We start from the raw sequence: 123,477 nt of genomic DNA, 5'->3' as shown, positions 1-123,477 counted from the left end.
GAAGTAAGAAGAAAAGAGAAGTGGACTAAAAATATGTAGCCAAGTGCAGCATGAGCTTTTAAAAGCTCTTGGAAGAAATATGGTGAGTATTATTATTTTAACATATATCTATAGCTAATTATTATATTAGTGGACTATTAGATTAGCTATAGATATTGTGACAATTTTTATAGCTTCTACTTAGCTATACTAGTGACATTGTCATGAGAGAGATCAGATATAATTGATTATTGCATGGTCCAATCAGTGGTTGACACAAATTGTGTTCCTTTTTTTCATTGAGTTGTCACTGTTTTTCACTATATCTTATTATTCAATGGTTTTGTACCTTTTTCCAAAATATAAGAATACATAGGTTGTTTCGTAAGGATTAAGGTTGAGAAAAAACAACAATACTATTTAATAAATAAGGAATTTATGTGACTAAAAGGGTAATTGGATAAATGGAATGGACTTTGAATAAATGATAATTGTGTAACACGATAGTACTATGATAATATCATATATATTTAGAGAAAAATCTAAAAATACTTCTATTCATAACAGACAGAGTATATCACGTCTGTATGCTAGTTTTATGTGTTTGCAGATATTACACTGACATATCAACCAGTGGCCAGCTCCCAGCCGACCTGTGGGTCAAAGCTTTATGCGTTTGGTTTCGTCATACCGGCTGGCTTCTGATAGGTGTGTTTAACTCTATTTCGATCTTCATCCTACAATTTAATCTTTGCTTTTGGAAGCATCCCGGGTGCACTTTGTACCACACACACACACACAAAACCACTTTCGGATTCCGGCGTAGCGCGGCCTCAAACCATATATAGCAAGAGAATCTCATGGGCTACGTACGCAACAGTGAGTTAATTGCTAGCTATCGTGCGATCAACATTGAAATATGAAAAGAAATTGAGATAGGTAACGTAACATCATGTAAGACCACACAAAAAAAAGTTCTACACACATGTATATACACAGGGAACAAAAACGGATTCAGACCCTATATATATACTGCACAAATTAATCATACATGTTGCACATCGTTGGTATTCACAGAATACTTTGTTTTATTATATCTCCAAGTATATATTGAATTTCGAGGTGAAGTACTTTGTCGACAAATGTCGTGTGACACATTATCGTGGTGTGCATCTTAATTTATTTCCCTATACTTTTAGTGCACTATGCACATTTAAGTATACTTTGGTACATTTTTCCATTTCGGCAAACCCTCTAACAGCGTTGCCTGTTTTAATCTAATTATTGGTTGGTGGAGCTATATACCGTTTGAAGCTTTTTTGAGGGGTGGGGTGAGGGGAAGGGGAGAATATATGGATGAACACTCAGAGCGAGTACGATAAGAAATAATATATCTGTGCTATAAAAATTGGATATATTATAGTTTTGATCTCTTAGGTAGAGCAAAGAGAAGAAAGGGATATAAGAATTGACACACTACAATATACATGGACTTTGCCGAGCTGTGTGTAAGAGAGATTGGTTATGTATTAAATATTAATGCACTAATTTAGCTAAATATTGTATAAATGATGTAGAAATGTGCTAGATAATATGTTACGCTATTTGACCCTTTTTTAAGAAGTAAATATGAAAATGGAGTTGCTCCAAAACTTATATAAAAGATAGATCATTTTGCTCCGCCTCTCCCTTGAATAGATAGAGGTCCTTCATCTCCGGGCCAGGGTTTAGTGAAAACCTGGCTGACTAAGTATGGTCTATTCAGGAGACAATAACTCAGTGTCAATCCTATGACACGGAGAGAAATGATCCCGTGCTGTTTAGAGGTCGTGCAGAATAAACGGATTATTTTTTAAAATAAATTTACAATCTATTTTTATAATATGTTCTCGAAAAAGATCAAATACCGTAAAAATCGGATATATTTATGCACCACCCTACCCTGGTTGGTGAAAGGAACACCACTGGAAACCACTTTGTTTGTAGCTGTTACTCTGTTAGCCTATGTCAGGATCAGAAACTCAGAATGCTTTATTCTCAGCTAGGGGATGCTGAAGCACATTAATTAAATCACTATTTACAACAGTTTCGATACCATAAAAAACAGTGTCCTGTCAAGTCTGAAGTCTCAGCTAATCGGCCCATCCAACTATTATTACAGGCCGCACCATCGCGATCATTTTTAAACGGAAAAGGTCCACTCTATTGCCTCTGCTAGGCCAAGTGGTCATAAAATCAGATAAATTATTACATCCTTAATCTTCTAGTATCAGTGAATACCAGTGTACATACAGTACGTCTCAGGGCATTACCGAGGACAATTTTTTACTGATATGGCACCTATCTTGTATATTCTCTCTTCGTTCTATATGGAGGTTACATGACAATCTAATCAGAATAAGTGACATAAAAGAATAATAATAATCATGAAATTATATGTCAATGACATATGAGCCCATATGTCAGGCGTTCTCTTTCTTCTTTCTCTGACTCTTTACTTCACCTATTTTCACCTAATGACCAATAACAAGAGGCTCAAACTGGCAATGGCACATAGAGAGTAAGGCAACGACAGTCATTGGCAAGCACTGCACTAGCTTGAGCCCACTAGATCGGTGGCAATGCAAAGGAAGGCGACGGCGATGACAGACAACATGGAGAACCATCATATTGGTGATGACTCGGCCTCCTTGACCACCAACATGTTGTAGGAAGAGGAGAGACGAGATTGGTTGGGTGTAACCAGTCGTCGTGTCCTCTCTCTGAGAGGCGCAAGGAGTCAACGATAAGGTAGGTGACGATGAACCTTAATGCTATGATGGTCATCATCACCTTCACTCGTGGATCTCCTACTAGCTTACCACCATCGTCGGTCGAGTTCACTAGTGGGTAGCACTGGAGGGGTCTCTTATGGGGGATTGGAGATATGAGTGGCTGAGGCCCAAGAGCTCCTTGAGATCTGACTTTAGGCTCGCTCGTGCCACCTTTTCCACCATATCATCCTCAAGCTCGAGCTCTGTAATGTTGCCACCACTCTGCTCCTCACTTACCTGCCATTGCCCCTCTCCTCGCTGGCTATTGTCCTAGATATCAGGAGGAAGTGAGGGCCCCTAACATGTGGGCCCCACGTGGGTCCTATATTTTTTATTTTTTATCACTAACATGTGGGCCCATTATAACTTAAAAATTGCACATTTAGGTCTTTAAATTTAAGAGCGGATGTTATTTAGGTATGTAAACTTAAAAGTTGCACATCTAGTTTCAACGTTTTGGTTTAACGAATCATAGCTACTCCAAATCTCATTTAACTAAAGTTGATCTCAGACGGAGTTATTTGCAAATGTAGTACTTATGTGGAATGCCACGTTCACAGTCAGCTTCAGTCAAATAAGGTTTGGACGAACTATGATTCATTAAATATATATGTAATTTAAAAGTTTACAGATCTAAATAATATTCGTTCTCAAGTTTAAGGATCTAGATGTATAATTTTTAAATTTATGAACCTAGATAACATTTATTTGTAAATTTAAGAACCGGCCATATATTTTACTTTCTGTGAAAATTAGATCACACAAATAGGTGGCACGTACTGGCAGTAACGTTCCGGACCAAACCATATGAGCCGGACGCACGTCGCTATCACGTTCCGGGCAACTTATACGGGCCTCACGTTCGTGGCAGCTAGCCACATTTCGGCCCAAATTATATGGGCCTCATGTACATCCGGCCCACGTAAAGGTGGAGAACAGATATACGAAAGCAGGGTGAGGACGACGAAAGCCGGAGACACTGCGACACGGCGGAGGTGGGAGTGAGCACTAAGATGTGATGCCCCGCTCCGGCCGGCGGGCGGCGGCCGCTCTTCGCTTCCTCCGCCGCGGGATCGATCAGGGAGCAACCTGACCGCCGGCCGGCCAGCGCGCCGTTGCGCCCGGGGGGGGGGGGGGGGGGACGAATAAGCTGAACTGGCCGGCCGACCAGGTGGTGGCAGTGGCACGCCGCCGGCGAAGCGAAGAATTTGCTGGCGAGACGCCTGCATCATTTCGCGTCATATATAGACCGAGACAGGTCCGACACGAACGGAAGAACATATATAAATTGGACGCCACTTTATTCCATTATTTTTCTGCATGCAGGTACATATGTGATTAAGAAGAAATTAAGCAGCAGCATGCATGGCAGCATGGGCGTGGCGTTCGTGTGGACTGTCCATGCATTGAAGCTTAGCCGACGACGGGGGTTTTGGCGACGAGGCCGTTGTTGTCGATGAAGACGCGGACGCGCTTGTCGTTGACGTCCGGCGTGAGGAGCGCGCCCGGCGGGAGCACCTCCACGGCGACGTCCGGCCTGTCCCTGCTGATCTGCGTCGCCGCCAGCGTCGCCAGGACGCCCACCAGCTCCGGCCACGACGTCTTCTGGTTCTGGCTCATCTCTCTCGCGCGATCCTTTCTCTCTCTTAATTAGCTAACAAGTTATAAAAATCTCTGCAGCCAGAGCGATCGATCGATCGATTATCGATGGTACGTGCTGCTGCGGCTATATCAGCGAATTTATAGGAGGACATCTCCGTACGTATCAGACACACGCGCGAAAGCGATCCACGAAGAGAAAATAGAGAGAGCCAAATCTTAGAATTTTTTTAGAAATAAATTATTTTAATAGAAAATCGTAAGATTAGAGACCATCCATAAAAAATCGCAATTTTAGAGGGCTGTCGAACTGCCGTAGTTTGATAGGTGAGTGTGTTCGATAGGGCCTATCGAACTGGTGGTGTTCGACACGTCCTTCACATGCGCTTGTCGAACACCACCATCGTTTGACTAGGGCGATGTGGGGTTTGTCAACCTTCAGCAGTTCGACAGGCCCCTCAGTGCTAGGTGGTGGGCCATGTCGAACTGTGGGTGTTCGATTTAGCCCAACAGAACACTCACTATTTGACAGGGTGTTAAAATTGTGATTTTTCACGGATGATCTCTAATCTTATGATTTTCTATTAAAATGATGTTATTTCTCAAAAAAAAATCCAAATCTTGCAAGTTTGCATTAATTAACAGAATCCTAGATACAACGTTGTTTTGGTCAGCAGGTTTTCTTGTTTTGCTGATGCGTGCAGAGAGCTACCAGTACGTACTGTACGTCCTCGAGACAGTCGAGCTGTTTGGGTTCATCGATCGGACGAACAACCGATCCTGCTCGCTGATCCCTAGGGCTTCACGTCCGCCCAACAACACGATGATACATACGATGTTTGAGGTAAACCAGGTGATTAAACGAACCGCGAAAAATTAATAAAATAAACTAACAAATTGGGCGGCTGATCCGAATGAACCGAAATCTGATGTGCAATGTTGGCCGTCCATTCTACGTCCTCACAGTTTATTTGGGCCACTCTTCACGGAGAATTCGGCCTAGCACAGCGCGTGAGCCCATGTAACTGATGCAAAATTGGATCCAATTCGTTTACACTAGGCCGACATTTGCTGCATCACCATATTCATGGGCTTTAAACGTAGTACTCGCATCGAAGGAATATCAAGTCAATCTATCCTCTAAACGTGAGACGGGGTAATTGTTTGGGTTTTCGTGGAAAAAACTAAACGGTATATTTGTAAATAATAAATAATTTATAAATAAATTTTTATATACATGTTCTGAGAGATACAAAAACCAATGTTATGTTGAAAATTTAAAGTTTTGCTTAATAAAAGTTTTATTAATAAATTACTATTAATTACAAGAATACCTTAATAAGCATAAATATAAGTGAAAACATTAACACCGAGGCATAAAAATCTACGCTCATCACACGTCTCCGTTGATTACTTGTTTTAACTTCTATGATCAATCTTGCATGATCTAGTCAAAAAAAGATTCATGATCAACTGTAGCTAAAAAACAGATAGAGTTTCCCAAGTATTACGCTCATATAATGCTTCATGTAGGTTTGGATTATTTGCCATTCTGCCTATCTGAATGTCATGTACCCCCAAGCTCTTTTTACACCTGCCATGGCCCAAAACTGGCTAGCAACAGTAGGCTACCAATCCATCATCCACATTATCATGTTAATGCATCTTCCTATTTGCACCGGATGCGTCAGTGCCGTCCTCCACCACTCCGATAATTCCACTGCAAGATTATTCCATTATTCCATATCCTCGCTGATAAAATGTCTATGCGTTGCAACGAGATTTCTTTTAAAAAAATACATCATATACATTTAAAGCTCCAAATGGGAAATAAAAAAATGCATCATGCACGTCAAAACATTTCCATTCTCTAAATAATCACATTATGCATGTTTTGGAAAGAAGAAAAAAAACAAAAATTATAGAGTTAATTTCAGAAAACCTTAGGTTTTGGAGCCTTTGTAACACATAACCACAGATTCTAATTACTTTTTCACATAACACCATGTATACGGTCTAATTAACAAAAAATCATAGGTTTAAAAGAGGTGACGTGACATGCAGATAGTGAGATGGCATCATTTCTCCATGTCATTTTGGGCCTTGCTAGGTTGAAGTGCAGCCTATTAGGGCCAACACATGCTAGAGATGGGGACTGCCTGCACCTGTTGTCGTGCAATTGACTTTGCACCAAAAATATGGTCTATTGATGGGAAATCAAATGTCAGCACCGTCACAAAGACAAATACAACAAGAATTGCTTTATGCAATGCCCTAATTAAGATCTCCTAATCTGAATTTTTTTCAGCATTAATTTGATGACACAGCAAGCAGAACAAACAAAATAATCCATTTATTCCCCGTAAAAACCCATGAATTAGAGTGTGCTAGCAAATCCCAAACCTGATCATTCTTAGTTTCTATTCAGATGATCATCTCGAGAAAAAGGTTGATTCTTACCTGCTAGAAATATTGATTGCATCCATCTCACTGGTCTTCGCACACCGTGACTCCCCTTCCTCTACTCCTCCTCCAGCTAGGTTAATTGTACTATTGTTGTTGGAGGCCATCACACAAGGGAGGACAAAGATCAAGGAACTTGTGTACGAAGATGAGTGAAGATTCTCGCATGCACAACAGCGAAGGATGCGGGAGTCAATTATAGGCTGCACTTTAACCTGGCAAGGCCCAAAGTGACGTGGAGAAAGGATGACATGTCACTGCCTGCATGTCACGTCACCTCTTAAACCTGTGGTTTTTTGTTAATTAGACTGTATACATGATGTTATGTGAGAAAGTAATTAGAACCTGTGCTTATGTGTTACATAGGCTCCTAAACTTGGGGTTTTCTGAAATTAACTCAAAATTATATTTATCACTACCTTGTCCTCTTATAGAAGTTATCATCTTCTCCCACTACATCCCTCTTCCAACTCTAACACCGCATTCCTCTCTCTCCAACTCTTCACTGTCAGAGTAATGGTGACAGATTCAGGCCGCGTTCGGCTGTGGAAAGGTGAGGATTAGTTATCTGGCATGAAAAACATAGTAATAGATTAGTACATAAGTAATTAATTATAAAAAAATATAAAATAAATTAATATGATTTTTAAAGTGACTTTCCTATAGAAAATTTTCGTAAAAAATAAACCATTTAGCAGTTTAAAAAACATGTGTGCCGAAAATGAGGAATCTAGGGTTAGGAAGCTGTGAGCCGAACGCGGCCTCACTCCTACCATCACTACCGAGAAAATTTATGACATGCCACTCTATACATGGCAGTCGTTAAAATGTCATTCTCAATCTAACATTCTTCATAGTATGTCATTATGATGTATTTGAAGCTATTTTGTTTTATTTTAGCAATCAAATGACATGTGAAAGAGCTAAAATGCCCCTGCTCTATTTTGTAAACAAAACAGACAGCTGCCAGCTCGGGGGAAGCGGCCTCGGCCAGAGAGGCCGTGGAGGCCGCGGCGGCCGGGGGTGGCGGCGCGCTAGCCGGGGGTGGTGGTGGCGGGGGGAGGAGCTGGGGCAGTGGGCGAGGTGGGGGGAGGCCACGGTGGCCGGAGCGGAGATGGCGAGGCCGGGGGCGGCCGCGCCGGTTGGGGGTTGTGGTGGCAGCCAGGAGGTCGGAGAGTCGGCGAGGTGGGGGGAGGCCATGGCGGCTGAAGATGGCGAGGCCGGGGGAGGCACAACGTCTAGAGAGGGGGAAGTCGTGGCAGCCGGAGTTGGCGACGGTCGGGAGAGGACGCCGGTGACCGTGGGAGGCGAGGTGGTGACGGTAGAAGCTCGGTCTCGAACTCTCGTCTCATTTTGTATCTGCCTGATTTGTTCTGGATCTATCCAAAATAGGACAGGGGCACAAAGGACATTTTGCGTACCGGTTAGATTAAAGAAAAATTCAAAAACAACTGAAATTATCCGAGGTGGTAATTTTTGGAAAATGTTAGATTGAGAGTGGCATTTTAATGAGTGTCAAGTAAAAAGTGATATTTTATAGATGACACATGTATGAAGTGGCATATCATAAATTTTCTCCACCGCTACCACTATTTGAAGTGGTTTAGATATTTGCCACATAATCAAGCAGGGTTATGCAGCCCTGGAACACCAAGTGAAGTCATCACCTGTCAGAGTGTGCTCAACGTCACAGTCCCATGGTAGGTGAAAGCAAGGCACCGTGGAGATGACGACACATGCATGGACCCAAAGTACAATAATTGAACAGTGTCTCATCAATGGGAATCGATATTTGATTAGGAAAATTAACCAAGATTCAATCTGTTAGCCTATTAGAAGGAGACACCAATTGATAATCCTTTTTAAAAGAACATGATGTTTCCTCCCAAAAAAAATCCCTTTCTGGATAGAACATGAGATGCACCTATGATTATACGTTCAGGCCGTGTGTTCAGTGCATGAATCAGGGGTTGTCTTCTAGGAAACAGTGTTCATGTCTCTTATCTGCTTTTAAAAAATGACATTATTGCAGATTGGTGCATCTCATTTTGTCTGAAGAAAGGTTCGCCATTTGTTTTGTTTTGCAAGGTGATACAGTGTCACCAGTAAGAGAGAATTATAATTCTTGACGCAATTAGCTAGCTGGCCACATGTGCTGAGTTAAGACTACTAGACGTTTTCTCTTATATGTATGTCATTTCATTCTGACCTGATTCTGTCCGTCCCTGTCATGTAGAGATCGATTCAATAATACAAGCAATAATACAAGTTAAATATGTCCATTCATAGAACAAGAGAAACATTCAGACATATGCAACCAAAGGAAAAAATCATGCATTTTCAGGCACCTCGCTGCCACTAGTTATCTTGCAACATAGAAGGATTGTCTGCCCAGAAAAAGAACCAGCAAGGGGCTGCTATGCCTGAGCAAAAGTTGTCGGGTTGATTGTTGGGATTTTTACTGTATATTTACAAACGAAAAACAATTTATAAATAAATTATATATATATATTATATCTAAAAACCAAAGCTAAGAAATAAACTACGGTGAAAAAACCTCAAAATTAACTTTAAATTTAAGATTAATAGTTTAAATTTTAGGTTATAAACATAACCGAAAACAAAAGGACGAGGTGATCTTCACAAAAAATTTCAGAGCTCCACAAACAAGTATGCTAAATCTTTGTTTGCATGTATCCGAGCTAGTCGTTTTACCCTGTCTATTCCTTGTTTAAGGTTGTGTGTACTTCCTAAGCCTGATTCATTTGATAGATTCAGACCAATTAATAGAACAACAAAATCGATCTGGATGGGGGTAACAGCTAACATCATGCAGTGATAAGGTTAGCCGCGCGCATTCTGGAGCTTATCTTATTTTTGTGGCAGAAAACAGATCAAGAAATGAAGGGTTATCAGTGAGCACAGGACACTAGTGGACAGGAATAGGGGATTGCCCGGCAGAAGAATCAGGTTTGGAGATACCCTGACAAGCATGTTTCTTGAACATGCCCAGCCGCATGCACGCTCACTCCAGCAACAATGTACTGGCTTCATATCTCGATTAATCTGTTGTTTAACTGTGCTCTAGTTTTTTTTATTTGTCATCTGCAAACTGTCTGATCGCAGATTCACAGAGTAAGAAAGAGGTTCGCCGTTGCACATGCCTCTCGAGTCTCAGCATCTCCCACCTCCGAGGAGTTACAGTCTGAGAATGAAGGGTGCAATACCTACCATCTTTTTCAATGGCCAAGTGTTCTGCTAGCACTGTGGCGGCGTTTGGCGCTGCGCGAAAAAGTACTAATAGATTAATATATAATTAATTAATTATTAATTATAAGAATATAAAATAATTAATATGATTTTTTAAAATAACTTTTCTATAGAAAATTTTAATAAAAAATACACAGTTTAGCAATTTGGGAAGCGTACGTATAGAAAATGAGAAAATATGGATAACCTCCGTTTGGTAATAACAACTAAGGCTGCGTTCTTTCCACATGATAACTAAATCAGATTCATTCGTTTTCAGCGCGCACAATTCTCAGACTGCTAAATGACATATATTAATATTTCATATGAAAGTTGCTTTAGAAAATCGCATCAATCTATTTTTGATTTTTTTTTTTACAAACGTCTACAGATTAGGGGGCAGTTCAATTGACGGCAGGTATTCAACTTGAAGCTGGCAAGTCCCAGAAGAAAGATGATTCATCTCAAACCTCAAACTGAAAAAGAAAAGATGATTGTACTTGGGGACAGGTCCTAGAGACATCGGCTTGGAAGAATCCAAGCTGCCTTATTATCCCACGTGCAAAACGTGGAACTGCATAAAGCATGCCAGCTGATGTGAAGAGTCAGTCACAAGAGGCGCTGATGGGAAGAGTAACAGCCTAACAGGAGGAGCTTGCTCTGAACAAGTTCAAAGCAATCACTTCGTTAGATATTTACTAGCATGCTACATAAAGAGATGATGATGTAGACAGAAGAACGTTCTGTGTACAGCGTGAATCAGTTGTTAATTGTATACGTCTATGCGACGCTTCAGAGAAATCTACTAATTAAGCCGATGATTGTGCAGAAACTAAATTTGATGCATATTTCGCTGATGATTGTGCAGAAACTAAACTTGATGCATATTTCTTTTCGTCAGGTGCAGTATTAGTGTATTTCTCTTTTCTTTCAAAGAAAGAGAAGGGAAACTTGTGTCCTCGCGCTAACTAGCGGAAAGAAAATTGGTTTCTCTGAAGCTCAAATTTCGGTTTCATATTTCGTCATTATTTTCGTTTCGGTTTTACCCCCATAAGAATGAAATTGATAAAGCTGTGAAACATATTTACTGTCGAGCTGATCTTTTTGGTGAGGAGACCCTATTTGGTTCAAAAAAGTTTTTCCCAAAACATAACATCGAATTTTTAAACATCTAAATAGAGCATTAAATATATATGGACATCTAAATGAAGCATTAAATATACATGAATATTAAAACTAATTATACCTAATTAGCACGTGATTAGCCATAAGTGTTACAGTAACCTACATGTGCTAATGACGGATTAATTAGGCTCAAAAAATTCGTCCCACGGTTTTATAACAGAATCTAATATGTATTCGTATAACCGATTTGATGTTTTTTTAAAAAAATTTGCAGACTGAACGAGGGCTGCATTGCACGGAGTCTGAATATATAAACAGCAATAATGCAGCATTGCACGGAGTCTGAATATATAAACAGCAATAATGCAGCAAATAATGCAGCAGAGAAAAAAAATGCAGCAGAGATGTCCCAGAGAAGACGCGGAATATTCAGATGTAAGCAAAGAACATCACAAAAACAATGCAATTATGCAAAAAGGCTGCATCGAGGCAGAGATACAGATTCTTGTTGTCACTGCCCCACCAAACAGCGATACTAGTTCATGGACGTCGCAATCGAATCAAGAACAGGTGGACGAAGAACAGCATCGTCTACTGTGACAGAAATGGAACTTTTGGACTCCTAACAATGGTATTAACATGGAAGCACGGACTCCTAACAATGGTGTTACTACGATGGAAGCACGAAAGAATGCGAGCGCATTGGGCGATGGCATCAGACGGCGGCGGTGCCCGGGGGGTCGGTGGCGGCCCAGACGATGTCCTGGAGCGCCGGCCGGAGCTGCTCGCTGCAGAAGGAGCGGTACTCGAGTGTGTCGCCCCCGTCCTTCTTGACGTCGACGACGAGCACCGAGGGGGCCACGCTGAAGATGTCGGCCGCCACGGCGAGCCGGCCCTTGGTCCCGCGGGACTCCGAGCCCTCGAGGCGCACGCCGCGGGCGCCGCTCTTGGTCACCCGCATCCCGCCGCCGCCGCGCGCCGCCGCCGCCTCGAGGCGGGAGATCACGCCGCTCGCCGGCTCCCGCGTCGCGAACAGCATGCCGCCCTCCCGCCTCCCATTGGCTGAGTCCCCCTCGAACAGCGGCGACAGGTCGAACCCCTCGGAGAGTGATATCAGGTGGAACGCGTTCAGCGTCTCCGGCTCGTCCTTCTCGCCCTCCTCCTGCGCCGCGCATGCCGGTGCCGGAGCAGGATCGGCCGCCGGAGGCTCTATGCTGATAGGCTTGGAGATGGACGTCTTCGTGAACCACGGCGTCTCGACAAGCTGCGGGACGGTGATGCGGGTGCTGGGGTTGGGGTCGAGCAGCCTAGGGATGAGGCGGCGCGCATCGGTGGACAACCACGTCGGGCACCGGTAGTCTCCGCGCTGGACCTTCCTGTACATGGTGACGATGTTGTCGTCCGCGAACGGGAGGGATCCGGCGAGCAGCACGTAGAGGATGACGCCGCAGGACCAGAGGTCAGCCTTGGCGCCGTCGTAGCCCTTGTCGCGGAGCACCTCGGGGGCGGTGTAGCCCGGCGTGCCGCAGAGGGTGTGGAGGAGGCCGTCGGCGCGTGCGTGGTCGGCGAGAGCGCTGAGGCCGAAGTCGACCACCTTGAGGTTGCCCGCCTCGTCGAGCAGCAGGTTCTCCGGCTTGAGATCGCGGTGGTAGACGCCGCGGGAGTGGCAGAAGTCGACGGCGGAGATGAGCTGGCGGAAGTAGTGCCGCGCGACGTCCTCCCTGACGCGCCCCAGCCTGACGATCCGGCCGAAGAGCTCCCCGCCGCGGACGAGCTCGAGCGCGAGGTAGATCTTGGTGCGCGTGGCCATCACCTCGTGGAGCTCCACGATGTTTGGGTGGGAGACCCGCTTCATGACGCCGATCTCTCGCATGATCTGCTCCACCATCCCGGCGCGCACCACCTTCTCCTTCGTCACCACCTTCATCGCCACGCTCTTCCCCGTCCTGAGGTCCCGCGCCACGTGCACCCGCCCGAAGTTCCCGCGCCCCAGCACCCGCCCAATCTCGTACCTTCCCTGCAGCACCACGCCGCCCTTCTTCTCCCCCTCCACCGCCTCCATCCTCTCCTCCCTCCTCCTCCTCCTTCTCCTCCTAATCTGACCTCCTCCTAGCAATCAATCTACTCTACCACTAAGAATCTAAGATCGACGAGAGGATCCAGCGGCTACCCGTCCTCGACGTGCTTGCGGTGGCAGGTGCGGCCGCCGCGCAGCTTGCGCTGCCCGGTGACGTCAGAGCCTCGTCTCCACCTCATCGCTCCGCATTCCCTTGGGCCCGGACCGTCTCCGGCGTCTCCCTCCTCCTCGCCGCCGCCGCCTCCGCCTCGATCGAGCCGATGCGGAAACCCGAGATCGGCAGATGCGAGAACTCAGCGCGGTCTCGCGGTGCGCCGCGCGTGCGTGTGGTGTGGCTCGCCTCTCTCCCCTCTCCTTGTTGCGATCTCGTCTACCGGTCTGCCTTATATGAGGTGAGGAGGTGCGCGGCGGCGTGGAGGGGCTAGACGACTCTAGGGCGGCGGCGCCCGCCCTAGGACGGCCTCCGCCCACCTCTGGACCGTCGGATGCGGATCGCACGGCGGATGGGGCAAGTGTCGCGACGCGCGTCGGGGAGCCCGGGGGCTCTATGATTGAGGGGGTTAGGGAAGGGTGGACCGTCTGACGCGAGATGGACGGCCCGATTTGGATCTAGTGCGCGCCCTCGTGGGGCGGATGGACACGGGTACTAGCAGTACCGGTGTGGTTTTTTGGGGGCATACGGGAAAACTGTGGTCCGGTGATGCAACGGTTGAGCGGGATAAGCGCAGGCAGTTGGCCTATTGTTTGGTATTGTCTCGAGGTCTGGAGAATTGTTTTACAGGCGATCTATGATTATAAGGAGAGTATATTATAAATATATATTTATTAACGAGGAAAATTCAATTATCGTTATCTTTTAAAGAACTATCGTCCTTTTTGCTATTTTTTCTAGGCTACGTGATTGTTTGTCAATTTTAGCCTAAGATAGATTGTTCTATCTTATTTTTAAAGTTATTATTTTACGGAACCACGAGAACACAACATACAGCATACTAAAACCATGTCCACGCAACCATACCCTCTTACCCCTGTAGCGTTGTAGCTTGTCGAAGTTGCCAATGCCAACGTTGACGGTTTCGGCTCGTGCCGCGCGCCTCCACGCGCCATACCTCGTTGGCACAACGTCATCATCATCCATTCACGGTTCATGCTCGTTATCGTGCCCTCTGCGTGAGATACCTCGTCACAGCGCCAGTTTCGCTGATGATATCTTACCGTTGCCATTATTTCTTGCTTGGTATTGCGCACAATACCTTGCTGCCGCGGCACTGTCCACAGTTCCTACTCGATATTGTGCGTCTCCGTGTGCGATACCTTGCCGACCCATGCCAGCTTTGCCGACGATACCTTGTCACCACCATTAGTTCCTCCTCGGCATAGCTTCCGTTCCCAAATTGAGTTTGCAGTTCCACTTCCAAAAATTTTGTCAAAAAAACTAGTATCAAACATATGTTTGTGATGCACCTGACAAGTGTCTTCTATATTGCCATTTGTGTAAAACTAAATTCCTTATGTGTTTTTCCTTATTCTACTATTTTACCATTTCGATGTCTAAGGTATCTTGACTGATACATGATACCTGATACCAGATATGCATCATGGGGTCACTAAGCTAGATGTCTTGTTGTCTTGATATACTAAATGTATCATGATTGATACTTGATGAGTATCACTCTATTAGCATGTGGGTTTTGGTACCTAAGTAATTCTGATACCTAAAGTATCAAGGTATCAAAACCGGTTATCAAGGTGTCAGGATTTTTGATACCTAAGGAACGACGCCAATACAGTAAGGATGTCACCGAGACGAGCGCTGCATCGCTGGTGCGGGGGATTCGCCCACCACCGAAACGTCATCGATGTTCCTAACTGAACTATTGCGTGGGGCGGTGTGCGCGAGCGTGTTGGGAGAGGGAGGTTGTGTACAAAGATGTGAGTTTCTGTTATATTAAAAACATCCTTTAGCTATCCCGTGCTGTGGACCTTGGACGGAACGCCATCCTACATATTTTCTGATTTTTAAGCTATTGATGTCTCATTTCATTCCTATTAAATCGCTCTTTCTATCATCATCATCATTATAAGATAAGAGATCATCCCGCCGATGAGGTATACACACAATGCTTCTTTTTTGTTAATGAAGTCGTAGGCTCTTGCACATGTAAGCCTGCCGTTGGATGCCTGCTAACAATGATCACTCATGCACACAAACGATGCCATCCTTGTATGTAGGAGTGGATGCACCATGATTTGCTTATAAGTCTCTGATCACTGTTATCATTTCAATGGTTGAAAGTGAAGATTCTAGCTAAGATTGAACTTAGAGACACTTTACTTCATCACCCTCATAAATCATCTTACTTATCTATAGAAGAAAATAGGGGAAAGTAAGTTTGCTAATGGGCACCCACAAAAATACGATGTATGAAAAAAATAAGGCGGCAAACCAACCATTTTTCAACCTTGTGCTGAGATGGTTTTGTCTTAAAAACAGAATTCGTTCATAGTAGAAAACTTATAACTTAAGACATGTATGGGAGCATTTTTTTAGTTAATAAAATTCTGTGTTATATAAATCTAAACGAATTATGAGTTGGTTCTTATGCCCCGTGTTAAATAATTGTTACAACCAATTTCAGCTTTATTTTTTATATCTATAAATTGATGGAGAATTCAACTGACATTTTCTCTCTAGCATAAGAGCAATTTTACCATTCCTGATAAGGTACCAAAAAGTACAATTATTTTCTATGTAAAATTTTGTACCTTAGATACTACTATCTATTTTATATTGTAAGACTTTTTAACATTATCTAAATTCATCAAATGATGAAGGTATATAATTTATATATATGTCTAGATTCATTAGCATTCATATGAATCTAGACAAGGCTAGAAAGTCTTACGTCGTGAAACGAAGGGAGTAGAACATAATTTTACAGAGAAAATAGCAGTACCTCATATTATCTCTTTTAAGGATGGGAAAAATGCTCCTATCATAATGATCGAGTAGGAATGCAGGATAATACGATTCGGCACATCTGTCTTGTTTGAGCTAATAAATCAATCGATCCCGCTCACACATCAACGTGAATTGCATGGCTACATGCCTAGTAGCTAGGCGTGAGCTGGTACGCTTTCGCATCAGTAAAATTATGAACGTTAGTCCGTAGTCAAATGTGGATCCGGTTTCTGTAAACTTGTTATTATTACTACAAGTTAGGAAGCCAAATTTGCATGGTAAGATATAAAATAAAGTGTGAGGATGAATATCAACACCGTAGCAAGAAATACTGGAGCAGACACATACTGTGCGGCTGGTACACCAGTGATTATATTAAACCCATGCCTGCTCCATTCTATATATTATTTGACTTTTTAGATTTATTTAGATTCATCTATGTATCCATGTATATGTTTACTAGCAAAATACTTATGCTTTGCTATAGAAATGTATTACAAAATATTATCGAAATTTTTTATCATCTATACTAATATCACTTGTTTAAACCAAATATAAACTATTCCATAATATCAGAAAATACCATGAACTAAATTACAAAAGAACTATAGATAGGAATGGAGTGACAGATTTACTGCCACCATCACTAGACATTTAAAGTAGTATATATATATATATATACGTCTAGATTAATTAGCATATAAATGAATTTAGCTAAGTTTAAAAAGTCTTATAATATGAAACGGAGAGAATAGCTCACAAAATGGATAGCACTGATCCATCGAATGCGCATGCATAGGAAGTTGCTTATAAAGAGGTGACAAATGACAATAACGAAGTGCTAATTTTCACCGTGTTTTACGCGTGTTACATGCCTTCGTCACACCGCGAAAACGAAACGGCTTTCGCTGCCCTGGCGTGACACTCTCCAGCTACATCAATTACTCCAATGATTGCTAGCTGGCCGGCTACTAATAAGCAATAATGGAGCCGTGAAAATGAAATAACGAGAGAGATATATATCGTCTTATTATTGGTATACTATTTACTACTACCACTCTACTATTCTAGTAGACAGCGAGAGCGAGCCGGCCAGCAATTAGGCAGAGGTTAGCACTCATCAACGAGGATTTGATCACCGGGCGATACGAGGCGATAGCCGTGTAGTTTGTACAGTTGTACTACACGGCGCGCGGCACCACAGTTGACAGCGTAAGGTGACAAAATCACAACAGTATAGATCATCTAGAAAAAATCATAAATTTAGAGGTCTATCGAATGGTGGATGTTCGACTGGGACTATCGAACGGAGAGGTTCGATAGGGCCCATCACCCGTTCGACTGCTAAGCCAGCCGAGCCTATCGGCAATTCGATAGAGGAGTCTATCAAACTGCCGCAGTTCGATAGGGGGCCTATCAAACAGGGGTAGGTCGATAGTCCCCTGTCGAACAGGGGCAGTTCGACAGGCCCTGTCAAATTGTAGCACTGGCGATCTAGTCCGATCTCCTCCCCAGTCGACTGCTGGCCATTCGATAGAAGTCCTATCTTATTACGACAGTTCGACAGGACCCTAAATTTGTGATTGACCTTTAATTTTATAATTTTTATCAAAATAATATTAATTTTTTTAAAAAAATCGACAAACGGCCCAACGGCCCCCTCCCTAACCGAGCTGGACGAGACGACGTCGGCAACCTTGTCACGCGCGGGTAAACGTCGCGTCGCGTCGCGTGCGGCCCACAGGCACCGTTGAAACGGTTCGGTTTTCCCACGACGACATATAGAGCTGCGCTGGCGACAAGTGTCAAGGCGCTCGCTTGTCGCCTCTCACTCTCTCTGTACGGTCAGCGTCGAGCCGTCGATCGATCGGGCTCGGGCGCCGCTGCACGTCTTTGTACGTCGGGGGTCCACGGAAGGAGCCGCGGATTCGCGTGCGATCGATGGTATGGTCGCCACGACGCGCGCGTGCGGGGCCGCGCACCACGGGTCCGGGTAGGCGATCGACGTCGTACCCCGGTGCAGTCGTGCGCGCGCACGGCCTTTTCGCCGTCCCTGTCTTGTCGCCACCCCGCCGGCCTACCACGTTGCACACTTGGCACGCTCGCACCGTCGCCCATCGGCTATTTGGCCGCGAATCGCCGCCCGTGACAAATATACACAACTATTTGCCATTCTTATAAGTGATCTTAACTTTTTGCCACTCACATATGGGTCCGGACCCATCTGTCATAGACACATAAGATTAAGATCACTCGTAAGAGTGACAAATGATTAAATTTCCCACCATCGGCCCATTGCGCCGCGGGTCCGGCTCTGCAGGCAACGGGAGAGAGGGCCGCCAATATTTGGGCCTGAACCGGCCGCCGGTTGGGCTGTGACCTGTCTGGCCTGGTTTGGACTGTTGGTATTGGATTGGCCCGTGTAGATGGGAAATGGTCTCGTTAGCCGGCGGCGCGCATGTGTCGTCTTCCAGATCCATTCACCGCCGCGGGGTCGGTACAGCGCTCCCGCCACCACAAGTAGGCGGCGGCCCACCAACCACCGCGAGCTGCGGCGCGCGCGGCTGCTTACAGCCACCCATCCCAGCTTACCCCCCCCCCCCCGTCCCGTCCAACCAAGCCGCCGCCGTCGTCTCCCACGCTCCCTCCCTCTCCGCCTCGCCTCGCCCCGCCCCGCAGCCCGCCGCCACTGGAGGGGATGGCGACGGCGAGCGGCGCCTCCACTCCCCTGCAGCTCTCCTCCGCACGGCGGGTGGGCAGCTGCCCTGGCAATTCGGTATACGCCCTTCTTCTCTGTGCGCCTCCTGTCCTGTCGCAATGCGCACCAGCTGTTTGTTCGAATGCGTGTGGAGTGGTGTCATTTATCCGTGGTTATTGATGCACAGGCGCCGGCAAAGAGGCTGTTCCCGCGGAGAGCAGTCGCTGGTGCCCCGGCAGGTACGGCCCTGTTCCTGTAGCAGGTCATGCTGGTGTCCCCTGGTGGTGTGCCGTGTTCTTTGTTCGAGGGGTGGGGGCTTTTCGAGAGGTGTAGAGAAGAATAGTTATTTCAGTCATTCATCAGACGAGCTCTGGATTCTGAGTGGTATTGTCTTGGGGTAGAAGCTAGAAGTTCATGATGCGGCAGTTCCTGAAATGTGAATGCCACAATGTGCGGTTGCATGCCCTTCCTCTTTGCTATGATAGCATGAACCATCGCCATTGGATGATTTCTTATGGAACTGTGGAATATTAAAGATGCTATATCAATTTTGTATTTGTAAATTGATAATAGAACATATGACTACCCAATTACTACTTAGTAGTGTGTTCGATGGTGTATATACAAATGAAAAGGGGAAATGCTACGTGACATTCCCATCAAAATGTACTAAGCAACATTGTGTATGGCCTGTCGTGCAGTCACACAAGACCCTTTATTTTTTTTATTTTTTGTAAAGATTCTTTTTTTTATATTTTTTAATAATTATTATCAATAGTGTATCAGTTAGTACCAACCGATTATTAGTTGATACCGCCTAGTATCAGTTGGTATCAACTAGGTATCAATTTTTACTATGGAGAATCAGTTATTATCAATGTGATATCAGATCTGATACTGGTGAGATATCATATTTGGTACCTCATCAAAATCATCTCGTTCCAAAACGGGATACCGTACAACAGCAGTCTCCTTTCAAAAGTATTGACTAAATTACTATCATGCTTATTTTGCAATACTGTTGAGCTGTCTACAGGTTACATTCTCGTGTTTAACCAGGTACAATTTTTGTCAAGAGAGATTTTGTATATAAAGGACAGAGTTGTCATCAATTTTTACCATTGAAACAAAGAGGAAGGTTGCAGGCAGCAGTTCTGCCTGTCAATTCACCTTTGTTAGATGATGAAGAAATAAGGAAGCAAATGTCTGAAGATTATGGATTCAAACAAATTGGAGCACAGTTGCCAGATAATGTTACTCTTAAAGATGTAATGGATAGTCTGCCTAAAGAGGTATGAGCTACCAACACCAGCTATGCTGTTATTGCTTCCTATTCACAAATTCCTCTAATGAGAAATTTCTTGTTGGCTAGGTATTTGAAATCGATGATGTAAAAGCTTGGACCTCTGTTTTAATATCAGTCACTTCTTATGCTCTTGGTATTTTCTTGATATCAAAAGCTCCCTGGTATCTTCTTGCCTTAGCCTGGGCGTGGACTGGTACAGCAGTAACAGGGGTAAGAACCCTCCTCTCCATTTATAAGCTTATATGTTTGTGTTCCTTCATGTCTTACATACTTGCTTGTGTGTTTGGTTTATTGTCCATAATTTAAGTGATGCCTTTGTAAAGTTCTTTGTCATAGGTCATGATTGTGCCCACAAATCATTTTCGAGGAATAAGCTGGTGGAAGATATTGTTGGAACTCTAGCCTTCTTGCCATTGATATACCCCTATGAACCTTGGAGATTTAAGCATGACAAACATCATGCCAAGACAAACATGTATGTACATACCACCTGTTTTTTCATCTTCAATGTTCTCCAAGTCTCAGACAATGCTCTTCCCAGTGTGCTCATGCATTACACTGTTAGAACATCCATGGACTTTGTCATGCTTAAATGCATATGGGATACCAAAACACATTTATACCTGCCTTTTTTAATTATAGTTCACACTTCAAGTTCTTAAGATCTCAAAAGTGCTGAAACAATTGTCCAAATAAAACAAACATAACAACATGGGCAACTTATTTTTGCTATCTGCATGTCTGTGTGCATATGGATTATGAGCCATTTTATAATCTGAAAGACTTAAACGTTTCCAACCAGGTTGTACTTTGGTCATTCAAATCCTTACCTCCTGCATGACCTCCAGGTTGATAGAAGACACTGCATGGCAACCTATTTCTCCAAAGGAGATAAAAAAATCCTCCTTTCTGAGGAAGGCGATAATATTTGGTTATGGCCCTATCAGGCCTTGGATGTCTATTTCTCACTGGTATTTCTTTTTTCACACCTTTTCATATATCATGAACGTTTTCTTTATGAACTATTTTCCTTCAACTTCTCCAAGCAATATCATTGCTGTTCACTATGGTTGCTTGTCAGGTTAATTTGGCACTTTGATCTAAAAAAATTCAGACCAAATGAACTCCCAAGGGTGAAAATAAGCTTAGCATCTGTGTTTGCATTCATGGCAATTGGATGGCCACTGATTATTCTCAAATCAGGAATAGTTGGATGGTTCAAGTTCTGGTTCATGCCATGGGTGGTTTATCACTTTTGGGTAATATTTCTGATTTTTTGTCACCATCATTTCCTGCAAATCTTTATATGGTCCACATTCATGGATACGTTTAGCTATTAAAGCATATTTATGTTATTTTTGCCCAGTTTTAACTTGCAAGTAGAAACTCATGGTAATTGGATAATTGCTACTTAAATATAATATATCTCTGACCATGGAACCAACCACTGTGACACTTATTTTCCACCCCTGTGGCATGTTGTACTGTCACCGTTGTTTCTTAGCTCCAAAGTTAGGTACATATATTTAGATCTTATTATGTTCCTTTCCAGTGTTCACAAACTAGGAACAGACAGGATCTTGTACCGCACCGATTTACTAGTACACGCTGGTTTATGAATTTGTCTCAAGAATCCATGGCTTTGATCAGAAGCATCCATATGTCAGTACTAACATGGGATAAACTCTCTTTAATTCACAGTTTAAACTAGCCATAATTTGATATACTGGCTCCGCCAGTTTGGCAGAGCAAGGGAACAACCTAAACATATAATAATTTTGTGTTCAAATTACTTCTTGCATAATTTGCATTGTTGATTAGATTGTATAATACAAGTCATTTTATTTACCTGTAAGCTGTTCTCCTCAGATGAGCACCTTTACGATGGTACATCACACTGCTCCTCATATACCATTCAAGACATCAAAAGAGTGGAATGCTGCACAGGCACAATTAAATGGCACAGTTCACTGTGACTATCCTCGGTGGTACGCATTTCATTTTCTTTTGCTTTTTTTTTGTTTTATTACATAGTATGAATATTTGTTACCAAGTTGGTATGTAGCAAGATATGTTTAGTATATTTTAAACAAGATAGTCTCCGTATTAAAACTGGACGATCGATTATATTATTAAAACAAGTTAAAAATCAAAACAGATTTCGTTGTTTTAATGGTATAGATTTATTGGATATTAGAACACTATTGAAACTGCATGAGAAATAAATTATATAGCAAATACATTGTACTTTCACTAGACTATAACCCCAGGAAAAAACTGGGCTAGTTAATATTACATGATAAAATATTGACTTTGCAAATAAAATGCCAGCAATAATTCATACATTATTTATTTGTATCTTTAAGATTAAGAAAACTTTTCCCTCATGTGGTTGCACTATTTTTCTAGATTGAACATAGGCTTTACATCTTGTAGAATGTGTCACAGTTGCATATAAACCTTGTTTTATTTCTTTGAGCAATTTTACAATCCTTGAAAAGGTATCAGGAGGTACTAGTTCTTAAGATACTAAATTTTACAGTAAAATTTTGGTACCTCTCAATATCTACTAAAGTACTATAAAATTGCTCTATTTCTTTAATAGCTCAATTGGGTAAGTTCTACTCCCAATTTAGCACTAGCATAGGATAAATATTTCAGTAAAGTGCATGTGGTAAATATGAGATATCATGTGAATATTTTTTCATAAAAGGGTTCATACGGCTGGCAACATTTGTACAACTGGAGCAAGCTGAACCAATCTCTTGATTTGCTAAAATTATCTCCGGAACATGATTCCTTAGAGTTGAATTATATCCGACTAATGAATTTTACAGGGTAGAGATACTTTGCCATGACATAAATGTACATGTTCCGCACCATATTTCTCCAAGAATTCCAAGCTATAACCTTCGTGCTGCCTATGATTCCATAAAACAGAACTGGGGCGAGGTACTTCACTCACTCACTCTCTCTCTCCCTGATAATCTCACTGGTTCTTTTGATAGCATTATTTCATTTATCCTCCCCTGACACCTTGATACTTTCTACGTGCAGTACATCAATGAAGCCAGCTGGAATTGGCGGTTGATGAAAACAATAATGACTAAATGCCATGTTTACGACAAGGATAGATACTATGTTCCCTTTGATGAGTTTGTGCCTGAGGAATCTCACCCAATCAAATTCCTCAAGAAGGTCATGCCAGATTATGCATGATGCAAGCGATAATGTTGGCTAGTTGCCTAGTTGAAAGTATTGTTTGCATAGAGAAACGATCAATATTCCTTAGCGAAGTAACGTTCTAAGTTCTAACTGCAACGGCGCACGCCCGAAATTTCGATTGCAAATTGCTCTGTTGAATTGTGTTACACGGCTTCAGAGTGGTTGCCAAAAGTTATTTTAGAGAAGAAAGGCTGTTGAAAGTTAATCTACAAAGAGTACATCATCTTTTATTACCAACTTTCACTTTAGATCATCCTTATGTCTATATTTTTTTATTTTGGATCTGGTATTTACCATTGTTACAGTTTAGATTGCACCGAATAACTTCTATAGCCATATCTAACATCCATTTTGGCAAGTTACAGGGTGTACCGGAGGGTGGATCCCGTGTGTTTAAGGTCATTGAGGTGTACTTAAAAATTGTTCGGGTTGGTCGAACTGTAATAATGATAAATTTAACCTATCCAAAGTAAAAGGATAGGTTTAAGGATGATCCATAGTGAATCATGTGGGCTAAAGGCTAATTTACTCATTTACAGATTTACTTCGCTACACTACATGTTAAAAATAGTGCGCTTTCAAAGCAAGCGCCTGTTGTCAGTTGTTCGGTACATCAAATGTGTATATAAACCTTGGAGACTTGGAATATAAATATGCTATTCCTAGTAGTGCAACTTCCATTTGCTGGTGATGTACCAGCAACCATTGGTTTGTACCTTGATTAATTCATTACCATGGCCCAAATCTGTCGTCCTCTTACAATTTCTGCTTGACTTAACCATTGGTTCTTACAAGTTCAGTATGCACATACAGTAATTTATTGAAGAACAGCCGACCTTTACCTCTTATGGCGGGTTGCACGATACTTCACTGTGCTTTGTTTAATGCTTATTCTCTGAAAGATATTCACTGGGGGAAGCAAACCAGAAAACTCGTACTTCAACATGCTTTATTCTTTATTGTAAAGGAGCCAACAACATACAGGGAGAACTGTAGTGCAAATAGCGTACAAATGTCACGTGGTTACAAAAACATTTGAATTCTCTACATTTTACTCGTGTGAAATCTGATTCATCTACATGACCACCTCAGCCCATGGTGTAGGATGGAGATGGTAGGTTTATGACGGTGCTCTTCACCTTGGTCATCATGTTTATGCTGTTAGTTATCCCCTGGGATCCAATTCCACTGTCCTTCAGGCCCTGTATTTCAAACCCCAGAGGAAACACCAAATCAGAAACAACTGCAGAAAGCAAGAGTTAATTGAACGGAACGTTGCCAAACCGAGTTAATGGCATGGTAACAATAGTACCTGGAAGGGGAAATGGTCAGGTCCTCGAGCCGGTGCAGAGTTGATCTGCACGGTTCCGGTCTCCATCGCATCGCTGATCATGATTGCTTTGTTGATATCCTTGGTGAACACACATCCCTGAAATGGCGTAATGCACAGATGGATAAGCTGTACAATGGTATTCATGTTGCAACATGACATCAAGATTCATCAGTATCCATTTTAATGTATGTGAGTGTGCACCTGCAGCCCAAAATTGCTGGCGTTGCAATGGTGGATGCCTTCCTCAACCGAGTTGATCCTAATCACAGGCAAGACAGGGCCAAATGGCTCCTCCCAAGCAATCCTCATGTCAGGCCGGACGTGATCCAGTAGCAACGGCCAGATAAGGTTGCCTTCTCTCCTATACTCCTGACAAAAGGTTGCTCCTTTCTCCTTTGCATCAATGACCAAACCCTCAATAAAATTAGCTGAGGATTCTGTTACAACTGGGGTGATATCAGAATCAGCCTCAGGTGGGCCAACTGTCAGTTTTGCCAACTTGGCCTTGACCTTCTCTACCACGATATCAGCAACAGATTCCATGATCAGCACGACTTTTACAGCAGTACACCTCTGGCCACTATGTTGCAATAAGATATCAGTACAATTCAGATAAGATTTGGTGCAAATCAGTAAGAATTTTGGCAATGTATGGAGAATAATAGAAACCAAGAACAAAATAATAAACTGGCACAAAGACAAAATATGAGAGTATAGAACTATCTAAAATAATATTATGGTACAATGATGGAAGCAAGTAAAAGAATATGTGCATATGGCAACACTATCTTTTGTTTTTCCGGGGAATATGACAACACTATCTTGTGTACATGACACAACTTGGAAGCGACATGTCATCTTCTGTTAGATAAAACTTATCTGAAAGCTTTTATGACTTCCAGTGGTTGCTTTCTTTCACTTTTCTAAGGAATTGTGGTGGCCATATTTGAATTGTCGTGGAAGCGATAAATCTGGTCTGTTCAAGCCGCAAGATGATTAGTTGCTAGCTTGTACTCTTGGTTTGGTGGGTATTGGTAGTTTAACTCCACTATTTGGCAGTCTTCCGCTGATGTAAAAGTTCCCTTATGTACTAAGCACTATGTAAAACTAACTATAAATTCTTAATGCAATTCGTCGGGCTCCTCCTTAGGTCAACCCGGCCAAAAATATTTGGATTGTGATACCTAAGACAAATTTTGTTCTAACCTGTAGATTGGTCAATCGAATTCATTATTTTGTACCTGTAAGAGAAGCCTCCTTTTACTATATTTGCTGCCACTAAATCCAGGTCTGCATCCTCTAACACAATGCAAGCATCTTTTCCTCCAAGCTCCATCTGAAGTGGGACCATTCCAGCCTTCTTTGAAATGGCTATACCAGTATCTCCTCCCGTAAAGCTACATGGCACAAGTGTTTTACTGTTTAGAAACAGGAGCAGGTGTCTCATGAAATCTGAGGATGCTAGAAACAGGAGCAGGTGATACCTTATGCAGTTGACTCCGGGATGCATTGTAAGAAAATCGCCAATTTCAGAACCTTTCCCAGTGACGCAATTTATCAAGCCTTTTGGGAAACCAGCAAGGTGGAAACAGTGCACCATATGTAGTGCAGCGACTGCTCCCTGTTTGAACAGAAGTACACCATTTTCGTATGTTTTACTTCAAAATGTATCTGCTTTAAACACGGGCAGATCTTTTATATATACCTGAGTTGGAGGCTTGAGAACAAGAGCATTGCCAGCAATTAGTGCTGGGCCAATCTTGGAGACTGCTAAGTTGACAGGATAATTAAATGGTGGGATTGCCAACACTACTCCAAGAGGAACCTACATGAATATGATGCTGTATTAGATCCTGAAGGAAACATAACGATGGATCAGCAATTTCAGGATTTCAAGTACAGCTCAATGGACCATTGACAGTCAATGTATCAACCTTACTCTGACGACTCATGAAAAAATTGCTTGAACATACAATCTAGAACATGCAGAAGAATACATGATACTAAATTTCAACAATCCGGTATCTTCTTGAGATAAGAAAAGATTATTGAAAAAACACAATCTTTGGAATTGAGTTCCTCGCACAAACCATATAATTATAAGTCTTAAGCAATTGAGGAAATATATGTGATCTATTCAAATTTCAAAACCATCAAGGTATTGATAGTTATTACTAAGGAATAACATCTTTGAAACTATGTTTTGTTTAATGTGCAAAGTCAGATGATCAAAGAACTAATGAACACGGCACTGTAACAATCTCTCTGAAAAGAAACCAAGAGCAACAACCATAGCTGAACGTTTTCCCGTCATCTACTGGCAACACTTTGCTTCTATGGGAAGTATCTAATTTCACAACCCCAACAATAATGGTCAAATGGGTCAAGAAAGTTCGTTTAGAAAGTACCAGTTACACTCCAAACTCAATAATTTGTTCAAGTTCGCCACAAGATTATAACTCAACTAAATGAACAAAATGAAAGTGGGGATAACTACCGTATACCGATCACAGAGAATCAAAGGTTTGCATCATAGTAGACTACATTTTATTTTTTATGCTTCGGCAAATTGGTGGAAAATACAATAATTCAACAGAGGAAGCTCTTCAATAAGTTCAGTTCAGAGTTCAGATACCCAATTTAGGACATTATCAAATGCAGAATGGTTTCGTTCCAAGCTTGTCTGAGCTGTGGTCGGGTCTGGATTACAGCCATTTTTCCTTAGTTATGGATAGACACATTGATACCTGCCTAATTTTGTCTAACTTTGGCCAAGTGAGCACATGTATTAGAAGCACATAAATTCGGAAGCACTTCTTTTATGTTTGAAGTCCAAAATGTAAACAGATAGAGGAGAAAAGATCAACAAGGGACATACAGGCTCAGGGATCTGGTTTTGCTGCAGTTGGTAGTGTAACTACACTATGACTGCCAGATCAGACGAGATTCACCCGGGTACTGTAGACTAATGTATCGTAGCTTACTGTTGTAGTGTTACTGTAACTGATAATCTCGACCCTTCTCATACAGATGGATGAATGGGATAGCATGCAGTTCCACTACAGCCAATCCTGGTCCCAGACTTAGGGAGAAGTCCTAATTTCAGAGGTCACCCCATGACGATGAAACAAACCAGAATGACATGGGCTATTAGTATTAGCATCCAAGGAATATTCCATAATACCATATTACTTTATAGGTGTGTCAATGAGTTTCATAATTTATATCAACCTCATTTTATATATAATACATGTACTACATATTAAAACATGATTTTGACAGGTGCCCCGTGCCCCTAAGCCTCAACTTTGTCAATCCGCTCTCCATTAGTCAATAGTTGAACGACATGCTTATTTCTTTCATCGCTATTTATAGTCAAATCGGAGACAGAAACAACATGGAAAACAGACTTAACCGAAGTCGTCTGAAACTAACACACATACCTTGGAGCTCAAACAGTACTTGTTCCGTTCGTTGCCGGGGAAGCTATCAGACACCAGCAGCTTGCCTTCTCCCAGTATCCGAACACCCTCCTCAGCTGTGTATGACACCAAATCCCCGGACCTCACCACCTACCAAACCCAACAAAACCATCTTTGTCTGTTAGCCTGAAGAATGGGCACCAGTGAGTGACCACCAAGTAAGTACAAACGGCCACTGACCTCAGAAACTGCATCCTTAGCCGGCTTGGCGATCTCCTTGACGAGGCACTCTGCAATCGGGGCCTTGTGCTCCTTCAGGATGGCGGCCGCCTTGTGCAGGAGCTCCGCGCGCTTCCACAGCGGGGTGCGCGCCCACGCCTTCTGCGCAACCTTCGCCACCTCCATCACCTTGTTCACCTCCTCCTGGGTGCATGCTGCACACAAAGGACCCGAATTCCTCAGCTAATTGTGACAGTAAGCTCAAAGTCAACTCCCTTTTGCAATTCTCAGCAACGCTCAAACTGTAGTACCAGCAGCAAGCATGAAACCAGCGATGAATCCGAGGTAGTATATGTTATTGCGCCGAAAAAAAAAGTAAATTCGTGGTCGACAAATCGGGGAGCAATTGGGAATCGAAAGGGAAACCAATCAAGTAAAGGGAGCTATCAGAATTAAAGGTGAGCGCGCACTCAGTTACTAGCGGCGCCGATCAACTAAGCTGTGATGAACTTCGTAAATATCGACGTCAATCAATCAATCAATAATCCAGTCGGCGGCGGCCAAGGAGCAATCGGCCACACAGCTCCTCCCAAACCAGCGGAGACGAAGACAGTAGTAGCACCATGCTCAGAGCAAAAGGCTCGCATGCACGCACGCCCACCCACCTTGCACCCTGTACTGCGTCTGGCGCGTGGTCGGGTTGACGATGGCGACGGACTTCCCGGAGGCCGAGGCGCGCCACTCCCCGTCGGCGTAGTACCTGTAGACCTCGCCCTCGAGGATCTCCGCGAACACCCCCGTACCCGCCACCGCCATACCTCCCTCCCTCCGGCTTGAAGCGCGGGAAAGAAAAAATGCGTGGCCGTCGTCCGGGACAGCAACGGCGCGCGACCACGGGGCAGCTGCCTGCAGCTCCCAGCCGCTAGGCCAGTGGCGGCGATGGGTGGGTGAGGGGGTGATGGGGGCGCGAGTGGTGGAGGGAGGAGGAGGAGGCGCGGTGGCGGAGGGGTTTAGTAGAGGAGGAGGAGGAGTGATCGGGCGGGGACGCGTGGGGAGGTGAGGTGGGGCCCACCGATTCGGAGGAGCACGGAAAGAGACGAGAGGGGAGGAGGTTTTGGGGCTGGGTCCTTGGGTGCTCCTATTTTTTATTTTTTTCTCTATAATAATTAATTAATTAAAGGTTATATCGCTGTATGGGCTGGTCTCTTCGCTTGTGTGGGTGGGTGTGGTTTTGGGACCGTGGGTTGGACTGATAGTTGCTGCTGCTAGAGCTGCCTGCTGCGGCGGACCACGGCCGTGTGGCTGGCCGCTGGAGTTGGGACTACACGGCGGAGCGGAGAGGAGAGCAGTGGCAGATACAGCCGCCGTATCCGTCCGGTTTTAAGGCACCTCGTGGGAGTTGGATTCATGTCAACAGCAGCTCGATACTTTATCGTCTTTTTTTCATGTTTTAACATTTTTAGATTTATATAAATACTAATTTATGAATAAAAAATTTATATATGTGTTTTTAGAGATCTAAAAATAAATGCTGAAAAATAAACTATGATAAACAATCCTACAAAATCAACTATAAATTTAATATTGAAAATTCAATTTTTTTATTATAAGTAAAAACAGAAGTAAAAGATTAGGTTGTAGTCATTTCTGCATTGATTCTCGTGATTTTAATCATTCCAATGGGTTCAGAGCTAAAAGAAAATATATTTAAGTCAAAATTCAAAATTGATCATCGAAATGACTAAGAGGATTTTTTTTATATCTTCATAATTTATACTAAACAACCTAGAAATTAGAAATGATTATATCTTACAATAGAGGGTATATAAAACATACTAATAAATCCATCAATGAATCTAGATAGAATTAAATCAACTTGTAACATGAAACACATACTAATGAATCCATTGATAAATCTGGATAGAATTAAACCATCTTGTAACATGAAATGGAGTGAGTTGTAATCAGGTCTACCAACAACACTCCCTATTAGTCTCTTTAGTTGCTTTTAAACAAAAGACTTCTACGTATATAAATTATGTTTATATTTTAGAATAGAGGTATTATATAAAATATATTTATTAATCCATTAATAAATATAGGTAGAACTAAAATACTCTATTCGTTTCACAATGTAAGACTTTTTAACATTGCCTAGATTTATATGGATATTAATAAATCTAGACACATATATAGATTATATACATTTATCAATAAATGAATTTAGGCAAGCGTATAAAGTCTTATAATATAAAACGGATGTAGTATCTTATAATATCAAACGGATAAAATATTAATCATGTGTACTCACGAGTCCCCTATTACTCTATTTACGCCCAGATCAATTTGCAATTTTTTTTCAAAAACATCACATCGAATATATGGACATATATTTGAAGTATTAAACATAGTTTAATTATAAAACAAATTACAGATTCCGCCAAGAAACTGCGGGACAAATTTTTTGAGTCTAATTAATCCGTCATTAGCACATACTAGTTACTGTAGCACTTATGACTAATCACGTACTAATTAGGCTCAAAAGATTCGTCTCACAATTTCTCTGTGTAATTAGTTTTAATGTTCCTGTACATTTAATGCTCTATTTAGATATCCAAAAATTTGATGTGAAGTTTTTGGAAAATTTTTTTGAGAACTTGAAGACTTCTACGTATGTATACCGTGCTGGTTAATGTTGCTCCTGCTAATAAAGTATAAACTCTTTTTCCTAATTCAGCCTGGCAATTAAACTCTAACACATCAAAATCAGATGAAAATGGTGTGATGTCTATAGATATATAATTCGAGCTTAGTTCTTCAAGTTAAATTATCCATTTAAATCCTAGAAAGACGAAAGGACAAGCAAGCAAACAAAATCAAAGTATCATTTGGCATAAAGACATCAACAATATCCCCTCATGGCTCCCTAATCCGAGTGTACCCTTGACAGTTGACATCATGCCAATCACGTTGAGAAAAAAAATCTCGTGAAAGAAGCGTTAATCGCACTGTTTGAGCAACATGTTTGCTTGTTTGCGGCACATTCGAAAAGACATGGATCAACAAAATGATTCAGCGATTGAAACATAATCTTCAAATGAGTAAGCAATATAAATCAAATCAAGGCTGTTTACCGTTTTATTTTTTTTATATGGACGCCAAATATTTTCTTTTTGCTTGTGATAGACCTTAAGCATAAGGTGCATCATAAGCTAATGTTATATATGACTTACTTTATAAGTACAATTATTGTATTAAGGCAACCTTTTTTACAAACACCGTGTTTGCCATAAAGCAAACATGCTCTTATCTCTATTGCAGCTCTGAAACGGGTGGATTCGACGTATACGTGACACAACGACCACAAACCGTACATCTCAGTGCTTAGTGCTTTGGGACCATGCTGCGAGAACAACGCTACAACCTCTAAGCATATTTCTCTCTCTCCTACGAACGCGCGCATGCACACACACATTGAAAAGAGAAATCGGATATCATGCCACTTTGAAAAGTTGGTTTCGTCTGAATGCCACTCCACGAAATCGCTTAGTTAAAATATCACTTTCAACTGATTGATAATATTTATTTGTCATTTTTTCATTCGGATCAATTTATGCCCCATCTCACCACACGCCGAAAGAAATTGCCCTTGGGCTGAGAGCGGTTGCACTCTTGCCTCGACTCCAGGAGGAGAGGCCGCGAGCGACGGAGGGGTTGCGGCGTGGACAGGAGCGACGCGGCATGAGGACAGGAGTGGTGGAGGCAACAACACTCGCGGTGGAGGGGCTGTGGCATAGGCAGGAGCGGCGTGGGCAAGGCCGAGAGCGGCGGAGGTGATGACGCTTGGGGCGGAGACCGGTTGGAAGTGGTATTTTAACGAGTATTCCGGCGAACCAATTTTTGAAAGTGGTGTAAGAGAAGTACTGAACCTACCCAACAACAGCAATGAAGACGGGTTTCACTTTTGTCTTGTACAGGACAGGACCAACAACCCAATTAGCGATGTTGCGAGTCTGGTGGTAACTAGCCACAGGTTTGGGGTAGCACGTACGGCGTACGTGAGGGCAGCCCAACCAACCGGGAGCACCCCACGGGCCCACCCCTCATGGCGCCCGCGGCATCCACGTCGTCTCGAGCTCGAGTGGCAGCCGGCGGAATGCACGGCGTCCCGGCAGCGAACCACCCACGATCACGGCGTGCATCTATCCGATTGGAGTGTTAATAGTAGGCGGTGTAGTCGAATGTTTAGATGTTTATTATAAATAGTAAACGTAAACTATTAATAAAACTTATTTATAATCTTAGACTAATTCGCAAAACGAATCTATTAAGCGTAATTAATCCATGATTAGCCTATGTGATGCTACAGTAAATATGCTCTAATTATAGATTAATTAGGTTTAAAATATTCATTTCAAGGATTACCACTCATTTAGTTTTTTATTAGTCTATATTTAATGTTTTAAATTAGTATCAAACATCTAATATAACATAGAACTAAAAAAGTTTAGTCCCATCCATAAACCGTATTAATGTCGCTGCTAGCTGCCTAGCTGGGCCAAGCTGCAGGTCGCGTGACCAACCCGACAATGGGACTCCGGCATTTCAGTGCGCAGTCGCATCGGCAGCCGGTCGGGCAACCAGCCGGCGGTTGTGAAACGATCAAGGTCATTTACTCATTTGCCCTCGTCTTTTAGCTTCTTTGTAAACTAAAACTTTTAATTTTCAATTTTAAAGTTAGAGTTTATTTTAGAGGTTTTTTATTTTAATGTATTTTCTAATATTTGTTTTTAGATCACTAAAAATAAATATATAAAAATTTTATTTATAAATTATTTTTCGTTTATAAATATATTGTTTGGCCTTTTCCACGCTAACTGTCGTGGCAATTTTTTTCTTCACAAACCGAAGGCACCTACCCAATGTATTGGCTGCAGAGGCAGGTGTCCGAATGAATTAAACATATTATTACTCCACTTTACTATTGGCACCAGAATCGCTAGTGTGCAGTGACAGGCTGATTGCTCGATCGGGCACTTTGCAGTAGTACAAGTGTAGGCACGGCCATGAGGATACGTTGGTGCGTCTGCTACGTACTCTGCTGCTGTGTAATCGTGTGTGATCTGTGTGCTGGGTTTCTGATGCTTTATGGATCTTGGACTCGTCGGCATGTTCAGCACGCTGGAAAGGGAAGCAGCCAAGCAAAGTCTGCCGGTGGTCTGTCTGTGGATCATCGAGCCGTGTTTGACCATTGATCTCGATTCTTAAATGTTCCTCCTTGTGGATTTTTAAACGTACTTTGCCCAGTGTTTGACTGGTTGGTGCCCAAACAACAGTAATACTCCTTCCACTTCAAAAACTAACTGTTTCTATTTACGTATCTAGACGTATCTCTGCCCAGATACGTAACTATAGATGAACAACATTTTTTTTCTACTTTGAGGGAAGCAGATTTTCTTACGGTGTGTAGAGCCTCTTGTTTCCATAGCTTCCTCTTTCTCTTTGTATTGGGCTAGCCCATTACGTTCCAAGAAAGAATGTCACAAGCACAAAAAGGCCCGGCCCATTAACGGGTGCGAACCCATGACCGGCGCTGGATCCGGGCCGCCCATCGTGCATCCTACGGTCCGTGCACCAAGCCATGACGTCTCACGGACACGTGTCGCCCCTCCATTCGCCCGCTACACGTGTAGGCCTCGGGGCCCCAATCGCCAGTGACCCAAGCGCGTATTGCTTCTCCACGGAGACGACGGCGACTTCCCCCCACGACACGGCAAAATCCCAAGCTCTCCCAACGGCCGCCGCACCAGCACCGGAACGCCGGAGATCAACCGCCACCGTGAGCGCGCGCGCGCCTCGCGCGTCCCCGCCCGCGGCCACGGCACCACCGTCCTCCACCGCCGCCGCCGCCGCCGCCAAGAGGAGAGGCACAGCCGCCTCCACGCCTTCCCCGTCGCAGCCGCAGCCGCAGCCGCGACAGAAGACACGTCGCACGGCAGCCGTCGCGATGGCCGCGTCCTTCCTCGCGCTCGCAGTCGCGCTCGTCCTGGGTGCCAGCGGCTATGGGGTCTACAGGGGCGGCGCCGAGGCCGCCTCCGCGGCGGTAGAGGGCGGCGAGGTTTGCGGCTTCCTCCCCCGATCTCGAGATCTGCGACGAGGATTGTTTTTTTTGTGAGGGGCTCGGGTGTGATCTGGATCTGATTGGCGTGGTGCGGCGTTGCAGGTGACGTATGGGAGCACCCTGAAGCTGATGCACGAGAAGACGAAGCACCGGTTGCACTCGCACGACGTGCCGTACGGCTCAGGCAGCGGCCAGCAGTCCGTCACTGGCTTCCCTGAAGTTGATGATTCCAATAGCTACTGGGTGCGTCTCGATCTGTAGATCCGTAATTTGATCGGTTTCCGTCGTTGATGTAATAATAGGGCTCTTGATTTTATCCCTACCTATTTTTACAAGCCAACATTTGATTAAAACAACCAAAATTTATAATCACATTAATTGATTTTTTGTTGTACAATACACGCTAATTGAGTTCAGTGTGCAAATATGCTTTGGGAGTTGTTACTGTTAAAAAATGAGCTCAATAGTATTGAAGGTGTAGAATCCTGGTGGCAAATCCAAATATCTATTAAACACCAATTATCAAATTGAGGATATCTTAGCGATGCCACTTATATTGTTTAAATTATATAAATTCAACTCCAAAGACCTAAAATTTATTAAATGCTGTCTGAAGAGTTCAGTTACATTTTGAAATGAATATGATTGCTATTCAAGCAGTCCAATCAGAGACAAGCGGCTCTGATGCTATTGAAGATCTAGGCTTGATTACTTGTCAATCTGCAGATCGTGCGGCCCGCTCAGGATTCATCATCTAAACAGGGTGATGCCATTGAAACTGGTAGCATCATCAGATTGCAACACATGAGGACACGGAGATGGTTACATAGCCACTTGCATGCTTCACCATTATCTGGTAACCTAGAGGTTAGTTAAACAAGAATATCCCATGTGATATATTTGGCATCATTTAATTCTGAAATTTTATAGGCCCGGCAATTGATATTTTCTGAAAGTTGTTTTCTCCAAAAACTCGAGTGCTCTTAAACTGATTGAGCTCTATTCAAAATGAATATCACAAGTTGCACATGGGATTAGAAGATTTACTACTTCCCTATATAGGGACATATTCTGTCTACCTTATTTCATACAAACATCAGGAGAAAAATGACACAGCATATCACGCAACATTGATTTATATTTTGTCACAAAGCAAGAAGCAACTATTGTACATCATTCAGGACATCCATTGTCTGGCTTGTAATGTTCATGAATCATGTGGCCAACAATGTCTAGAATTGCTTGCAATTAATGAGGCCAAAGCTACCATCAGGCTTATTTCCAGGATAGTTGCCTTGTTACCTTGAATACCCAGTAGTTGTTGCTGACTTGCTGTCCTTTTTTTAGAGCTAATTTTGCCCTGCAGTTTGAGTATTCCTGATTTGGAAACATTGTAATTTGCAATGGTCACACCATGTTACATGTTATGTATGATTATGTCAGGCTTAAGTATGTTAAAATATATATCGGTTTATATTACCGTGAAGAAATTACCATACTTATTACTAGTTCACTACTAAATTTATGATAAAATTGCAAGTTCAATGTCTTGCTCATGTTTCTTTTGCATTATCTTTTAAAATTAAATACCATACCTGACGTTTGGATGTGTAATTTTACAGGTTAGCTGTTTTGGTGGGGATGGACAATCGGATACTGGTGACTACTGGAGGTGCAATTACTTAAGGCTCACAATATGAATGTTTCTTGGTTGCTTAGCTCTAATTGTCTTAGTGCCTTTTTCTTAGTTCTAATTGTCTTAGTGTCTTTTTGTTTTTGTGTCCTGCAGGCTGGAGATTGAGGGAAGTGGAAAGGTATGGAAACGGGATCAGAAAGTAAGACTCCGACATGTTGATACTGGAGGCTATCTGCACAGTCACAACAAGAAGTACAACAGGCTTGGTGGTGGGCAGCAAGAGGTGAGTTTAGAAATTGGTTTAATTCCTGCCTCCAGATTTTGAATTTAGAGTGTTAGATAGTGGTTGGAGTTAGTGGACAATATATAACCTCATGAGTAAATATGACTGACCGATGCAAGCTTTGGAATCTCCAGCTGGTTCATGTTACGAAAATTTGAACCACAAATGCTTTCGATTATTGCATGCTTAAATATTATATTTGTTTTGATAAATTCTGCTCATAAATTGATAGCAACTAGTGACCTTAAGAAATTGGGAAATTTTATACAGCAGCATAGCTTCAAAATTTTGAGGGATTTTTTCACTTCCAGAATGAAAAGATGCTCCCATTAGTACTCCACAATCTAGTTACCAGGAACTAGCTAATCCTATTCCACAAGTTAATTAGCAGAAACGAACTAATCCTAGATTGTAGTACAAGTTTGGTATTTCAGATATTTGAGTGGGCTTGTGGGTGTGGATTTTTACATAATGACTGGTATGCACTTTTAGTTAATGCAATGCACGTTGTTTCTATCGCATCTTTTTATCAGTTACTATCTATTGTATGTAATAGTTGGAACAAAGTAAAAAAGAAATATTCATGGAGGTTTGCTGCCTTATGCAAAAACAATTTTTTTTCTGTCCCAAGTAGATTTGGTCGAAAGTTTGTTTTCTAAGTTGAAGCATTCTTCTTGCAGGTCTGTGGGGTTCGAGAGAAGAGAGCTGAAAATATTTGGTTGGCAGCAGAGGGTGTCTATCTCCCCGTTAACGAAAGCAAGTGAACTCAACATTCCCACATGTGTTCGTCCAAGTTTAACTAGCCTGAGAATTTTGCTGACATTTTGTTCTGCTAATGCATTTGATTTAAACTAGAGACCTAAGCCCCGAGCCCTGAGTATGTTGGTTATAGTCGACGATGTGCAGAAAATGAGAAATATACAAACGTTTCATGTAGCCAATTTAGATGATAATATTCAGCGAACAGCTGATGTTTAAGTGTATGTTCTCTTGACACTGCCGCTGCGATGGCAAACAAACTGTCTATTTTTCCTCTTTAAGATAAGTGCGATCTCTTCCACCATGTGCAGTCTGTGATCCAAAAATATTTTACCACCCGTAATCGGTATGACATTGATGAACCTGGAATCTGGAGCTCAAATGCTAGTAGATTTTGCTGGAATCTGCCGAGCGATGAGCAGTTATGCGTCAGCCCTAAATAATCAGGTGCCATCACAGCGTTAATAGCAAATATAATTGTACAGCGATGAGGAGTGACTGATCGAGAGCCCATAAATACACAGGCCGCATTGAAAAACCACACAAACATGTCACGAGCTCCATCGTAAGAACGAATAGGGTAACAATGGGAGATCAGGGGCCTTGGCCTTGGCAGCCAGGTTGGCTGCCGTCCCGTGGCTGATGACGTGAAGAAGATGAGAGAATAGAGAACAAGATGAGAGAAATAGAGATAAATTCGTCGCTGTTTTATTGTCTAATCTGTGCCCCTTTAAATAGGCTTACATCTCTACGTATCGCTAACAAACTCTAAATATTAATGGAAAATTAACTAAACTAACTTGTAATCTAATCCTAACAAACTCTGCTAATTCGAGTTGGACTCCACAAGGTGTCCGACCTGGACTCCCTCATGCGCCCTCAAGGAGTCTGATCTGGACTCCTCTTGCTATACGTGATGCCAACCATGACATCTCTCCCGTCCTTCGGAAATAGCTCATCCTCGAGCTAGAGCTAGGGAAAGCGGCGTCGAATGTCTTCCTCTGACTCCCATGTGGCATCCGCTGGTGGTTTGCCGTCCCACTGAATAAGAACTTCGCGAATCCCACGTGCTAGTCGACCACGAATGGCTTTTACCGGTATCGGCAAAACGCGACCATGTTCCAATGGCGGTATAGCAGGTACCTGTTCTGGCGGCCAACCATGGTATGGTTTAAGAACCCCGACATGGAAGACGTCGTGAATGCGAGCCGACGCCGGGAGCTGCAGACGGTAGGCCACGTCTCCGATGCGTGCCGTGATCTTGTAGGGGCCGTAGAACCTTGGCAACAGTTTACCCCGGCTGAAGCCTGGGAGCGACGCAGCTTGCCGATGAAGTAGACGCACCCACACCCAATCGCCGATGTCGAATGCCACATCGCGGTGGTTGTCGTCATAATACAGTTTGGCGTAGTCTTGAGCCTGGAGTAGCCGTTCCCTGATCTCAATGAGGAATGCATCCCTGTCACGCAGAGCTTGCTCCACAGCGGGAACACGCGTAGATCTCGGTCAAAGGCATGGAGTGCAGGGAGTGCACGACCATAAACCACTTCGAACGGCGTCGACTTGAGGGAGCTCTGGAAAGTCGTGTTGAAGCAATATTCGGCCCAAGGGAGCCACTGCAGCCACTGTCATGGTCGGTCGCCAGTGAGACACCGTAAGTACATGCCAATGAGTCTGTTGGCGGCTTCCGACTGTCCATCACTTTGGGGGTTGAAAGCCGAACTTAGATTGAGCTTCACGCCGGATAACCGAAACAGCTCAGTCCAAAAGGCGCCGGTGAACACCGTGTCACGGTCACTAACAATAGAGCAAGGGATACCGTTGCTGTGTATGGGTGCCCCAAGGGAATGAAATGGGCGTACTTGGACAGCTGGTCAATAACAGTGAGGATGACAGACTTGCCATGGACGCGGGGCAGGCCTTCGATGAAGTCCATGGAGATATCTTCCCACATGCGGACCGGCACAGGAAGGGGTTGGAGCAGGCCGACTGGGTGCAAATGTTCCGTCTTGTTGCACTGACATACAGGGCATGTGCGGACAAATTCCTGCACCACTTGTTTTGCTCCGGGAACAGCAAAGTCGGCACGAAGTCGATGTAGAGTACGCTCCACCCCTTCGTGTCCAGTGTGGGCAACGTCGAGTAGTACTGGTAACGTGGGCGAGGTTGCTGACACGAACACCCTATCCTTCTTGATGATGAGACCGTCCTTGAAGGACCATGATGGGCCGTGCTCGCCGGCCACCACCTTGTCACGGAGAGACGACAGCTCCGGTGTTGCCGTGATTTTGGCGTGTAGGTCATCGAACACCTTGAAGATGGGTCCCATGATGGCGAGTAAGGCGGTTGGCGCGTCGTCCTCGCGACGCGAGAGTGCGTCGGCCACCACATTGGTGCGGCCTGGTCGAAACTCGACGGTGAAGTCGAACCCCATGAGCTTGCTTACCCACCGATGTTGTGGGATGGTGGACAAGCGTTGGTCCAGCAAGAATTTCAAGCTATAGTGGTCCGTGCGCACGAGAAACGGTCTGCCCCACAGGTATGCGCGCCAGTGCCGAATCGCCTGGGCCAAGCCGATGAGTTCACACTCGTAGGCTGCGAGGCCGGCATGGCGTGGAGCGAGCGGTCGGCTAAAGAATGCTAGGGGGCCAGCACCTTGGTGTAGAACAGTGCTGATACCAGACCCAGATGCGTCGCATTCCACCGTGAAGGGCTTGGTGAAGTCTGGCAGCTGGAGCACCGGTGCCGAGGATAGTGCTGTCTTGAGGACGGCAAACGTCGCATCAGCCTCGAGCGTCCACCGAAAAGCTTCGTGTTTGAGTAGGGCCGTGAGCGGAGCAGCGATGGCACCATAGTTGCGGATGAACTTGCGGTAGTAGCCGGCCAGCCCGAGGAAGCCGCGCACTTGGCGAACCGAGCAGGGTGTCGGCCAATCCCACACTGCGTGTACCTTCTGTTCGTCCATCGCGACGCCGTCGGCGGAGACCACGTGTCCCAAGTAGTGCACTTGGCGTTCGCCGAAGTGGCACTTGGAACGCTTGAGGACGAGATTGTTGGCTCGGATCGTGCTCAAGACGGCGTGGACATGCTGTAGGTGCTCAGACCATGTGCGGCTGTAAATCAGGATGTCATCGAAAAAAAACAAGCACGAAACGACGAAGAAATGGCACGAGGATGGTGTTCATGAGTGCTTGGAACGTTGCCGGGGCGTTGGTGAGACCAAACAGCATGACGAGGAACTCGAAGTGCCCTTGGTGTGTGCGGAACGCAGTCTTGTATATGTCGTCTTTGTGCGTCCGAACTTGATGGTAGCCGGATCGCAGGTCCAACTTGGAGAAGAAGCGTGCACCACGGAGTTCATCAAGGAGTTCATCGACGATGGGGATCGGTAATTTATCCTTGGCTGTGGCTGTGTTGAGTGCCCAGTAGTCGACGCAGAAGCACCATGACCCGTCCTGTTTGCGCACCAGGAGTACCGGTGACGAAAAAGGTGAAGTACTTGGCCGAATAATGCCTTGATGAAGCATTGCAGCGCACTGTCGTTCCAGCTCGTCCTTCTGTAGCTGTGGGTATCGATATGGTCGGACAGCGATGGGTGCAGTGTCCGGCTTGAGGTGTATGCGGTGGTCGATTGATCGAGCCGGGGGCAGGCCGCTAGGCTCGGTGAAAAGACCATCAAATTCCGCCAAGAGGTGTGTCATGAAGTCGTTGGTGTCGATCGTAGCGCATCGGGGTGCCCCACTGTTGGCGAGGCCATAGAACGTCACCTTGCGCGTGCCGCGCTAGATCACCATGCGCATGTTCTGGAAATCCCAGAGCACCGGTCCCAGCGACTGCAGCCACTCCGTGCCAAGGATGAGATCCACGGCGTACAGGTCGAGTGCGAAGCAGTTGATACGGAAGCTTTCACCATCAATCGACAAAGGCAGATTGCGGCAACTCCCTAGGCTGGCTATGCGGTCGCCATTTGAGACCACCACACGCAGGCCCTCATGCACTAGTTCTATGGGAAGGTTCAGACGGTGCGCTAGCTCAGAGTGGATGAAGTTGTGGGTGGAGCCGGAATCAACCAGTGCGACGACGCGGATGCCATTAATGGTAACCGACAAGTGCATGGTACTACCGCCGCCAACGCCCGAGAGTGCGTGAAGGGACACACATGGGTCGTTGTCGTTGGTGGTGTCGCCGACCGCGTCATCGTCAGATACCGAGTCATCATATTCAATGTAAAACAAGCGCGCGCACTTGTGGCCCCGTACGAACTTCTCGTCGCAATTGTAGCATAATCCTTGGCAACGACGTTCTGCCAATTCCGTAGGTGACAAGCGACGAAATTGACGCTGACCATTGTCGCTGGGCGGATTCGGTGTCGGAGTTGCTGTAGCTGGTGTAGACATGTTGGTTGTGCCGCCCCGGAAATACGCGTAGCCCGCCGCCCTGGTTATGCCTCTAGTTCGAGCTGCTTTGCGCTCGTAGGCGCGAGCAAGGCTCATGGCTTCTTGTAAATCCTCCGGTTTGTTGAGCTCGACGTCGATCGCTAAGTCCTCGCGTAAGCTGGCCATGAAGAGCTGTACGAGCTAGTTCTCGGATAAAAGTTCTGTGGTGCGGCTGGTCAATGTGAGGAATTTAGCTTGATAGGCCGCCACCGTTGACGTCTGTGTGAATCGTTTAATTTCACCGAGGGGATTACTTCGAATGGGTGGACCAAACTGAATGTGGCATAATTCCTTGAAAGCGTCCCAATCAGGGGGCCCCTGATGTTTCTCATAGTGAAAATACCAATCCTTAGCTTCGCCCGTGAGATGGTAAGTTGCCAGCCATACGCGATCGCCAGCATCAGTTTTCTGCCCTCTGAAGAACTGTTCACAGTGATTGAGCCAATTGAGGGGGTCCTCCTTGCCATCGAATTTAGAAAATTCGAGTTTGTAGAAACGGGGGATGCCTCCTCCTCTTGTTATCGGACCTGTGAAGTCATGTTGTTGTCTAGCACCCTGCTGCCGAAGCGCAGCTATTGGCTGGGATCCCAGAATTCCGCTTCCGCCGAGGCGTGGAGCTGCTCCCGACGTTGCTGATGACGATGAGGCCAGCTGTTCGAGCGATGTAATGCGTGAGGTAGCCACCGCAACAGAGCGGCTGAGGTCTGCCAAGTCTGATTTGGATGCCAATCCGAGATGCCATTGAGGACATCCGCCATGGTCTCCTGCAGCTTGGCGAGTGGATCGGTCGGCTCCTGGAGCGGTTGAATATTTGTTGTGTTATCTGCCATGTGCTCTGATACCAAGTTGTCACGAGCTCCGGCGTAAGAACGAATATGGTAACGATGGGAGATCGGGGGCCTCGGCCTTGGCAGCCGGGTTGGTTGCCATCCCGTGGCTGACAACGTGAAGAAGATGAGAGAACAGAGAACAAGATGAGAGAAATAGAGATAAATTCGTCGCTGCTTTATTGTCTAATCTGTGCCCCTTTAAATAGGCTTACATCTCTACGTATCGCTAACAAACTCTAGATATTAATGGAAAATTAACTAAACTAACTTGTAATCTAATCCTAACAAACTCTACTAATTCGAGTTGGACTCCACAAGGAGTCCGACCTGGACTCCCTCATGCGCCCTCAAGGAGTCTGATCTGGACTCCTCCTGTGCCTCCTCCTGCTATACGTGATGCCAACCATGACAAAACAACAATTATATACCTAAAATAGAAATCCAAAAGAAAAACACAAGAAAAAAAAGCAAGAGCACGGTCCGATAAACATAGGCCCACAGCTAAAAAACCGACCTCCTATAAATGGCCTACAAGACAACACATAAGAGCATGCACTATGCTCCAACGTGGCGGGTGGCTCAAGCCCATCACGTCAGAGCGAGGCAGCCACGTCCCTATGAACCACACCCCCACAGAGGCTCTCGGAGCTTGCAGAGGACGCGAGTAGTTCTGTCAGAGTCGAGAAAATACAGCAGAAAAAGAAAGAGAGGAGCCGAAAAAAGTGAGAGATGGGGAGAAAGTCGCCGGCGTCCGCCCGCCGCCAACCACCGCCGGCGCCCCTGACCCGTCACCGCCAACCACCACCACCCGCCCGCCGCCGGCAGATCTAGGCCGGGGACGCGCCGGTCGCTGCCAGATCTGGGTTCGCAGTCACCGAACTGGTTCCGTCGTAGATCTGCGGCCGTCGACATCCACCCGCCGCCGCCGAGGTCGGTGCACCGCCGCGACTGCCTGTCGCCGTCGAGGTTCGCCTGCCCCTGCCGTGGTCCGTGTGTGGCCGCCGAGGTCAACGCGCCACCGTGACCGTCCGTCCCTGTCGAGGTCCGCCGGTCACCGAGGTCGCCCGAGGAGGCCCGTCGCCCCCTAGATCCGCCAAGCTCGCTCGCCGCCACTCCCCCAGATCTACCGCCGTCGGCCTCCCTCGATCCGCTCGCCGGTGTCGCCCGACGTTCCTCCGTCACCGCCGAGACCACGCTCGGCCGATCTCAGCTGTTGGGCGCGCGTGCCAAGCTTACCACCGCCCTCCCTCAATCCGCTCGATCCGGCGCCGCCCCGTGTTCCTCCATCACCGCCGAGACCGTGCTCGACCGATCTCTGCCGTCGGGCGCGAGCGCCGATTTCGCCGGGTCTGCTTCGTCGACAAGGGAGAGGCTGGAGAGAGAGCGTCGGAGAGAAGAGATGTGAGAGGGAGGGTAAAGTGATAAAGTAATATTTTGTGGGACCCACGTTAAGAACTAGCATTGTGGAAGGAGTGGCTTCATCCTACGTGGCACTTGCTTTTTTTTTTGCTAGAACCACTTGAACGAGGAGCCTGAGCATGCACTATGCTCCGACGTGGTGGGTGGCTCAAGCCCACCACGTCGGAGCAAGGCAGGCACGTCCTGTGAACCGCACCCCCGCAGAGGCTCTCGGAGCTTGCAAAGGACGCGAGTAGCTCTGTCAGAGTCGTGAAAAATGCAGCAGAAAAAGAGAGAGAAGGAGCCAGAAAAAGTGAGAGAGGGGGAGAAAGTCGCCGACGCCCGCCTGTCGCCAACCACCGCCGACGCCCCCGACCCGTCGCCGCCAACCACCGCCGGCAGATCTAGGCCGGGGATGCGTCGGCCGCCGCCAGATTTGGATTCACCGTCGCCGAGCTGGCTCCGTCGTAGATCTGCGGCCGTCGAGGTCTGCCCGCCGCCGCCGAGGTCGGTGCATCGCCGCGACCGCCCGTCCTCGCTGTGGTCCACCCGCCGCTGCCTCGGTCCGCCCACCGCCGCCGAGGTCATCGCGCCACCGTGATCGCCTGTCCCTGTCGAGGTCCGCCCGCCCCCGCCGTGGTCCGCGCGTCGGCGCGCCGTCGTGACCGCCCGTCCCCACCGAGGTCCGCCTGTCGCCGCTGAGGTCGCCCGAGAAGGCCCGCCGTCTCCCAGGTCCGCCGAGGTCACTCGCCACCGCTCCCCCAGATCTACCGCTGTCGGCCTCCCTCGATCCGCTTGATCCAGTGCCGCCCGGTGTTCCTCTATCGCCGCCGAGACCACGCTTGGCCGATCTCCGCCGCCGGGTGACGCGCCGAGCTTGCAGTCGTCGGGTCTGCTTCGTCGATGAGGGTGAGGCTAGAGAGAGAGCGCGCGTAGAGGTGAGAGAGCGTCGGAGAGAAGAGAGGGTAAAGTGATAAAGTAATATTTTGTAGGACCTACGTTAAGAAGCACTGTGGAAGAAGTGGCTTCATCCTACATGGCACTTGCTTTTTTGCTAAAACCACTCGAACTAGGAGCATGCCCTAAGAAACCACGGCCCAAAGGAAAGGCGAATCAATAGAACAGCCCAAAGAAGCTGAGGCTTGTATGAATCGAAGCCCAACAAGTCTCACATAATCTGATCGATAGAGAGATATAGCCCACAACATGGCCCATGAAGAAATTGACCGCAATAAGAAATTCACTCCAATCCTTTCGTTCAACAGATTCGGCCCACTTCTAAACTAGTACGAACGAATTAGTCCCATGTCCAAATAGTGGGCAGATAATTTCAAGCTTAAAAAATGTTTTCAAATAAAGTGGTGACTTATGAGCATTAATGCCTGTAAAGCATTCGACATTTGACCTCAATTACTTTAGGGTAGAGCTACACTACACTGATTAACCAGTAATCATTATCTAAAACAGCAATAAAAAAAATCCATTTTGATTTTCGATTCCGTGCAGAAAAACAAACAGTAGGCTTCTGAGTGCTGAAAATAGCTAAGCAGGTGGCAAGCATCATAAGCAGAAACAAATAGTTTAGGTAGGAAACAAAACGAACTTAGTACAAACACCAAACAATTTGGTGTGCTGATCCTACTAGACCGTTTGCAACATCTCAACTCAATTACTTTAGGCAGAGCTACACTGATCAGTCAGTAAACATTTTCGATTCCAATAGCTAAACTATTGTCTGCATTATCAACAACTCCATTTTCGATTCCAGTAGTCAAACAAAGAGTAAACTTCTGAAAACAGCTAGCAGATAAGAATCTGGCATTTACCACAAGGTGAGAGAAAAAAGCAACTTTCATCATTATTACTTCGTCCAAACACCAAACAATTTTGTTTGCTGATACTATAAGATCATCAGCACTAGTCGGCAATTTAGTTCTAGATACACATGTGATGCAGGCAAGATCGCAGCTCTTGCGTAGGAATCAATTATCAGGCCACAGCAGAGCAGCTCAGATGCTACAGTAGAAGAAATGAGCACAACTCAAACTTCTCTGTTGGGAAGCTCTCAAATAAGTGTTGTTTTGTTAATGGAAAACAAACATTCTGCGATGTGTTCTGAAATGTTGCTATTGGCAAAATACACCCATAACCAATATATTGAACTTCAGAAACCAAACCAGTTCCTTACCATAATCCTTTAAAGTTTTAAAAAAGAATCATACTAATGCAACACAAGTATAAAACCTCTCTTCTTTTTAGAGAAACGTTTTAAGTAATTACCATTTCTACACAGGTTTTGCTGAAGCAACAGGAAGAAAAACACCAAACAAGAGTAGCTCTACTGGATTACCATTAGGGTGGAAAGTTACTCCCAAGTAAATATGGCGCATAAGATTTTCCAGTCAACAATTGCACCTAGGGATAAAAGCAAACGAAACAGCCTTACAGTGTATGATTCAGATAAAGGTACACATGCAGAAACAGATCAACAAAAAATAAAACATGAGACATTAAAAATCTAGTATAAGGAATAGAAGTTATCATCATCATCAACATTCAGTAAAGAAACTTTAGGCTTGATAGCAAGTTCAGTCAAGCACTTGCAATAGAGCAATGCCTTGTTAAATTCAAATTGAAGAAGACGTTACCAAATCACCCAACCCAGGTGAAGCATTCGTTAAAGCTCAGCAATGTTGAAATGGTGCCATTTGTGACCAATAAAAAACATATGAAAACTGGAATACTAAAAGTCATGTTACGCATCTAAAACAAGCTATCTAGGAAACCAACCTATATTTACTCATGAATCAGATCAAGTTAATATTTCCAGTTCTCAGTTTTCCTTACAGATATGCAGAACATCTGTTAGAAGTTAACAATAAGGTGCTAGCTATGGACATACAAAAACTATTCTGAACAAACATACTTCTACCAGTCTAGCTCGCAACCATTTAGGTTTCACATTTAATCAGCATAACTTAGCGCAGCAATATGAAGAATTAATCATTACACATTGCAAAACGTATGATAAGCACCATACAAACAGTGAAGGCATGTCAACATTAAAGTGGCATGCTGCAAGTATTGTACCTTCAGAACACCATAACAAACTGCCAAATTGCACAGACAAACAACAGCATAAAAAAGAAAGATCAAATGATAAACACATACTTCTGTATTTCTAGTGCTTGAGAGAGAAGCAACCGCTCATTTGCAGTAAATTTACCAACACCCTAAAAAGTCATGTTACACAGCTAAAACAAGCTAGTTTGTAAAACAATCTATGTTCATTCCTAAACATAAACCAGATCATGTTGATATTTCCAGTTCCTGCATGTTACAGATATGCAGAATGCCCATTGAATGATTAGTGTACTAGACACCAGGGCATGCAAACAATGATACATAATAGACATTAAAAAAACATAACTATACTTCTAGTCTACATAGCGACCACTTAGATTTCATATTTAATCAGCATATTACAAGCACTGATATAATGGGTTTTTCTCGTTGAAAAACAAATGACAATCACCACACAAATAGTGAAGACATGTCAACATCAAAATGACATGCTAAATATTGTACCTTCAGAACACCACAACGAACTGCCAAATTGCACAGGCAGACAACACATCAAAAAGAAAGATCAGATAATGAACACATACCTTTGTATGGATGATACTCGAGAGAGAAGTAATCACAGATTTGCAGTAAATTTAACCAGACAAACAGCCCTAGGCATCTAATGCAATAGCTTCAAAACATAAGTTGAACTATCCTACTGATTAGTACTGAAGATGAAAGTTAGCTTTCACAGCTATTCAACATGAAAAGAAGTTGCTGCTTAAACTAAAAAATGCAGTCAGCAATAAAAATTGGGCAAAGAATTGAAGATAAATTGCACAACACAAAGAAAGAACTAAAGCAACACAACGACAAACAGCAATAATAGGCACAAGAAACTACCATGGAAACCACAAGAAAATCATGAGATCAGATCAGACAACATATATCCATCACGAAAGTTTCTCTCTTTTTTTTTTCAATTTCAGAAGCTTGTTTTATTTAACTATCCATAATCATTCATTGGGTTGAGTTGGTGGTCTGTTCACCCCATCCTCAATAACAAGCCCATACAACACACCGGCATGCTTCTCGGTCGATCCCTTGAAGTATACCTCCTTAATCTTGTTGTAGCACCCTAGGGTCAAGAGCGAGTCGGAGCCAGCCTGGTGGCAGATCCCAACACGTTTGATCTCAAGAAGCTCACCAAGCTTGCTCAGACCGCCATGGAGGCTGCCGCAGAACTTCATGAGATGCTTGATGTCGTACACCACCGGGAAGAAGATTCTGATGAGATCAAAGAACGCGGTCATGGTGCCCGGCAGGTTCTGACCGGTGAGCAGCCTGAGCAGGTAACCGAAGTCGTAACCGCTATGGAAGGTAATCCACTGCACGTCGGAGTTGAGCACGACGCCCGACGACATGAGCAGCTCCGCGAAGCGGATCGGGTCGGCCCCCTCGGCCGCGAATCGGTCGAAGTTGATGCCGGAGTTGAGGAGCAACTGGATGGACTCGCCGTTGGAGGGGTCGCTCCGGGGGTCGAAGCCGCGGAAGTTGAACTGCCAGATGCAGGGGCGGCCGCCCGTGCCCCGCCGGGGGAGCTCGCCGTTCTCGTCGGAGAGGGTGAGGCCGAGCTGGATGAGCTTGAGCATGTTGACGTTGGCCCGGAGGTTGGCGTAGTTGTACTCGTCGGCGGTGCGGAAGTTGCCGAGCGGGCGGCACACGACGCCCGGGAACTCCGTGTCCATCGCCACGAAGCGGTACCGGTCGACCTCGTCGCGGATCGCGGCCATCTCCGCCTCCAGATTCCCCGCCCACACCTCGCGGATCTCCACGCCCTCGTCGGGGCCCTCTACTCCGGCGGCGGGCGGCTCGGCCATCGCAGGCTCCGGCGCATCCAGCGGCTCCCTCGGCGCGCGGCGGCTAGGGTTAGGGCTCCGGCGACGACGGGGAGGCGGCAGGGGCGGGTCCCACGCGTGAGCGGTGGCGTGGGAGGCCCCCTTGCGCGAGGGAGGCGGGGGGCGGCCAGAAACCGAGAAGAGGGGAGGAGATCCAGAAATGGGAGAGGGGGGCGGGTTGAAGAAGAAGGAGAGAGGAGGAGGAGGAGGAGGAGGAGAAGGCGAGGGGAAAGCGGGGCGGTTCGGGCGAGCCGGCGGAACCGGGTCGGGCCCACGGCCCAGACGTGTACGGGTGTTCTTCCGCACGCTGAATGTGGGGCCCGCAACTCGTTTGGCTTGGCCCCAGCGTTGAGCATCCAAAGTTATTTTGCGGCTGCGACCTAGAGTTGACACATTTGTGATGGTTAAACCGGCGTATGCTTTAGTAATGTTTTAGTGAGTTACCTAACACTATTCTAACGGTATAGGTGTATAGTTGACGTAATTATCATGAATAGACTAATCTACGGTTTACTGGCGGTAAGACTTAGATTGTGTTCTTTGCATAAATGAAAGATAAAAAATTAAAGGTTTATTTGAATTTTGATAGTTATTTAGCCCACCGTTGAGTTGAGCATCCAACGTCATTCTTGCGGTAGAGGAGCAGAGTTGACACAATTGTGACGACTAGACTATTCTACGGTTTACTAGTAGTAATACTTTTTAGCGAGTCCTTTGACATTATTCCGATGGTACAAGTGGAGACTTGACACAATTACAATGAGTAGACTAACTTACGATTTAATAGCAGTAGTGTTTTCAGTGAGCGAGACTTAGACCGTGTTGTTTACTTAAATAAAAGATTATTTAAATTTTGATAGTTATTTAATGTTATAAGGATAAAATTAAATACTACAAAGTAGAATATCTACTTTAGAAATGTAATATGATAAACTTCTACATAGAAACATTTTACAAAAAATACATTATTTAGCGGTTCGAAAGCATGTGTGTAAAAGTTGAGGAATAATCTGGTGAAAAGAACTTAGCCCTACAATTCTTTGTTGTACGATTTGGACCAAAAAGGTTCATATTTTGATGAATTTCACTTATTTCGGTTAGACCTAAGATAATATTTTGCTCCTAGTTTGTTTGAATTCAGTTCAAATTTCATTTTAAGATTCATCCATTTCCGCAATCAAATCATAAAACATATTCTCATAGCTGTTACTCTATTTTTTAGGGTTTTTCGGTGTCCTTTTTACTCCACTATTCAGATACTCCAAATTACTTCATCACGTCATTTAACATGCCATACGTATTTCCTAGCTATATATGTATGATATTGTCTAACGTTACTACGAAACGAAAATAGAGGGAGAGATCCAGAGTCTACGGAGGCGTAGAGAAGAATGTGAGGTTAAAGCAAATGGTATGTATCGTCATGGGAATAACATTTTGTCACTCTTAGAAATGGTGCTAACATATTTGCCACTAGACTCACATCGGGTGACAAATATATTATGTGTCATTTCTTAAAAATGACAAAAAGTTAAATGGCACAAGTATCTTACTTGTTTGGTCTCCACCGCTTCATTGTAGTCGTACGTCCAAAGTTATTCAAGTGTCACAGTTGGCAATGGTTTATTAGCATTTATTGAGCAAGAATTTTTTATATCTTGGAGACACTCTTAGCTATTATAGTTTTATATATTTTTGCAGGTTTTTTTTGTGCCTTTCAATTAATCGAGTACCTAGGATTACTTCATCACATCATTTGACTGGTCTATGGTGCATAGTTTTCATCGTATTTATGCAGCCTTGTCTGTGATCACCCAAGAACCCAAACAAGAAGAAAAAAAAATCGATGAATGGAGCCTATAAAAGGATAAGAAAGAAGACGGGAGAAAAGTAAGGGTTAGTAGGGGTAGTAAGCGAGTGAAACTAATTAAGTTGGATGAAGATATATATAAATGTTTTTTCCCTGAGAAGCATAAGCCCCTTACTTATTTGGTCTTACTGTTAGAACCATAGTTCTTTGTTAAAATTAAGCATAAGTAAAACAACTTATTAACGATTAAAAAACTATAGATAAAATTTTTATATACGTGTTCTCTACGATCTAAAAGCAAACGATGAAAAAAATTTAAATCAACTCAAAATTTAGTTTTAAAATTTAAATTTTGGCTTATAAGTATAAGTGTTATGGTTTTAGTGTTTTTTCCATTCAAATAGTCGGTTGACTGGTATTATTTCATCCCTCCACTTGTTCAATGTCTATTTTCTAGCATTTTTGGGGGGGCATTCTCTAAGGTTATGCCATCGAGTGGTTGGTGATATTGTGTAACTCCATTTAAAAGACAATATTTTCCTTTTAATTACAGATAGCTTTTTGTTGAATTGGCTGGTGAGTTGTATGGCTATTACAAGTGCTTGTTTGAGTACATCACAGCGACCGTGTACATACACGTCTAATGTGTTATTGCTATACCATGAATTGTATCCAACCACCATCACATCTTCTCTATTTCCCGCTTTGATGTATTATGAACTTTATGCATTACTCCCCTGGGTGTGCTTGAGTTCAATGGGACCTCAAGCATTTGTTTGGTCTGATGCCATTTTAAAGCCTACCAATGGCAAGATTTGGCTGTTTGGTGCTAAATTATGACTAGTGCTCGAGCTGTTGTTTTCTTTTCCTGCCAAAAGTTTAATGCCATTTTTTTCTTTTTTACAAACCAAGTACCATCCAATTATATTGATTGTGCCATTTTTGTAGCACGGCATGTTTGGGCATCAATGCATCATAACAAACAAACCTAAATAGTGCAATTGGTAAGAGGAAATGTACTCTTCACCTTGTCTATCGAGGTTGATGGTTTAATATGGCTACAATAATTGATGGGGCACAACAGAGAGATACATTTATACTTAAAAATGACAATGTAAGCATGTTCCCTACTAGTAGTTTGAAAAATATTGTACTTGCAGGGATTACAAAAACATCATATGTACAATGACAGATACAACGTGGACGCTAGGAGAGCTCAAGCTCACTGTCCGCTGGATCCCCGTAGAAAATAGGAGATATACATGTAAAAAGAAAGAAAGAAAGGGAGTAGAGAAGGCTAAAAAAAGGAAGCCCTCCTTTTCACCGGCTAGATTCGTCCCCCTGCGTATGTGAGGCATAGACGATGGTATTTTCAACCTCACGAATTTTGTGATGGCATCAAGCAAATTGGATCTACGTAAATACATACGGTTGCCATTAAGAAGATCGACTGTCAAATAGAGAAAAACAACCGTTTCAGCATCTATAAATCAGACTTCGTATAACATCAATAATATAAAGTAAAGAACGAGAAAGAATACAGATCTAGTTTCTTTTTGAAGTGCTCATGCTCAGAAAGCACAAATGTTTCTTCTTCAGACCGATGCTTAAACAGACAAAAGGTCCACTAATTTGCCTTCTATCCCATCAGATTTGGACTACAACAATACTATGCCATTTTAACTAGTCTGTTGATTTGATTGGTTTACGAGAGCACTGCTAGGCAAGATTAAAGCATACTGTTCCCACTGCAAATGTCTCGATATATTGTCGATGTAGTGTGTCGAAAGAAGACTTTCGCATTGCTTGCATTCACGGTGCTGTTCTACAGGCCAGGAGTCGCCATGTGGTTAGGCAGGAGCACGATGGCATGCGTTCACAATTCTGTGACTGACTTTACGGCTAGGTTCCCGTGCAATCCCACCTGAGTACCAGACTTTGAGGATACCATACGTGCTGCAACTGGCAAGTTGTCGTAGAAGAATCCTGCGTTGCTCTCAAGGCCAGAGAAGACCATTATGGATCAATCATTTGGGATGAGAATATGGTGAGGTCGTCCTCGTGTGGGCATCGAGTCCGTATAACTGATTTCCCCTTCAGGTCAGCAAGTGGTCCATCAAATGAAGCAATGACCAACTGATTGTGTACTAGGATGCCCTTCACTTCAGAATGCCTGGTGTTGCTGTGCAAGCTGAACAAGAGAAGAGAAACTTGGGTGAGCTGCTGTTATGACAAAATCTAGCAATGCCATGTCAGGTGGGGAGTAAAAGATCCATTGCGCTGAAAACATTATCACCGTTCCACATGATTGCACCACGAATAGAAGCACCTTACCCATGTATGGTTGGTCAAGTAACATAATCATCACCCAAGTCATGTTCACATAGGATGATGCCTTAGCTTCATCGAAGATTCCAGCAATGCTGACTGGTTGTGGTTGATCAGAGTATCAAACCTGGAAGAGAAAATCTAAGAGATGTCATTGACAAGCATTCAATTCCAAAAAATGTTATTGACAAGTGCGAGTTACATGAAATACCATTGCCATAAGGATCTTGTTAGCAGCCCTCTGTTAAGTGTTGTAAGATAGACAATGCATTTAATAGCGCAAGATGGACGGAACCATAATGACGACAACATTTTTGGGACAGTTGTATGTAAGATGACATTTCATGAAACTCGTACTCGTTGATGATATTTCTTAGACTTGGGGCGTTTGCCAATAGCATTTCTTGGAATTACTCAACCTGGAAACTCTCACTAATCTGAGACGAAAAATCTAGGTGTTATGTGATGTTTTAGCATTCCAGATACTCCTTTAGATCTAGCATCAGTGAAGTATTCCAGTATATCTCAGAAGTTCCATACCCAGATAGCGTTGAAGTAGACGGCTCGGATGAAACACCATCTAGAGCCTCAGCTAAATCTGAATCCCAAAGCCCTAACCTGCAAACCTTCCTGTAGACTTCAAATCCTGCAGCTTTCAGTCCTTCTGAAAAGAAATTATTCAGAGAGGGGCTTTCTGAGTTTATTTCTCTTAGTAATTCCATTGCCATATCAGAGCTGCGGAATATCAAAGCTGAGCATGAGTTATCCAATAATTTGAGCTCAAAATCTTTTGAGAAGGTATGATGCAAGCTTGCAAGGCGAGATCTCAGTTCTTTGACAGATGTCTCTCTAAACCCCCATAAAAGAACAACATTGTCAGTTCTCATTGATCTGGTGGTATCTGACTCATTAGCAAACTTAACATCTTCAGAATCTTCATCCATACAACTCGGATAAAATATGTAAGAATATTCCTCAACTGTGTGACACTTCTGGCCAGAGTGAGATTGACCATTGGGACTGATTTTCAGTAAATAACTTAGCTTAGCAAACAACTTTGTTATTCTCAGAACATTTTCCCCACTTTTTGTGATACAGTTGTTACTATCTGTGCAAAGGAGAACAAAAAAATGAGAGCTCAATACAAAATTCTAGCAAGAAAGCTTGATGAAGAATTGAAGATTTAGGCATCAATTTCATACCCACATCAGTTACCAATAATTCATTTAATTTGGTTTCCAAAACACAACTGAAAAGGAAATACTCCATTGTTCATGAAGAAACATGGCATGTCAATCATACAAGCTGATACTATACCTTGCTGAGGAATTTCTACATCCATTGGCACAAAGTACTGTCTCTGCAAGTAACTCAGAGCAGCTTGTATATTCTTTGCTTTTCTCAATGGGCCAATTTCCCTCCACATGTGACTGATGTCAATAACGTTAGAGAATACCATCCTCAAGGAACACATGAATTCATGCAAGTTTGGTGGAAGAGGTCCAACAAATTTAGAGTGTATCATTGTGAAATCTGGGAAAGGAAGATGCTTTAGTAAGACTAAAAAGGTTAACATCTTATAAATTGTGTAGGTTTTCATGCATCAACATACCGTTCAAGCAATTATAAGATATAATTGGTTTCTGTGAAGATGAAAGTAGATCGATAACTTCTCGAAAACCACGGAACTTCAAATTATGTTCATCCTCCATTTTTTCTATATCCATCTGAAAATGATTTTCATAGGAACAGATCATGGATATGTTGACAGCTTCCTTTTATTTTATAGAAGTATATGCTACCAATGTGAGGGAATACAAACCAGGAGAAGGTTCTTATCTTCTGTAGAACTAGTAAAGATCACACGCACTGCCCTAGCTGCCCCAGCTTTGTCCGGAACAACAAGAGCTACAAGGTCATCAGATATATGATTTACTGCCTGCATCATAGCTCAAAACAATCAAATATTACACAAGTAAACAGGATCATAACTTTACAGCTCACATGTCGTGATGTAACAGATGGAACAACCCATTTTGGTCATTACATTTTCTTTATTTATACTATAAGAATGCAAATCATCTGTTTTAAATCAGTAAATTCATTTCATATATCAGTACTCAAAACCAATATAATAGCAAAACAAAATACAGAACTGAAATGGGCTAAACTTGAATTCAAATTGATGAAATCTATGATTCTCTGAATAGCTGATAAAAATGATATTTGAAACTCGAAGAAAGAAAATAAGCAAATGTAACTTGTGAAAAACACACCTCCAATACCAGTTGAACTTGGCGATCACTGCAAACATCAATGCTGAAACTGGGTCTTGAGCCATATGATTCACCACCCAAAATCAGTTGCCTAAGGGAACTCACTAAAGAACCTGCCCAGTAAGAAGTAATGTCAGGACTAGCTAACAAACTAGAATGAGAGTCGAACATTTATCTATAATAACCTACCATCAGCTGTATTACTTGGTTTTGTATATCCTTTTCGCCAATGCTCTATTCTCGATTTAATTCTACTCATAAAAACGGAATCAGCAACAGATGTGCTTGGTGTTGGTGACAATTGGCGAACATGAGGGATAAATATCTTTTCCCTTGCCAAGGATTCTTGAACCCTTGATAAATAAGATATACCTGGCAATATAGCCAACAGCAAATTAGGATGCCTACATCAAATATCCAACTTGCTATTCATCACAGTGCATGGCATAATACTCACCATCATAAATGCACATATTGAAATCAAAACCACTATGAGCCATAGATGATAAATAAGATGATTGACAGGAAAAACTATAAGAAGGCATTCCTATCTGTAGCTCATCTCTGGGAAATAAATGAAAATTGTACCTGTGCATCCAAAACAGCAGACAAAAGCATCAGCAACAATCAGGGACAAAATAGTCTACTATGGACTGAAGCATGGGAGAACACAACATGGTTTTCTCAAGTGCAACACAAAATTTGAATTAGTTATGTAGAAAGCCCTAGGTATAAAACTGCATCCAACATTTAAATCCAATAAAAATGGACGAATTGATTAGCCATGGTCATAAATAAATGAACTCAACTGTCATGAACAAACTAGTAAATGATGCAAAGTAGGGTGGTTTCAATTGTCAAGCATAACCAAAAGTCAACATAAATATTATTCTCTGGAAGTACCACAAGTTCACAATCAGCAGAATCTAGTATTGTTGAATTGTTGTTCTAGTATAAACAGGTCAGAGTCAAGAGCTACTCCAGGAGATGTACTGATTTTCAAAGCAACTTCGTTGTCCTTAAATATGCAAATTTCTGTGAATAGCCCATACAGCTTGCTAGTTTACATGGTATATTTCATTTGACTGACAACTGATTCAGTTCATTGATTGGCAGAAGATATTAGTACCTCACCTCCTCGTTATCCAATTACCTGGTCCTTACTCAAACATTAAGGATGATTTATCCTATCATTTACCCCATTTGTGCGATCATACAATTGGACCTGTATCTGCTCTACAATAGGAAAAGGTTCAATGCTAAGCTAAAGGACCCCCACTTCCATCTTCATATAATTATGTGTCTGTTTGTTTTGTAGCCAAACAAAATCAAGCCAAGAATTTTGGGAATGCCAAAATATTAGTTGTCTAGTTTGTTTGTAGCCTGAAATTAGCATTGCCAAATTATTTGTTCAAAACACATTGTTTAATTTCCTTGCGATATGGATAAGCGGACACTTCTATCTTTATCTGTACCACCTCTTTACTGAATTACATAATATGAAATCTATATATAATTGGCTGTCCACAGCCTTCAGTATTTTATCCCGACTGATTCAAGTCATTCAACTTAACATCTAGAAAATTGCCAGAAAAAAGAATGGACTCCCTAATGTCCTGAGTATGAGTCTTCATGCTCATGTTTTCTTTTCTTGCTGGCCCGGCAAAAAACAGAAAAGCGCAAAAGAGTATCATGCTAAACCAACTAAACAAAAGAGATGATAAACAAATTAAATTTCCATCTTAGCTAGTCGTGTGATGACCTTGCCTATGCTTAATTTACCCTGGATTCACTAGTTAAACTAGTTCCAGATGTAACATGGAGATACAATTATACAATTTTCCATAATTCCTTTCCAAACTTGAAGTGTTGACAACATATAAGATCCTTGTCTATATGGCATTCTATAAAAATGCACTCTGCAAGGCAAGGGTCGGCTGCATTTCATATTGTTCGAAGTCGCAGGGACATTTTGGTCGCAAAGTAATAACGGAGCATTCTCCCCTCACGAGTATTACTGAACCCGCAAGCAGAAATAGTTTGACAAAATGGCTTGTCCCGTATCATAGCTGCTATAACATAATTCTTATGCGCGATGGAGAGTGAGAGAGCCTGAGAGAGCCACTTACGGATAGGCGACGAGTGTGGAAGGGGATGCAGCATCAATGCGGAAGGGACAGATGGCGAAGTGGAGCGGCTGGAAGGACTCCGCGGCGAGTCTGGCCTTCAGATACGCCGTCTCCGGGGTGTCCACCAGCAGCGCGTGCCGCCAGCCCGTTGGGGCGCCCGTCTTCTGCGCGGCGATGGCAACGTAGTCGCACGTCTCCAGGCGGGCCGCCAGCTCCTGCACGGCCTCCGCGAAGTTCCGCCTCGTCACCTGCTTCGTCGCCGTCGCCGTAGCGGCGCGCGTGGCCGCGGCCATCCGAACCTGGGCGGGGCGATCCGGCGGTGACGGGAGGAGCGGGGCGATGCGCTACAGACGGAGAACCAGGAGGGGAACGCCGGCGTCGGATGGGGTGGGGGTGGCGGTGGCGGCGGCGGCGCGAGATGCCTGGCGACTGGCCGATTTAGAGGTTTAGGGGATCGGTGATGGTGGGCCGCAGCATAGTGGGCTTCTGTATATCTGGGCTGCCAAATGGGATCTAAAGAATATCGGCGGAAATTTAACAGGAATCAATTCGAAATTTCACAAAAAAAAATCAGCTCTTGCAGGGATTTGGAGCATTTCTTTATCCTGCGTTCACAGAATTTGACTGTGAAATTTATCTGTCCTATGCGGTGCCGCATAGACCAAATTTAAAATACGGATGAATTTCTCGTCAAACTATCTTCCGGTAGTACTGCTCATGTAGTTCTGTACCCAACTGAGAGCTATGAAATTATTCAGCATAAAGAGGCAACGAGAAGCATTTTCCTTTGGGTTTGCTTTGCACTTTGCACCCATCAGATTGTGCTCTAAAACAGGGTTACAAGTATACGTGTAAACTTAAAATAATTTATAACAAATTTTTATATATGCATTCTTACAAGGTAAAAGTCAATGCTAAAAAGTATACTACGATAAAAAAACGTAAATTTAAATTTAAGGTTTAAAATTTAAATTTTAACTTATAAATAGAAACCAAAGAAACGGAAAGAGAGACTGTGTTAATTACCTAGCTCGTCGTGCATGGTAGTACAGTTCATCCTTATTTTATTTAGAAACACGATAGAGCCTTTGCAGATATCCAAAGTTCATCACAATAACGAACATCCGAGCAACGAACAGGCATTGACAGCGGCGACGAACAAACTACAAGCTTGACGGCTTGAACTGAAACAAGTAATGTACAAGCGAGGTGGCATCAAGCCCTGGACGGCGGCGAGCTTGATGGATTCGCTGGCGCGGTTGCCTCTACCGGCCAAAGAGGGACTTGATCCACCACACCCCGCGGTCGCCGGTGGTCTGCTCGCTCTCCGGCGGCGGGTCAGGGTGCGCCGTCTTCCGGAGCCTGCTCACGTCGTACCCCTCCTCCTTGGCCCTCTCCACCAGCTGGTTGTACACGTCCTCGTCCATATGCGGCTGCCTGCACAAGATCTACACACACATGCAGATGCAGATGATGAGAGATTGAGAGGTTGAATGGTTGAATTGGCCATGGATGGCAGTACAGATCGGTCGCAGTCTGAACTGAAGGAGGCGGCGCAGTGCTTACCCAGAGGTAGTTGAGCGAGGGCTGGCCGACGAGCGCGTACTGGTAGGCGTCGTCGACGTGGAGCACCCAGTAGTCGCCGGTGACGGGGAAGATGGGGAGGAACGGGGGCACGTAGAACTTGACCTTGAGCTTGGCCTCGTCGCTGGCCGGGTCGGCGCGGTACGCCGTCCCCTCGATGTGGCCGCGGCGACCGTCGGTCCACGTCTCGTTCAGCACCTTCACGGCGCCGTCGGCCGCCAGCGTGTAGGTGGCCCGCGTGTTGGTGCCGTCCTTGGGCTGGAACCGCGACGGGAAGCACGCGATCTCGTACCACCGCCCCATGTACCGCTCCAGGTCGAGGTTCCGCACCACCTTCATCGTCTCCGTTCGTAGGCTCGCTCGTCGCCTCCTTGCTCTTCGTCGGCGGCGAGGTGGGTGGTGGCGTGGGGCAGTGGGTTTAGCGGCGGGTGGGGAGAGGCGAGGCGAGGCGAAGGGGAGGGATGGATAGAGACGAAGGGGAATTTAAGGGGCGACGTGGAGGAATGTGGGCGATACGTTGGGGAACCGGCTCGTGTTTCGGTGGGCGTTCGATGGCTGCGGAATTGCCGGTTCCCGACGCGGGGGAGGTCAGGTGCCGCGGCCGGGAAACGTCTTCGTCTCGTCGTGACGGGGTGGCGAGAGGTTGTGACTTGCTAATGGGATCAGACGATCCTTCGCTTGTGATTTTAGGGGTTAACTCTTATGTGTCACGTAGACAAAACCACTTCTAAAGACACGTTACAAAGTACAGACTACTATTAAGTAGGACCTGTGATGTATTTTATTCAATCATCTCTCTACCTTTCCCTTCTCTCTCTAGCTCTCTCAATCTCAGCCTCGGCAGCGGCTGAAGCAGGCGCGACGGAGGCGGCGGCGACTGAGGCGACGACGACGGCGGCGACCGGCGGAGCGCGGGGCGGCGGCGGCGGATGCAGCGGCGGGCGAAGCGCGACGTCGGCGGTGTCGGGCTGGATCTGGCGGAGCGCGGCTGAGCGTCGGGCGGCGTCGTCGTCGGCCGTGGGGCGACGACATCGGATGCGGCGGGCGGCGGCGCTCGGGACGCCAGCAGCTAATGGAGGCGCGCGAGGAGCGCGGCGCCCGTCCTCGCGACGACCACGACGTCGGTGCTGCCCGCCGGTCCAAGCGACGACGACGACCACGACGCCACTGCAGATCTAGCGACGACGACGACGAAGACAGCGTTGGCGCCACTGATCACGCAGTCTCCCCTCGTCGCTCTCTGTCTCTCTCTCCTCGGGTCGAGGCCGCGGCGGCCGTCGGTGCTCGGGGCGGTGCGGGTCGAGGCTGCAGTGGTCAGCGGCGCTTGAGGCGACAGGGCCCCTTCCTTCGACGACGACGGGCCTCTCAATGGTGACCACGCCTCCATCCGTGCCGAGGAACGCCGGGGCGATGACCTCTTCAGTGCGGCTCTGGGCGCGTCCTCGACAAGCTTGAGGCGGAGGCACTCGTTACCTCGCCAGGGGACGCGATGCTCTGCAGGTTGGGCAAAAAGTGCCAGCTAGCCTTCTCTCTCCGCCGTGGCTGCTCGGGGGCCGAACTGCATTCACACTGTGAATGGCCTTAGGCACTTGGCTGCGTACTTTTCTTTAAGGGCATAAACAATGAACACGCCATGGCATGTAGCTTTAGCCCACCACATCGGAGCATGCTTGGTAGATGGCTATGGACATCCATGGACCGTCCCTCATAAAGATCCGCACACCTTACAGAAGCCATTGGTGGCTTTATCTGAGAAAGTAGGAGGGAGAAGATAAATGTGTTAGAAATGGTGGGAGAGAGTCACCAGAGTAAAAGCAACCCTCGGGCTCGGTCCAGCGCCGACAAGCTCGGTCCGTCGCCCGCTGTGCTCGGTACACCGCACGTCGGCCTCGATCCACCGCATGCCACGCTCGATTTGCTCACCGTCGCCTGAGAGGACGGGGGAAACGAGAGAGAGGACCTGAGTTGAGGGAGAGAAAATGATGGATTCTGAAATAAAAAAAATCCAGTCCCACCAAAAACCACTTCACTGTGGGCAAAGTTTTCATTGTGTGGCTTTATCCTATTTGGAGGATGGGGATCCATATTGAGGGTGCATGTATTGTTCATGTCCCGATAGACTATCAGGTTTTGCTATAGCTATTTTATAAATATATAGGTAATAAAAATTAGTTGTTAAAGTTAAAATTTATTTTTAAAATATAAGATGATTAAATTTTATATAGAAATTTTCTAAAAAAAAATTCTCGTGCAAAACCGAAAAATAATATTAGAGGTTATATTTACGCTTGTGTTTATAAGTTAAAATTTGAATTTTTAAACTTAAAGTTAGAATCAATTTTAGATTTTTTTTATCGTGGTTTATTTTTAGACTTGTTTAATTGTTTACCACATGTATATAAAAGTTTTATTTATAAATATGTCGTTTGTTTTTCTAATGAAAAATCCAAATGATCGCCATTGGGGAAAAGAACACAGCCTGGTAGACGTAAACCTCATGTCGAGTAACCATCCAACGGGGACGAATCATCATGGCAAGCTCATCAGTCATCACTGGCCGTTCTTTTCTCATATTGGATTTTATATTTTATATTGGCATGCTTATATGTTTTTAAAATAATATATAAAATTATCAATATAGGGATCATATGCATTTACTCAACTAATAGAAAATCAGAAAAAGTTTGACTCAAAATAAAAGTTAATAAAATTCCTAAAAATACTTCACAGCACATATAACCTGCCGAAATTTTTGCATGAATTTATCGCTTGATTTGATAGCTTAAATAAATCACTCAAGTCAGTAAACATTTGAAATTACAGCATAATACTTTACCTACTTTGCAACCTCACCATATTTATCCTTAGGTGTTCTCACCTAAAAGAAAGTGTTAGATAATCTCCAAGAGAATAGCGAAAATTTAACTCTCAAAGTCTTAATTTAGTCATTCATATCAAAAGATTATAACAGACTATTCATCCTTATTTTCAAATCTTAGCGGCCGGAAGTATGACCGTTGGACCCAACCATGTGGGATCCATAAATAACAACTTCTTGTTGTTGATGTCAAAAGTTGATTTAATGACGCGTCACATATATAGACCTAGAAGCCAATCTAAGATCGCTTTATTGCAAGAACTAAATTTTTAGAAAACGCAGATGTGTCAATCAGTTTGATCCTGTAACTGAAGACAAGATATAAAAACACATGAATAAACTGTTAAACCTGGGGCTTTTAATTTTTTGCCACTATTTGCCACAACCATTTAACCCCTCTCACAGCTACAGTGAGGGAAGAGTGGCAAATATATTGCCACTCACCCTATAAAAATGACAAATAGTTAAATTTCTCGTTAAACCTAGAGATTTAGAATCTTTCCTGATTATGGACCAGTTTTCGGAAATGAAAATCGTCGGTCAAAATTTTTCCTAAATTTATCGAAAACAGAAACGGATTCGGATTTTTTTCTCGAAAACAAAAATAGATATGGTAGAGGCACTATCCGTTAGAAATCGAAACCGGTCGGAAACTTTCCGGATTTTTTCTCGAAAATTTTCTGTACGCCTATATAAACCCAAATGGCCCAGCCCACTTCAGTAGGTCAGCCTTAAGTCCTTAATCAAAACACATATACAAACACTTTGCTTTATAACAACTTATATGATGCACACTTTACTTATAATATGATATGTGAACTTTTATAATAATCTGTGTGATTTGCACTTTACTATACTATTTTGTAAATTATAGCCATTATTTGGTTTTTAGTTAATCATTAATAAAGTGACCTATGAACTTGGTTGTAATGTAGAAAGTGGTATGATTAGTTGCTAATGTTTGAAATTTTTTGATCTAATGTTTTAGAAAAAAAATTGAAACCCCGGTTTAAGAGTTTTTAAGTACGATAAATTTCTGTTACCGTATTCGCTCGGATTCAAATTCGCTCCGTTTTCGTATTCGATAATATTCAATTCTGTTTTCATATCCGATGTTTCCAGTATCAATTCTGATTCCGAAAAAGACGTGGAAACGGAAATCATAAAGGTGGTTGCAGTATGTTTCTGAGCAGTTTTCATCATCATAGAATTTTTTTTATTTTTTTAACTTTTTAATAAATGATTTTATTATTAAATCTTGGAGAAAAATATTTTTGCACTATGAATCTTTTGTCCATACCAATATTTGTGACTGGTATGACAATGCTACCACACAACCTAGTTAACGTGGCACAATGCCGCCACACCACTGATAATGACGTGGCAAGCCTCTCATGTCAAAAAATCTGCGTGGTAGCGTTGGCTTATAAGGTGAAAATATTTTTTTGAGGTTCAATAATAATATTATTTATTAAAAATGTTTAAAAATAAAAAAATTTCTCCTAGATGAGAGTGAGAGATGGTTTGATCAGTGTTGTGGAAAACGGCCGACTTGGCCGTTTAATATGTGACGGTAGTAATACCGTCACCGTATCGATGATACAGTCGTTATTTTATGTTTATGAACGTTAAATTTCCGTATTTAACGATTAATCATCCGTTTTTCCGTTTAATCGTCTGCATAATCCGTATAAATAGAAAAATCTACCGCCACAGTAGCTAACCTATCTAGACTCTATATATTTTATTTTGGTATGTTTGACATTTCTATCATTAACAACTAATTATACTTATATTTGTGCCTATGTTTACTACCATTTATATTTTATTATATTTTTTACAATCTATAATAAAAATAAACTAAAAATATTACTATTTGGAATGAAATTCTAGCCTTTGTACGACATGATTATTTTTATGATTTCTCAAATCAATAATGGTATAAATACATCTATTTTATAAGATCTTAGATATTTAAATATCCTAAAAGAAAGAGTAATACTAATATATACATATATTAATATAAACGTTATATTTTCATATAATTCCGAGTAATAATTATTTGACAGCACCATCTTCAGACATCCGTATTCCGTTTGACACTGGGTTTGATTGGTGCAGGAGTGGCCGGGCGCCCGAGTTCGGCACCCGAACCGAATCGAACTGCTGCTGCTCATCCATCGTCGTCTTCCTCCAACTCGCTCCTCCAACCACCCCTCCGTTTCTCCCCGTCGCCCCCCTCTCCGTTGCGTCCCACTTACTTCTCCCCGATTCGCTCCCCCTCCGCGCGCCCTGTCCGTCGGGGGAGAGATCCAGGAGCCAGCTGTCCCACCGAGACCCCCCGCGCGCAGGAGGAGGAGGAGAACGAGGAGGCCGCCGCCCCCGCCGCCGCTATGGAGGCGTTTTCCTGGGACGCCCTCCGCAAGCAGGTGAGCCATCCATCGAACTCCCCCCCCCCAACCCACTCCCGCTCTCGTCGACCTTGGACGGCCTCCCGTGGTTCCCCGGTCCGATTGCTCTCTCGGTCGAGATCTGGGTGGTCGCCGTGGTTGCGTGTTCCGTTTTGGGCTTCTGGGTGTTTTGGTTGCCCTCGGATTAGTCAACCCTTGCTGGGCGGCCGAATTTCCCTCCACTGCTGCTGCAGAGAGACGCCATTATGCCACGGGAATTTGTCAATTCGCTCCTTGCTGAGTTTCTGTAGTGGTTAGATCCTTAGAGCAGGCGTGGTGTAGATGGTCGGAGCGAAACACTGCCTGCAGTTCGTACAAGTACCATGTTGAAGGTGTATCAGTGGCACCTGTTTCGCTATCTGTTTTCCGCGACTAGTTGGTGTTGCCTATGAGGCTGTGGTATCGTTGTGTAAGTTTGATTGCTGGATTTTGTGCGCCATGCGCGTGAGGCGCAGCCGAGATTCGAAATGGCTGAGGATAGACTGCACATAGAGCCAATGAAGTTTTGGATGATTCGGCTGTTGGGTGTTGGATCTCGGTGACATGGATGATGCTCGCAGGGTGAGCTTCATTTTGGCATCGTTGTGTAGTTTTTATTACTGGATTTTGTGTGCCATGAGTGTGAGACGCAATCGAGATTCGAAATGGCTGAGGATAGACTTCACATAGAGCCAATGAAGTTTTGGATGATTGGGCTGTTGGCTCTTGGTGACATGGATGATGGGTGAGCGTCATTTTGGGATTCTGAGTTTCTGACTTTACACTGGATGTTGCTGCACAAAGTAAATGAGTGACGTTGTTTCTGCACAAAGTACATGAGTGGCGGCCCAATAAGCTTGGGTTAGGAAAGAGTTCATACCACATTACCATACCCTTCTTTTTTTTTCGCATATAGTATGCCATAAACCATTCTTGAAAATGGAAAAGAAAGGTAAACTTGTGACACTGACTGTGTGTGGAATGGAACATGCATGTCAGATCTACACATTGGAGCACTTAACTTGAGACGCTGGCACTGTTAACTTTGTTGGTTATTATTAAACCACACCATTATGTTATCCATTTTGTCCACTTTAAAAACAAAATTTCCCTCGCTTGCTTCAATTGATTTTGGTTTCTTGTGTTATAAAAAGATTTGTTGAGCTTGTTTTGTGTTATTTTTTTTACTTTAACTATCTCTTAAAGTACCTTTTGTTTCATTGAAGGCAAGGAGGCTCGAAGCTCAATTGGATGACCAAATGAGTGCTTACCGTAAATTGATTTCCATGAAATCTGATGGTTCTGAGAATGATATCGAGTCTGATATAGAAAGATCGCTGAAGCAACTTCAGCAAGTAAATTCTCAAATGCAGACATGGGTATCATCAGGTGGCTCAGAAGTCCTTTCTCATACATTGACTCGTCATATGGAGATATTGCAGGATCTTACACAGGTTACAATTATATCCCTCGCCCCCCTTTTTTTAGTTGCTAGCAATTGTGATTAGCTCCATTTGCAATACACTCCAGGCATGCTTCTTCATTAAAAAAACCTTTCTCCTGAATACAAAACTCTACAAATATCAAACACATGCTAACAATACTTTCAGATTCCTAATGTTTCTACAATTGAATGCAGGAATTCTATCGCCTTCGATCTAGCCTTAGAGCAAAGCAACAACATGCTTCTCTTCTTGACTTGAGAGATTTTGACAGAGCAAAGTTTGATGTTGAAGAGGGTGCTGAAGATCAAGCTCTGCTTAAAGAACAAGCTGCGATCAGCAGAAGTACTGGGCAGGTATGGCTGGTTTCCTCTAGAACTACCCTCATTTCATTCTCTTGTACTATCGTAGTATTGTTCGCATCTTTTTCTCTACAACATTCCTGATTAAGTAATCGGCTTCTTTTTCACAAATGAATACCAGGTAAGCTTCAACTAGAAATTGTATTTATGATAAGATTGACCTATAAGATGGGAGTATACACTTGAAGATACTGAAATAAAGCCAATAATGATGGAGAATCAAATTATATGTGAAATGGTTATTTATGATTAAAAAAAAATAGTTTTTACTTTCCAAGACTGTTCACTTGAAGCTGCCTAAAAGGTTGGACAAGAATGTAAATTGCTTAAATGAGTATTTTAATCCATTGGCTCATGGGTAAAGCTTTGGGACTTGGGGGTTCAGTTGAATCCCTTTCTAAAAAGATCTTTTTGCATTAGTCCCTGATGGTTGCATTGCCACATATTATGTTTTTGCCCGCTTCACCAAGCTTAGTGCCCACCTGGGATCTCAAAGATTATGGTTTCAGCCATAAGAAGAACAAAAATCTTTGTTTATTGGGTCTGGCAATTCCTTTTTACCACGTTTGTCTGTCAATTGACATTAGTTTCACCATATCCTTTAATATTGACGATTAGCATAGTGTGTCCTAGACACAAAGGTTCAATTCCTGCTTGCTTATGTTATTCTTCACCATACTATCTCAGGCTTGTGTGTTGATTTTGCTATGAACTACCCCCATTTCACCGTGTAAGACTTTTTAGCATTTGCTAGATTCATATGGATGTTAATGAATCTAGACATATATACAAACAAATTGATCAACAGATGAATCTAGGGATAGCCAAAACATCTTCCAATATGAAATGGAGGGAGCAAGTTTCTTTTCATGCAAATGCATGTGAAAAGTTCTAATAATGGTCACAGCAATTAGACAACTCTCATTTGGACCTATAAACATTGAATGTGTTACAGATGGATAATGTGATATCACAAGCTCAAGCTACATTAGGCACACTTATGTTGCAACGATCAACATTTGGTGGTATTACTACAAAGATAAGCAATGTTAGCAGTCGGCTTCCTACGGTATATACTTTACCCTTTTTACTTTTTAGTTACTATTGAACAACTCGTCCTAACATCCAGTGTACATCTGAGTATCTAACATCTTGTATGCCCTTTTGACAGATTAATCAAATTCTTTCATCCATCAAAAGAAAGAAATCGATGGACACCATTATTTTATCCCTTGTCGCATCTGTTTGTGCATTTCTTATTTTTATCTACTGGATGTCAAAGTAATATTGCCAAATAAAGGCATTATAGTGTTGTATGTTTGGAAAAGTAGTATACATGCTTGCCCTTGGTGTTTGTACAATATCGCCTCATGTTATTATAATCTTACCTGCTTTTCTAGCTACATTAACTATCATTCTGATATGAATCCCCATTTGTAAATGTGAGCTGTTACCAAGTAAAATAAGTTTCTCGCATTGATTTAAGTATCCCCCCTTATCCCATTCAAGGTTTTATGAAATTGATTCTAACAGATTGTAAAAAACGCTGACTGCTTGATCGTAAGTTTCGTTGCCCGATGGTTTGGAACTTTGTGTGATTCAGCACTTTATATTCAGTTCCAATTCTGGTCAACGAGCACGTTTTGAGGTTAACTCTACCAACTAACACTAACGCTACAAAGGATCCGAGCAGATTTTATGGTGTCCCAGTATTTGGACATTTCTTTTTGTGATTTTCCCTAATAATGAACATGAGCAATTGCTTAGGCCTTGTTTAGTTTCTAATTTTTTTTCCAAAAACATCACATCGAATCTTTAAACATTTGAATAAAGTATTAAATATTTATGAACATTAAAACTAATTATACAGGAAAATCGTGTGACGAATCTTTTAAGTCTAATTAGGACATGATTAGCCATAAGTACTACAGTAATTAATATGTACTAATGACAGATTAATTAGACTCCAAAGATTCGTCTCGAGGTTTCCAGGCGAAATCTAAAATTTATTTTGTAATTAGAGTATGTTTAATACTTCAAATAGGTGTCTAAAAACTTGATTTGCTGTTTTTGCAAAAACATTTTACAAACTAAACAAGGCCTTAACAATGGAGATGTTAGACGACAAAAAATCCAGGTACCTGGCCAGAGCTGTTTAATGACCCCAACATGAACAGTCATAATACTCATTCATGTATCGCGCTTAACATGTACTTTCATAATGTAACATATCAAGATGAGAAGTACAGTATAGTATAAAACTTTTGATGTTAGCTGGTTGTTTGGGTGCTGATTGTGAAGGTAACCAGGTAAGTAGTTCACTATGTCAAAGTGAAAACGAGATGTGCACTGTTATAAATTGAACCAATTCTGGATTTTACAACCATGTAACACCCAAAAAAAGAGTTACTGATGGCATTGGGTACATCAGGTGCAAAGAAAGAAAAGCTAATCTTGTCTCAACAAGTGTCTAGCAGATATCGCCTGTTTCTTGATGTAGCCCTCCACGTTCTTCAGCCACCGGACGAGTTCTGTCTGCTCCTTATTTTCCATGTATGAGTGCAGGAACGCTGCAAGCTCATCATTCACTCCTCGATGCTCCAAGTAATCATGTACTGCGCTTTGCATCTCCTCATCCAACTCCCTGCTCGTTGGAACAACCAGGTCAGTAAGCAATGTATGCACACTGAAACTGTAGTTTTTACCCATTGATGCTATTTGAACAAACCAAGATATCACCAGGTTACTAGCAAATAAGACCCGTCGGAATGTAGGATCCTTATTCTGTAAGTATGCACCAGCAAGCTAGCAAGAGATAAAATAGTATATGATTTTATCAGATTACTGCAACTTTATTTGTCTGACAAGTTTGGGTCCATTTGTCATACACGTGCAATATATGCTAGTGTATGCTTGGGCCCACATGCCATAAACTCATGGGGGGATGGAGTTGCAGTATTTCCGATAAATTCATTTGCTATTATTGCATTTCTGTGAAATATCAAAGTAAAGTTGTAGCAAGGTGATAGCTTTGGGCAAATAATTGAAGTTTTTTTTTCAAAATTCACTCAACAACAAAGGATGGAAATGATATTAAGTACCACTACGTTGTACTAGCTGATAAGAGCTCACCACTAATGTGAGTTATGTGCCTTGTTTAACGGTACTAGGCAACAAATCTAGCTGCTGAATCTAGAATTGATTAACATGAAACACAACTAATTATTACTGATTTCTAAGATTATTCACCAGAATAAAGATCTATAGGGAGTGTTTTTAAATGTTGACTAAATTGCATACATAAGTAGTAGTAAATTGAAGTACTACTCGTTCTATCACATTTATTTGCAATCCTTTCGATCATGCCGAGTTCCAATTCTCAATGATTTCTCTTACAACATCAATGGATATCTTAACGATGATATATGTTTTCATCATGTGTACCCTTCTGTGAGCCCTTGTTTCTATCAATAGATTATCTTCTTGCAATACAAGTATCTGAATAATACAAAGAGACAAGGGCTCACTGAAGAGTACACATGACGAAAACACATATCACTTTTACCACTATCCATTGATATTGTAAGAGAAATTCCCAAGTGACAACTGGAAATAGGCATGACTGGAAGAGTTGCAAATAAATGTTGCTAGAACAAATTGAAATTGCTAACTCAATTTACTACTGATCATTTATATAGTTTTGTTAACATCCAAGAAAACTAAATAAAAAACAATTCATGCAGATTTTTATCCCATTGAAAAGAAAGACAAACCACTGATACTTAATTGTGGTCCAAGTTAAGCAATGCTAGAACTAGCTCCTAGACTCATTACCTAGCACCAGTAAACAAGGCACATAGCTCACATGAGTGGTGAGCTCATTACAATCTAAAGTGTATTACTTTATACTCAATAAAATTTTTCCATCTTTTGTTGTTCAATGAATATCATGCATGTACAAAGCTTAAGGAATGGAAAGATATTTCGATTTCTCTATATGCAATAAAGAAACTAACGCAATGTTTGACTTGGCCTGTAATTAATGTGGCATAGATACCAAGGCAGAAAGATTAGTATAGTACAATTCATGGATCCAAATAATGTACTTTTGGGCCTGTTTAGTTTTAAGACAATTTTTTCCCTACCAGAATTTTGGCACTACCAAATTTGGTAGTTTAGAATTTGAACTAGTATAGGCAAAAAAATGGTAGCAAACCACACAACCATAGGATACTACTGAAGTTGTAAAAATTTTGCTACGGTAAAACTTGGCTCCAAATCAAACAAGCCCTTAACATATGTTACTGATTTCCCTATTAAAAAATAGATCTTCACGTGGTCTATACTCATTGAATTCTTGGAACATTGTATGGCTAAGGATGTCACATCAGTATTCATGGCGTGTTTGTTTGCCTTTTATTTTGGTGATTCCTTTTGTAAAATTTGATCATATATTCTCTATTTAGATTGAAATTGATGGTTTAGTTACCTTAAATGGGATAAATGATCCCACGTGTCATTAGCACAGGAGGGTAGATGGTCAATTTTGGATCAAAACAGTGTATATGATTCGATCCTAATTCTTTTTGGATTTAATTCGTTTTTTCATTCTTAAGTTGTAAGACACTATGATGTATACTTAAGTCTCTTGTTTTGGTGATCCCTTCATTATTTAGTCCTTGATTCTTAGTTGTAACTGAACTGTAGGAGCACTTTGTTGCCAAATAAACAACTAAGTTCTAGTTTTGCATTGAAATTTGGCCAAATTTCATAAAATGCTTAAAGACAGAACGTAATTTATAACTTTTCTCTCCCAACATCAAGCATTCAATCTATTACAATATTACTTTGCCACTAGAGTAGTTCATCCATAATAGCAAGTTGCACATTTTAGAAAATGTTTAGTTTTGGTTACTCAACTATTACCGTGGTCTAGCTTTCGTCTCCCAACTCCAATACAGACAATCTATGCCAAAATCAGACAAAATTGTCCGGTATTGAAGTAGAGGAATGAAGATCCGACAAGGCAATAGTCGAGGGACTCAACAAATCAAGCATACTTTCCATGTTTTCCTAAATTTCCATGTTTCTTCAAGCAAAATTCAGAATGTTGGATCACCTGAACTGACGGCCCATGTACTGCTGCGCCGGCGCCGTCCCGCCGCGGCGGACGGGGTAGACCCTCTCCACCTCCAGCTCATCGGGCCACGCCGAGCACTCGAAGGTGAGGGCCAGGTCGGGCCGCGCGGCCTTGGTGACCTCGACGTGGACACTGATGTGCAGCCTGAGCTGGCGGCCGTCTTCGGGTCCGGCGACCTCCCACGAGCGGGTGGGCGCCGTGGCGCCATCCACCATGGTGGCGTCCACCCTGACCTCCTCCTCCTCATCGTCGAACGCGCGGCGCAGTCGGATCCGCTGCTCGCCCGAGCGGTCGTCGACGGCGAAGGGCAAGGAGAGCGGGGGCGCCGGCGCGGGGCCCGCGCGGCAGGAGGAGATCTCGGAGCGGATGGAGCGCAGGAGGCGGTCGGCGAAGGCGGAGCGGCGCATGTCGGAGATGTACGTGCGCGAGGGGAGGAGGCGAGGGGCGCAGAGCTGGGACACGCCGGCGGCGCGGGCGCCGCGCAGGTGGAGCAGCCGCCGTGCCATGGCGCCCGCCGGTGGCATCGCGGCGCCGCCGCGCTGGGGGCTGCGGGGTTTTAGAGGGCGGCCTTTGCGGAGGCTGGAAGGGTTTTTGATGGGCCAGATATGAAGGCCCACGTCCATACAGGTTGGGCCAGCGAGTGCAAATTAGCGAGGAATAAGTTTATTTTAGGTCCCTTAACTTGACAACAAGTTTGATATGCCACGTCAGCCGAAACCCTTGTCCAAACCACCTTGGGACTTATTTTGCGCTGATTTTAACAATTGAGAGACCTGTTGTATCTGGTTTTTCGGTTGGAGGGCGAAGATTGGATTCGTTGATAAAATAAGGGACTTCATAACTTATTCCAATTAGCGATGGATATATGTCGGCCCACGGATAATTTAGAGTTAGCTCTAATTAGCTCAAAAGAATTATGCTGATGTTAAAAATGAAATTTAATTCATTAAATTTAACTAGAGTTAGCTCTAAATTACCTTGGATCGATCTGCACCCGTCCCTAAGTACAATACTATTTTGATAGAAAATTGTAAATAGAGTTTACATGGATGAAAACGGACGCAAGTTTAGACTACTGTGAACACCAAAGTTCAACGTGTTCTATGGAACAAGAGTTGTTCGACAATGGTTACTGTGAAGCCATGGCTATTTGATAAGGTTGATGGCAGGGGTTTAAAAAAAGTGTATACATACATTTCTACCAATAACCCTGTCAAATAGCCACGGTTCGACGCCCTTTGCACCAGACCAGCTAATCGCGCTTGCATCCGTTTGGTAGGGCATGTCGATTATCAAGCAGGCAACCGACCTAACATATTTACCAGTTGTCTATGACATATGGACCCAATGATAAATATGTTAACATTATTTCTAAGAGTGACAAAAAGTTAATTATTCCAGCAGCCGAACTCTGTTTTTGCAATTCAGCCAGGCCGTCTCTATATTGCAGTTTTCTATTGTAGAACAGTACAGTAGTTTATTACTCGCCCCGCTGCACGTTGGCTACTTGAGTTCGTTGCCCATCGTCCGTCTCTCGCGTGCCTCAGCTTGCCCTGCACCAGAAGGCAGCGGCTACCCTCGTGACAAATCTGCGCTGCCATCTGGGCGAACAGTATACCGCATGTCCGGACGGATATTCTGTGCCTCGGAATTTTGAAAGACAGCCCCTCACTACGTCGTCGTCAGGCACTGCCCAACATCACCGGTGAATTGACGAGACGGTGCCTACATCGTCAAGAAGCAAGCTCAATATTGCTAGCTCCAACCAATTTATCTATAGTCAATCTAATAGTCAATTGTCTATAAAACATTAATACATGATCTCATATATCATATATACATGATGTTTTGGAGCCCGTGCTGTAACTAACTACAGATTAGTGGCCCACTCTTTTTCTCTCTCCCCTTTTATCTCTTTAAAATATATTTATAACTGGTTTATAGCGCTATTGTACCTGCTCTAATACAAGTCCTAACTATTTTTTTCCCATAATATAATATGTATAGACAAGCATGTAGTAACTAGCATATTCTTCACCATCAAAAGTTGAACCACTTTATACGCATATATACATACATACACCTAGATAATCTAAATAAGAGTGTAGTTATAACTCTTTTTGGTTTTTAGATTAATGATAGTTGTGTCTTATATTATACGATGGATGAAGTAGTAATAATAATAATGTAATTATATATACTGATATATAAGTCCAGCAAAATAGAATTTTTGCGTCGCCACAGCCCACAGGGAGTCAGTCGACTCTGTGATTCCCGGGTGGCAAAAGAAGAAAGAAAATAACGCTCGCCAGGTACTGAAAGGGACCTGAAACTATACAGCAGACGACGGCCGCGTTCGCCCCCTCCTATAAGGGTTTAGCTTGCGAAATAAAAATTTCACATTAGACGTTTGACCAGATGTCAGAAAGGGTTTTCGGACATGAATGAGAAACAAATTTCACGGCTGGCCTGTAAACCGCGAGATAAATCTTTTAAGCCTAATTAATCCGTCATTAGCGTATGCGAGTCACTGTAGCACTTATGGCTAATCACGTACTAATTAAGCTTAAAAGATTCGTCTCACGATTTCTCACGTAGTTGTGCAATTAGTTTTTCATTTTATCTATGTTTAATACTCTATTTAGGTGTCCAAAGATTTGATGTGATGTTTTGGGGTGAAAATTTTTGGGAACTAAACAACCTTCTAAGTTAACTTATTACCCTCGTTTTTCACGGGCACGCTTCCCGAATTGCTAAACGGTGTATTTTTTAAAAAATTTGTATAGGAAAGTTGTTTAAAAAATCATATTAATTTATTTTTTATTTTTAATAATTAATAATTAATTAATCATGTATTAATCTAGTACTACGTTTTCACGCCAGGGCAAGTTACCTTATCTATACTCAACCGAACTCGGCCGTCGAGTGTTAACTAAGTTGCTTAATTGACCGATGTTGAGTGACTTCGATGGCAAGGTTAATAACCAAACTTGGGAATTATAGCTCGAAACTGTTAGTGCTAGGCACTAAAATATCCTCTCTAGGTCAATTATTCCGGTATGGGGTGTTCACTCCTACAGAATCTAGTACTAGAGCGGAACACTATCAAACGCGTCGGATTTTGATCGCTGGATTAAGGCCTTGTTTAGTTATCAAAATTTTTCTCCAAAAACATCATATCAAATTTTTGGACACCTAAATAAAGCATTAAACATAAATGAACCAAAAAACTAATTACACAGTTATGAAAAAAATCTTGAGACGAATCTTTTGAGCCTAATTAGCCCATGATTAGTCATAAGTGCTACGGTAACCAATATGTGCTAATGACAGATTAATTAGTCTTAAAAGATTCGTTTCGCGGTTTACAGGCTAGCCGTGAAATTCGTTTTTTCATTCATATCCGAAAACTCCTTCCGACATCCGGTCAAACATTTAACGTGACACTTCTTTCAAAATTTTTCTCAATCTAAACACCACCTATTTTCACAATCTAAACACCACCTAATAACTAGTTGGGCGTGGCGTGTGATGACCAGAGTAAAGTCAGGCCAGTTCTAAGTCCAAAAGAGAGCAGACTGGAAGACGACTACAAAACGCTTTCAGTCGCTGTACAGTACAAACCGAGAATTCAGCTGTAGCATTTATCGTTGCAGTTATCCAGGGGGCCTGCAACGGTTGCCTGTAAGCCGTCTATATATGTTACGATATTTGTAAAAAAAGTCCTCCCCATCTAACATATGGCCCGGGGTGTATATTTCAATACCAAACTGATACAGCTAGCAGCACTATTATACGCCGCGTCTCGTCTATTTACTAGCACCATTAATTATCTTAATTTATGTGTCAAAGGATAAATTAAATGTTTTACAGACAAACAAATAAATAAGTCATTTTACAAGCTATATGTATGTGTCAAATAGACAACAACCGTCTACATTGTTGTATTTGCCCTAACTGAGCTAATAATCGCCCAATCATAAAAAAAGGAGTGAATCGTACTTTTAGCTACATTTTATTTCCTCCGGTTTGATAATTCATATTATAGTATTATAGTTTTAGACAGCGATTCGATCTACTCAAATCTATATTTGACTATGATTTTCTACTTATAATATATAAAATAAATAAATGTTTGTTTCAATATATAAAATACTCTTTTATGATTCATCTGTTGTACTTGTGTTTTCAAAATATTTATTTAAGTTCTAAAAGTTCTACTGGAGGGAGTATTACTACTAAAACTTCATTTTGCACAATCATTTACCTAATCTTTTCACTTTAACTAGACAATCTTGTCTTTGTTACAATTTGGACTACCCAGATCACTTTCTTTATCACATTAACGATCTAGAGCACACGAACTTTCGCATAATAAACTCGTTCATCCATGTGTGTGCCATATTTTTGCTGAGAAAAGGTTAGACATGGCTAGAGAAGAAACCGGCAATGGTTACTTCAATGTGCAACACATCTAAATTTACCCGGTCCAAAAAGAAAAAGTTGAATGGTGATCCAAATTTAAAACAATAAAAAATAGCCTAAAGTGAAATTAACTCTAAAAACAAAAAAAGTGATAACCAGTTAATCACTCCAGCGAACAAAGAAGTGAAGAGAGTGGCATGATGAGCATCGCAATCCTAACAACTGGTTTTCGTGATCTAATGCCTATGATTAAGGATTGAACTGACTGGGTGACTGCTACTGCAATCAACAGGTGATTGATTGCTTGATTGATAGATTCGGTATTAATGCAAGCGACAAAAGAGACACAAAATTAGCTGCTACCACCACTAGTAGATGATGCTTGTTTGGATGGATTTGCTCAAAACTATCAGAAGTACCAATCAGGCAAGAGTCCTCTATGTGATTCCTAACTAGTAATAAATTCTGACCAAGAAATGCGAAATGTGCTTCGAAAATGGACAGTTCCACTCCATCACTAGCTACTCACTTCACTTGGCATCTTGCTACTACTGTAATCCAAGATCAATTTGATCCATCGAGGCTCAAATTGCACAAGAACGCTGCGAATTGCAGCAATTCGGGAGAGAAGAATGCTGAATGGTTTTACCAACCGGAACAATGTCGCCGGCGCCGGCGCCGGCGCCGCTAGGACTTCCACGCGTAGATCAGGAGAGAGAAGCCGTCGCCGTGCTGCATCTCGGCCTCCTCGGGGCTTGCCCAGTCCATCACGGTCGAGCCGCTGGCCCACGACGCCGTCGACGAGGCCACGGACGCCGACGAGGAGGAGCTCGCCTTGGCCAGACGCCGGCCTCTCCCTTTCTTCCTCTTCTCCCCGTTGCTGCCGGTCTCGCTCCAGTCCTTTTGCCCCCACCGCGCGAAGTAGCCTCGCAAAATGCCGGCGGCGTCTCTTCTCGGGGCCTTGTCGGAGAGAGCCTTGGCGTTCTCTGACCCCTCGTGCTCCTCGCCGACGCCGCCGAGCTCGAACCGGAAGACGAACACCGCGTTCGCGTTCGCATGCGCTGCGGCGTCCGCGGGAGGCGGCTCGCGCTGGGGGAAGAGCCAGTTGTGGAGGTCCCAGGAGAGCTGGACCCGGTCGCCGCCGCCGAGGTCGACCCGCTCGCTGCCCCGGAACTTCCAGCGCAACCGGCGGACGTGAAGCACGCGCTCCCCGTCGATGGAGACAGACAACCCGACGTCCGCCCTGTCCTTATCCCTGCTGCTCCTGTCCCTGCCCCGGCCGCGGGCCACGAGATCCACGGAGATCTCCCGCTCCTTGCCCCGGACTGTCACCCAGCTCCGGTGGCCGCGGCAGCGGCCGGTGTCGCGCATGGCCACGTGCTCGCGCCGGGAGAGCAGCACGGGGCGCGGCCCAGCCGGGCGCCTCGCCCGCGTCTTGCGGTAGGCCGCGTCGGGCAAATCCCCGGCGGCGAGGACCATCTCGCCGTCGACGACGACGGCGACGAAGAACCCGGATGAGGGCTCGGGCGAGCCGGACCCCGGGAAGCGCGCGCGCGTGAGGTCCCACGCCAGGTCGACGCGGCGGTCCCCCGCGGCGCGGAACCGCCTAGACCCGCGCCGCCGCCAGAGGAGCCAGGGGCGGACGCGGAAGGCCAGGGTCTCCTCTTCTTCGAAATCCTGATCGAAATCAGCGGAGGACGACGCCGGCGTGGCCGGCGACGACAGCCGGAGCACGGCGCGGAGGGAGAGGCCGAGCGACGTGCGCGTCCAGGAGAGCGCGGCGAGGCCGAGGTGGGTCTCGTAGACGGATGTCGCCAGGCTGGGCCCCGCCGCTGCCGCACCGGCTGCTCCGGACGCAGCCGCCGGCGCGCACCGGAAGCACGCCGCGATCGCCGCGGACGGCATCGCCCCCCAGCGCGGCGGGCCGGGGCCGCGGCCGCGTCGGATGGTACGAGGCGAAGGCGAGAGCGAGATGCGTGCAGCTGTGTTCCCGTGCGGATCCAAGGCGAGAGTGAGGGCGTGGGCGTGTCCGTGCGGCGCGGGTGCGGTTAAGCCGAAGCAGCCGCGGAGTCGTGGGCAGGACTAATGGTGGACTCGTGCTCCACAGCCTCCACTGCTACTACTGTTCGCCTCGACCAGACTTCGTTGGGCTGGGTGTGGTGCTATCAAAAAAAGCTCAAAGCTCGTAAACTGCTCGTGCTCGGTTCGTTTCAGGCTTGATTTGAGCTCGGCTCAAGCTTCCAACGAGCTGGGTTCGAGTCTGATATGAACCTCGCGAGCTTTCTCAAGCTGAGTTTGAGCTTCTCACTGGCTTATTTATATATGCTATTTTTATTTTTTATTTGATAAAATAATAGATTAAAAATAAATTATTATATATTTAAATGATAAATTAATTTGTATTGGTATTATATATTAATTTTATATCTTATTTATAATTAATTTAATATGATTGACTTAAAATTATTGCTTTTGTCAAAAAAATATTGTAAAAATAACTATATCACATATCCAAATCGAGCTTGAGCCGAGCCTGCCTAAGAGCTCGAAGATTTGCTAGGTTCAATTCGAGCTCGAGCCTAGATAGGCCGGCTCGCTCGAGCTCGGCTCGTTGACAACCCTGGCTGGGTGGCTGATTTGTGGGGACAGAAAGGGTAGAGTTGGCAACAGGGTGGGCGGGGCTAGCGAGGGTAGAACGCCCCGACCCTAGCCCCAAATTAAAATTAGAGGAAATTATGTTCCTGCCCCTATCCCCGCCAAGTCTCTGGCCTTGAACGGCCTCTTGAATTCCTCCAACGCACCGAGAAGCAGCACATATGGAACCAATATATCGGCGTCGAGGCAGAACCATATAGGAAACTGTAACTGCGTAGGCCATCGGGAGAATCTAGGGTTTTGCTAGTTTGTTTTTTGTTGAGCCAAAAGCCTAGCTATGACCCAATATTTTTTTTTAAAAAAAATAAAAAAAAATTTGGTAGCCATGGATATCCTCGCGGGTAATTTTTATCCATGTTCCGTTCCCGAAATATACAAGCCCCGACCCTGATTCCCTGTAGGCCAAAATCATTTCCACTTCCGACAGGGAATTTGCAAACCCAGGCAAGTGGATGAAACCGGGCCTGCCTGGGTGACATAGACTCTTGGAAGAAAATTTCACATGATCAAAATCCTATGCTTATACACTACTTTCCCTGAAAGTATACAAAACCTATTTTGTTGTTGTTTGATTTGTCTGGTAATATTGTTTTATTTATCATCATGTTGACTCGATCTAATATATTGGTGAGCTAAAGTTGATTGGATCGTGATAAATGATACGATGTCTAAACCAATCACGATATTAGTCCTGGAAAACCTTTCTAATTTCTTTAACTAATCTTAGAAGACTTGCTAGCTAGCTACTTGCAATTGCTCTTGATTTCATAGGCGGATAAATCTACTTAGTTTGGTTGATTACGACTAAAAACTACAATATAACATCGTTGCTGGTATGTAGCTATAGATGCATTACATCCGCAACCAGCTCAACCTCACGAGGTCTACGACAATTAATCAATTAGATTTCCATATGCTCAAAAACTTTCCAATTTTATCATCTAAAGTATATAACATGTATACATATAAAACCAATATCGGTTCTCTAAATTTGATATCAAAAGGTTATGTCCTTCTACTCCATTTCTGTCTTATCTAATTTCTAGTAAAACTCTAATTTTCTTCCAAGAAAAAGGTTAGGTCGATAAAATCAGCTACCGGATAGGTCACTGGAGTGGACCAGCAAATCTGCTGTGCAGCTGTAAAAAGTAGCTTTCTTGCTGCTGAACGAATGGGGGGTCACTTGGCATGTGGATCGCCCCCAGGATGAAGTGAGAGCGTAGACGTAAACGCCCACGTACACGTACGATCGATGAAGAGATCAAGAAGGGCGTGCCGTGCCTACGCTTGCCTTGGCTGGCTGGTCAAGTGCGAAATTACCACGCCGGCACGGCACGGCACGGCACGGGTTGCCCCGGTCGTTTTCGCGGCTCACGCGAGCCTCACGCCAGCCGCGCGCCCCCCGGGAGCTGGATATTTCGGCCGGAGACCGAGCTGGCCGTGGACGACCGGTCATACAAACCTGGTCAGCACAAAAGCAATACTCGCTCTGCTTGGTCGTGCTCCCGTCTCATGTACTCGATTTGTTTCGTAACGTAAGACTTTATAGGTTTATTTAGATTCATATGGATGCTAATAAATAAATAAATATATATATATATAAATTATATATATTCATCAATTGATAAATTTAGACGAGTGAAAATATTACAATATGAAATGGATGTAGTAATTATTTTCTTAAAAGTTAAACTTCTTTAAGTTTAATAAAAATATAGAAAACATAGTGATGTATTTAACACAAACAAATATACCAACATAATATATTCAATGTTCTTATTAACAAAACTAATTTTAGTGTAGTAGATGTTATAAAAATTTAGTTAAACTTTAAGAAGTTAGACTAAAAAAATTCATACTGGGCACTGTTGGTTGAATCAACAGGCTAAAATAATCGTAAGATGAAGTAAATGTCCTCCAGTGTTGGTTGAATCCAGGCGTCTAAAGCACTTGCACTGTATCAACTGTCCTCCGGTAAAATGGCATACTCTCTTTCTCCCTTCTTATCTTGAGTTTGAAGAAGAGGGGGACGACAAGCCCTTCTGTCCATCCAAATTGACGATAGTAGTCCGGTGGCTCAGAGCAAGTATAAAAGTATAACAAGAGTGATTGTGCTAGCTATACAGATAACACATAGAATTGACTGTCTAGGTAGGTGGAGAAAAGAGGTAAGGAGAGAAATCGAGTGGGCTACAAAATACTCCTCTTCTTTCGTTTCATAAAAAAGATGTTTACTTTTTAGTGTAATGTTTAATCATTTGTCTTATTTAAAAAATTATGAAAATATTATTTATTTTGCTTGTGACTTACTTTATATCAAAAGAACTTTAAGCATAACTTATCATTTTTTTATATTTATACTAAATTTTTGAATAAGAAGAATGGTCAAACGTTGTAATAAAAAAAGTCAAACATCTTAAGTTATGAAACCGATATAGTAGCTAGTTGCACACGTGTTCCAAAAAATAATGTCCATCACTAATACATATGACATGTCAATATAGATAAATAGGAGATTATGTCAACAGTCAACAATGATATGCTCTGCCTATAAGGCATTGTTTAGTTCCAAAAAACTTTTCTCAAAAATATCATATTAAATTTCTAGACACTTAAATGGAACATTAAATATAGATAAAAGTAAAAACTAATTGTACAGTTATGGAGAAAATCGTAACACAAATTTTTTTAGCCTAAATTAGCCATAAATGCTACAGTAACCAACATGTGTCAATGATGGATTAATTAGGCTCAAAAGATTTATCTACGGTTTCCAGGCGAGCTGTGAAATTAGTTTTTTCATTCGTGTTCGAAAACCTCTTCTAATATCCGGTCAAATATTCGATGTGACCTTTTATCAAAAATTTTTGACAGTTAAACAAGGCCATAGCTTTAGATGATATGGCATATACATATAGATAACAATTGACTATGGCATTAAACTTTTTCTTAAAGCGGCGAACGTTGGCCCTGGCACTAGCTCTCGTCGAGACGACGACTGATCGACCGACAATAGTGCGGTGAATTAGGGAAAGTATTCTACACCCTCGAGAGAATATCTACTCGTCTATTATATACTATCCAAATAGTAATAAAAAAATTTGAAAAAATTATAAAGATGAATTAGTATAAAATATATCACTTTACAAACATGCAAAGTCAAATATGACTTCTACATTCCACAACAAAAATAACAAATATACATATACTCACAGTCATATTTGTTATTTTTGTTATGGATCGTAGAAGTCATATTTGAACTTGCATGTTTGCGTAGTGATATATCTTATATTAATCTATCTTTAAAATTTTTTTAATGACTATTTAGATAGCATACAATAAACAAACGGACGTCTTCTCGAGAGTTTAAATTTCACTCCCGATGAATTAGCCAATTAGGCAATTAGGGATGTACGAGCGAAGCGCACCGCTGCAGTCTTTCCCGAAGACAGCAGCGGGAGGAAGCCAAAAACCCTGGGTGATGCGGGTGGGTGCTTCTCCGGAGACGACGGCGACAAGTGACCGACGGCGCGGCGGCTGCGGTGAGCCATCCTTCGAGTCGGCGGCCGACGGCACACGAACCATCCGCATCTCGCACTCTCGCGGCGACAAGATCGACGCCGTACCGTACGTACGTACGCTCGGCTCGCACGCCCACAGGGGCTGGCCGGCCGGCTGTCACCAAGGACGCCGCGAAATAATGCGATGAGATGGAATGATGGATGGACTGGGTGAGTCAAGTCGACGCCCCTCCCCTGCTGGACTGCATCTGCAAGCATGGCGTGGCACCTTCTCCCCCCTACCACACAATGTCTTTTCGTTTTTTTAGTTTATAAGTTAAAAATTTCGTGTTTGCGTAGGTTTATAAGTTAAAAAATTTGAATCTTTAATCTTATACATGAATTTGATTTTGGTTTTCTTTCCTCGTATTTGATTCTTCGGTCTTTATATTTATATTTAGATCGCTAAAAACATATATAAAAAATTACTCATAAATTGTTTTCTGTTTATAAATATATCATTTAAAATGTTTTCTATAAAAACAAAAAATGACCCTTCCGACCATGGCCAGGAGCGACCACTTGCACTTGACCGACGCTGCGAAGGAATAGGAGCTGATCAGGGTTTGCAAAATTGACGGAAACCGATCCAGATTTCATGACATCCAAATATCCTAGACCAGATTGATAGTATGTAACGCTCGATTTTTTTTTGTCAAGTAACAAAATTTTAATTTTTTGACAATTTATCCGGATATTATTTTCTTTCAGTTTTTCACCGGTTTCCGTAAAATCTGAAGATAACTCGTAAGCAGTTTTTGATCGGATTGTGTATCCTGCAGCCGAGCCAAGGCACAAACTATGCGGCCTGTGCGTGATGTGAGCGGGTCACCTGCTATCACGATGGAGTGAGGTGTGAAACTGTGAGAGACGATGCCATGTGGGAAAGAAGATGGGAGAAATCTAGTATGCTGTGTGCAGTGCAAAGGTTGTGAGCTTGTGATTGTGCTGGGGTCCCATTTGGAGACTGCAAGTCCAGGTCTATCTTGGATTCTTTCTCACACATACCAATGAGCTTATATAAAAGCTTCCATGCGCAGAAACCCTCCGAGCTCGTACAAAAGAAAATAGCACCCGTCGATTTTAAAGTTTTTTCACCAATATTTTTCAGCATATTTTTAGATTGCTAAAAATATATATAAAAAAGTTTATTCATATATCATTATCATTCTTTGCTTACCAACACTCCGTTTGGTTCTTTTCCATGAAAAAGACACGCCATCGTAATCCATCTTGTATGACTGCTTTATTTTTGAAAAAGACTATTACTTGACTTTTGTAGTATATTTTTGCAAAAAGTTTCTATATAGAAATTGATCTCATATTTCTTACATAGATTTTTAACCTATAGCAATTAATTCTCTTGTTTATATCATAAAATAACTATAAAAGTCATATAATCGTTTTCCTTAATCTAACAACAAAAGTACGCAGCCATAAAGCCTCCTTTCCGAGTACTTTTAATTTGATTCTATGTAAGTCTGCAAACAGTGAACTTTGGACAAGAGTGCTAGTATACTAAGCCAACTGCTTTACCAAAGAACCAACAGGATGACATTAGTCATTTTTATAGTCGGTAGCTGCTGATGAATAAACCTATACAGAATGAAATATCCCCAAAAATAGGGGGTACACAATTAAAACGACATGGGGTACCCGTTCTTCTAAGCAAGGGAGAAGAGGTAGCAAACAACATAGCTACACATGCCTTTCTCAGCCAATTCCATGCTTTTGAAGCTATACCTAAAAAACCCATCCAATGCAATAACAGCATTGAGTCTGACAAATATAGAGCATATCCATGCAAAATTTCAAGATGACATCTCTGCAATCTTTTTCTAGCTTCAAAAATGAGGAAAGCAAAAGACAAGATAAGAAGTGACTGAATGATCATTCCGAAACCAGTCTCCACCGCGGAAGTAAGAAAATGAAACCGCATCCTTCAGAGGCCCCCCAAGGTGCTGAAAGCCTGAAAGTAGCATGACAGAATATTTTAAAACATCGCATATTAAAATATAGAGCGCTACGAGAAACTACATGTAATTCAGTAATAAACATTCTTGCAATTACATAGTACCTCTGTTCTAAAAATATAAGTATTTATAGTTGGTTTAGCATAGACTAAGAAGATGTTGAGATTCTTTTAGTCACTTCAATGGTTAATTTTCAAATTAATCATTGTAATGATTAAAATCGTAGGAACCAGTGGAGAAATGCTTATATTGCCATACACTGAATCCTAAAAATGCTTATATTTTGAAACTATGGGAGTAATAGTTCCTTTCATATCGTGTTCCATGCATCTCCAAGTTATAATTGCAAATTCACCATTTACTCTATGCAAGCTCTTAAATAGCTTTTTGCTAATACTTCTGTCAAGGTACAACAATACATAAAATGGGCAAAAGTCAAGGATCATGAATTGCATACAGTTTTACTATTTTTTTCATACAGCAAAAGTTTTAGTAGTAGAAGGGCAGACAGTTACTTACATTCTTGAATATTACATTTGAACCACATCTTCACCACCACTTGAATAAAAGAGAGCTAACTTTTATTTTCCCTAAGCCATTCGACAAAATTGTCCAAAATCAAAGGCCAAGCGAGGTCCGAATCATAATTATCAAGTGATGGGAAGTTTATCTGCAGTAAAGAAAGGATAGCGCATAATCAGTAATGATGAAAAAGAAATGTGTAGATTTGTATATGAGACTATTAAGGTTGAACCTCCTGGAAAATGAAAAAGAAATAGGGGGCAAAACAAGGAGATGGTTCTGAGGCATGACCTCATTGCAGAAACGAAGAAAGCCCATCCACTGGTCCATGTTTATCACCTTGTATTCACTTTGATACTGAAACACAGTACCAGAGAGGGTAAGTTGTTATAACCAAGAAGAGTCCACACAAGGGAACCAAAAGTATAATCAATCAATACCTTGAGGTAGTTAACAAGTTTGTCAACCTGGGAGCGAAACTGCAAGCCCAATACTAGATTCAGCAGTTCACAAGCAACTGGTATTTCTATACACTTCTTTTTATCCTCTGACAAAACATAAACAAGCTAAGTTTTGTATGAAATGAAAATAAGTAAAGTGAGCAGTAATATTTCAAGCAATAATACCTGTTAGGCAATAACGAAATGCATATGGATAGAAATCCTGGAAATTCGATGGCCTTGTAACCTGGATTTGTAAAGCAGATGTCACGTTCAGTTAAAATTTAACTAAACCTATCATCACTTAATGATATCATTATTTTAATACAATCACAAGTTGCAATGTTGGTCATGTATGTACAGGATGGTTTCCTAGAGTGCCAGGACACACTTGCAAACCAATGCCACTAAGATTCTACCCAGGAAACTCTATGTAGGACTAACTGGTAAGAAAATATAGCACCTTTCAAATATATTTCAGTACCCATTATGTATTTGAAGTGAACAAAAACTCACTTCTTGCACCAGTTCTGGAAATGCTTTCTTCAATTTGCTGATACTATCAGCTCGCAGAGCTTTCAAACCTGATCGCCACTCATCCTGAAAAAGAGCACTGTCAGTCAAGTCGAAAGGACGGTGTGACAATGGTAAAAACTGGAGTACAACAACTAAAATAGTGCAGAAACAGTGCATACCAAAGTAAAATACCCTTGCTTTTCGCACCCCATTTTCCTGATAAAAAAGGCTTTTATTAGATATTTCAACCAAAGGGACCTATGTTTATCGAACTCTATAGAACAATGGCATACCATGCTAACATCAAAATCCGGGCATCTGTATGAGGAACTTCAAGGTGAGAACAGAGTGTTTCAATGCCTTCAGGACTGTTGAAATCGACAAATATGGTGTTCAGTTCATACAAGACTTAACATCCATGACCAGAAGCAGTTTCATCAGCGCAGGGAACAAAATATTAAGGCATAAATAAGACAGAAAAGAGTCAATATAATTAAGCCATTTGCACATAACCTTCGAGCATAATATCTATCAAGTACAATAAAATGCTTGTATGGGCTCAGGTAAGAGTGACAATCATTAAAATGACAAGAGGTCAGAGCTAGGAGGTAAATCCACCCGTACAAATATATTTGAAGAGGAACGGACTTCCTTGTTAGTTGCTGTTAAATTTCAATAGCTAGAGAACTCAACAGCAAATGTGCTAAAGAATCCCAATCCATCATCATAATGGATCTACTAAGTTGATGGTATTGTTGATTAGTGTATAATATTGTCAAGAACTTAACTGCAAATTATCTAAATAAAAGAATTTCTGTGTGCAGCACAACAATTCCAAAATGTGCAATATATAGATATAAAAGAATAACAAGTACACACACATTTATATCCAAATAATGGTCAATTAAATATCCTATCTGTGAACAAATGTTTTGCCCTTTATTTGGAACTTTATACTTATGGTTCTACAGTTCTACCTATTGCAACCAGCCATCAAGTGTCACTGGATAATGGATATATTTCAGTTCTAGTTGCTACATTTGAAACCATTTCTACAGAATATTATATCTGCAAATTAGCATCTTACAACGATTTTCTGTATTTAGTTGCCAAAACTGATGAAAATTAAAATTGCATCAGTATCATGTCCTCCATACTGATCAGTTGTTAGACCATGTGGTGGACATCAAGTTTGAAAATACTAGTTCAGCATTTTAACAAAAATTAGTAGAGCATAAAAGATAGCACAGCTACATGACAGAAAGATGGCCATAATGAGCACCAAAAATAATTGTGGCAAAGTGTTCAGAACTTGAGAAAAGGACATACTCGATCATGCCCGATGAACTGTCAGCATAGGTATAGAAAAGGTGGTCAATCCGTTCAATTTCCTTTGAAACTCCCCTAGTTGGACCTGATATGATAATGAAAGTGTGTTAACCTAAACAGACATGTTTGCTGGAGATATACTATATAGGACACTTTATCTCTTAAGTCTTAAGACTAAAAGTAACACACCATCTATTACATAACTTGTAAGAACAAATGACATTCATGCACTGGGTAATTACGTTGTCTCATATCAACATTTGAAAGAAACAGAAATTAGGGGAATACACAGTAGTTTGACATGTGTCAGCTAGTTGAATAACACAACCTATGCAAAGATCTCATTAATCCAGTAGGAAGGAACATGAAAGTGCTGTCAATTCACATGCATATCCATGCATTTGTGAAACTCGGTTTCAGAATACATCAATGCAAAGCAGTCTGTAAAGGTAGGATCGATAACATAACACTGCAACCTCCAAGAAGGTGTATCCACACATTTGTGTAGGAATATACATCCAATCACACCCATAGCTAAATTATTACACCCAAGATGGATAAATAAAAACAATTAGATGAGTAATAATTCAGAAAGAAAAGGAATCAGTTCATCTCACCACATTGTGCTTTCCTGCTGGTCAGGTTTGTACTGACTCCTTTTCTTTTTCTGTTTTGTTTTTCATTTACTTGTACATCACCTAAATATAACCGCTTGTTTAGTATTCATTCAAGTATGTATACCCTCAGAAAGAGAACATGGGATTTCCTATGCTCACGCATTTGGAAAACAGACATTCCAACAGTTAATGTAGAGCTAAGGAAAAGAAAGTCAAACTACAACTACAAGCATTTCAACCCATAAAATGCGTGTATCAAAACCAGTTGACACAATTACATCTCGTGAAAAATATTTAAGAGGAACTTCCACTAACGCAAGATTGCACAATAAACTTCCCAACCTGTCAAAGCAGGGTTTTAAAGTAGCATCATAGCATTGAATTCTATGGAAATAATCGTCGTCTTTTGTTTTATCAGTACCATCTTCCTAATCACTGACGTGGTGTTCATCTTCTTTAATTATTTAGGGATAATTTCTTTAGCTAGAACAAATCACCTCTAACCCTTGAGAACGACACAAATGACCTAATAACCATAACAAACTAACATAATAGTAACTTCGCGTCATGAAAACAGAATGCGGTCTAAAGAGCTGCACTCTAGCCTTGCTTACAAACACGTTTTGGGTATGTGCTGCATAGGATCGAACTTGTCAAATTCTACCTAGTTTATTAAAAACATAAATCCGTTAACCCAGCCGCGAGTCCACCGCGAATTCCACATCCCCAACCCACACCCGCTCCCATCCAATCTCGCGCACACGCGATCCAAACCCCACCAGACCAACCCTTCAATCGGCACGCCATCAACGCAGCACAAACCCAGGGCAGGGTCCATCATCCCCGACGAACGAACGAACGAACGAACCAACGTGAGACTGGATCTTCCCCCGAGGGAGAAGAGCACCGACCAAATCTCGCAGGCAGCAATTGGTGGGGGGGGGGGGGGGGGGGGGGGGGGGGGCGGGCACCGTCCCCGGCGGTGGCGCCCGATCAATCAATCAATCGAAAAGCGAGAAATAAGGCGGGGGAACGGAGGGATCCGAGGGGCGGGGGCGGGGCGGAGGGCGTTTACCGGCGTTGGCCGCCGCGGCGGACGACGACGACTTCTTCGAGGAGCGCCTCATGGCGGCGCCTCTCTGACCTGGATACGCGGATGGATCCCTCTCCCCGGAGTTCCCCGCTGCCGCTTCCACCACCGCCTCCTCCTCCGCGTGGGCGCGCTCGCCTCCTCCTCCTCGCGGAGGCTCTCCGCTGCTCGTCGGCTTGGGTTGCGAGTTTCGAGTTGGCTGTCGAGCAGAGGAGCGGAGAGGAGGGAGCGGAGGTGTGGGCGCAAGTGGAGCCCTCGCCTCTTATAAGATTCGGCCCCGGGCAGGCGGGCTGGGCCCCACTCGCTGGCCCACCCACGATACCTGGGCCCCCACTGCCCCTTGGTTTCCTGGATTTGGTTTTCGGGAGCGTCGAGAAATCGGATTTCCGTTTCGCAGCTGACCCTGCCATTGTGCCTTTTGGTAGCTGACGGCTGACCTAAGAGCAGGTACAGTAGTATGCTATAAACCAACTATAAATATATTTTAAAGAGATAAAGAGGAAGAGAAAAAAAAATAGTGTACTAATTTGTAGTCAACTACAACCATGCGTAAGGGTGGTAATGGGCCTAACCATTTTGCCTATAACATTTAAGGGTTAGGTTCAAAATAGGTTAAAAATAAAATTATATAGAGTTTTGAGCTAAAAAAGTTTTAAGAATTAAATAGGGTTGTGAAAGAACCCACGGGTTTGGACCTATCCCCATCCCTAAGTATGCGTATGACATGTGGGGAGGTAACTATTGTATGAATTGACTAATAGATTGACCATGGATAAACTGGAGTCAGTAGTTGAACTTGCTCTGACTGACCGGCACCGGAGAAATGCATTGACCATACTTTTGGAATGTCAAGAGATCGGACTTGCATTTGCATTCTTCTTCTGCGTGGACAAAGGGAGACTACCTCTCAAACAGTGTTGGCTTAGGGGTTCATCTTTTCTTTTTTTTTTTAGCAAAAGTCTAAAGATAAATACGATGAAAAGAATCCAAAATCAGTTCGGAATTTAATATCAAAAATTTAAGATTAGATTTATAAGGCTAAGCAGAAGCGAGAAAATGACAATATTATAATACCAATAGGGCGATACTGTTTTTATAGTACTGCTTTTATTTCTGTTATTTGAGCATATTTTTATCTAATCCTGAACATTCCCCTTGCGTTAAAATACAGTACAAGCCGAATTCAAAGCTCGAATATAAATCAACCAAAATGCAAAACGTTCGAACTTGGAGGTGCAAGACCAGATGCAAAACAGAATTCTCGAATAGGGAGACAACCTGTAACTTGGAAGAAGAAGCAACACAAGGCTTTTCTTTCGGACGTGTTCCTGCTGTAGGCTTGTGGCACCACAGATCTGAAAGTGAACACGTATCCAATACTGAAATGATAGGTCACGTTGCCGAGTGGACCAGCCAACATTGCTGTTGAGTGCAATGTTTTCTTCGGCTAACCATAAACACTCTGTCCCTCCGAAACCCAGCCTCAGGGTACACAGCAAACAAACTACAGTTTTAAAATGTGAAGTGGCAGCATGTGAACGCAATAGGAAAGGGAGACGTCCAGATTGCATGGAAAATGTCAAACGGTATGTTTACAAACGAAAAATAATTTGTGAATAAAACTTTTATATACGTATTCTTAACGATCTTAAAGCCAAGTCTGAAAAATAAACTTTGACAAAAAAACCCTTAAAATCAACACCAATTTTAAGGTTGAAAATTTAAATTTTAGCTTATAAGCATAAGCAAAAGTGAAAAAGATGGGGTGACAGGTGTTCTTCTGCTTATGTCCCCAAACTAGTGATAAATAAACGCTCATTTCCTCTATATGCGTGTACGACAGCATCATGCCTGTAATCTGTACATGTGAAATTGATGCTACCTTCTTTTTACAAATGGTATGCAAGTTGGAACCACAGATATAGAGGATAACTGCAGAAAGCAGATCTGCCAAAAACTCCCACCTTTTCTGTGGGAGAAATGGAGAATTGAGCTGAAATACGGAACGAACTTAGATGGGTACAGCAGAGTCAGGATTCGGATGGTTTAGGCGAACTGTGCCAAGAATGTATTCAGGCAGCTCTCTCTCTTCCTTTGCCTGAAAACATAAAAAATATTAGCACTCCTGGTGTTACAGTCAAATCTGCACCACCAGACCCAATAAACCCCCAAAAGCACACTGTTATTTGTTAACTCCTACGCAAGATTGCAGTCTAACATTTTCAAGCAAAGAGTGGAACTGAAGGCTAGGCATAACGCCAAATAAGGAAAACACCATCAATAGCCTTAAAAGGGGGTTTGCATTGAGATGCCTTCTAAAGCACAAGCCACTGTCCACTATTAATGGGTAATTACTAGGTAAGGTCCTTTTGCTATCAAATTTTGGCAGGGTGGGCATAATTGACCGAAACCAGGGAACCAAGCCAAACTAACTGAGCCGGAAACCGAAGTGACCAAGACCAAATATTTCAGACATAAAATCAGTCTGATTGAATTTAGTACAGGCAATTCAATCATTTGACCGTACTAACTGAAATTGTTATTTGCAAGCCTATTAAGTGGTATCATGTTTGAACAATAATGTTAAGTTACAACTGCTATCTTGGTAGCTTGGTGTTATATATTTTTATAGTGTTGTTTCGTGATTTTTTTTTCTAGTGCAAAAAATGTCCTAAAACAAGGGAAGTGCTTCCAAAATTTATTTGTGATTTCTGGATCTCCTAAATTGGTCAGTCACTTCGGTCATGACTGAAGAGCGAACCAAAATGATTGAAACCAAACAGCTTGGTCTTCATTTTTAGGTAACTGAAATTTTCAAAAGACCGAAAGACCTAACCAAAATTTTCGGTATGACCGAATGGTCACCCAGTCACCCCTAATGCTGGTTATCTCCAGTAGAATAAAATATAGGGTGTTGTAAACCTAGAGTTACATTTGGGGTTGTACAGGATGTCAGAGGATCAACTATTTTTCACACTATTGAAATCTAATAGACACACTATAGCCTTAATAAAACATAGCTGGAAGTAGTGGAGATATTTGTAGAATATTTGTTTCAATCCACTTAGAAATAGGAAATCTATGAAAAAAAAAGCAATGTGCTGTTTCAGATTTGACTTTGCAGGGTCATACCTCAATTAGAATAGCAAGATCAACAATGAGGCCTGTGACGTATTTCAGGACTAGACCAATAATACTCCGTGCAACAGATGAAGAACCAATGTCAACATCTATCTGCAAAGTAATTTCACTTGCAAGGTCAGCGAGGATATTTAAAATTCAAAATAATATAAAAATACTAATAAATTTTTATTTTAATTTAAAACAATGAAATTATAGAACTCTGAGGTTCCGAATAGGCGAATATCATTATTCACCACACAAAGTTTCAAATATGCAAATTTTTAAGTAGCTTGAATTCAAATGTGAAGCCACCATGCTCAGCAGTCCTTCCCTCTGCTTAAATATATACATCGAAAAATGTTGAAGGTTCAACAAAGCCAAAGTTCACTAGGTCACCTCTAGAAAGTTATCCTGGCGAAGGTAATTGCATGTTACTGCTTTTCCCAGAAGGCAAGCTTTTGTCCCAACTGCACGCTTTACCATCCAATAACCCTGAGATCATTTATATAGATCAATTCACATCCAAAGTATGACAAATCACCTATTTAACAAATCAATTCACATGCAAGATAATAAGAAACATCAGTTATGTAATCCATACATCAACAATACTTGGTATAAGTTTAAATCTGGCATCTCGGAATGCGTCGGTTCCATCAATGAATCTGCCCAACAGAGAATCTTTATTCACTGGCCTTTGTGCTGCATAATACATGACCAAGTTATAGCTTGGCTTTGCTGGAACCTACATGTTTATCCAAAAGACAAAAGGAGTAAATATATTGTCCATCCTGATCATCAACATAAGAAGATGATATCTTCCTCTAATCAAATAAAATGTTGTAGGGTACACAAAAATATATTTACTATTTTAAAGGGGAGTCGTCTGTCCGTCCTCCCACTCCCTTCTACCCGTGTGTAATGCGACGTGTGTACCCCAAAAAAACTAATAGCGATAGTGACAAGTGAAAAACTAGCGCACACGAAAAAATAAAACAAATTGCCCGTTGTCCTCCGCATCGCATGCAGCCTGCATCAATCGCTGTCGCCGCTTCTTCCGCCAGCCACTGCACCCGAGATGACACCCCCCCCCCCCCCGCCTCTGTGCCTCTGCTAGCCCCTGCGAGTCACGTGGGGGATACCGTTCACTTGCCATGCAAAGAAGACGACGCAAGATTAGCTTCATGATCAGCTGTGTTTATCTCTTTCTAATTTGTTACTTTGGATTAGATTAGTTAGTTTAGATAACAGGAGTTTGTTAGAATTTGGTGCAAGGGCTCTAGCATTATATAAGCTATGCCCAGACTTAGTTGGGGATTCTTACCCTGTCTATTCCGCGCAGCCTTCATCACAGCTCCGCCGCGCCGTCAAGGTCCAGCACCACGGCCTCCCACTTGTTTCAAATACAATCTACGTCGTATTCCTGAGTCCAATACTTTAGCCCGTGACACTGCACCCGACTGCAGGCAAGAGATGATTCAATCCGGCGGCCGCACTCACCGGCCAAGCAACAGCAACATGCCAGCACACCCACCTCTTCTTCTCCATCACCAGCTGCTCATCATCATCATGCCCAAACGCGCGCGCTGCGTTCGTTCTTGGGCAAGTTCGTGTGGAGGGATATGAGTTTCGTTCTTGGGGGGTAATTTCTGATGAAAGGCGCGCACTTGGGACTTGTCTCTTGGTGTGTTTTGGAATTGGTGTCGAATTCTGCAATTCCGCCAGGTTCTTGTTGGATTTGGTGATTTGGTTTGTATGGTGATTTATTTTCCAATTTTTGTTTGTTTGAGTTTTTCGCTTGGAGTCGTGTGGTTTTGTGGGCAGATGATTGGAAGAGATGGTAAAATACGTGGAAAGGGTTCATGTAGCATATATGTTCGATTATGTATTAGGCTTTTCTTTGATAGAAATAAACTTTTTGGCTCAGTGAGTCATTATTGTTCTTCAAAAGTGCTCCCTTTTTTTAGTTGTTGTCTTTATGCTAATCTGCATGTAATTGCCCGTCTGCCTCTCCCCCACTTTTTCTTGCTTTCCTGTGGTTATAAGTTTAGATAGGTTTTCGTTCAAAATTTTATTTTGGATCGTCGGTTTTCTAATGCTTACTCACCGTTATTCACTAATGTTTTCTTCTTATTTCTAGTTTTGTTTTTTTTCTCTTATCCAATTGCTTTTTGTACTATGAAATTCTATGGTAGTATCAAATAAGCTATGTTTATATTATATGAGTTGTTTTAGTTATCTATACTACTTTAAATGTCTCTAGTGGTGGTGACGGTGAATCTGCCACCCCACTACTTTCTACAGTTCTTTTGCAAATTAGCTCATCGTATTTCTTGATATTGTAGAATAGTCTATAGTTGGTTCAAACAAGTGATAATAGTATAGTTGATAAAAAATTCCTATAACATTTTGTAATACATTTCCATAGCAAAGCATGAGTATTTTGCTAGTTACATAGAAGTATGTATGGATGTAAAATGATTTATATGTTATTATTTTTTGTTACATGCTGAAGTTGCCTAGAGGGGGGAGAATAGGTGTTTCTAATAATAAACACTTAAAATGGCAGTGGTTAAAACTGTCGGACTGTTCGGTCTGGCAGGTCAGACCGCCCGGTCAGCTTGCTCAGGTTGACAGGACAATCTGTCAATTTTAAGCGCTGCTATTTTAAGTGTTTTCCAGGAATGCCTATTTCCCCCTCTAGGCAACTTCCTTGGGGCTTCAATTGGTATCAGAGCCTAGCCTTCCGAAGGCTTAATCGCTATGAGTTGATCCAAGATGTCATCTAGGAAGAGTGATGATTCACGGCATGAAGAGGATGGTGCTTCATCAAGCAAGGCACACAAATCCAACAAGTCCAAAAAGGGAGTAACTTTTGACTTTGATTACTGTAAACGCCAGAATTTGAAAATAGCTGTTGGAGAGAAAATCAGGAGCAATAACCGAATCGGACAAGAAGCAAGGCAATCAGACTAAAGCAGTTGGAAGGTGACTCGGATAAAGCCAATAGAGATTGATTCGGATTGGGAGAAGAGTCTGATTGGGCCCGGAAATGATGCAAATAGATTCAGGAAAAAGATAGAGTCTGTGTAAAATAGTATATGTAAATATTAGAGTTTGTTAACAACACGTATTTGAGGGCTTTGTACTTGACCTTTCTGTTAGTCGATGACGACGGGTCTCAAGTATTCAATGATTTAATGCCGCCAGTCATCGGCTTCTGTGCAAGCTATACTGGTATTTGTTTCCTCTACTTGCTCCAGATGTGCTATCTCTGCCTCGGCTCCTGGGTTCATCGACCTGTAGGCCGATGCTCCTTGGGCAAGGGAGTTTGCTTCGACATTTTGTTCCCTGGGGATGTGGGTCAGCGTGACCTGCTTGAAGTCTTCTGTTAACTCCTTGGCCGCTTCGTAGTAGGTCTTGAGGATGTCATCCCTGCACTCATACTCTCCAGAGAGTTGCTTGATTACCAACTGGGAGTCTCCCATGACTTCAATTACCTCGGCACCCCTTGATCAGCGTTTCGTACTTGGCCTGGTTGTTGGTCCGATACGGCTTGATTGTGTATGCAAATTCAAAACATGCCCCCCGAGTCGAGATTATAATTAGACCAATGCCGCACCCATGCCTGCAGACGGATCCGTCGAAGAAGACAGTCCATGGTACGACCTCAACGTAATCGGCCTCCTTGTGGTGTTCAACTAGGAAATCGGCCATTACTTATTCTTTTACTACTTTGGCCGATTCATATTGTAGGTCGTACTTCGTTAGTGCCAGAATCCATTTACCCATTCTTCCCTTCAGAACTAGCGCCGACAACATGTACTTGATTACATTGGCTTTTCACACTACTGTGCATTCGGCCGCCAGCAGGTAATGCCTCAGCTTAGTGCAGGAGAAGTATAGGCATAGGCATAATCTCTCGACTTCTGGGTACCTGGTTTCGGCGTCAAGTAATTTTCTGCTCAAATAGAATACCACCCATTCTTTGCCATCTACCTCCTGTATCAGCACAGAGCCGATTGTCTTCTCATCGGCTGATAGATAAAGTTTGAAGGGTTTTTGGGTGGCATTATGACTGGAGGGTTCTTGAGGTACTCTTTGATCATGTTAAAGGCCTTCTGGTGACTCTCCCCCCACGAGAATTCTTGATCGGATTTTAATTTTAGCAGAGGAGAAAAAGTTCAATCCTTCCGGACATATTAGATGTAAATCTCCGAATGAAATTAATTTTGTCGATCAAGGATTGTAATTCGTCTTGTCCTCCGGAGGTTTAGTGTTGTTTATCCCTTGAAGACATCCTTGGGTTATTTTGATCCCCTTTTCATGTAGGGTTAATTAGATCAATGCCATTATAAATTTGCTAGTTTTTGAAATATATCATTACAATTCGACTAATTGTAAGGATGCTATTATAATTTCAGAACTATTAGAAATATGCCACTCCATACCCTTTCGATGTATTTTTTGGACCATATTGCCCATCTGCTGTTTACTGTGCCCTTGGCATGTGCAAAGGGCAATTTGGTCCAAAAATGACATCTAAAATAGTTCTAAAATTATAATGGCATCTTCACAATTAGTCGAATTGTAATGACATATTTCAAAACTAGCAAATTTATAATGGCATGTATCTAATTAACCCTTTTATGTACCATGAACTCCAAGAACTCTCCGGCTAACACGACGAAGACACATTTGGTTGGATTCATCTTTAACCTGTACTGCCTTGTTCTCTCGAGTACGCGTCGAAGATTGCTGAGATGATCTTCGACTGTGTCGGATTTGACCACCACGTCATCTATGTAGATCTCTACCAGAGAACCGATCAGGTCATGAAAGATATAATTCATGGCCCTCTGCTAAGTGGCTCCTGCACTTTTGAGTCCGAATGTCATTACGACTCATTCGAACAGGCCGATTGCTCCTGGGCACCTGAATGCGGTCTTATGGATATCTTCTTCTACCATGAATATCTGGTTGTATTCGGCATTGCCATCCATGAAACTGATCATCTTATGTCCTGAGGCCGTATCTACCAGCTGATCGGCTACCGGCATCGGGTACTCGTCTTTTGGTGTAGCTTTGTTCAGATCTCTGAAGTCTACGGATAGACCCGAAGCTTGCCGTTTTTCTTGAGTACAGGAAAGATGTTGGAGACCCATTTTGCATACCGACAAGGCCGGATGAAGTTGGCGTCATACAACATGGTGATTTCTGCCTTGATCGGTTCGTACATATCGGGCTTGAATCTCCGTGGTGGTTGCTTGAATGGTCGATAGCCTGGCTTAATCGACAGAAGATGTTCAACAATTGATCGGCTTAGTCCTAGCATCTCATGATATTCCCATGCAAAGCAGTCGACGTATTCTTTTAACAGCTTTATTAATTTCTCCCGAAATTAAGGAGGTAAGTTTGCACTGATGTATGTCGGCCTTGGCCTATCTCCAGGTCCTATATCTATCTCTTCTAATTTATCGGCCGACATAAACCCTTGACCTAGCTTCCCATCTAGATCATCGACTTCCCCGGTCAGGGTGTTTACTGGGACTCCTGATCGCGTATCGGCTGGATCCCAGTGTCTGATACGCTCAAGAATTCCTGCGACCAGGGTATTCCTGAGATGCACTCGTAGCCCTCCGATTCCCACGTTGGGAGATCTGTCGTGACCACGTTGATGACTTGTCAGCTGTGACAACCTCCACCTGGTCTCCATGCCACTGTATAAGACTGGTGCATGGTGGACGGTATGCAGCAGTTGGCGTGTATCCAATCTCTCCCAAGGAGCAGGCTATAAGACCCCTTGCCGTCGACGACGAAGAAAGTAGTCGGCAGCATCTTGCTTCCGACTGTGAGCTCGACGTTGAGGCACCCCTTGGCTTCCGACAAGTTGCCCCCGAAGTCCTTGAGCATCATGTTTGTCTTGATCAGATCTTCGGGGGTTTTGCTCAACTTCTTATAGGTGGAGTATGGCATTAGATTGACCGCCGCACCACCATTGACCAGCATCTTGGCCATCGGCTTCCCGTCAACATGCCCCTAGATGTACAGAGGTCGAAGGTGCCGATGGTCTTTCTCTGCCGGCTTCTCAAAGACGGCTTGCTGTGGTGGCAGCACCAGTTGGCTAGTTGCCTCCTGTGTCTCGTCGTCAAACCAATCGGCCCGGTATTCCGCCGGCAATAGTATGACCATGTTGACGTCGGCCAATGGCTTGTGGACCTCAAATTTGATGCCCCACTCTTTACGTGTCCTCTTGGGAGCTGATGGTTGTTCCTCAGCCTGCTACTGTTGTAGCTCTCGATAGCGAAGTCGTTGCAGCTGTCTCTTTCGGCTCTTCGTAAACAGATCACTGGGGCACCACTGATTAGGCCTCATCGGCTGCTGCTGCTCCTGGTCTTCATAGTATTGCCCGAGGTCTTCGTCACCTCCTTCCTGCTCCCGAGGGCCCAACCTGTCATGCGCTGACACACGACGCCTGGTTTCTCTGGGTGGCGTCCTTGGCCTCCTGGTACGACGTGCCGGCTGGTTTCTTGCCACTCTTCAGGGTTGAACTCGGGCCTAGTGCCCTCTTATTGTTGGAGTGTGGCCCATGTAAGGCCCAAGAGGCCCATACTTGTGTATTAACCCCACCCCTCTAGGGTTTGGGAGGAATTAATCTAATCACAATTTGCAACATGGTAACAAGCTAGGGTTTCCTCTCTCTCCCTCCCTCCCTCCCCCTCCTCCAGCCACCACTGCCGCCGCCGGCCAGGGTCAGCCACCTGGTCGGTGGCGGCTGCCGCCTCCCCCTCCCCCCTCTCCTTCCTTCGTCGCAGCCGCCGTGGCCCTCCCTCCTCGGGCCGTCCCCGTCGCTGCGCCCGCGCACGCGCCCCTCCCCTACGCCGGCCTGGGCATGCCGCCGAGGTTCCTTCTGCTCCTCTGCTACCGCCGGACGGTCCGGCCCGACCTCTGTCTGGCCGAGACACCCGACCAGACGGTCCGTCGAATGGGGCCGAACGTTCCTCCCCTGACAGGACCGCCACGGCGGACGACGCCCTGGCCGCTGCCCTCCTTGCGACGAAGACCGAGGCGCTGGTGGCTTAGGAGCGGACTGCGGTGGAGGCTCTCGCTGCTCCTCTCCGCCGGTCCGCCGCCTGTTGTCCCCTTCATTGACACCGCTACCTCTCCTTCCCGCCCACATCCGGCCGAGCCTCCGTCCGGTGGTCCTAGTCCCCGACTTGCTGCGAGCGACCCAATGGTCGCCTAGCTCCACCTCCAGGCTGTCGAGGTCCAGAACATCCAGGCCCTGGATCCCGTCGTCCTCGACACTTCGTCCACCTCCTATGGCTGCTGGCGAGACCAGGTCCTCGCTCTCCGCCGCTACGCCCTCGACGACCATGTCCTCGCCGTTACTCCTGTTCAGGCTCGGGACGGGCTCTGGCTGCACCTCGACAGCATCGTCGTCTCCTGGATCTTTGGGACCATCTCCCTCGATCTCCAGGACGTCGTGCGGACTCCCGGCGGCACTGCGCGCCAAGTCTGGCTGGCCCTCGAGGGCCAGTTCCTAGGCAACACCGAGGCACGTGCTCTTTAGCTTGACGCGTAGTTCCGTACCTTCATGCAGGGGGACCTCTCTGTTGGCGAGTACTACTGAAAGATGAAGGGAATGGCGGATGCTCTTCATGACCTCGGCTGCCCGGTGAGTGACAGGATCTTGGTGCTTCATGTCCTGCGGGGTCTCAGCAGCCACTACGACCTTCTCCAGACTTGGCTTCCTCAGCAGCGGCCTTTACCCACTTTCCTGCAGGTTCGAGACGACCTCTGCCTCGACGAGATCACTCGGCCTCCTCCTTCACCTCGCTTGGCTCTTGGCTCCTCCTTCACCTCGCTTTGAGACGACCCACTTTCCTCGCTTGGCTCCTTCTCCTCATTCACCTCCACCGCTCTTGTGACAGCTCCACCGGCCTCCTCCGCCCCGCCTACCACTTCTCTCCTTTGTGCTCCTCTCCCCGGGCCAAGCGAGGGTGGGGGGTCGTTCCGGGCGTCGTCGCCAGAATGGGAAGAGTGGTGGTGGCTTTGGTGGAGGCGGTGGGGGTGGTGGTTCGGGTGGGGCGGTCGTGCTCCTCCCGCGGCGACACCAGCTCCTGGTGCTCCCTGGCCATCCTTCAGCAACCCATGGTCAGGGCGCATCTCGATGTGGCCTTTCCAGACTCCGGGAGGCGGGCCTCGCCGTCCACACCAACCCATGGCCATGTTCGCTCGCCCCGCTTCCTCGGTGTCCTCGACTCCTCCTGCTCTGACTCGACTGGGCTGGCCGAGGGGTGGGACTAGGCGACATTGGCCCAGTCCTTCAGCACCATGCAGCTAACGCCGCCGGTCAGCGCGGAGTGGATCGCGGACTCGGGCGCCTCATACCACACCACCCCTGATGCTGGTATTTTTTCTTCCGTCCATCCTCCCCATCCCTCCCGCCCTTCTGCCATCATGGTTGGCAATGGTTCTTGCCTTCCTGTCACCTCTGTGGGCTCTGTTCCTGGTTTCTTTCACCTTCCTAATGTTTTTGTTGCCCCTCAGATGGTTCACAACCTCCTTTCCATTTGCAAATTTACCGCTGACAATTCTTGTTCTGTTGAGTTTACTCTTCTGGTCTTACTGTGAAGGATTTGGCTTCTGGACGTCCACTCCTCCGATGTGATAGCCAGGGACCCCTTTACACCCTCCGTCTTCAGGCTTCCGCTGCTCCCTCCTCGACTCCACCTTCGTCAGCTGCTTTTGCCACTACTACTTCCACTACTTGGCACCGTCGGCTTGGTCATCCCGACCGCGACGTTTTGGCTCGGCTCAGTCATAGTGCAGATCTTACTTTTACAAGGGGAACGGATGAGCATTTTTGTCATGTGTGCCAGTTAGGCTGTCATGTTAAACTTCCTTTTCTTCTTTGCATGCGAGTCATGCCTTTGATCTTATTCACTGTGATCTGTGGACCTCTCCTGTCATCAATCTTTCTGGCTTTAAATACTATCTGGTGATTGTCAATGATTTCTCCCATCACTCTTGGACGTTTCCGCTCCGTGCGAAGTTTGACACGTTCTCCACCCTCCTTCACTTCTTCGCCTGGGTCACCACTCAGTTTGGTCTCACCATCAAAGTCGTCCAGTGTGATAATGGTCTCGAGTTCGAGAATAGCGCCTCATGTGTCTTCTTCATCTCTCGTGGTGTTCACCTGCACATGTCTTGTTCGTACACCTCCCCTCAGAACGGCAAGGCTGAGCGGATGATCCGCACCACGAACGATGTGGTGTGCACCCTCCTTCTCCAGGCCTCCCTTCCTGCCCGCTTCTGGGTCGAAGGTCTACAGACTGCCACCTACCTCCTCAACCGCCTCCCCTCCACAGCCTCCCCCGCTCCCACCCCACACCAAGCCCTTTTCGGAACGCCCCCTCAGTATGATCACCTTCGTGTCTTCGGGTGCGCCTGCTACCCTAACACCTCTGCCACCACTCCTCACAAGTTGGCGCCCCGTTTGACTCGGTGCGTGTTTCTTGGCTACTCCCCTGACCACAAGGGGTACCGCTGCTTCGACCTCACCTCTCGTCGAGTCCTTATCTCCCGGCATGTCGGTTTTGACGAGTCGGATTTCCCCTACTCCACCTCTACTACTCCCTCTCCTGATCCTGCCCCGAAGTCGGTGTTTCTGCCTGACCCGGTGGTCCAGCCACCTATCTCTATGTACCCTCTACCTGCAGGTCTCCCGGTTCCACCGCCTTCGCTTCCGGTCGTCTCAGCTGCGCCACGCGTGGCCCCGGCGTCCTCTCCCGACCGGTCGGTGCTCGCTTACCGGCGGCGGTTGGCCTCGGCCTCGGTGTCGGCCTCTACACCTCCGCGGCCGGACAGTCCGGAGCTAGGGGTCGAACGGTCTGGCTCTGGCCCTCTGTCTAGCCGCGAGTTTCGGTCGGACGGTCCAGACCCAGGGTCTGACTATGAGGTCTGGTTAGACGGTCCGAACCCAGGGACCAGACGGTCCGGCCCAGCAACTCGAGGTCATCCTGATCCCGTGGTTTACCATCCGCCTGTCCTCCATCAGGATCCTGGCCACACTCATCCCATGGTGACGCGGCGAGCGGTGGGTGTTCTTCGCCCAAAGGTCCACTCCGCCGCTGCTGACGAGTCGGTGATATTCCCGCTTCCCTCCTCTGTTCGCGATGCCCTCGCTGATCCCCACTGGCGTCAGGCGATGGAGGAGTTCGCGGCCCTTCTTGCCAACCAGACGTGGGACCTTGTACCACGTCCGTCTGGTTCCAATGTGGTCACCGGCAAGTGGATCTGGACGCATAAGCGTCGTGTTGATGGCTCCTTGAACCACTACAAGGTTGTTGGGTTCTCAGGGTTTTACTCAGCGTCCTGGTGTAGACTATGATGAGACTTTCAGCCCGGTTGTGAAGCCCACCACAGTGCACATGGTTCTCTCGCTTGCTCTCTCGCTCATGGCCCGTGCATCAGCTGGATGTCAAGAATGCGTTCCTCGATGGCACCTTGTCTGAGACAGTCTATGCAGCCAGCAGGGTTTGTGGATTCCAGCCATCCTAACATGGTATGTCGCCTCAACAAGTCCCTCTATGGACTGAAGCAGGCTCCGCAGGCTTGGTACTCTTGGTTTGCCACGTTCTTGGTTCTGCCAGGGGTTCACCGAGTGCAAGTTAGATACCTCCCTGTTTGTCTACCGTCGTGGCACTGACACTGCTTATCTGCTGCTGTATGTCGATAACATCATCCCTTGCTTTAGCGCATCATCCAGTCCCTGCAGCAGGAGTTTGCCATGAAGGATCTGGGTGTGCTCCACCACTTCCTGGGTGTCACTGTCGAGCCTCGTCCTTCTGGCCTCTTTCTTCACCGGTGCCAGTATGCTCTTGACATTCTGGAGCGGGCCGGGATGACTAATTGCAAGCTGTGTTCCACTCCGGTCGACACTCAGGCGAAGCTTTCTACCAACTTGGGCGATCCTGTTACTGACCTGACTACCTACCGGAGCCTTGCTGTACCTCACCTTCACCAGGCCAGACATCACATATGCCATCCAGCAGGTTTGCCTCCATATGCATGATCCCCACGAGTCACACCTCAATGCTCTGAAGCGGCTCCTCCGCTATGTTCGTGGCACAGCTGACTACGGCTCGTCGTGTACATTGACGCTGACTGGGCTGGCTGTCCAGACACTCGTCGCTCCACCTCTGGCTACGCCGTCTTCCTCGGCGGCAACCTTGTCTCCTGGTCGTCCAAGCGACAGCCTGTTGTTTCCCGTTCCAATGCTGAAGCAGAGTACCGGGTGGTGGCTGAGGCGTCGTGGCTCCGACAGCTCCTGGCGGAGCTCCACAGTCCGCTCGCCAAGAGCACTCTCATCTACTGCGACAATGTCTCCGCTGTTTACCTCTCCACCAACCCGGTTCAGCATCTGCGAACAAAGCATGTGGAGATCGACTTGCACTTTGTCCGCGACCGCGTTGCTCTTGGCCATGTTTGGGTTCTCCATGACCCGACTACCTCCGAGTTTGCTGACATCTTCACCAAGGGTCTCCCCTCCTCGACATTCTCGGAGCTCCGTTCCAGCCTCAACGTCGCCGGTGGCTAGTTGTGGTTGCGGGGGGGTGGGGTGTGAGTTCTTGTGTGTTTCTTTCTTGTCCAGTCTTGAACTCCGCTACGCCTGTATGTTCAGACTGCGGGGGGGGGGGGGGGGGGGGTTCGAGTTCTAGGGTCTGGGAGGAATTAATCTAATCACAATTTGCAACACTTACGAATACAAGCGTGTTATTCATAACATGGTATCAGAGCAAACCTAAGAATTTGTGTTGCGCTTGCAGGCCACGCCACCATCGTTGGAGCTGCACCTCTACCGTCTCCTTTGTGCCTCCTTTGCGGTCGCCACCGTCGCCAGGAGCCAAGCGCCACCGCCTCTGCCGCTGTCGTCGCCAAAACCCACCGGGGCCGGGTTGTCGCCGCCGTCGACGAGGGTCGTCGCCTCGCCTCTGCGTGGTACACCACCAGCCCAAGCGCCGGCCGCCGCTGACGAGAGCCGCTGCCTCGCCTCTGCATGGTCGCCGCAACCGGGGGCGAGCCACCACCGACGAGGGTTGCCGCCCATACGGTCGCCCGCCATCGCCTCCGCTGCTGGCCAGATCTGATCTGGATCTGAAACCAGCTAGCCGGCTGACTTGGTTTCTTTAAACTGGTCGGTTTTCAAAAAAAACTTTTGTGCTCTCGTCATCGTCATGGCTCCTTCGCAAGCTTTTAGTGGTGTTGCTCTTCTTCGTTGTCCAGTGCTTTTCAATGGCACTAACTTTCGCGATTGAGTTCCTCATCTTCGGATTCATATGCGTGGCCTGCGCCTGTGGGAGTTTTTGACTGGTGATCTTCCTTGTCCATCTCGTCCTACTGCTCCTCCGCAGCCTATGCTTCCACATGAGCCTGTTCTTCCAGAGAATGCTACTGCTGACCAGAAGACGGAATTTACTCGTTTGCTTAAGGAATATGACAAGCGTGTTGAGCATTTGCATACTGAATATGATGATCGCTTGGCCACTTATGATTCGGCCTATGGATCCTATAGGACATGGATTGATGAGGATGCTCGTGCTGCTGCCATTCTTGTTGCTATAATGGAGGATCGGATTTCTGTTGATATTGTTGAGCTCGAGTATACACATCAAATGTGGACTTTTCTTCGTGAGCACTATGAGCCCTCTGGACAATCCACTTATCTTGCTGCTATTCGCCAGGAGCAGTTGGTTCGTCAGGGAGATGGTACAGTGGATGATTTCGATGAGTCTCGTCCTTACTACCCTTGTCCTTCCTTGAATAGCACTATTCGCCTCCTTCTTTGGTTCCTTCTTCTATAACGCCTGACTATTCTATGAAGCCACCAGTGACGCAAGTCTATACTCGATGTGGTGTGCCTTCTTCTCCTGATGTGTCATCATCTCCTGACAATGATTCATCTCCTGATGAGACATCTTATTCGCTTGATGCATCTTCCTCTGAGGATTCTTCGCCCGAACAGCTTGTCAGACGTGGTGGTCGTATTCGTTGGCCTCCTGATTGTTATTCTCCTTCAGCCTATTCTACTACAGTTCTTTCTAAACCTACCTCATATCATGATGCCATGCTTCATCAAGAATGGCAACATGCTATGGCGGAGGAGATTGCTGCTGTGAGTGTACTGGCACATGGGAACTTGTTCCCATTCCGTCATGTGTCCGTCCAATTACCTGTAAGTGGGTATCTTGAGTGCTATAAGGCTCGTCTTGTGGCTCGCGGTTTTCAGCAGGAGTATGGCTGCGACTATGATGAAACCTTTGCACTTGTCGCCCATATGACCACCGTCCGCACACTTCTTGCGGTTGCCTCTGTCCACGAGTGGTCTATCTCTTAGCTTGATGTCAAGAATGCCTTTCTTAATGGTGAGTTGCGTGAGGAGGTGTACATGCATCTACCACCAGGGTATTCTATTCCCCAGGGTATGGTTTGTTGTCTTTGTCGCTCACTTTATGGTCTTAAGCAAGCTCCTCGTGCTTGGTTTCAGCGTTTTGCCTCTGTGGTCACCGCTACTGGTTTTTCTACCAGTCATCATGATCCAACACTATTTGTTCATACTTCTACTCGTGGTCGGACTCTTCTTCTGTATGTTGATGATATGATCATTACGGGAGATGATTCTGAGTATATCGCCTTTGTGAAGACACGCCTTAGTGAGCAGTTTCTGATGTCTGATCTTGGTCCTCTTCATTACTTTCTTGGGATTGAGATTTCCTCTACAACCAAGGGGTTCTATCTCTCTCAAGAGAAATACATTCGAGCCCTTCTTGATCGTGCATCTCTTACTAATCTTCGTAATGTTAGACACTCCTATGGAGCTCAATGTTCATATTCGCCTCACTGACGGTGCTCCTCTTTCTGATCCTACTCGCTATCGTCATATTGTGGGGAGCCTTGTTTATCTTGGTGTTACTTGTCCTGATATCTCGCATTCCGTGCATATCCTGAGTTAATTTGTTTCTGCTCCCACCCAGCTTCACTATACTCAGTTGCTTCGTGTTCTGCGCTATCTTCATGGGACTATATCTCATCGTTTGTTCTTTCCACGCTATAGCTCTTTAGAGCTCCAGGCATATTGTGATGCTACATGGGCTAGTGATTCCTCTTATCGTAGATCTCTTTCTGCCTTTTGTGTGTTTCTTGGTGGTTCTCTCATTTCTTGGAAAACTAAGAAGCAGACGACAGTTTCTCGTTCGAGTGCAAAGGCTGAGTTGCATGCTATGGCTCTTGTGACAGCATAGGTTACTTGGTTACGGTGGTTGCTTGAGGATTTTGGTGTCTCTATTTCTACGCCGACTCCTCTTTTGTCTGATAGTACAGGTGCTATCAGCATGGCACTTGATCCGGTGAAGCATGAGCTCACTAAGCATGTTGTTGTTGATGCTTTTTATACACGAGCACAAGTACAAGATGGAATTGTTGCTTCTAAATATGTGCCTTCGGAGATTCAGTTGGCTGATTTATTTACAAAGGCATAGACTGGAGCTAGACATAGATTCTATCTCTCCAATCTTAGTGTTCTTGAGTCACCCTAAGTTTGAGGGGGGTGTTAAAGTTTAGATGTATTCCTATTCGTACTGTTACTCCGATTCCTACTCTTATTCCTTTGTATAGTTTCCTTATGTACTCGTCTTGTACATGTATATATTCGGGCCTAGTGCTCTCTTATGAATACAAGCGTGCTATTCATAACACAAGTCACTACAAAAAGTCCAGTTGACTCATTAAAGTATTGATATTTTGTAGCTATATAACTTTTAGCTGTAATTTTGAACTACCTAATGCTCAAAAATACAAAGTTAGCACTTACCTGTAAGTTTATGACAAGAAGGAAAGGAATCTTCTTTGCAGCTTCTGACTGTAATGTGAATATGTAATGATCAGAAAAATTACGATAGAGAAAGATGGTCATGTCATTCAGTACACTGGAAGTAGGAAGACAACATGAAGCCCCTATCTAACACTTTAATGTTTTTTGAGTTTAAACTAGAGTTTTGCCTTCAGGTTCATGAAAAAAAGTAAAGTTTACAATGATACAATGAGAGGTTTTAACCTTATCCAATTTTGTTTTAAAAAAGAATATCATAAAGATAATATATAAAATCAACTACTCATGGTCAAACTAGTGTTAAATAGATTTTTGTCGATGTTCTGTATATTGGAGGTGGCACATGAGACCAAAATTTATTCCATTTGGTTTACACAAGGAATCCACGGTTTCATTCTAGCATGACTGCATCAATCCTTTGAAAGGCATATTACCAGTTACATAAAGAAACATGATAGAGAAAATGCTGGTTGAATTATTATGTGATATTGGCATTGGTTATTTAACTTTCTTTTACCTGAACAAGGCTCTTGGGGTGCAAGGCAACTGAATCAAAACGCTCATCAGCCTTAAACCAATCAACAGCAATAAGTTTTAGAAGGGGATCACCTCCAACAACCTATGCAGATGCCAAATGAACAGCATTAGATAGGTCAAAATATGGAGAGAAAAAAAAAGATATTTCTCAGAGATAATATCATGTGACAAAATAATCGTGTTCTTCATAGCCAACCGGAACCATATTGTGAAATGGCCTTCTCAGAATAGGATAATTAAACATAAACTAGCCATGCATTTTCCCAGTATAGCAGCTCCAACTCAATAAGGCGCATAGCCAAATGCTGGGCTGATATCTGAAACTTTTACTAGTTGCTCTTTGCTAAGAATACTGACACCTAATAACACTTTAGATAGCTCAAAATACACTCACTAATCCACACAATAATTATATGCTCCTAACATAATTATTAATCTCCTGAAATGTTTAAAGAAGATCTGATATACACACCATCATGTATCAAACAAAACCTTCTACTAATTGGAAGTACTTGAGCCATATGGCTAACTTTTTTTTAACTAATAGAGAAATATATAATGTAGTTTCTGAAATTCTCTAATTAGTGGAATAGAAATGTAGTACTCCCTCCCACCTTAGTGTAATCTGTCAGGTAAGTCTTTCCTCTTATCATAAACTTCTCTCCACCAGGCTCACTCCAAGAGTTTGGGTCGCCTTCTCTTTTCGCTCGTTGAAGAGTGCCATGGAAATGGTTTGGGTCAATAGTTATAGGAGTTGAATTTGTAACCAATTCACTCTTCTCGACCGAAGCTGCAGGAGGAAATATTTGAATGGAGGAATTTGATTTTATTACCATGGGATTATATTAGAAGGAAAATCAAAATCAAGAAAGATAGCAAAATTGGACATGATCTCTGGATTTAAGGGCATATTGTAAAACGTTACAGTATAGTCAATTATTGATGTTTACCGCCCTTCTATGTACCAAAAGTCAATAAGCTTAAATAAGAGAGTGCCTATAAGATGCATCATTCTTCAGTTTATCCCATATGTATTGTGCTACCATTTTAATTGATTAGTTACAATTTACAACATACTACTACTTTTCCTTCTCCAATGGTTGCCTTAAGACAAATCAGAAATGACTGAAATGGACCACAAAATGTTGTAATGCAAGCTACCAACTGGCAGTTGTGCCGTCTAGCAGCTTAAAGGGTAAAACAGATGTTGTATTGCAATTTCCTTCATTTTGAAATGGTCATCTCCATTTACTTTATTTTTAAATTTAATTATAATCATTTTTTAGTAAAACTATAATAATTATTTTTATAGTTTTTATGTAGTCAAATTTCGTGTATAAATGTTCATTTAGTGGCTTGAGAAACTAATTGTAAATGCATGTACTCCATTCATCTCAAAATATAGCTCTTCTAGGATTCAAATTTGTCTCAACATACAACTACTTCTCCATCTACCTCCTCATCTCAACTAATCACCACCTTCTCCTATTTAATTTCTTCACCTACTTTCTCATCTCAAGTTCTCGACCAATACAATTATTCCACACTTCAACCTTAATCCCTCCAAAAAAAGGGGCATAAGTCTTTTATGTTGAGACGAAGGGAGTATTTTTATCAACATACTATCCACCATTGTTAGAACAGTTGCAATGTCTCTTGTATTTTATGATTCTGACCTTTAGTGGGCTTCATAGCAAGACCAGCGATAGCCCATGAAACATTCTTGAACTTCACTTTTCCAACCTGCACAGAAATTTCATAAGGAAATTGAGTTTTCATTTATTGCTGAACGTAATAAAATATAACATTTTGATTTGCATAATGATGATTTTAAACCATAAAATATCACCTTAGGAATCATATCATCATCATCATCATCATCACTATCCTCATCTTCAAAGGATTCACCTCTAGCAAGTGCATCATAGAATTCATCATTAAGTTCACAATCTTCCAGTTCACTCTGGATGATCAAAGAATCAGATGCTTTGGGCTTCACTACTATTGAAGGCAAATCAGATGTCAAAGCTGGATTTGCTGCAAAGTATTCTCTTAGGCCTATCCATATGAAAAACAAGGGCATTATTATAATATCCAAATGGCAACATTATTTCTTGCAATAAAAGCAAACCTAACCAACCTGCTACTTGGCTGAGCAAAGCAAAAGCAATACTTCTGTCGAAATTCACGTTGTGTTTTCTCTTCCATCTATCCCAAAAACTTGGGGTCATTTCCAACATATGAGTAACAAGGCACTTTGGAGTTGATGATCCTGGTGTGTTCAACCTCCTTAGTTCCAATGTCGAGGCTGAAAGACATGTTGAAATTAACAAATTACAATAAAATGTGAAACCCTACTTTTGTTTGTCCAGTTTTGAGGGGGATGGGCAAAACGTTATAGTTATCAATGAATTGGCTAATGTAAGTTCATTATCCACCCAAGTTGATTACAAGTTATTCATTTTTATCTGATATAATCCTATGCAATTACTACAATATGCTCCCTCTGGTCATAAAAGAATGTTGTCATCAACCCATGCAGTCAAAGTAAGTTTACTTTGACCATAATTATTGTTTAGAATATAATAGGTTTTGGGCATATGAAAGTGCCATAACCAAATTTCTATTAAGGGAGGATCTATCCATCAATTGTTTTGGAAAGATGAAAAAGGATATTTTGTGTGAGTGGTAAGTAATACTAAATGAATGTATATGATAAGAGAGAATAAACGCTGGCATGGTTGAACAGAACTTAAGAACATGATGTGACCAAAATTTCTTGAAATAGGAAAATAAATGGATATTCTAATTCTGCTTCAAGTCATCACAAAACAAGTTAAATACTAAGATACAGGACCAACAAACAACTCAACTCATTGAGTCAAGCTAAAAAATTACAATAAAGGTAAGAACGATGAATCTTACAATTGACTTTTGTACGCTCATAGCCATGCCTCGGAGGTTTTTTCTTGTGACTAGCAGGAGTCTGCAAAATGACTGCATAAAGAGGAAAAACTAACATATGACCAACTCATTTGAAACATAACACAAAATATATTGTGGAAGCAACAACTGCTATATGTGCTGCCAATATACAAGACAGCTAGGTTGCCCTATACATAGTCACAACATGATTTCTTGTGTACGTTTATTTGTGTGTAAAGAGTGGGCAAAGCTGATGCATACCAACCCGTTATGAGTTTACAACATAGCATGGATCAGTAAGTTAAGACTTTGATTAGGTCATGACAGAGATATAAACCCAAGTAACTACTTCAGTGTCAACTCCAGTGAAAATGAATTCCTGAAACGGAAGCACCAGAAAGCATAGGCTTATCAATCTTGGTCAATATTTTTTCCCTAGGACCCCTATAGCCTTACGTTACAAAGTGTTAGGAATCAAATAAATGGTGGAAGGTTGTGATTGGTTGACAAAGAAAATGTAGGTGGAGAAGTTGCTGTGTTTCAGGATAAATTTTGAATGCTAGAAGTTGTTATCGTTTCAGCTCGCGGGAGTATATGTCAGGACCATGCGTTTAGAAATGTCGAAGAGTAGTAGCAGAAACCTAAAATATTTTAAAATAAAACCATGATATAATAAAGACTTCGTTACTTACTATATGCCCCATCTTGTCCACGAAACCATTGTCTGGAGAAAACAAAATCCTTTTTTGTTTTCCACCTGAAAACAGTATCCATACTTAACAGCAGAATTGACATTCAAGAATAGCAACAGCTCGTAACTAATAAACTGAAGCACACATCTTCAGCTATAACCAATATGCTTCCTAAAAAAGGCATGTCCTATGTCAAGCTTAAGTTGCCCAAATTCCAAAAGAGGACTATTTGATCTTATTCAGACTTCAGCTAATCCTTATGGGTGCCATCAGTACGAAAAAAAAACATTAAATATGTCCAAATAGTACATTTATAATGGTATAATGTTTATGTCACTGTATTCAGGGAATAATGCACAAAACAGTGAGAGAAAATACCAGTTTAAATATCTAGGTTCATAGGTCCCATAAACTACATCATAATATCCATCAATTGTTTCTACCAATTCCAAATCGGCAGTCAGCATATCCCACCTGGCACAGGATAGTTTCAGTAAAGCAAGCTGTCAATATATCATAGTAGAACTTGTATTTGGTTTCACTGTAAGGTGCAAATCAACTGTTAACTTACTCATATCGTTTATGCTTATCAAAGCTGAGAACCACTTCAAATACAGTATCAGGATTTGCCCCAACCACACCAACAGACTTAAGAAGTAGCCCTTTTCCTCCCTACAAAAGTTAGGAACAAGTTTTTTCTTTCCTCAAATACATGTGAATAGTCAATTCGATAACACCTTGAAAGAGTAATGGTCCTATTTGGTTCGTTCCTAAAATCAGCCAATTTGTTGAAAAGGTCAATATTACCAAATCTTGGTCAGGAAAATTAGTAGCTCATGATTTAATCATAATTTGGCACAGAAATAAGCAACAATACCAACAGGCGCAGGCTTTGACAGCAAACCAAATATGGTCAATCTAACAAAATTTTGGCAACTAATGGCTTCAAAACAAAGTCTCTGGACCACAAAATAACTCATTAAGCAGCAGCAACTTTGCTGGGAGAGATCAAAGCTCATTGGATGAAGGTGATCATCCACTTCAGGCATTTCTGTCATTGAAGAACAGAACAACCTCATACTAATTTTTACTAGAGTGCAAACATAAACTGGTAAAACTGAGAAACAGGTCTGAACATGGTAGCACTATGTATGGAGTATGGGGCTGTCTGACCAAATATTGGCTGCTGCATAGTTGGATATGTAGCAAGCATTGTTATGTGGCTTGCTCCTTGCATAATCATTATTGCTTCATAGAGAGTGAGTTTTTTACGGCCGAAAACGGATCAACAACCAAGCAAACAACAAGACCATGGACAATGAGAAAATGGAGCTCCTCTGTTCTTCCCTTCCTATCTTGTTAATTACCCAGTTATCGTCTCTGGCTCCGGTGATTGATCCAGCCAGCCCAGGGTAACAACAAATTGGGGATATGTTCATCTATCTAGCAAAGCTACAGCACTATATTATATATTTCACCTAATTAAGAAGAATACCTTCTTACCTTTGGGTTTGCAATATCTTCAAAAATTCTTACACCTGCAAAATTGAACACATAGGAGAAAATAAGGAATTTGGACATGATTAGAGAGGCTTCAAATGTTATAATTATATGCCCCTAGGAATTGAATAATAGACATAAAGGTAAATACCCATTTGTTCATGCTAGTTGAACCATGTTTAGAGATGTGATTGGCTAGCTGTTTTTTCTTCAATCGAGTTGCAGACTGATATGTTTATGGTGTTCCAGAACATACGAGATGAAATTGACCGGGTAATAGTTAGAAAAATTGTGTATCTAAATCCAATTTAATTTATCGGATAAAATAATATTTACTGACAAAATGTTAGGGGTACAAGCTGAGCCTCAGGGTCATAAGGGCATGCTGCCAACCAGTATTCTGAGCACTTAAGCAATGAACTCAGAACTCAAGTTTCAGTTTCTTGTGCATGGATTTATGTAATGTAAACTGTCCAAGATACAACAGCGTCATGATAGTTCATAAAAGAAAGGGCCAACTGGCCATGTAGATTGCCAGATGAAATGTAGATTCAGTAATTCACAGCTACATTCTTTTTCAGCAATAGAAATAACATAGATATTCTTTTAACTTCATCTAACATAGGTTTAAGTAGACATCCAAAAGGAACAAAAGAGGAATACATGCAGATGAACCAGATTGGTTATGAGGTACAAATAGGTATAGATAAGGATACCATTAAATGTTCGAACACATCTCCATTCGTGTGCTTCAAATGCATCTCCAGAATCACCTCCAAAGTGTGTATTAATTATCTCATGGCTTTGAAGATCTGAAGACTGACGCAGGAGCTTTTCTGGCCCTGTAATGAAAACATTAATAAAAGAACTGTAGGTAAGTAAAGGATCGATCTATCACATAGTTAGCACCTAGCACTTTCATACAAAACTTTATAATTGGGGTAACTCAAAACCTTAGAATAACCTACACAAAAATACCACAAAAACTGACTGAAGACATTCATGATAGAAATTCTTGAAGTATCAGTCACAACTGGCAAGCAAACCTGTTGTAAAACACTAGAGTTTCTGTTACTTCAAATCCAGCTAGGAATTTATCATGTTAGGATGGGCACTACGAATGAGGTGGCTGTGGCTTCGCAAAAATGATTTTGCTAGGCCTTGGGCCAGTTTACCTATTCAGGTGCCTCTAAACGTCCTTTCCCTCTTCAATATGACTGTCCAAACTATAATTGGGAATGGAGAGAATACCCAATTTTGGTGTGATAGGTGGCTGCAAAGAAGCAGAGTATTGCAGCGCAAGCCTTGGTCAATTGAAGATGGGTGCTGTCTGTCCAGGTTATATATGAGTACTTGGCCATTTGGGACTTGGTAGAAGGGGTGGTTCTACAACAAGAAGTTCACTACCAGCATATTTGGAAGTTCACCGCAGATGGTACATACACTTGTAAATCCACCTACCAAGCTTATTTCCTGGGATCAATCAAGTTCACTCCTTGCAAACGCATTTGGAAGAGTTGGGCCCCTCTCCGATGTAAATTCTTCATTTGGCTGGCTGTCAATAATAGATGTTGGACAGCTGGCCGACTTGCTAACGCGGATTGCAGAACCCAGAGGTCTGCCTCCTCAGTGATCAAAGTGAAGAATCCATCCAACACACTTTGATCTCCTATGTTTTTTTCCACCAAGTGTGGACGGCACTCTTAAGGCTGGGGTTGGCTGATGCAGCGCGTCAACCCTCAGCTGATCGTTTTGTGAGATGGTGGTGTCAAGCCTCTAGAGGCTGGCCAAAGGAAGTGAACAAGGGGCTTAACTCCTTGGTTATCCTAGTAGCCTGGGAGATTTGGGAGCATCGAAATGACTGCATTTTCATTGATGTCAATCCTAGTATGCCAACGTCCTACAGGTGGTCGGGAATAAGGGAAACCTTTGGTGTTTAGCGGGAGCATCTGCCCTCCGAAAGCTTCTTAGACAGGCAAACCAAGGTAGTGTTGCTTGAGTTGAGTGCGTGGGAGGACTTTGGTTATCCTAGTTTTTGTACTTTTTTATTTTCTTCCCCTTAATAAACTGAAACGCAAAAAAACGACTATAAAGGATATAATTGTACTCTTAGTCTACGATCGATCCCGTGTGCTTTGACGCATTACATTTTGGTCATAATAGTAATGCATTGATTTTCCTTAATTCCTAACTATGAGACCTCTCTAGAACACACATCATAGAAATCAACTGAATAATCCCACAAGTTGTAGTGTTTCGCATAGTCTTTCTTGTAACTAAAAAATATTTTTTTGCCCAAACTATGCCTCAATTGCTTTTTGTTGAGTTAGTCATAAGCTTATGCTCGTATACAACTCTTATGCAGAGCTTCAAAGTCAAAGTAGGTTGTCATGCTTGTTACTAACCTTGGGATTAGGAAAGTAATCAGTCATTAGACTGTGTAGTATACATAACCACAAGTACGGGCCAATATGGGCCTAGACAATATGAGCTGTAACACCCCCCTCAAACTCAAGGCGGTTCAAAAGCATTGAGTTTGAGTAAATGAAGTCAACGCTGCTCTTGAGTTTGTGCTTTAGTGAAGAAATCTGCAACTTGTAATTTTGATGGCATATAATGGAGAGCAATTGTTTTCTGATGACAATGAGTGAGTAAACGAGACATCAACACCAATATGCTTCATGAGGCCATGCTTCACAGGTTCATTGGCAATTTGTATAGCGCCAGTACTATCACATAGAAGAGGTGTAGGGGAGTCACAAGTAATAGCAAAAACAACCAATAACCAACGAAGCCATATAATCTCAGTTGTGGTAGAGGCAGGTGCTCAAAGTTCAGCCTCTGTAGTAGATTTTGATATAGCAATTTGCTTCTTAGTCTTCCATGTAAGGGAAGAGGAACCAAGAATAATACAATAGACAGTGACAGAACGACGTTCTATAGGATCACTTGCCCAAGTGGCATCTGAATAAGCATGGAGCTTAGGAGAACTACTTCGAGCATAAACAAGCCTCAAGAAGGCATGCCCCTTAAATACCTCAGTGCATGAAGGAGATGATCGTAATGAACTAAGGTAGGAGCACTGACAAACTGACTTAAAATATGAACAGCATGAGCAAGGCCGGGCCTTGTGACAGTTAGATAGACAAGACTTCCCATAATATGTCGATATCGAGAGGGATCCTCAATAGGTGTACCATCATCAGGACGAAGTTGCAAATGGAGTTCCATAGGAATTGCAACTGTCTAATTATCAATGATACCAGAACGATCAATAATATCTTAAATATATTTGGACTGAGAAAGATAATAAACCTTTGTCAAATGTGTAACCTCAATGCCCAAGAAATAACTAAGAGAGCCTAAGTCTAACATTTAGTATTAGTCACCAAATTGTTTCTTCACAAGAGAAATATGCTCATCATCTCCTGAAATCAGCATGTCATCAACATATAAGAGGAGCAAAGGGTGAAAAACCAGTAGCCTTGATGATAGAAACAAAGCACTCAAACAATGTTGTGGAGCTTGCTTGAGGCCATATAAGGCACGAAGTAGCCAACAGACATGTCTGGAAGGAGCATCAACTCCCATAGGGAGCTGCATATAAACTTCATGTAAATCACCATGAAGAAAAGTGTTCTTGACATCCATCTGAGAGATAGTCCATGAACGAATGGCAGTCACTACAATCATAGTACGAACAATGATCATATGAGCAACTAGAGCAAAAATCTCCTCATAATCAAATCCCTGAATCTGATGAAAACATCTAGCAACAAGGCATGCTTTATATCTCTCAATAGAACCATCGGATTTGGTCTTAATTCGGAATACCCATTTACTTGAAACAAGGACTGCATGTGGAGGTAATGGTACAATATCCCAAGTACCTGTACGATCAAGGGCAACAAGCTCCTCAAACATAGTACGCTGCCACTCCAAAATGCTAGAAGCTTCTTGATAGGTTTTTGGCTCATGAAAAACAACACCAACACGCGGTATGTTTGCACATGGACAACCCAATCTGTTAGGAGGCTCAATAGTGGTTCGATCACAAAGATTATATCCATCATTAACCTGTATCTCATTAGAAATAACATTTGACTCATTAGTGTTAGCAGAAGCATCAAAATCAGGAGCAGAGGGACTGGCCGGGGATGGAGCATTAGGCGGAAGCTCTTTGTGTTGTGGACGATGACGTGTGTAGTTGTGGATGACAGGTAGTTCCGATAAATACGATGTTGGTGGTTGTTCGGGAGGCGATATAGGAATTAGAGGAAGTGGAGGAGATGATGGTGGAATGGATGTATCATTGGACGGATCAAGAGGAAGACACAAGAAAGATGTGGATTCTATGGGAGAATACAATGAATGTGTTGAAGAGTTATAGAAGAAAGGATGATCTTCAACAAAAGTGACATCTCAAGAGATACGGATACGATGAGGGGAAGGATCATAGCAATCAATAACCCTTATGTTCAGGACTGTACCCCAAAAAGACACTCAACCGACTGAGCCGTCAACTTAGTTCGCTCAAGAGGTGCAAGCAAGACATAGCATGTACAACCAAAAACTCAAAGGCGATCATATTTAGGGAAAGTAACAAAAAGGACTTCACCTGGACATTTGCCTGATAATTTGGATGATGGTTGTCGGTTAATGAGATAAATAGCGGTAGAAACAGCTTCCCCCTAGAAGTGAGAGGGTAACAAAAGATGCAACAAGAGTGTCCATCCAATCTCTATGAGATGTCTATGTTTTCGTTCAGCAACACCATTCTGAGCATGAGCACCAGCGCATGAGAGTTGAGCAAGAGTCCCCTCAGATGTCAAGAACTAGCGAAACCTATGAGACAAATACTCGCCACTAGAGTTAGAGAATAAAATTTTAATAAGGGTGGGAAGCTGAATATGAATCATGCGGAAAAAGGATTAATAAATAGAGCATAATTTAGAACGGTGTTTCATGAAATAGATCCAAGTATATCAAGAATAATCGTCAACGAAAATGACAACATTTATGACCAGATTTTGTAGCAAAGAGGGCTGGACCCCATATATCATAGTGAATAAGATCAAAAGGTCTAGCAGAATGAGTCACTAGAACAATATGAGTTGTATTTGTTTGCCAAGTTTGCAACCCTTACAATGAAAATGAGACTCAACAGACGTTGGACCTAAACAACCACTATTTGTTAATGTGGACAAACGAGACCCACATAGATGACCCGGACGATGATGCCACTTAGCGAATGATGTGATAGACGCAACAATGGAAGACAGACGAGAGGTCGAAGGAAGGGGAGGTGTCCAAGATATAAAGGTTAGAGAAACCTCTACAGCAATGGGCAGTCCCAATCACAACCCCTGTTTGAGATCATGAACAAAACAAAATGAGTCATCAAATCCGACAAAACAACTTTGGTCAGTGATTTGACCAACTAAGGAGATTCATAGATAACTAAGGTACAAAAGAGACATCGGGAATAAAAAAACGAAAAGTGCAAGAGCACCCGTATGTGTTATATGGCAAGAAGTACATCAGTTGTCTGAATAGAGCATCCATCATTGACCAGCTTGCAATCAATTAACTAGGACTGATCTGATGTGACATGAAAGAAGGCACCGGAATCAAGAGCCCGAAGAGGTGTACCACGACCCTGAGCGTGCACGGCGGGCACGAAAATCAGCAAGCTTCTCCGGAAACTTGATAAAGCACTAGTCAGATCTATGAGTGTGCTTCTTGCAAGGTTTGCATGGCTCAAAAGAAGAACCACCTCTGGATTAGCCGCCCTTATTTGAAGCGGCCAGCACTGTATGATGAGCTGCTGCCATAGACTGAATATGAGTCTCTTCAGCAATCAAGTCAGGCAATGCACGTGCCATGGTTAAAGAACAAGAATCATGCAGCAAGCGTATACGAATAGAGTCAAAATCAGTCTTCACTCCCATGACAAAGCGATATGTGAAGAACTTAATTTTGTGTGTTGTACACTCATTTGCTGTACACTGAGGCACCATAGAGAGCAAAGGTCCCATCAAACGCTCAAAGGCAAAATAATACTCATCAATGGTCATATCGTTCTGCTAACTGAGCGAATTTTCTGCATGACTATGAAGAAGAGCACCACTGTCTTGAACATAGCACTCCTGTAAACTGGGCCGCATGGCTTTGGCTGTCTTATGGGTAGAAAGACTCAAATATGGATTGCTTGACGCTATTGAAAATGGCAGCCATCACCTTCCCATCATTGATTTTACAAGTTTTAATATCAGCAGCATTACCATTGTTTGCAGTGGATGCAGGTGGATCATCAGTCAGATGAAAAGCAAGACCATAACCTCTCAATGCAGTTTCTGAACAGAAGGCCCATTCTCTATAGTTCTGACTTCTGACCATCAAGAATGACACTGACTATAATGGCATTAGACTGTGACATGTTGCAATTGCAAGGAACAAGAATTACTGCTAACAGCAACACCAAGAACAGGAGCAGAAAAAAATTATCACCGTGTATCAGCTGCAACAGAAATAGGAATGCTCCTGGGAAGAAGATAGAAAACACTGCAATTAGGGCCAAGAGATGGATCTTCGATGGCAGCGGCTGCAAATGGGCAAGGACTTGAGGATCTATAACAGGGGGCCGCGACGACGACCAAAACAAGACTGCAACGGTAGCCTGGATTGTGACCGCGACGGCGGCCTGGATCGTGGCTTTGACAGCAGCTTGATTGGTCGCGGCGGCAACCAGAGATTGGCCTGAAGATGGTACGCAGAAAAAGAGGAAAGAAATGGGGCAGGATTAGGGGATTGGATTACCCCTTTCCATAACCTGCTCTGATACCATGTTACTAACCTTGGGATTGGGAAAGTAATCAGTCGTTAGACTGTGTAGTATATATAGCCATAAGTATGGGCCAATGTGGGCCTAGATAGTATGTGTTGTAACTGACTGAGAACAACTGGAAACCTCACTTTTGCAGAGTAAGAGAGTCCGACAATTGAAATGTTTCTGAAATTCAGTATCATTGGTCCTCTCTATAACAACTTAGGCCGCATTCAGGGTATGGGTTAGTAACCAGCGGAAAATGTAGCAGAGAATTAACATATGATAAATTAATTATTAGCTATAAAAAACTTGAAAAATGGATTGATCTGTTCTTAAAGCAACTTTCTTATAGAAAAGTTTCGCAAAAAACACACAATTTAGCAGTTCGGAAAGTGTGCACTTAGAAAATGAGAGAATATGAGTTGGAAAAAGTGGTAAAAGAACACGGCCTCAATCCATAAATAAGCCTAAACTCTGTCAGAATTGACATAGGATACCTAAAAACAATGCCTGGTAAATTTTGTTCTCAAGAAAATCAATGTGATGAAAGGATTAGCAAGTTTTACAATTTACTGATACGATATTTAGATTTCAGATCTTGATTATTTTTCTTCACACAAAAAGTACAGTGATGGTGGTTGGCTGACACGTGGGCCTCTAGTCCCACAACCATTTCTCCTTTTAAAACAACAAGCAGATTCACCACCCACCAACACTACTCCTTTTTATAGGAGTATAGAAACTATAATCTAACTATCATGATAAAAATTAATGTTGCATTCCTGATTTCCTGTTATCTTACCTTTACCAATTCGTACGAGTTTTCCCAATCCTTGTGCATATCTCCTTACACGTGGTCGATGCCCATCAAGATTAAGCCTCCAGGTGTAAATAATTATATGGTGTAAGAGAATGGCTCAACATAGGACTGTAAATTGCAAATTGGAAAAGAAAACTAAGTATCATCACACAGAGAAACTCCCATACTCATTTTCATTCTGTGATCTATTCCCTCTCGTCATCAGGTCATGATCAGCCTGTTATGAGAAATCAGAACAAAAGAATCAAATCAAATGTAGCAGAAACTATCCAAGTATCTTCTCTTGCTCTTTAAAAAGGGTGTTAAGGGTGATGGTATTGGTAGGTTCTACACCCACATCCACTCAAGATCTTTTGTGGCTGCAAATATATAGGCATGCACATATTGTTTGAAAGAATTTTATTGAAAAAATGTATTGTTTCATATAAGTAACATAGTCCATAGGTTTCACATAAATATGTATATAGGTTTTAGATTCGAGGAAAATTAGTTATTTATTACATCTTGTATTTTAGACTAATATATTTAGTTAGGGTTTGATGAAAACACGTGGACATGTTGCGACAATTGGAATCAGAAGTCATACCTAAAACAAAAGACCAGGTTATGTTTATAAATTTGAAACTCACTGTTCGAGTAAACATTTTTGTACGTTAATTTATCATAATGGTTTGTACACTAGCAATAACAGATTGCCTGTGGACATTGCATTAAGGACCTATGTGAGTAACGAAACATTGAAGTCTCTATTCGCTGTGATGGAAAAATAGTAAGTGCTAATACTTAGGGACAAGTGCCAGTGCAACAATGATAGAGGACCCAATTAGCTTATTTGTTAACACTTCAACATTTCCAAGATTTCATTCTTCCCTTGCCTCCTCATGCCAGCAATCAAATTTCTTGAAAGCAAGCTTTATTTAATGATTCTACTATCCTTGTCATGATTCTTACTTGTGATTTCTGGTAAATAGTGCATAAAGAAACAACTTGATTGATATGTTATAATAATCTGAATGCCAACAACATAATTAAGAAACAATGGAAATAAAAATATTAGTAGATTACTTTTAGCTGAACACCATGAATACAGTGCTTCCATGTAGCTGAAGTTAGCCCGCATTTGCATTATGGGTATAGAAGATGAACCAATAAACGCAAACTACTTTACACAGATAATAACATGTAGTGATAGTATTTATTAGATACCTGCTGTTTTGCCTGCTCAAATGCTTCAATCCATTTACGAGCTTCACCGGGGTCCCCACATGCAATCTAGTAAAAGGAATATGGCAGTAAACCTTTAATTGCTATATAGGAGTGGTCTTGGAGTGGTTGTATCACCTTGATGTAATCATCTAAGATCAATAGAAGCTTCCTTTATCTAAAAACAGGATCATTGTTTGCAAATATTTAACTGTATACCTCTCCTTTCTTTGTTTGATCCAACCGATTGTAAAGTCGCAAGACATACAAATCCTGGGTTTAGAAAAACAACTGGTTATTTATAAAAGGCAAGTAAATGAGGCATTTAGAACAATACATTTTAGCACAAAAAAGCATGATTTTTCAGGAGGAAGTTTTTAGGTTTTGAGACAACGTTATGATGGAAAAACATTATGCTGCACTAAAAAAATTATGAACACAGCATGACAGTTAAATGTTAATCATAAGGACAGAATTGGACCATTACCCCATGGCTGGTAATCCGGCGACCAAGCTCCTCTACCATAAGAGTGTGACTTACAATGCCCTTTCGGATAGGTTGCTAAGATAAAACAACAAGAGTTAGTAAGCTTCTGTATGAATGTAATGTCCTAAAAGTCTGAAGAGCAAAATTCAGCAAATAAGGAAACACTCCGTGGTGTTATGTCCAAATGTATATACATAGCTACCCAATTTTCTTGTTACCTCGAGGCCATGTGGAAAAAAAAACAACCATAAATGGATATTCTAGCAAGATCAAATAACCATTTTTTTTAAAAAAAATGTCAGTATAATCAACACTACAACTCAAAACAACCCCAACGCTGATAAGATACAGGCAACGCATCCAGCCAAAGCATCGGTCCTAAAATTGCCAGCAACTTTTCATCATTTAAATTGCAGCCGTTTCACACTTCATTCAGTAATTAAGCAAATACAGAACTTGAGCACACACAGCTTGGCCGCAATTTCTTACTATAAATGGCACGGTTGGCATCAACCAAATCAAATGAAGCCACATTTTCGCCACAATTGCAGCTATTGAGACATCCCCTACGTTCCGCCAAATAAAATAAAAAAATTTGCAAAACAACAAACCCCACAATTCTGATAAGTTCGAAGCCCCTGCGTGCAAAGCAACGGCGAACGTACAAAGCCAAAGCAAACCCAACAAAGACTCGAAGAGTAAAGCAGGAGGGAACCAACGAGCCCCGTATAAAGCAGCAGCTCCACGCCTCCATCCAACCCCTCCCCCCGCTCTAAGCCGGAATCCTCGAGAAGCGAGGGCAATCAGCCACGCACGCATAAGAGACTTAGCGGGAGCAAAGGAGGGAGGAGAGAGTGTGTGGGAGAGAGAAACCGACGATTCCGGGGTGCTTGCTCGGGTCGCGCTTGTACATGGCGACGGTCTTCCCGCTGATGACGAGGAACCGGAGGTGGTGGTACTCGTGGCCGATGGAGTTGACGCCGAGGTGGTACACCCACCCGGACGACCCCGCCGCGCTCCGCCCGCTCCCGCTCCCGCTGCTCTGGCTCCCCACATCCGGCGACCCCGCCTCCGAGAGCTCCACCTCCGACACCTCCCCTCCGGCCCCCGCCCCCGCCGCCGGTGGCTTCGCGGTGGCGGTGGCGGTCGTGGCCATCGCCGACATCGTGTGGGTGGAATCCGATGGGGGAAAGGTGGAAAGGAAACGAGAAGGGTAGGGGAGGAAAAAAAAAGGAAGGGGAATTTTTGCAGCGACGCGCCTCGATTCTGACGTTATTATAGTCTTCGAAGCCAGCTCGCTCGCATCTTCTGTGATCTGTGCTGCTCGGATAGTCGGATATCACCTGTCCCCACCCGTGGTGGGCGGAGGCTGTGCTGGACGCGAGCCAAAAAGTAGCCGTTAGGTTCGAGGTCGCTTCGGTATTTCGATTTTCTACGCTTTAAAAATTAAAAGGAGGTGACGCCTGTCGGGCGTCGGTTTCCCAGATGGCAATTTCTAGTGTTTGTTTTTTGAGGTGAGAATGGGAACAGTAGAATACACTAGTGACCCTGGTTATATCAATTATGGATTTTATATTAGGACGGACATGAATCGGTACACGGATAATTTATAGCTAATTCAAATAAATAAACCAAGTTTTTTTTAGTTTTAGAAATAGTTTATTTATTTGAATTAAAGCTGGTATTTATTTAAATTAGAGCTAGCTACCGATTACACGTGGGTTGATTCGTACTCATCCTTAATTTTGGAATATTATAGACACCACTTTCTCCATTCTAAACCGTGTATTATTGTAACAAAAAATCTATTTAAAATTCCTTATCTGAACTTTTCTAAAACGAGATTTCCATTTTATATGTTTAATTTAGTCATTTATAACCTTAAATCACAGCCAGATCTAGCCTATATAGAGAAAAAATATCACATGTGTGAAGAAGACGAAGAGAAAAATACCATTTATTAATATATGCAAGATGTATTCTTTATTGACTATTATTATATATATTGCACCTTACATTTGTGACAATTCAAAAAATTATACTATAAGTTAGATTATCCATAAAAA

The 123,477-nt window shown here is 43.3% G+C and overlaps 12 protein-coding genes across 14 annotated transcripts; 3 read left to right on the top strand and 9 right to left on the bottom strand.

Moving 5' to 3' along the window:
- Window positions 1-11,680: 11,680 nt before the first annotated feature.
- On the bottom strand, window positions 11,681-13,662 carry LOC102708082 (CBL-interacting protein kinase 6). Its single transcript, XM_040526578.1, has one exon. It carries the CDS (start codon window positions 13,288-13,290, stop codon window positions 11,944-11,946), a length of 1,347 nt encoding a protein of 448 aa, XP_040382512.1. The 5' UTR covers window positions 13,291-13,662; the 3' UTR covers window positions 11,681-11,943.
- Window positions 13,663-18,938: 5,276 nt separating this feature from the next.
- Window positions 18,939-23,621, top strand: LOC102707796 (omega-6 fatty acid desaturase, chloroplastic). Its single transcript, XM_006660103.3, has 10 exons — window positions 18,939-19,043; window positions 19,153-19,204; window positions 20,025-20,257; window positions 20,338-20,481; window positions 20,595-20,746; window positions 21,120-21,242; window positions 21,353-21,530; window positions 22,141-22,259; window positions 23,109-23,223; window positions 23,329-23,621. The coding sequence occupies exons 1-10, from the start codon at window positions 18,966-18,968 to the stop codon at window positions 23,488-23,490; spliced, it is 1,356 nt and encodes a 451-aa protein (XP_006660166.1). The 5' UTR covers window positions 18,939-18,965; the 3' UTR covers window positions 23,491-23,621.
- Window positions 23,622-24,428: 807 nt separating this feature from the next.
- Window positions 24,429-29,435, bottom strand: LOC102720168 (NADP-dependent glyceraldehyde-3-phosphate dehydrogenase). Its single transcript, XM_006659385.3, has 9 exons — window positions 29,136-29,435; window positions 28,492-28,685; window positions 28,273-28,401; window positions 26,535-26,654; window positions 26,314-26,450; window positions 26,071-26,226; window positions 25,031-25,409; window positions 24,809-24,925; window positions 24,429-24,698 (listed from the first exon to the last, which is right to left on the bottom strand). Exons 1-9 carry the CDS (start codon window positions 29,284-29,286, stop codon window positions 24,585-24,587), a joined length of 1,497 nt encoding a protein of 498 aa, XP_006659448.1. The 5' UTR covers window positions 29,287-29,435; the 3' UTR covers window positions 24,429-24,584.
- Window positions 29,436-34,231: 4,796 nt separating this feature from the next.
- On the top strand, window positions 34,232-37,579 carry LOC102719886 (stromal cell-derived factor 2-like protein). The gene is made up of 6 exons (XM_006659384.3): window positions 34,232-34,588; window positions 34,694-34,834; window positions 35,318-35,458; window positions 36,214-36,263; window positions 36,381-36,510; window positions 37,191-37,579. The coding sequence occupies exons 1-6, from the start codon at window positions 34,478-34,480 to the stop codon at window positions 37,272-37,274; spliced, it is 657 nt and encodes a 218-aa protein (XP_006659447.1). The 5' UTR covers window positions 34,232-34,477; the 3' UTR covers window positions 37,275-37,579.
- A 10,350-nt stretch (window positions 37,580-47,929) lies between these two features.
- LOC102719606 (probable CCR4-associated factor 1 homolog 7) lies at window positions 47,930-49,074 on the bottom strand. The gene has a single exon (XM_006659383.3). It carries the CDS (start codon window positions 48,877-48,879, stop codon window positions 48,016-48,018), a length of 864 nt encoding a protein of 287 aa, XP_006659446.3. The 5' UTR covers window positions 48,880-49,074; the 3' UTR covers window positions 47,930-48,015.
- A 2,794-nt stretch (window positions 49,075-51,868) lies between these two features.
- Window positions 51,869-57,858, bottom strand: LOC102719137 (poly(A)-specific ribonuclease PARN-like). Of its 2 annotated transcripts, none has more exons than XM_040526563.1 (10): window positions 57,441-57,858; window positions 55,769-55,899; window positions 55,501-55,683; window positions 55,312-55,424; window positions 54,858-54,974; window positions 54,648-54,762; window positions 54,353-54,568; window positions 53,247-54,143; window positions 53,042-53,176; window positions 51,869-52,898 (listed from the first exon to the last, which is right to left on the bottom strand). In XM_040526563.1, exons 1-8 carry the CDS (start codon window positions 57,731-57,733, stop codon window positions 53,506-53,508), a joined length of 1,806 nt encoding a protein of 601 aa, XP_040382497.1. In that variant the 5' UTR covers window positions 57,734-57,858; the 3' UTR covers window positions 51,869-52,898; window positions 53,042-53,176; window positions 53,247-53,505. The 2 variants fall into 2 exon arrangements, with proteins under 2 accessions (XP_040382497.1, XP_015695757.2); XM_015840271.2 differs by having other exon boundaries at window positions 51,870-52,898; window positions 53,042-53,162.
- A 581-nt stretch (window positions 57,859-58,439) lies between these two features.
- Window positions 58,440-59,489, bottom strand: LOC102718858 (temperature-induced lipocalin-1). Its single transcript, XM_006659382.3, has 2 exons — window positions 59,007-59,489; window positions 58,440-58,888 (listed from the first exon to the last, which is right to left on the bottom strand). The coding sequence occupies exons 1-2, from the start codon at window positions 59,361-59,363 to the stop codon at window positions 58,706-58,708; spliced, it is 540 nt and encodes a 179-aa protein (XP_006659445.1). The 5' UTR covers window positions 59,364-59,489; the 3' UTR covers window positions 58,440-58,705.
- Window positions 59,490-64,040: 4,551 nt separating this feature from the next.
- Window positions 64,041-67,623, top strand: LOC102718575 (Golgi SNAP receptor complex member 1-1). Its single transcript, XM_006659381.3, has 5 exons — window positions 64,041-64,331; window positions 65,558-65,785; window positions 65,971-66,129; window positions 67,091-67,204; window positions 67,307-67,623. The coding sequence occupies exons 1-5, from the start codon at window positions 64,296-64,298 to the stop codon at window positions 67,418-67,420; spliced, it is 651 nt and encodes a 216-aa protein (XP_006659444.1). The 5' UTR covers window positions 64,041-64,295; the 3' UTR covers window positions 67,421-67,623.
- Window positions 67,624-68,284: 661 nt separating this feature from the next.
- LOC102707236 (uncharacterized protein At2g39795, mitochondrial) lies at window positions 68,285-71,807 on the bottom strand. The gene is made up of 2 exons (XM_006660102.3): window positions 71,255-71,807; window positions 68,285-68,779 (listed from the first exon to the last, which is right to left on the bottom strand). Exons 1-2 carry the CDS (start codon window positions 71,797-71,799, stop codon window positions 68,584-68,586), a joined length of 741 nt encoding a protein of 246 aa, XP_006660165.3. The 5' UTR covers window positions 71,800-71,807; the 3' UTR covers window positions 68,285-68,583.
- Window positions 71,808-75,823: 4,016 nt separating this feature from the next.
- On the bottom strand, window positions 75,824-77,906 carry LOC102718293. Its single transcript, XM_006659380.3, has one exon. It carries the CDS (start codon window positions 77,603-77,605, stop codon window positions 76,388-76,390), a length of 1,218 nt encoding a protein of 405 aa, XP_006659443.3. The 5' UTR covers window positions 77,606-77,906; the 3' UTR covers window positions 75,824-76,387.
- A 5,444-nt stretch (window positions 77,907-83,350) lies between these two features.
- LOC102706960 (DCN1-like protein 4) lies at window positions 83,351-88,651 on the bottom strand. Of its 2 annotated transcripts, XM_040527068.1 has the most exons (11): window positions 88,388-88,651; window positions 87,313-87,393; window positions 86,696-86,780; window positions 85,660-85,734; window positions 85,546-85,582; window positions 85,367-85,450; window positions 85,037-85,097; window positions 84,851-84,957; window positions 84,702-84,767; window positions 84,408-84,558; window positions 83,351-83,884 (listed from the first exon to the last, which is right to left on the bottom strand). In XM_040527068.1, exons 1-10 carry the CDS (start codon window positions 88,437-88,439, stop codon window positions 84,463-84,465), a joined length of 744 nt encoding a protein of 247 aa, XP_040383002.1. In that variant the 5' UTR covers window positions 88,440-88,651; the 3' UTR covers window positions 83,351-83,884; window positions 84,408-84,462. The 2 variants fall into 2 exon arrangements, with proteins under 2 accessions (XP_040383002.1, XP_040383003.1); XM_040527069.1 differs by lacking the exon at window positions 87,313-87,393.
- A 1,555-nt stretch (window positions 88,652-90,206) lies between these two features.
- On the bottom strand, window positions 90,207-122,604 carry LOC102718013 (protein ENHANCED DISEASE RESISTANCE 2). Its single transcript, XM_006659379.2, has 22 exons — window positions 122,289-122,604; window positions 121,412-121,486; window positions 121,144-121,197; window positions 120,928-120,993; window positions 119,889-119,938; window positions 119,704-119,780; window positions 112,789-112,914; window positions 112,076-112,110; window positions 111,144-111,244; window positions 110,951-111,046; window positions 110,573-110,637; window positions 109,881-109,952; window positions 109,096-109,263; window positions 108,805-109,013; window positions 108,632-108,698; window positions 107,570-107,745; window positions 106,936-107,037; window positions 106,401-106,448; window positions 92,127-92,270; window positions 91,922-92,017; window positions 91,535-91,636; window positions 90,207-90,500 (listed from the first exon to the last, which is right to left on the bottom strand). The coding sequence occupies exons 1-22, from the start codon at window positions 122,574-122,576 to the stop codon at window positions 90,414-90,416; spliced, it is 2,304 nt and encodes a 767-aa protein (XP_006659442.2). The 5' UTR covers window positions 122,577-122,604; the 3' UTR covers window positions 90,207-90,413.
- Between the last annotated feature and the right edge of the window lie 873 nt (window positions 122,605-123,477).

This window comes from Oryza brachyantha, chromosome 8 (genome assembly GCF_000231095.2).
Source record: "Oryza brachyantha chromosome 8, ObraRS2, whole genome shotgun sequence".
NCBI lineage: Eukaryota > Viridiplantae > Streptophyta > Magnoliopsida > Poales > Poaceae > Oryza > Oryza brachyantha.
Note: the sequence above shows the minus strand (reverse complement) of the source record. Positions and strands in the feature narration are given on the sequence as shown.

What these genes read in the sequence shown, in the direction of transcription:
- LOC102708082 (XM_040526578.1), bottom strand. Translation starts at nt 13,290, where the DNA reads ATGGAGGCGGTGGAGGGGGAGAAGAAGGGCGGCGTGGTGCTGCAGGGA.
- LOC102707796 (XM_006660103.3), top strand. Translation starts at nt 18,966, where the DNA reads ATGGCGACGGCGAGCGGCGCCTCCACTCCCCTGCAGCTCTCCTCCGCA. An exon ending in GGGTGGTTTATCACTTTTGG is followed by an intron (nt 21,531 to 22,140) that starts GTAATATTTCTG and finishes TGTTCTCCTCAG; the next exon opens with ATGAGCACCTTTACGATGGT. An exon ending in TAAAACAGAACTGGGGCGAG is followed by an intron (nt 23,224 to 23,328) that starts GTACTTCACTCA and finishes TTCTACGTGCAG; the next exon opens with TACATCAATGAAGCCAGCTG.
- LOC102720168 (XM_006659385.3), bottom strand. Translation starts at nt 29,286, where the DNA reads ATGGCGGTGGCGGGTACGGGGGTGTTCGCGGAGATCCTCGAGGGCGAG. An exon ending in GACGCAGTACAGGGTGCAAG is followed by an intron (nt 28,686 to 29,135) that starts GTGGGTGGGCGT and finishes CTTTGTGTGCAG; the next exon opens with CATGCACCCAGGAGGAGGTG. An exon ending in AGTACTGTTTGAGCTCCAAG is followed by an intron (nt 26,655 to 28,272) that starts GTATGTGTGTTA and finishes ATATTCATGTAG; the next exon opens with GTTCCTCTTGGAGTAGTGTT.
- LOC102719886 (XM_006659384.3), top strand. Translation starts at nt 34,478, where the DNA reads ATGGCCGCGTCCTTCCTCGCGCTCGCAGTCGCGCTCGTCCTGGGTGCC. An exon ending in ATGATTCCAATAGCTACTGG is followed by an intron (nt 34,835 to 35,317) that starts GTGCGTCTCGAT and finishes GTCAATCTGCAG; the next exon opens with ATCGTGCGGCCCGCTCAGGA. An exon ending in TTGGTGGTGGGCAGCAAGAG is followed by an intron (nt 36,511 to 37,190) that starts GTGAGTTTAGAA and finishes TTCTTCTTGCAG; the next exon opens with GTCTGTGGGGTTCGAGAGAA.
- LOC102719606 (XM_006659383.3), bottom strand. Translation starts at nt 48,879, where the DNA reads ATGGCCGAGCCGCCCGCCGCCGGAGTAGAGGGCCCCGACGAGGGCGTG.
- LOC102719137 (XM_040526563.1), bottom strand. Translation starts at nt 57,733, where the DNA reads ATGGCCGCGGCCACGCGCGCCGCTACGGCGACGGCGACGAAGCAGGTG. An exon ending in TCCACACTCGTCGCCTATCC is followed by an intron (nt 55,900 to 57,440) that starts GTAAGTGGCTCT and finishes TTGGATGCACAG; the next exon opens with GTACAATTTTCATTTATTTC. An exon ending in AAGATAAGAACCTTCTCCTG is followed by an intron (nt 54,763 to 54,857) that starts GTTTGTATTCCC and finishes AATCATTTTCAG; the next exon opens with ATGGATATAGAAAAAATGGA.
- LOC102718858 (XM_006659382.3), bottom strand. Translation starts at nt 59,363, where the DNA reads ATGAAGGTGGTGCGGAACCTCGACCTGGAGCGGTACATGGGGCGGTGG. An exon ending in CCTCGCTCAACTACCTCTGG is followed by an intron (nt 58,889 to 59,006) that starts GTAAGCACTGCG and finishes ATGTGTGTGTAG; the next exon opens with ATCTTGTGCAGGCAGCCGCA.
- LOC102718575 (XM_006659381.3), top strand. Translation starts at nt 64,296, where the DNA reads ATGGAGGCGTTTTCCTGGGACGCCCTCCGCAAGCAG. An exon ending in TCAGCAGAAGTACTGGGCAG is followed by an intron (nt 66,130 to 67,090) that starts GTATGGCTGGTT and finishes AATGTGTTACAG; the next exon opens with ATGGATAATGTGATATCACA. An exon ending in TTAGCAGTCGGCTTCCTACG is followed by an intron (nt 67,205 to 67,306) that starts GTATATACTTTA and finishes CCCTTTTGACAG; the next exon opens with ATTAATCAAATTCTTTCATC.
- LOC102707236 (XM_006660102.3), bottom strand. Translation starts at nt 71,799, where the DNA reads ATGCCACCGGCGGGCGCCATGGCACGGCGGCTGCTCCACCTGCGCGGC. An exon ending in TACATGGGCCGTCAGTTCAG is followed by an intron (nt 68,780 to 71,254) that starts GTGATCCAACAT and finishes TCCAACGAGCAG; the next exon opens with GGAGTTGGATGAGGAGATGC.
- LOC102718293 (XM_006659380.3), bottom strand. Translation starts at nt 77,605, where the DNA reads ATGCCGTCCGCGGCGATCGCGGCGTGCTTCCGGTGCGCGCCGGCGGCT.
- LOC102706960 (XM_040527068.1), bottom strand. Translation starts at nt 88,439, where the DNA reads ATGAGGCGCTCCTCGAAGAAGTCGTCGTCGTCCGCCGCGGCGGCCAAC. An exon ending in AGCAAGGGTATTTTACTTTG is followed by an intron (nt 85,451 to 85,545) that starts GTATGCACTGTT and finishes GCTCTTTTTCAG; the next exon opens with GATGAGTGGCGATCAGGTTT. An exon ending in TTCTTCGTTTCTGCAATGAG is followed by an intron (nt 84,559 to 84,701) that starts GTCATGCCTCAG and finishes TCTTTACTGCAG; the next exon opens with ATAAACTTCCCATCACTTGA.
- LOC102718013 (XM_006659379.2), bottom strand. Translation starts at nt 122,576, where the DNA reads ATGTCGGCGATGGCCACGACCGCCACCGCCACCGCGAAGCCACCGGCG. An exon ending in GAACCTAGATATTTAAACTG is followed by an intron (nt 110,638 to 110,950) that starts GTATTTTCTCTC and finishes TACTGTTTTCAG; the next exon opens with GTGGAAAACAAAAAAGGATT. An exon ending in ATCTTGCTATTCTAATTGAG is followed by an intron (nt 90,501 to 91,534) that starts GTATGACCCTGC and finishes TTATGTTTTCAG; the next exon opens with GCAAAGGAAGAGAGAGAGCT.